The sequence below is a fragment of the Macrosteles quadrilineatus genome, unplaced genomic scaffold (assembly GCF_028750875.1).
Source record: "Macrosteles quadrilineatus isolate MER2022 unplaced genomic scaffold, UCM_ALF_1.0 Scaffold_4__1_contigs__length_99947679, whole genome shotgun sequence".
Classification (NCBI taxonomy): Eukaryota; Metazoa; Arthropoda; class Insecta; order Hemiptera; family Cicadellidae; genus Macrosteles; species Macrosteles quadrilineatus.
The window spans coordinates 85,968,377-86,085,217 of NW_026542597.1; the positions used below are offsets into that span (position 1 = coordinate 85,968,377).

Consider the following 116,841-nt stretch of genomic DNA (forward strand, 5'->3'; position numbering starts at 1 on the left):
CTGCCATTTTCAGTTTTCCTGCATGTAAAAAACTACTAATTGAACCTCAGACGAAGAGTGTGATGATGTCAGACACTGATTTATATTGTATATACCAACTTTTAATAAAGCGAGACCGAAAAGTTAGCCTATTATCAACCATAGCTTCTTTAAAATCTCAAAAACTATCATAGGATTCAAAAAACTAGGGGAAATCTACTTTTACAGTTGCCCTATGCGTGAGTGTCTCATCTAGCTATTGTTCTACCATAGTCTAACCAACACAAAAGACCAACTAATGGAGTATGTTTTATCTACGGTTCTACTTAAATAGAAAAATTTGTTATATATGGTCCATGATGGGATTTGTCCCCCGGTATTTAAAAGTCAATGACAACGTAATGACTCTTGTTAATTGCCTGCTTCCATCTCAGTATTCCACATGTGCTGTGACCTCGCACAGAAGCATGCTCCAGAATGCCTCAAGCAGTTGTCGCCCTTAGTCCATTGACAACACTGAAGGCCATCGTTGTTGCTGCAGGCTGCGGAAATCTTGGAATTCATAACAAGCATTTCCTTAAAAAAAACTTTTAGGAAATTCCTATGTAATTTCCTGACAGTAATAATTATTCTTTTCCAAACCGTGCGTTCTTTGGGGTTCTTCTAGGTTTTTGCTGGATGATGACAAAGTTTTCGCTGTAATTTCTTCCCTGAAATTCGAAAGACAGATAGCCACCAAATGATGGACTATAGTCTGTATGATGGAACCTGTCTTTTGACCCTTTGTCTACCTGGGAACTGGCTAACGGTTTAAGGTCCTGGACAGTCCCAGGTAGACCTGGTCAGGAGACAGATTCCATCACACAGACTATAGTATTTAACATTGCAGAACTTTTCAATCATTGATGGTCAAAGGCCTATAAAGTTGTGTAACTAGAATAGAATGTAATAAAAATTGGAAACCAACATTGGCTGAAAAATATTAATACGTTGATTCGTTAATGATTTTTCAGTGGCTCTCGCCAAAAGATGAGTACTTTAGATCATCATTTAGCTAAGACTTAGGAAAACATCAGGCTAATCCTCTTAATGAATTGGAGAAGGTGAATCTTGTGACAAAACCAGATTGAACCATTTTCTTTCGTCGTAAAATCACTCAGGTAAAATATCAGATCCTAATTGCAACCAACAAGTTCAACATACATTTTCATAGAATTATCTGCAATATCTGATTCACTACTATTTTATGGCTCTTTGTGGTCTGGTGGGTTACGAAGTCTTCATAATACAGGGAGACGCTGTACCTCATTGGCTTAGCTCCTAGGATTTGACTTTTCAAAGAGGAAACTTTTTTATTTTAGATTTTGTGTGAGTACAAGTTTTTTCTTACAGCTCATACAATCTCAAGTAGTTTTATCCACTTTGCTTAAAATATCTTTGATAGCTGGCTGGACTATATACATACCATCTTGGTCTATTTAAATGATCAAGTAAGACAAACTTGATCAACCAAGTCAAGGGTGTCAAGTGTCACAAGGCGAAGGTCATTGAATTCATCTGGTTAACTTATCTCCTGGCACCGTTGGCACCGCTACTTAGTTGTGCATTCATTATCACCAAGGATGGTCAGAGGCACTTCCTATGTGGTACAGTTTCCCTTCCTGATGCAATGTTTGTAAATGTTATAAAATCTGTAGCAAAGGTTTGTTCTGTAGCACACCTTTATGATTACCACAACAACTTAAGTTCTTTTATTTCCTTTCCTTCTTCCTATAGTAGTAGGTCTATATGAAGAAAGTAATTCATCGTCAACCTTTTCTAGTTTTGGTTTCGGGTGGGAATATCCTTTTTGCATCCCCCTGAACCCCAAAAAGAGGTTTTCGAAGTAATGTCTGTGTGGATGTGTTCAGTGATACAGAATACACATGAGGTCCAATTTCGATAGCATTTGTTATATGGGCACTAATCCATGGTATTCACAGGTGTTAATTCCTACATCAGGATAATAATTTCTCTTCGCCAACTGTACATTGGTGATTGTCTTTAGCTGTGAGTGGCAAACTAAATATTCTTTAACTCTTTCGAAATCATCTGTCATTCCTATTCCCTCCACCCTCAATCTTCTCGTTCATAATTCTTCCTTTTCCCTCTTCCCTATCCATTCCTCTTCCCTCTTCCTTCCTCCTTTTCACTTTTAACTCTTCTCTCCTCCCTATTCCCTCTTCACTCTACCCTATTTCCTGTTCACTCTTACCTTCCTCTTCAGTAGCCAAAACGAAAAATCCTTAAAATACACCCCACCCACCACTGTCATACCCACATCTGACATCTGACTCTAGGAGCCATCAGGCTGTACTACCTCCTAACATATCATGCAAATAGAAGTTTTCCAAGTGTGTCATCAGTGCTGGCAACCTGATATGTAACGCAGGGAGAGGACCGCGTTACGCAAGCGTTACATCACTGATGGGCCAGTAATAGCATCACGCTCGCCTCACTATTGACTCCCTGGAGGTGATAAGCTTAGATTGTTATACACAAGAAACATTATAATGACTGACGTATGATATTGCAAATCGACTCCTCTTCTAACCGTAAAATTTAAAGAATTTTTTTAGTGATAGGTTACGTTTTAGAGGACTGAGGTTAGCTTAAAGGAGTGTTCCTCTATTCCAGGGGGAATTGTACAGTGTGTTCTCCCCACTTGTGCTACAATACCAGAGTAAAATCAAAGAGGGGACTCGTGCGCAAAATGCACACATTGACCGGTCTCACCAATTTAACTTGCAAAGATGTCTTTATCGCAAAAAAATCCCAATCCAAGAAAAAATCATGAAATGAGAGTTTATATTATCTGGATGTGTGTTTGAGATTATTATTATATTATAATAATAAATAACACTAATTTATACACTATTAAAAATAAGTCTATCGTAAATGTATACCTTAAAAGTATAATTTTCTTATCTTAACCAGGTTTTGATTATGAATAAATTGGATTTATTTTCATAAACTGTTTTGTGTAACGTTGACTTTTGTTTAACATCCAAATAAAGATAACCAGCTGTTAAACTGCTAGTTCACAAAACTGATATAAAGAAAGTTAATCAGCAATAATGAACCTTTGAAAGCACTATCCAAAAAGAAAACAAAGGCTAGAGGGGTAAAGACCTAAATGTAATTATCGGTACCTTTTTAACATTCGCCCTCCGCTAGACCATAGGGTGTAAAATTACACCTCAATCGTGCATATTAGTTGAGTAGGACGGACATAAAATAGATATTACAAGCCTTAAAACCCTTATTGTATTAAGTATATGGATTTTCTTATATTTGTACCTATTTTAGAAAACGTGATCGTTGACATTTTTTAGATACCTGGAGCTAGTTGTATTCGATAATGTGAATACATCTGTTGGATGAAGCCAGTGTTATATTACAAAGATCAGACTGTTAGACTAAGACAGGTTTTTCAACTACTCAACATCCAAATGTCGTGTGTTGTCAAATGAACTTTGATCAAGTTTAAGACTTTAAGACAGGATGTCCTTGAGAATTTGAATGATAAAAGACCCACCTGCTAAATTGTTTAGTAACCAGAATGTTATGTGCTAAATTAATATTGTGGTTTAATACCACATTAAGGGTGTTGTTTTATTGTTTTGTTTATTATTATCCCCCCTTATATTATAAAAATGAAATGACCTAAGCCTTCTTGTATCGACAAGTAAGAAGTAATTTTGAGAGCTAATGTAACCAGTTCAATTAGGATGAAGTGCAATTACTAATGTTTAAAACCAGTACATAAACAAATCTTTTGCGTACAATTGGGTAATTTTTTCATAACATTAAAACTCTTACCTCTTTAAAATTACATTAATGGAGGTATTTTCCCCATTTTGGATTCTAATAGAATATTCTCCGTTACTATCTCTGGTGATTTTATGTAGTTTCGTTTCTGAACAAGTTCTAATATCCAGTAAGATCATTTATTTTAAGTTCTTTTCTTTCCTTAATCCCATAGTATTAGGTCTATATGAAGAGAGTATTTCATCGTCAACATAGTTTTGGTTTTGGGTGGAAATTTATTTTATTGGGAAATTTATAAAATATGAATTTTATCACCCAATTTAAGTGGGGTTGTATTTTTGAATCTTGTGTAATATTTCAAATCTTATGTCCAAATCTGTTTTAATATATGAATATCTAAGCATAAATGTTGTTCAAAGGTTTATTGCGGACATACTCCATCACGATAGTAAAAGGCAATACTCAAGTGCATATTGTTTTTTACCATCGTGATGGAAAATGTCCATAATAAACCTTTGAACAACATTAACTCCCCATCGCCAACAATGAACTTTAAACTAAGTATAAATATTTTGTCTACTTTAACACTGTCCAAAGCCTTGTGTAACTTATGAACATTCATGTGTGAATATTGAATAATTAATGATCAAATATATCATAACATTTGTATTGTTTATGAAACATTGTGGACTCTTGTATAATTTATCAACATTTATACCCAAATCTTTTTCATTTACGAACACAATATATGCCAAAAGTGTAGTTTGCACTCTCATACCAGCTATATTATTAGTAGTCATAGCTATACCTTCATTAAAAATTGTTTATTGAATAAATGCACATTTATATCAAAATATTGCAGAGTAACTGAAGTTCAACCGTTGACACATATTGATATCCCATAGTCAGTTAGAGTCTATACACAATGGTTATAAGTGAGTGGATATTTGTGTCTACCGGTCAGCTGAGGCTTGTAGGTTCAAAGGGTCATAGGTCACGGACAGTAGGCACGGCCCTATAAACACACACACACACAAACACACAATGCACAGAAATGTCCCGTGTATGTGAGACCACGTTCACGTCCGCTGTAACAAAGATATGTTATACTTTGATTTACCTTCAATATTTTACAGTATTTTATGTTTCTTTGTGTTTTCCACCACTTGCCAGTTTTTAGTTTTTTTGCAAGGGAAGGGTTTGAACCCAGGTCTTTTTACAATCTTACGTAGAACTTTTGAAACTCATAATTAATTCATAGCCATGAGACAAATAACATATCCAAAAATCGTTATTACTTGGAATCGAACCGTTAACCTTCAGATTTTAAGGCGAGTGCTATAGGCTACCTACTTAATTTCTAACAACTATATTTCGACTTATCGTTGTACTGAGTAGCTCAGAGGTTATAGTGCTCGCTTAACAATCAAAAGGTTGCCGGATCGGTCCTGAGAAAAGTCAGTAACTTATTGATGGTTTGAAACTGTACCCAGATTTCCCTATTCGTTTGATTTAAATAAATTGTCGTAACTAATAACAGCTGATCTTAGTCAGTAACAAAGCTACACAGATCATTTCACTCAGTTTTACACTCATTATTTACTCATTGGGTTAAGATACGCACCTAGGTGGCGTCCCCAACTCAATTAAAAATGTCAGACATCTAATTTTGACGGAAACACTTTTTATGAATTTGTAGTTTTTCTACTTTATTTTGTCAATTTATAATTATCAGCCTTTGATTTCGTTTCGAAGAGTTTGATTCCCAACAAGAACTATTAGTTTATTAGGCTATTGAAACAACTCGTTTTAATTTACCATCCTGATCGTGAAATCGCCACATTATATGTTGCAAACTGATTCCCATGCATATAGGGCGTGAGAATTGATAACGTTATACACACTAACACCGATATACTAACACAATAACACACGCAAACTGCTACTGATTCTAATTAATAACAATTACTTTCATTTCCCACCTCAATTTACTTACTGTCACATGCTATTCTGAATAATAGTACGAGAAAGATTGTCTTTGCGATGTATTAAAACTGCCATTGTTTGAAACAAGCTGGGAATTGTGCTTAAACGAAGTGAGAATTGAACTTGAAACAGTTTCAAAGAATAGTTACTTTGTATGAAATAAAATGCTCAACCAGTACGGAAATTAGTTTTGTGAATATTTAATGTGTAAGGAAAATTTTTATGTCTATTAGAAACTTAAAAATACTTTTTGCAGTTTAAAAAATGTTGTTACATACTCATGAAATAATGAATAATTGTCTGTACGTAATTAACCAAAAAAATCTCTCTATTAAATAATGTACGTACGTAGTTCAACAAATCACTATTACTATCCTTTTTTTTCTAAGTTTTTACATAAATATATACAAAGAATATGTACAATACGTAAAGGATGTTTACGCTATGTTTTATATGACATCATCCTATATTTTTCAGGTGTATGGTTCTGAGCAGTCATAAGACAATATTGTTTCAATGTTTATGTTTTAAACAAAAATTATAAGCAGTTTGCATCTGCTTGATAAGGCGAATTAAAATATATGAAATATACTTTTTAACATTATTTAGAAAATTATAAATAAAATGTACTGTTCCTTTGCATAAACATAAAAACTTTAATTTCGTTAAAATAAAAACATAAAATTTCCTCAACTCATGCCTGATAAATCGTAGATTTTGTTTTATAAAAATTCAATATCGTCTAAACTAATCACAAGGTGAAAAAAAAACATTTACAATCCAATTCAACTTAACAATCGTCAATAACAGGGACAAACAGCTGATAACGCGGTAAGACGCGACGCAGCGTTGACTCCTCAACCCGGGACGTCACAGTGATAAGCAGAATGGAAAACAAATGATAAGGTAGTCCGAGGCGAGTGGCGGTGCAAGATGGCGGCGCGAGTGCTGTTAAGAACGGCGGGAAAGCACGTGAAAACGAGGGGCTTCCATTCTGGACACCAGCTGGGGAAACTGGTGCAGTACAACCTGACGGACATTGGTGAAGGCATCAAAGAAGTCACAGTGAGGAATTGGTTCGTGAAGGAAAACGATGAAGTGAAACAGTTCGATGACATTTGTGAGGTGGAGAGTGATAAGGCTACGGTGAGCATCACCAGTAGGTTTGATGGGAAGGTTACTAAACTGCATTACCAGGTAGGAGATCTCGCCTTCGTGGGAAAACCTTTGGTAGAGATTGACGTGGAAGACGATGGTAAAGAGTCAGAGGAGTCAGTGAAGAAAATTGAAGAGCCAGAGAAAGTGAAAGAACCAGTGAAGATAGTGGAAGAGCCAGTGAAGAACGTAGATGAGAAAAGTGTTGAAGAAGTATTCGTTACGGAAAATCCTGAAGAATCTCCATACTCTGAGAAGAACTGGAATAAATCTCTAGCTACTCCCGCTGTCAGAAGAATCGCGATGGAGAACAAAATAAAACTCAGTGATGTGAAAGGTACGGGTAAAAACAGTAGGGTTATGAAAGAGGACATTTTAGCGTACTTAAATCAATCTAAAAATACTACAACTACAAAGACTGCTTTAACCACCGTTCAAAAAGCAATGAACAAAACAATGACAGCAGCTTTGAAAATTCCTCAGTTTGGATTTTCAGATCAAATAGACGTCACAAGATTAGTGCGGTTTAGAAAAGAGGCGAAAGAATTTGCGGAGAAGAAAGGTGTGAAATTGACGTTCCTACCGTTTTTCATCAAAGCTATATCGAAAGCGTTACTACAATATCCTGTTTTGAATTCAACTTTTGATTCAGAAAAGGAGGAGATTGTCTATAAACATTTTCATAATGTTGGCGTCGCTGTTGATTCACCCGGTGGACTTCTCGTTCCAAATGTGAAGAATGTTGAAAGTTTGTCTATAATAGAAATTGCGCGGGAGTTAGACAGACTGAAGGATTTGGCGGGTAAAATGAAATTATCACCAGCTGATTTGGCAGGAGGGACTTTTACCATTTCCAACATCGGGAACCTCGGAGGTACAGGATCTTCACCGGTCATACTACCTCCTCAGGTGGCCATCCTTGGAATCTGCCAGATACAAAGACTTCCCAGGTTCAACTCCTCAGGGGCTGTCGTCCCAGCTGACATTCTGATCGTCAGTTGGTCAGCTGATCATAGAATCATAGATGGAGCTACCGTCGCTAGGTGTACAGAAGTATTCAGACACTATCTTCACAACCCTTCTACCCTTTTGTTGGATTTGTGAAAGTGAATTGGATTTAGATTGAGTTCGAAACGAAAAATTGATAAAGTTATTTTACAGTGAAATGTGGCTCAAAGGTAATTTGTGAAATGTAAGTATGTACATATTTTGTGTGAGATGTACCCTTTTAAAATAAATATAGGGTTTCTTCTAAAGGTTAACTTAATTTTATATACTTCTTGGATAGGCCAAAAGTTACAAGGCACCTCTTTTTTATTTAAAAACTAATTTAAATTTAATATAAAATGTAAAATTTGCAGCTATTATGAAGTATACAACATTATGTAAGATAATTTTTTGTTGTAAATAAATACTTTGCTAAAAATAAATTATATTTTGTGAAATACTCAAATTAACATTAAGTACGTTATGCTAAAAAAATAAATTAGAGTAAATATGGAATTCTATTAACAAATGTTGATATTTATTTAAAATATTTACAGTCAGATTTTTACTTCTCGTACACGATTTTGATTAAACGTACTTATTCATGTTATTGTTTTTTATAAATAAATTATTTCTGAATGTTATTTTTTGTCTTATTTCATCGATCAATTGTTTTTTATGTCAGTGCCCACGATTATTCCAGGTTAAACTTTAAAAAGACATGTTAAAATTTAACTGAATCGTAAAAGTTTTTTTGTCGTATACAAAACTTAAATTAACAAAAACATTTTTTTAATCCTTTGTATTAATTTTTAATACACTACCATAAGAAAGGTTTTTCCTGCCCTTAAGATTAAAAATCAAAATTATTCGCAACCATAAATAGTTTTCTAATAAGAACAATGATTACAATTATAAACAACACTTTTGTTGACAGCTTCCAGAAACATACCAACATCAGCACTATTTTAGATGATTATGCAACCATATATGTCAAATTTGACGTGGTTAGATAGTATTAATAGACAACCAACAAAGCTACAATATAAATCTACCAGTAAAGCTACAAATTGGTCTTGGCGCTGATTTGACTGAATTTATTAATTGTTGAAACAAGAACAATATTGTTAATGTGATTTACTGAAACAACCTTCATACATAGTATACATAAACCATTGACGTTAGGTAAAGCTAAGACATTTAATTTACATTTATAGCTCCACGAGAAAATTTTTGGAAAGCTACTTTTGGAGAGTAATATTTCATTTATTATATTATTATAGTACCACATGAGAAAGTTATAAAACTGGGCGTGTTTTAATTTAGACTAGTGTACATGTTGCTCGAATTCGAGCAATTCCAAAGAATACTTTGGAGTAATAACAGGAGTTATTTCAAAACGAACAACAGTCATATTTACAATGAGTTTAAAAGAGTCAACTCAAAGTTTAGGTACCGGCGTGTAACTCAGAACACGATTATCTTCGTTATTGATAAACCTAAAGAATTCCGGCCGGTTTTCTCCTTCTCAAAATGCCTCGATGTACAGGCAACACAGGTCATTGATAGATGGCCAATTGAAAACGAAAAGTCGTTTTGGATTAGTGTTAGGGTGCATTTGTAACCTAATAGTTGAGATTGTCCAGGGTCAGGTGCTGACTGTGATGAGTTAAGCCTATTACGCGCCACTGTTCTGTAGCTGCGGTCGTTATCACGATTACGCCTCCTGTCTACGTTTCGTTGTTGTCGCGTCAGAGGCATTTAAAAGAAAAAAAAAACAACAAATAAACAAATTATAGCTACACAAAACAACGATAAATACACAAATTTAAGATACAACCATACTAACACGATCCGTCTTGGGGGTTATGTTTACACAAACTCAAATAATAAATATTGAATTGAAAAATAAATAACAGCAATTAAATTATACAGCTGATCAAAATGTAAACAATTATGTTCTTCATAAAGATAACATGGGAACTTTCAAAGCCACTGGGGCAGAGTCCAAGGGATTTTTCAGAAATGTAAGGCCAGTTTGCAAATCTACGCGACACGCTCTTTCCAATGAGACATCAACGGATAAAATCGGTTAAGAAATGGCGGAGGAGTTCAACCGACAAAGTTTCATGTAGCGTATTAATTATATAGATACGAGTGAAGTATGACAGTAGAATGAAGTGAAATCATCTTTGTAGCTTTTAGTAAATAAGATCAGCTGTTTCATTATCCAGGACCATATGATCAAGGACAGCTGAAAACATATTCGAACCTTCAACATTTTCTTAACCGTCTACCTTAGATTGCTACAAACACATTAATTACTCTGTGAAAACCATTTATATTATTAAAATCATAGAACTTATTGTCATAATCTATGAATGACACGTTTTAGATTTAACGTTAAAACAGTTTAATCAATAATTAAATAAAATAATCAATAAAAACATAACAAAATATGTGTTATCTTAAGTTCTAAGTTAACTATTCCAACAAATAACTTTAACCAATAAATAACCTTTGTTTTTTTCATTGTATACAGCATATGCAAAACATTAAACACTACGTTTCCTAAATTTAAAAATGAGTATAAAGTAATAGAAAATTGATTTTTGACCATCTTAATGTGATGTAACAGAACAATATAGGCAGTTGATAAACCACAATAATTATTTACTCTGTTTCATTCTAATATTCGTGGGTTAAGGTCAGCGTACTGTCTTTCTTCAGTCATTCTTATCAATGACCTTTCCGGTATCTTAAGTTATCAGGCTACTTGGTATTATCTAACACAATTCAAACATTTTTAAATTCTGTCTGTGCCAAAAATACCATCTTAAATGACAATGAAATTACTCTACAGTATACCGGTACTCGTATTTCAAGTCATTAAATCATTTAATTTCATTAAAACAGTATTTCAGCAAGGTTAAAAATATTGTATAATCTTTCTTTTCTACTCATAGTTTCTTTTTCTCTGTCAAGGAAAACTTATAAATTTTGAACTGTCCTGTGTACCCGTAAAAGAAAAAAACTGTTCTGTCTTAAAGTTCTGTTATGTGCACACACATATTTCTTACTTAGTATTCAAAAAAATTATTACATACTTTTTAAACGAAGCAAAAGTATTTGAATATTTTCTGGTAACCTAATTTCCTGGTTGGTCTTAATATCCTGGGTATGATGGAAGTTTCACAAAAGATCTCCCCCAATATTAATTTACCACCACATTATATTACATTTGGTAAAAGAAACTCATTCCACAAATATAAATTTTAAAAAATCCTATAATGCATTGCAATTCAGTTTTTAAATGGTTTCAAATTACAATTCAATTTGCAATTTCCATTTATTATCAAACACCCTAAATATACCAGTACCATCAACTTTATCATATTTACCGGCTGGCCAAATATAAATTGTTAGATGCTATACATCAATGAATATGATATTGGTAGTTTATAACTACAGTAATTCAATTTTTATAGAGTTTTTTAAATTACATTTTACATACAAAGTGACCGAAAATGCTTTACCATCAAAGATTAAAACGATTTCAAGTTGTGCACAAGGTAGTCAACCCTACATTTCACTCTCTGATGGAATTTCGGACAGTATTGACCAAAAAAGCGTAAGAACTTTAATGTCAGAATAAAAACTATGAAAGTATTGTGGTTCTTAAATTACGTGGAAATCTTATCATAGTTTTCTAAAAGTGTGTAGAGAATTAAAAAAAATTTATTGACTGAATATAACCAATCCAATAAAAACGTAGCCATTAAAGACATAAAGACATTCTCCTAACCTCAAACAAAATAGAGAATGTTTTGTTTTATATCTCAGCCATCTGCATTTCCCCACGAAGAGGTTTTGTTTCTAGAAATATCCTTTCCCTGTTCCTTTCACACCTCCTTGATCTTGACATGTTTGAAGGCAGCTCCCACACCACAGTACAGGGTTGTTGAACCCTTATTGCTGTGTTTCAAACTGTAATTGTCAAACCACCAACGCTGAAAATAGAGAAAATTATGTTTATCAACTATGAATGCTCAAATAAGTACTGCTTGTTTAACCATGAATGCTGAACTGCTATGAGTATATAATCTGAATACTAATCTCCTATGAGTAAATGAAGTACCCATCTCAATATTATTGATAACGAGGGGGTGTGCTTAAATTGTGGGGTTTAATAGGTCCCAAATTAGTTTCTGAGGCAAAATGAATCGAGTGCACTACCCATTTACCTTTTCAAGATTATGTTAGCATGAATCTTTGAAAATGAATTCTAGAAATAAATTAAACGCGAGACTCTAAAGAAAATGGTATTTTTAATTACTATTCGCATGTATGCTATATCATCTTTTAAATAACACCTCAGTCGTAAAAATCTGTTAAATTGGGTGTCTGGACTTTTCCCTTTCGATGTAATAGTGAACATCCTTATTGTATTGTTGAAAAATTACATGTCATCTTTGTTACTGACTAAGAACAGGAAGCTATTTAGTCATCATTATTAAATTTTTTTTTAATTGGACAATTTATTGATAACCCTTATGACTAGAATATTTTTACTAAGCTAACTTGCTATTCCAGTCTTGTACGATGTCTACCTCACGTTATACTCTGTATGATGGAACATGTCTCCTGACACTCATTCTACCTGGGGACTCGTCAATGGTTTTAACTCCCGGACCAGTCAGGTAGACAAAGGTTCAGGAGACAGGATCCATCATACAGACTATAATGCATCTTTAGTCTGTTCAACTGTCGTGGTCTGCAGCCGAAGTCGTGTTGCGAAACTGTCATCTGTGAATTCGGAAACCGCACAGCCGGATGCAAGAGTAATTGCAGCCACGACCCACAAGCTTCCTAGGGGTGTCTTGTATAATCCCAGAGTCAGTCTATGGGAAATCCATTAGGGAATAATCAGTAGCATCGGTGCTTTTTCCTTATCATGGGACCAAAGATAAAAGATGGGATGCGAATGGCCCAAATTGTTAATCTATTTTTTCCAAGAACACTAGGCCTTGGATCAATTTTAACATTACTTCAGGCTATGTGGCATTATCACTTAGATATAAGACCAGCTGACTTCCCAAACTTGATCATGTAATAGAAAGCCATTTGTTGCATAAAATAAAGTTCTAGAATTTTACTACCGGTATGCCCTTTTATTTGCTAGAAACGTCTCTCAGATTTGTTTTTTAAGTTAATTTTCAGTGGTGGTAAGGTTTATTTCAGTGATTATTCATTTTCCATTACGATTGGTAAAAATATGTTCACGAAGTTTCGATATTTGGAATGTAATCCCGTCCTTAGGTAGGAAAATACCTAAAACATTACAGGATTAGTACGAAAAACCCTGCGAGGAAAACGTTCCTATATTAAATACAATTTTCTGTCAAAACCACTATATACTTGTGTGATGCAGTGAGCTGCAACGCATTGAGTTCTGTGACTACGGTGATAGTGCTCGCTCGCCCTGAAGATGGCTGACTGTTATGTGGCCGAAACGTCGGTATTTTCTGTACATAGCGTACATAACCAAACACGCGGTCGAACCCCAAAGATCAAGATCGTATATATAGAATCTTCAATGTAATCTTTGCTCATAAACTGATGATTATCACTTTGTACTGTATTTTATAATTTGCTAGTATACTGTGAATGGCTTGTTATAACACATGTTTCAAGACTTTTGTTTACTTTTTACTTGTTATTTTGCTCAACCAACATAGTTACTTGGCAACAAATAAGGCCAATGTAAATTTTCAAAACGAGTTGTGTAGCAAAATACGAATTTTCGTGAGGTAGTGGCTATCACGTATTAGGGCTATAGGTCCCTAATTCCAAAATTTAGTCAGAATCCTTCAGCTTGTTTTCGATATTCAAATTACAGACAGACCGACAGACCGACAGACAAACAGAGATAGCTCGTGGCTCGTATTACAATATAGGATAGGATTACAAGGAACTTTTATTACAAACTTATCTTATCTACACAATATAAATTACATATTTACGAACTTTATCAAAGCAATATACGAAACGCTTTGCCATAACGTACTAAGGCAAACAATCCTAAAATTGCCAGTCATTTTTTAAAGTTACAAAATATAAACAAGAACTATTATATCCTAATATTGGATATTCCTCCATCTTTAAACCATCCAAGATCTTGTAGCTGTTTGGATAAGCTGAAAGGGAAATAGGCCGATAGTAATTACCAGAGAAGCAGCACTAATTGAAGAGTAATTGGCGATTGTCGAGGGACCCTGGCTGCATTTCTCTTCGCCGTCATGACCAAGAGATCTCTGTCCTAAGATCGGGATGTCACTGGTCTTAGAAGAAGAAACATTTGATTGGTATACTCAATTCTGCAGTGTTCGGATGTCCCTTGCTTCTGCAGATACCCTAAAAGATCCTAGCTGCAACCTAACGGCCAAGGGGCCAAGAGGTCTCTGTCCTAAGATCGGTATGTTTCTGGTCCTAGAAAAAAATACATTTGATCGGAGTTCTTAGTTTTGAAGTGATTGGGGTCCCCTTGCCTTTACAATTCCTCTTAAAGACTTTGGCTGCATTTTTTCCTCGTGGCCACGGCCAAGAGATCTCCGTCTTGAATCGAGATGCTCCTATCGTCTATATAATGGGACTAGCCCTGTCTACCTGGGAATCGGGCCTTAAACCTTTGGCCATTCCGCAGGCAGACTGAGGATACAGGATACAGGTTTCATTATACAGATTATAGTCCTAGATGGAGATGTATACTCAGATTTGAATACTCAGTTCTTAGGCAATGTCCTTTGCTTCTACAATTTCCCTAAAACGAAAACACCTCCTCTTACAACAATACCCAAAACACGTTTTGCTGTACTATTACACTCTTAGAATAGACTCTCGTAAGCAAGAATACAATTGGTAGCACATCACTATTATAACTCTCCTCTTGGTAATACATGTCCTTCAGAATAAACCCCCTTTCCATTAGAGAATAAACGTATTTTCGGATACAATTAATTTATCTTCAAAGTTTTCATTTGTTAGTTCCTATTCCCAAGAAAATCGATATTCTTTATTGACGGACAAACCACTTCATAATTTACAATAGTAAATACAATAAAATATTTTGTTCTAGGACTAGGCAAAGAACTTCCATTGTAGAATGGCCAGTAAAATATATAATTTATAAAAACTGTGCAAGTAACGACAATAACTAAAATAATAGCAATGGATTGCAAATAATAGCAACAATAACAAAAAAAGTATTAAAACATCAACCTTATGCAAGAAAATTTATTAATTACATCACAAAGCAAAATTTATAAATGGTTAAAGGAAAAAAATAAACTAAATCAAATTTATATTAAGTAGACGATGCATATCAGCAATCTCAATCTTAAAAATGGATTCAGAAAACAAAATGTCTTAAAGCTGGAGGTGCTACAGTTGAAGATATCACCCTCTTCCTTCTCCAGCTGTCTGGATCCGATGCATTGTGCTTTGCTGCTCATAGGTAATTGAGTGATGATTCCTCACGTAAGTGCTGTTATATCTTCAAGTAATACAGCATCAACACGCATAAAACATCAGAAGGCATCAGATTTGACAATAGTCGTCAACGATTAGTTAACAATAGTTTGTCTACTCGCACTTCTGAAAGTCAACTATTCAAATAAGAATACCCCAGTGTTCACTAGATCCGAGCTTAGTTAATTACCCACTTTCCCGATGGGAACTGAACATGTGATCGTGGGAGAAGTCAACTACCTTTGGATCGTTTAACAATGTATCAATAAGTGAAAGTTGTAGGCAACATGTGAGAGTCGAGTCATTAAAATGCAGTGTTTCAGGCATAATTAGTTAAATGATGTAGTAAAACTGTTTTAGTATCCTATATTCAAGGGTTTTGCATTGGAAATATTTCTAATATTTCTGTACCTGAATTTGAAAGTTGAAAGTGATTTTCATAATTTTGAAAAAACAATACCGTCTGCTATTTTGAATATCAATTGATGATGTGGTCTTACTAAAGGACGACAGAAGCAGCGTTTTGACCATTCTTTTGCACAAAATGGATAAACTGGCAATTGCTTTAAAACACACAACACGATAAAAAAAAAATGTTTTATATGTATTTAGATCAATAGCCTTTTACTTTTCAAAGATTAAGTTTGTTGAAGACAATTATTAGGTAAATAAAACTTATACCATTTACTTAACAGTCGAATAAATTTGAAAAATTGTACACCATTAAAATGTTATTTACCTACCTCAATTTGGTTACAGTTATCAAAATGAGACACATTTAAACCCCATTTGCATAAATTTTTTAAAAACTATGGTTGTGCCACTTCATTGTTGTAGCTAATTTGAGTGTTGACTATTAACAATTTCTTTCTTGTCTACTTTTTCTTCAACAGTATCAGTATCTTCTAAAGTTCGCCTTTGAAAATGGTTAAGATTATTTGGTTGGAAGGTTTGACTTAATAGTTTTCAAATTTGTATTGGGGTTTTCAAAATTGTGTTTTCTGATCTCATTATTTTTCCAAATGTATCTCTCGAAAGCTTATCAAACTCCTGATTCTGAGGCTTTGTGAAACTTTGTGGCTTTGTGAGGCTTTCCTGATTGTAGCTTTGCTTACTGCCAAAGATAAGATATTCAACGCCGGCAAACAGGGCATGTATTTTAAGTCAAACTTGAGTAAATAAGAAGTGTTAAATGGATGAAATTATAGCTTTTTATTAAAAATACAATAATAGCTGAGCTAGATTCTTTAATTCAAAACCACATTTAAAGCCAAATGAGCAGGACGGGGTCCAGTTTCGAACTACCAAAAAGCTACTGGCCCAGTTCAGGATTGAACCAGCAACATTCTGAGTTAAAAGCAAGCACTACCAACAAAAAACACTCATGAGTGTTAAACATTTTTTACCATGGATTAAACTGACATCAAATAATGCAATGGTCAAAGATCTAATACAAGACCGCGGTGTTGGTGTCACACCGGCCGGTGTGTTGCCATGGCAACAACGGTAATAAACGCGCAAACATAAACATTGCATAGACGCTCCATGTGAATTAGTGCATCAGCTGATTTGGAAGGACGGGACTGCGGTGTTGCCACTTTTCTCTCGACGCAGCATTGCATTAGAGGAGGCCATCTGAAGTAGATAATTACTTATGCAGATCTATTCCTGAACATTGTATCCATAGTTTAAGCTTACATCAACATTTTGTTTACAATTGCTTATTGCCTGAGCATGGACGGCCCAGGCAGATTACGTTGACCCTAGTCATTGGAGGGGAGACCACCGTAGTCCTGTAGATCCGGCGTTCCTGCCTAGCCGAGACAAGGTTGACCAGGCAGTAACCTCAGAAACGGAAGGTCTACATCCTTTAATCACACTGTAATTTCGTTAAAATATATTTCCCAAGGGTAATATTGTAATTCAGACGGATGTGTGAGGACACTATTTTGTCAACATTGGTTACGTCATGTTGGGAAAATTTATTGAAGCGATTTGAACTAAAGGATGTGTATTCATTTGATTTATGTTTTTAAAGACAATTGGTACAATTGGTTACACTGATATATATTTCCTTTTTGAAAACACGTGCGATTCTCTTATTTTCTTAAAATAAGTTGTTTCTTACCCTGCTATCCTAAATTTGTTATAGCCTCTCAAAAAACTACACTCCTAACAATCACATGCTTATATTTCTGAAACATACATCTTTTGATACACATCAAACATGCAGGTGAAACCTTTCTTTCAAAAATTCCTCAAATATACATTTTTATCAAAAAATACAACCACTTTTTCCAACTCCTAATACATATTGTTCTGCATCTCCTAATATCCTAGTCTTTCTCACTTTCCCAAAAGATACACTTTCTTCCGTGAATTTTATAAGTCACACCTTCTTCAAGTCTTAAGACGGAACTCTTTCCGAAACTCTAAAAACAAAAAAAAACCTAAAAACATCTAAAACCTTTAAACTCAATTTAAACCATTTTTAAACACACAGGATCTCAAACTTGTAAACCTCTATCTTTTTCCTGCAATTCCAAAACCTTCAATTTTTGCTACTTCTAAAACCTACACTGCTCTTACATTTCTAAAATATACACCTTACTCAACTCCAAAAACCGATATCCTTCTACAAATCCTAGAACCTACAAGTCCAAAAACCTATACTTTCTTCAACTTTCAAAAGATTAATTATCTCATACATATGAATCATATACCTAAATATACAGTTTGATGGTGCAACTCCTAACCAAAAATAAGAAAAGGACAAGGAACCAAAGGACCAAATGAAGGAATTTGTTTTAATACAACAAACAACATACACATTATCCAATTCCTAAAACCGACACCTTCAAAAACTAAAACCTACTCTTTCTTAAATTCCAAAACCTACAACTAATCCAACTCCTACAACCTTCTTCGATTCCTAAAACCTACCAGTCAAAAACATAAACTATATTCCTGCACCTTCTTCAATCCCTATCTGCCTACACCTTCATCTACATAGAACATAAATTGCTTGATTTTGTCTAGTCATTCACTTCCTTTTAAATTGATAAAAATGAAACATATATATATATATATAACTAAAAACAGTACATTAAGGACTCCTAAAACCTATACTTCAACCTCAACAAACATACACTTTCTACAAAAACACTTAAAAAACTTAGGGGCCAAAACATACACCTTATCCTCCTCCTCAACCTTCTTCGATTCCTGAAACCTACACTTTCAAATATATACACTTTCTTACAACCTTTTCAACCCCTAAAACATTTCTACAAAACCTACACTATATATATATATACACTAAGCACTCCTAAGCCTCCAAACCACCCCAGTGGCCGGGGTAGCCGCGCGCTGGAGGGGTGCTCACCAGCCACCACGAGCTCCAGGTCACTATATAAGCGCGCCACGGTCGTTCCTCGACAGTAACTCACCGTCTCTTGTAGTGTGTGCATCATGATCTTCAGGATGAAGCTGGTAGCAGTAGCAGTAGTGGTGCTAGCGACTTACGGTACGTCGAGTGTGGAATACAGTGAAGTGTTCAAGTGTTTCAAAACAGTTGTTTGTAGGTTGTGTGATAACGTTTAGGGGATTAAAAAATGTTTAGGTTAATGTAATTGTTTATGTATTTGTGCAAAAAGTATTGTTAAAAGGGTTTCACCTTTTAAAAATATTTGGGGATTTCCTACTGAGTGGAAAATTTAGGGTATTTTTTATTTATGAAAAACATAATGTGCATCAAAATTATGATGATTTAACACATCACAATTTCTTATGCACATTATTTTTTTTTATAAAAAAAATACCCAAAATTTTAAAACTTCATATAACCATTTTGATCGTGAATTAACCTTTTACGGGATGTAAATAAAAATACGTTTGATAACACATTCGAATTTCCAAGTGTTGTATGTTAGTAAGTACAATGATGGCCAAAAAGTTATTTATTTTTTTACTCATGAAAAATATCAATTAACTGCTCGATATTTTCTTAACCAAAAGTGAAAAAAATTATTTGCATTGGCCTAGTTTAAAAGAAAGGGGTGTATTTTTTCTTTTATAAATTTACTAAAACAGTTTATTTTGTATTTCAAACGTTAACAAAATAGGTTTTTGCACGGTGAAAAAAAAACAGAAAACGTTAATTTAACTAAATTCAATTAATGTTTTTTTCTGATTATCCATTATTATATTTACATTGGGATTAGAGAAAAAAGTCGTTATTGTTTAAACGTGCTGTTTCGTAATATGATATTTCTATAGGTGAGAGAACAATAGTCAAACAAAATATTGATCATAAAAAACACGAAATTTTTTATATTGTATATGTTTAAAATACTTATAAATTTTCAATATCCAGTATTTTATCAGTTATTTCAACAACAAAATCAGTTTTTTTAGAGGAAATGTGTGCGTGTTTCGATACAGTTTTTATTAAGATCATACAAACAACTGTTTTGACTTAAGGTAATTTTTAATGGTATCTTTCATTAAGCTCAATATAAATAGATTACTAGTTTAGCTATTTACAAAATTGAGGCTTTAGAAAAAATTGTCATCAATGTTTATATTTTTTTTACAGGCATTTGTTGTTTTTATCTAATATACCATCCCACTTTACTCTATAAAGAAGTAATTAATTGGTTACTTTGTCATCCTTATCTTTTTCTATTGCCATGCAAAGACAAAAAAATTACTTTGCCGGTATCATTTTTGAGGCGTATTTAATAATATCGTTTTAATCTGAAATCACAAACACTTTTTTTTATATATAATCCGATGTTTAATATGCATGCGTAACTATTTCACTACATAATTGTATAATGTTTATTAATACATACAATCAACAATTAATTAATTATATTTTATCATTACACTTGAATTTATATTAGACTTCTATATATTAATGCGATGGAATTTATAGATTTCAAAATTTAAGTTTCTTCTACCGGTCAATCAATATTTCTTTAGACATTGATCATTCATAATTTGTCAAATGAATGATGTATCAATGACAAAATCTATCCTATAGGCTGATAAAAAAATAATGGTAAAATAATAAACATGAAAAACTAAATGGTCCAATTACGACACGTATGATAAAATATACACTAAAAAAATATATTATACACTCTGAAAATAAATATAAATAAATTTATATTTATAAACTTCACAAATGGTTTTAACAATTTATTGTAATCAAATCATCCCACCATCGGTGTTCTCTTTATATCAGGGCTATACAATTCTTCGGATGAAATACATTTAAGATTTGATACTAATGACAAATCTCACCAAATTTCTAATGAAATATTTAACGTCTTTTCAAAATTGTCTTCAAATTAGTTTGAAGGTAATTCGGTTGGTTTAAGTTGAAGCATACATATTTCAGATTGTTGCAAACGTACAAATTTTCAGTAATATGAATGATGGACCTTATTAATAACTATCTATAAACATTATTTTTCGAATCATTTTTTAACCCGTATCTGAATTAGTTATAGTGTGGAAATGGTATCCTAGTAGCTTTAATACTGATTAATACTATCGTTTTTTGCGTATTAGTGATTACAAACCTAATAGCAGTTACAGCCCGTTACTAGGGTTAGTTTTACCCATGAAAGCATTGTGAATTACATCACATACATTTACGCTTTGTCATGCTTTCAAACTGCTGATGTGTTCGTATGACAGTTTAACTAAGCCATGTAATAAACGGAGTTCATCAAAAGAGTTTAAATAGATAACCCAGGACTAAATTAGCTAATTAAGCTGAGAAGCCAGGGATTGTTATCTCTAAATCTAAATCACATTTTCAATGGCTTAAAATGCTAACGTGTACACCCTGTAACCCACAACTGTATATAATTTATACAACAAATACGTTTCTATTAACGTTAGTTTTAAGACACGTGATTTTTTTATAAAAACATTTTGTTACAGTCTAAAACACTATACATGTAGCGTTTGGTTTATCTTATTTTTATTTGTTTCCTCTTTGTTTCCTTTTGTTTTATACCTCCAAACCCGGTACATACACATTCCTCTCTTTTTTGGAAAATAATTCTTTGTATGCTCTTGGGTTCACACAACAAGCTACCAATTATTGGAACTGTGAACGATGATTAACGTAGTGACCACGTACTTTAGACAGCCCAAAACACTATCTATATATAATTTGGTTCCTCTTGATTCCTTTTGTTTCCTCTTGAACAAAGAGGTTCCTCTTTGGTTCCTTTTTTTTATATCCCAAACCTCGTAACTACATATTCCTCTCCGCTTGGGAAAAAAATCTGTGGGTGTTCTTGGTTTCACACCACAAGCTACTTTAAACGATTATTTTCGTAGCGACAACGTATTATAAACACTACTCAACCATTCCTATCCTTCGCTGTTGTTTTCACTGGTTATTCCCTATTTTATTTCAACCGGAGCAGAAACTATCGTGGCCGGCGGGGCTCATTTACACTTGATAAATAATGCCAGGAAGGAAAGTTGAAGCTGTCGCAACAGCGCCGAGGGCGACATGTCGCAACCCGGCTGAACCGAGGCCTAAACAGTACAGCCCCGGGCTACTATTGTTTGGGCGCCGAACTGTTTTTGGACACATTCCCGAGATATTATGACACAAAATATCTGGTTGTGTCACTAACTCGTCCTTAAGAATGAGATCTTTGGAATTTGCGACAAAATAAACATTGGAATTGTCCTTAACTTTGTTGCAACGAGTGGAATTTTAAAAAATTATGATTTTTCTATGTGCATTAGAGTAGAGTTTGGCTAAATAATGAAATTTTAATATCAACATTAATAGGTACTTCCAAGCTATGTTTTCAAGTGGATGAGACAATTTTCAGATTAATGTTCTCCCCTACAAGCATTTATGATTCTGTTCCAAAAACAAAGCTTACAAAATGTTTGCCGAAATCGTGTTAATTACCAAATACTATGTTAGTTTAAACTACGACTGCTAACATTTTGGATGAAACAGTCAACTTCCATAATTTTTACTTCGGATGGCAAATAAATTAAACAAATCGCCCCTACATTTCATACAGTATTCGTTTTAACTGGTTAGATTTTTTTACATAGTTGGTAACCCTGCAATCTGTAGCAACTGTCAGCTGTTTTCTAACGCTCAGCTGATTGTTGTCTCACTCACTTTCACGTCTGTAATTGCCAACTGCCCACCCAGAGACCCACTTTTGCTTTCCTCGTCCTTCTCCGGCAACTTCCGCTTGTAAACAAAACGAAACAGGAAAACTTAGCGTGAATAAAGTTTGTTACAATAAAGTTAATAAAGTTGTTAGAATAAAGCAAAACGATACAATTATGGTTTACTAGTAATTTCTAATTCAGCTTCATTTGTGTTTAAATCTGTGGTGATTCATACAGGTTTTATTCACTTTTGTCATGAAAGCTAAAAGACCTTATGGATTTCGGTTTCAAACAAGATTTGTCAAAACTACGTGTAATTTTTACGTTTTGTATTTTTAATATACTAAATGTTGGGATGAAGCTAAATAGATCAACTCCAGCTTTAAAATATTGTAGGGAAATCTAAGATTTTCTTCACAGCAACCTTCGATCAACCCTAATCTGTATGTAATCGGTCTCATTGATCCAAGTGCGTGGAAGGTTTATTTTTACTTTTGATTACCATACCATTAGTAGTCTATCAATTCACCGTCAAAATCCACTTAAAGACCAATTCCTTCCGCGTAAAAATTCAACCACCTAAAACAATCAACACAACACTTGCAAAACATCGGGATTCTCCAGAGCTAAAAATAAACAACAGCTATAAACGGTGAAGAACTACGCAGCAAACAAAATTACCTTAACCGCTAGAACGGTTAATCTTCAACCGCAAAGATTACCTATTGCGTCACCAGATTCTTGAACTTTCGTCCTTGCAGAAAAGGTCGGTTTATGCAACTTATGGGACGTTCACGGTTGTGGGAAGATGATATTGCACATGTGTGCAATGTTGCAGAAGTTCAAAGTTTAGATTGCATAACGATACGTTGGTCAAAGTGGACAAATATTGATTTAGGTGAAAAACATGATGTTTTCGTCATACTTGTGAGTATTGATATACTGATAGTAGGATCTTTGAAACTGCAAATTACATCGTTTGGGTCATAGTGTGACAATTGACTTAAATCTTTGACCAGTTATGTTCAAATTTGCAAAATGATAACTGCACTATTTCAAGAAACGGGTCTGATACTAAAAAATTTGACAGCGTAGAAAAAGTACAGTTACAGTAAACTCTGAAATACATTGTAAAATTAACCTCAACTCCTGCAATTGCCCTAAATTTGGTTAGGCAAATAATACTGTACCATTATATCAATCGTTGAACATTAAAATCGTCCAGGACAACTGGAAGTATTGCCAACTCTTTCCCTACAAATGCATCGTTTCACACAGCAATTTACACCTAAACCCAAACGATGTAACAATTGCTTACAGAAATAATCTTGTCAAACCTTGTTTGTTGTCAACCAACCTTATCGCTAACATGCGTAAACATCATAATTAGCAGTCATTGGTTTCCAGTTGTTAAACACCTCTTAGCAATCATGGAACTTCTTGTAGCTGATTTCCATTGGAGTAGTTGATCATCACTTTTTAATAGTTTTGCAATTTATTTTCCGTGGCTAAATTTGTGTTTTTTTCTAATGTTGGGTTGGAAAAGATTGTTTGTGTTTTAAAAGTCTGTTTAAATGTGTCTACAACAAAAATAGTCAGGTTATTTTTTCCTATCTTACACAATGAGAGTATGTTAGAACGTTTATATTTCCAGAAGCTTCATTTTACCTTTCATTTCATTTTTCACCTTGTTTCATTTTAAGGTGTCACTCTTAGAAAATATTATCCTTTATCAGTTAAGTATGAAACCAACCAATCAAAGAATCCTTTTAGACAACGAAACTGAATATGAACCTGATCAGTGTGGAATATGTGATGACCTATGTAGCCTTTTCACTAACTGTTTCTTCATTTAGGGCCATTTATTAAAGCCCTCATTGGGTTTTACTGGGTCTTTCTCGTTGATTTTCAAATTTACTCTATCCACTCAGCTACAATCCTTACTCGGCCAATCTTTTCCCAACCTCTGCAACACCCAGTTCGGCCTACTTGACAAGGCATTAAGTTTAGAAAGTGGCAAATGCTGCTCCAAAAGCGGTTCGTTAACATGAAAGCTTCTATCATGTCTTCATCCTCATAATTAACTAACCTTTTACCGCCATTAATGTTTCCCTGCGCTCTACGCTCCAGTGGTCACCTTTTCCGGCGATTGACTCAGATTTTCACAGGATTTCGGAGAGATTTTTTACGACCCGTAAAAGTTTTTAGAGTGATTAACGAAATGTCACTTTTCTATACTCAAGAATTATAACAAGGTAAAGATGATGAACTGAATGTTAATTCGGTCCGATATGAATTCGATCATGGAACACTCTTCAAAGGCTTATTCATTTTAATTGGGCAAGAGATCTCATGGATTGGACGAACTTAGTTTCGGATGCTATTTGTACCCACTTATCGTAACACATATCTTAGACTGACAAAAATACACTATCTCATATTTTCGTAAAAGTTGAAATTGAAGTTAGGTCTAATTAGATCAAAACCATAAATCCGTTTTCACCCAGTATTTATTGACCAAGTTAAACAGTTTCAGGGCTTCCATTGATTGAAATTGCATTTTAACTCTATGACTCTTCGTGGTAGTTGTGTTCAATGATTTACCCAACTACCGTACTTTAAAATCAAATTGCATTGACCCTTAACACTTATTAAACACCTCATCTAAAGTGCATGCTATCTCAGTCTCAGTCTCAGATTTTCATAAAATATGGCATTGAGGTTAGGTATTTTCTACATTTCTTTAAGAATTTAACTAATTGAAGTTTGAAAAGTCTTGTTTCTAAATAAGATAGTCCATATCGAATTTCCTACACGATCCTTTTTTATTTTGTCGACTCTCCGTATCGTTTCCACCATGTCAGACCCCCCATGGCCCATGGCCGGTCAGTGACTCACCCTCTGGTAATCATTCCAGACAATGCCTAGGTTGTGAGAAGAATCACCGTGCAAAATGAAATTGCCTCTGCCGCAGCATTGATAGTAAAAGCGGCTGTAGCCTTGGCGGGTGAACGACTTCTGTGGAGACTTTAACGCTGCTTGAGTGGTTTTGATTTTCAATAAACTTCATGTTGAAATTTTCTTGTTGAAGTAGGGACGTGTTTTTTTAATGTTCTCCTACGTTAGGATCCTCTTCAACAGAGAGACTTCGTGAGGAGTTAAAAAATCGATTTGGTTAGGTTTTTGTGATAACCTTTTTAAACATTTTACAAACGGTGGAAGTGAGATAGCTTTTTTAATTGCAATTTACTATCAGTTAGTGGACGATTTATGCAATGCAGTTTACCTTTGAATTCACCGACACTATAATCCAATCTAACCCCTCAGTACTTAAATTGAGTTTGTTATTCCAAGTTCTGGTTTCTTCTTCTTTTGGTTCGTGATAGGTTTCAAAATCGTAAAATTTCACATGCCTTCCAGAAATATTTACAATGAGCTTACTTCAAGCATTTATGCATGGTTAGACCAGGGAATGGTTATCTAATGTAAATAGTCCGACCAAACCCACCAATCACCGGTGTCACTGACCGAGGTTTTCACTTTCGTTCCGCCGAGTCCGCCCCTGGAGTCGAGCCAGCCGAATTCTGAGGAGTCGAACTGCATAAATCATTCCTCCACTTCCGCGTGGCTGAAATATGTCCTCAGTTCTCACACTCCTGGGTGGTAACCCATGCCAATACGCTCCCAAGAAACGTGATCTGTTTTCAAGTCTTAATTACATTCCAGTGTGATGAATCGTAAAGCTGTAATGTAGTCAAATCAAGAGAGGAAGAAGATTTTCATTGCCAAGAAGACACTAAAGCGCATGTTGTAGATGAGTCTAAAAGTAGAACCTCCTCGAATACCCTATATTATCTCTTGTTGAAATTTATTGGAGAGCAGAAGCACATTTTTTCAATTTGGCTCATTTGAAGAGCTCCCATTTATCAAAATTAGGATTTTGGTATTTCATTAAGTGCTCTTCAAGTTCTCCACAAAAATAAAGTTCGTGTGCCCAATATTTGATCACAGCGTCTAAGAATTTGACCTCACTCAACAATGTGAATCACACTTCTCCAAACTAACCAAATGATACACGTAATCGTTAGGCAATTACGTTGTTTGTTCCAAAATACGCAAGGGTGTATTTATCTCCAGTGCGCAGTAGCCTCGCTCCAGGCTTGTCCCAGTAGTCTCGCAGTCAAGGTCACCTCAAGGTGATAGCCGCAATCAAACCGCACATCGCCTGCGGGAAAGTCACCTCATCTTGTTCTGCTCATATCTCAGATCGGTTCCTAACTTTCCCTGCGCCACTTTCCTCCTGTATTTTGTACTATTTCTAATTGGAGTTGGCCCATCAACCACATGTTCAGTTCTGCATGAGCGACAGCGCTTTCTGCCTTGACGGTCCTGTGAGTTCGATTCACTTTCATCTGAGGAATGTTCCACATCAGTATTCCTAATCAAGATTTCAAGTGTTGTCAGACCATTGTGACGAAAATCATTGGTTTTGTCTTGTAAACTTTTCTTCGTGGTGCAACCTTCAAGTTCCTAGCTGCAAGCATTGAATGTTCCAAAGGGTTCCAATCCTCTGCCATTCTTCACATTCCTCTTGACAATCAACTGGTCGTCGTCCCGGTTTCGGACGCATCTTGAGCAACTGACCGAGATGTGCCTTTGACGGAATGTCGTTTCTCGTTTGGCGATTAGAAACATTCTCACGTCCAAACATTGAGCAACTGTTGGGTGTCTTGCGAGGCTTGCCAAAGCGATTGCTCATGCTGGATATTTACTGGTAATCCCAACTGGTATTTAAATTTGACCCCTACAAGTTGACCTGAGAGGATTGCGAAAATCAAGGAACGTAGGTTCTGGGGAACAAGTGTAGATGAGCGCTTAGTTAGGCAGGTGAAATTTGTGTTGCTAAAGAACATTGATCCTAACTCAATTATGCTACCAATCCTTTAAGAAAACATACATTTAACTCGCAAAGTGAATCAATTATGATTATTTCAAATTTGTTTAAGTTAGTGTAAAAAAAATCCGCATTCCTCTCAATCGATACGGAAACCCAAAAGCTGTCATATGAGGAAAGTCACTTGATCCTTCGTAACAGACAGGAAGTCCTTGGTTGACATTCATTTGGATTTTTGCTCGCCTAAAAAGTCACCTTGTGCCGAATATAGGCTTGTATAAGTTGTTTTACCAGATTCAAGTCACTCCTACAGTCGTGACACTGACTGCTTCTTGTGCAATGGCGGAAGTGATTCCGGTGTAGAAAAACAGTGTACCAAAAAGGATATCTTAATTGATTGCTTCTACGGTCATTCTTGTGGGTGGGTTGGTGGGTTTCTTTTGTTATCAAACCTATAATCGTGTTCACTATATGACTTATGTTTCTTGTTGTGTAATTCTGTGATCTTCTCTAGAAGTGAATGAGGCTGAAGTCATATTTAACAAAAGGATAGTAACTGCTAAATTGTATTAGTAGTTGTAGGATAGTAACAGTAGTAAATTCTTGGAGATCTACAAGCATCATAAAGTGGAATTCATGGTTCGGAACTAAGGTCATCATAATCTTTATGACGCTCTGAAATTTAGGAGAGGAGGTTTAAAAAAGATGGGTTTCTGAATAAACCCAAAAAAGATGGGTTCTGAGTATTGATGCTAGTTCACCAAGCGTATTTAAGAATTGGGGGTTTTGACCCTATCCACCTACTGTACTTTCAACTCTGGCCACTCAATAGTCAATCTACGGTGTACAAACAAGCCAAAATTATTTATATCAGAGTGAAAGCTGTTGATGAATGAAGTTCAGGGCGTGACACGAGCTCCTTCGGTCCACTCTCTCTGTTCAGTTCGTAACCTTTCCAGCCTTACGTCACCCTTACATAAGTCGGCATACCAGAGAAAGCCTATACTATTAGCATACTGGCTGTAAACCAGACGGTCTAACCAGGGTAGTAGGACTAGGGCGGCTTCCTGGCCTACTCCCACTACTGACGAATTTCTTCGACACATCTCGTTTAGAAACTTGTTCCCCAAATTTACGTAACGGCAAGAGTTTCCAAAATGTATTCCTGATCTTTCACTAATGGATGGTTCCTGTGACAATCAGTCATTCGTGATGCGGGTGGGTCCGGCGGAACTGAGATCAGGAAACTGTACGCACGTCCAGATAATGGTCGGTCTACACTTTCCTCGCACCACTTTCGACTTCATCCAGGAATCTGACTGGTGTTACGTAACGCTTGCACCATGCGGCCGACACGCTCGATTACGAGGTATTAATTGGTAAATATTTACCAGGAATTAATACACGGGGGAGAAATTAGGTTAGGGTGACGCAACGTCAGCCGGACCGCGACGGATCGAGTGTACCAACTCTGAAAGGTTAGGTTTCGGTGACAAATCGGTGATAAAGACTTGCGGATGGAATGCGCGATGTTATTGTGAGAGGTATTTTGACGATTGGCGATTCTTTGTTGTTTTCGCTTTGTTTACTATTGCGGCGACACCGGTTGCTCTCCTTGAGGTGTTTTGGTTCGTTAGTTCTGTTTGTTTCGCTCCGACGTCCTTGTGAAGTGTAAATCCGATCCTTCTTTAGTGTCTTGTGATCTTTTTACCGTGACTTTAAAGTCAAGGTGGCAAAATTTTAGGCAAATACAGATGTTTCTTTCTGAAAATTGAGAATAGATTCGATCAAAAAGTAATCGAGAATTTTATTTCAAAGATAAATTATGCTAAAAACTTACCCCAAAAGTACGAGAGCACCCAATTTTCAGCTGTCTCATGTTCTTAAACTCTCATAGGTACAAAATTTGACTTAACCGAATTTACCTATCCCTGCCTAGATATAGAGAAAGTAAGAGGTACCGTATCCCATACAAATTTGTCATGAGAAGTCATAACACAAAGAATCCACTGGGAGGTCTTGTTACACTTCAATACTCCCCTAAGATTGCTCCACATCACACCTTCGATAGCTGGAGGGTGCGACTCGTTGCAACAGCTAGACAATGGCCTAGGTCAGGAAGTGTGAGTGTAAACTGTTCCGCAACTACCGTCTACAATTAGCTGGCGGTGAACGGCCGATATCTAGGGCGGGAATCAGGGTGGTCCACCAGCTGATAAAGGTCGATATGAAAACTGCAGTCGTAAAATTTGCGATAAGATCGTGCAAAAATGCCAAGGCTGGATTGCAGGCTGCATGAGTAGTTAAACTCGTCCTGCAAGAAGATTCTTCGTGAAATGTTTTGAAGTAGTAAACACCATTACAGTAAATCTTGTAAACATATCTTCATGGATTGTCAAGAGGAACGTCATAATTCTTCTTGAAGGCCATGATTTTCATGTTTTGCTCGTTTTGATAGGATTATCCAAACTTTTTGCCTCTTTCATACAAGTCCAATGACGATTAGCTGTAACAGACAACATGGTAATACCCAGGAAAGTACTTGTGCGACAATAGGTCCGGGAAAGGACAGTTTGATTGTGTAAGAGGAATGTGGGTGTGTCTGTCGACGCAACACTTGACTGCTCAAACCACTCCATACTTTGCTGACGTGTTTGCCAACTTGACTTTTCGAAGGTTCTTTGCTATTCTACAAATTTTAAGTTTCCTCTATCCTTGCCTTCTAAGAATGATTTTTGTGCTAATAAAACTAATGTAGTATCACTACATAATTATAAACCTTGTTGTCGTCAACCTAAACTGTATAGTCAGAAAATTAGCAAAAGATTTCACGAAAGGACATTGCATCATTTCTTCACGAACTTGCATTGATCGATTTTCATACTTGCAAAATGTGCTGATGAATACTTTATCTGTTAAATTACAAGATGCTGAAATGGATCTCTACTTATACAGTTAATATTCTTTATCTCCCCAACAGTTGCAACTCCAATCACCAATTGTATTTTCGGTTACAGCTAGCGCACAGAAGGAAGACTTCAAATGCCCAGATGACTACGGCTTCTATCCTCACCCGGTGTCTTGTGATAAGTACTGGAAGTGTGACAACGGAGTCGCTGAGCTCAAGACGTGCGGGAACGGTCTCGCCTTCGACGACACAGACCCCAAGTACCTGAAGGAGAACTGCGACTACCTCCACAACGTCGACTGTGGAGACAGGTCACAGCTTGGTGAGAAAACTTCATTTTTAAAGATCATTTGTAATTATTATTGGTCTGAATCCAGGATAAGAAGGATAAGAAGATAATATAAATATAGCATTTTGAAAATCATCCCTTTCTCTCGGGATGTATATATAGCATGTTGGATTTTTGTTTACTTTTCATGTCAGTTACATTTCCGTTCCAGTCTAAGATCTTATGTGCCCTACAGCATATATAATCCAACAAAACAGGACATCTTAATTAATAGAAACATATATGCAGTTTGAAATGAGTTAGAGTGTGTTTGCCGATATGAAAGATTCCAATCAAATGTTCTTCATTGTCGTAAGAAGTGTTTACATACATGGCTTGTGACAAAGTGTTGATTTCTCAGATCTACATTTCCTCAATGATTAAGGTAATGTATTTAGTCCAGCTTCAGCTTTATTTCTTTTACTCCTGGAGCATGCTAAGTCTCAAAAGATTTTGTATCTACTGCAGCTCTTCATTTAACTTAATCAGCTCATTCTTCCAAATAGTTTCTGGAGTCTCAAGCCTCTTTCATTTTCCAGAGCCCCCCATCAGCACACCCAACTGCCCTAGGCTGTACGGTATCTTCCCCGATGAAGTCAAGTGCGACACATTCTGGAACTGCTGGAACGGAGAGGCTAGCCGATACCAATGCTCTCCCGGTCTCGCTTACGACAGAGAAGCCCGTGTCTGCATGTGGGCTGACCAGGTTCCTGAATGCAAGGTTGAAGGTGAGTTTCCGAAAATCTCTACAGAAGGTTCAAACTATATTACCCTAATGAGGAGTTTTTCACCAGATAAATTTCTGAATATTATGTGGTCAAAAAGGGGGTTTCACAAGAAAAAGGAGGAAGACTTGTTAAACGAGGGATGAGGTGATTTTTTTAAGAAGGTGAAATAAAGAGGTACTATTTTTTGTACTAAAAATACAAAAAAACTGTCTGACATTATGCGTTACGGAATGTCTTTCTAAACAAGATGGTGTTTCCAAACAAATGTTATGTGACTTTTAAATAGAAAAGATGAGAAATGAAAGTATAAAAATATTTTTAACCTATGAAATATAAATTTAGCAGGAGAATTGCAAGAGTTAAAAAAAAGTGTGTACGTTGTGTATATTTATTCAGTCCCTAATTAATATTCTTTCCAAAACGAAGAAAATTTTGTTGGCCCTTTTTTCAGTTTTTCATGCAGAGTCTCATCTCCTAATTAAAATCTCAGATCTAATTCTAGCTTTTAGGGTCCACAATAGTGGCATTTTTTTTTTACCAAAGAACCATTAACTCCTTCAAGGAAAACTGGCATAGCTCCTAAATCTTAAAGTGAATTCCGGGATACAATCTGTACCAGTCGCACGGAAGTCTGAGAACCTAACCACTAAACTAGCAACAAACTCAACTGAAGTCTAAAATTTTCCAACCTGATCACTAATTTCAAGATCAGAACCAAAGTTCAGAAAAACCTCGTAAAAACTTTTACAAAGCATTGTTTGCATTTACAGAGGTTGCTGACGGCTTCAGTTGTTCCACCTTCGGCATCTCCGCTGGATCATTCACCCGCCACGCTCACCCTGACGACTGCAGGAAATACTACATCTGCATGGACGGAACCGCCCGGGAGTACGGATGTCCCATCGGAACAGTCTTCAAGATCGGAGATGCTGACGGCACTGGCAACTGCGAAGACCCCGAGGATGTTCCCGGCTGGTGAGTTTAAATATTGATATTTCCCTTTGTTCCGATGACCTTTATTCTAGTGTAGGGACAAAGACGAGATGGTTGCTATGACAACCTTTCGTTGCAATGTCAACCATTGGATGGTATGACAACCTTTCGTTGCTATGCCAACCTTTGGTTGCTATGACAACCCGTCCAGTAGTGGAAGGCTGCTGCTATGCCCATGCCGAGACTAGGAACTTTTGACTTTCGTCCATTTGTATTGTTCACTGCGCCTGATTAATATTTCTTGATTTATGAAACATTACTCAAATACTTAAGGCTTGTAGTCAAGCGATCGGTTGCAGAAGAAAATTTAAGAGGTGTTTGTAGTTTTCATTGAATTGTTGGATAACTTTGTTAATTTATTTTTGATGGCAAAAAAGTTTAAGAATTGAAATAACAAAATAGTTGAAGTTTAGATTGCAATGTCAATTATCCAGCTTTGAAAAAGAAAATAAATTATCATCCCGATTTGAGCACTTATGCATAAAACTGCATTGACCTCAGGGGTACTTAATGTGAAGCTTACACTGGAGGCTCTGGACTTGCTAAGAAATTTTGATGTTTACTCCCTTTCAAATTTGAAAACTAATTAGCCTACTCTCGATCTTCAAGACTTAACTGAAAAATATTATTACGGCAAGATTAGGGAATTCATTCAATAACTGTGACCCTAAAGTCTTGTATATACACTTTTGGGTTTTCAAGGGAACTAGCAACTAAAATGACCCAGTTGCTGCATGAGTCTTGATTTAATTTTGGTTGCTGCATGTGGTGTGTGAATTTTGAATGTCAGTGATAGATTTAGTGTATAATACATTGATTAGCAATAGTGATATAGAATGTAAAACGATTGCACAAACAGAAACACCTTCACTGGCCTTGAAATGAAACCTGATACCAATAACATGAATCAAACAAACAACTTTTATACCACTCCTTATCTTAACACGAGAAAACACATGATAGATTGAGATCTAGATGGGTTACCAGAATTTAATACTTCAAAAGTTTAAATTTTATTAGGTGATTTTGCTCAGTTGTAGACTAATATAATAACGTTATATCTTTTAATGATGCTATTCAAATTCATCATTTTCCTATGGATGAAGAATTACCAAATCTTTAAGCTTATTTTGAAAAAAATGTCAATCATTATAAATTTGTTTCCAACATTCAAAAATAACATTTTCCATCCCAGAAGCTCATTTGTGCTGAGCAAGCATGACCTTTTGCATGTCTAATTACCTTCTCTGGCTCTTTCTTCTCGCTAACTGTAACTCTAACCCGTTCCTAGTGAGGACTACTACGGCGACCTGGACCTGAAGGCCATCAGGAAAAGCGAGCTTCTGGCCGGACTCGGCGCAGGCAGCGGAAGCGGAAGGAGCTCAGCCCCCAAGAACGTCCCCTCAGCCGGACCTTCCCAAAAGGGAGGCTCAACTCGTCCTCAGGCTCAGAGTCCCAGGCCCTCCACAGCCCAGAGCCCTCGGCCATCATCCCCCAAGGACTTTGACGACTCTGCCTAAGCAGAAGTGAAGTGCCTAAAGACTCAGTGATCGGTTCTCTAGAACCAGACTTTCACGACGTTTCTGTCGAAGGCGAAATGGTTCCAAACTCACTCCCTGTTGTTATCCTACAATTTTGTTTTGAGACTGACTTTGGGGCCATCTCGCGAACCAAACCAAAATTATTCAGTTGGTCGTAAGCACTACGGATCGCACTTTAAGTTGCTGTGTCAAACCGTTTATTTAAGTTAATATTTAAGTCATGTAAGCAGTTTGATTCGACCGTTGTATGGTCGGGGCTCTCTAGTGACAATAAATGCTGCCACTTCACCCAAGATGTGCGTTTAATTTACCCTCTCTTTGCATGTGTTTGATTTTCTAACTTTTGGTTTTCTTCGCATGGGTCTCATGCATTGTGGGATTTCTTTTAACAATGTTTCACTGTATAAAACCACAATTGGATTGACTTCTGATTTTCTGTTTCAATAATTTTTAGGCTTTAGGAGTCACATTTTTGTGTTTTAGATCATGCCTGAGACTAAAACTCTTTCATATTCCGTTTGTTTTATTTTACTCAAAGATGTTTTAGGAGACAAATTGTGAAGTTTTCTTAACATGAGTGACAATAATGACTTCAGGTATTAAGGGCAACAAATGTGGAATGAATGTTGAAGTTTTTAGACATAACATACAGCTTGTTTATTCATAACTTTAAATTGTACCATACATTGCCTTTATCTTGTGTACAGCTTAAATAATTCAACAACAAAATAGTAGACTTCAAACAATTCTGACGCTTTTCCATTACTTTTTACAACTCAATTCATAAACATCTTTCTCGACTTTGACAATAATAAACTAAAGGTTATAGATCAGTTTCTGAAAGACTCCAAAACCTAAAGACACAACAATTTGACATAAATGCTCCAATGGTTAAGAGAATTAAAGAACTATGGTATTTTCTTGTAGATCTCGGTAAAAATTTTTGGTTAGGAAGTGGAAGACTTCAAAATGGTGTTCTCTTTCAGGAATATGTTAGGTATAATCAATAAAAAGCGTTAATACCATAATCTACCTTGTGATTTTGGTTTTCTCTTATCGGATAATTCAAAAGTTTCAACAATCTTGTTACATCATCTTCAGATCAATAAAAACCATTTGTTTCATTTTTTTGTACAAAGCAACAAATGTATGAAGAAATGTCAGTTGTTTCTCCTGATCTGAAAATTGTTCAGGAGCATCAAAACACCTATGACACACTCAAGCACCACTTATATAATTTTTTATTCATTTTGTAACTGCCATAAAAGCTCAGTTTATTTAGTCAAGACATAGTTTCACTATTTGAGGGGTCCTTTCTTATAGCAGAACAAAAATGTATCGTTTGGATGACTTTTGACCTATGAATAAATTTTTCGAGAAAAATGTACATCAGATCATCATGTTAGACATTTTAGGTGAACACTGAAGCCTGGTTTTATGGGTTGAGTAAAAGAGAGAGCAAATATTCTAGTTGACACAGCCAATCCCTGCTCACCTAGATTTAGAATTGTGAAATTCGTACAATTAACGTCATAATCAGTTTTGATGACCAGCTTGGGGAAAATGATTTAGGGTTTGGGAGAAGGTGAGTTTTGATAATTAGAAAAGTTGTATATCTCAAAGCTTCACTCCATTTTACTCAAATCTCCTTTTACTGTGACCTCCCTCCCCCCAATGATTTACAGTATAATCTAACCTTCAATCCCCCACTAACTCTCTCTTGTCAATGACTCATGTAAAACAATCTTAAAGACCTTGAACTTGAAGACTTAATGTACAAACATCTAAAATGCAGTAAACAGAGTTGCAGTATGAATTAGACAGTTACAAAATTGGGTATGAGTATTTGAACATTGTAAATAAAAGGATTGCAATAACCATTGAGCTAGAGATACAACTACAGGTAGTACTGGACGGATGAGAATTACGATACGTTGGCCCCGATTGGCTAGGAGATAAAGTACAAGAGATTGTGGGATCGTGCATACATAAATCCATGAGCAAATAAGCTGATTCCCCTAGTTAGTACCAACCAAAAAAAAATAGTATCTCGATTTTCTAGCAGAGTTGCCATTACAGTGCCACTTCCAGTTTCATGTCTAGCCCAGTGGTCATAACATCTAGACCAGTTATTTTTAACCTTTAAAAACAAAATATCAAAAGCTTTTAGAATTCTTTTGGAAATTCGCTTCTAAATAGCTAAGTAAAAAAAGTAATTGTTTCCAAAAAAAGTACTAAGTTATTTCTTTGAGCTTGAGAGGATTGAATTTTGTCTACACAAAAAACTGTCTTTGTTGTAAATCTTTTCTCACATTTCAAGTGTTTAATGAAGCAGTAGTAGCTTACAATGAGATTGCTTCAAGTCCCATAGTCAGATTTAACAATGATAACCATATAAATGTACAGAAGGCTTTGGCTTGTGAAAATAAACATTCAATAACATTATATACTCTTAGTTTTAGTTTAAGTATCAGGTATTCTTTGGTAAATAATATACATAATTTCAAGCACAGCCCTTGAACATTCTAAACCATCCTTCGCCCTTCTTCTATCAAGAATTTTTCATCCAAGGATAGATTCAAAAGATACCGGAGATCTGCTCTTCCCATTAGGCTAAAACTTGAGTGTTAAAAGTCTTGCATCTAAACCATATTCAAATCAGATTTCTTAGTAAACACTGTTGAACCAATTCAACTATGAGAAAAGTTTTTTAATCAAGGGCCGTTTGGTTGCTTTGCGTTTTTTTTTTCAGTTTGTTGGGTTTGTGCCGCAAGGAGGCACCTCGCCGCTTACTGGCATAATATTTGTGAACAGAGGGACACCATTTGCAGATCTGTAGCTGACGTAGACTTTGCTTTGTGTTTTAAAAAGTTTGTTGGTTACTGAAACCCCACCACGTGCCAGATAAGATCAGTTATGTTGTTTGATTACAAGAAACATATCCGATGCCGACATTCATCACCAGACGACTAAAGGCTATGGCCCTAGAGCAATGTGTGAGATTAAAGTACGGAAATGGATTATGGAGTGTAAAAGTTTCTGTGAAAACCCTTTTCCTTGGAGTTCTTGTGTGAGAAGTCTGGGTACCCACCAAAAACAATACCTTCCTAAATGAATATTTTCACAGCCATTTTTAAACTCCTTAGCACATTTCTGAACATTCCCCTCTATTAGGGCCATAAGCTTCCGTCATCTGGCGATGAATGTCAGCAAGATAGGTTTCTTGTGGTCAAAAACATATCACTATGTTGCACGTGGCAGGAGATAAATTTAAAAAATGTTAAAAACTGTGAAAAGTAACAATACACAGATGTAAATTGAGTCATTCTGTTTCATAAAAAATGATTAAGCAGCGAGCAGCCTTGTTTTGACATACACACTAACTACAGAGCTGTTACTGGCCTGTTATGCAAACTACGCATAAACAGACTTACTTAAAAAACCACCCGCGATATTCAAATTAGAAATCTTTCTTCAAACACTATGAACCTTTCTAAATCTTGTCTTCATTTCTGAATGACCTCTCCCCCAACATTGTCACATAAGTTAATTTTATGGGGGGGGGGGATAATCCATTGTTTAAATTCTAACTCTCAACCTGTTGGCAATCATCAGTTCTACATTGAAGTCTACAGTATACACCAATAACTTATAACCATCCTTTGGATCAAGGATAATTGTTTATCCTTTTAAATTACAAAAAAGTATGTCAAATACATTATCTGAGAAGCCAAGTGATTAAAGCGCTCGCCTTCAACTCAGAAGGCTTCTGGTTCAATCCTCAGAGTGACCAATTATGTAATTTATCTTGTCTGTTAATTTTTATGATCCTCAAACTAAAGGACATTATTTAGTAACAAGACTAGGGTTTTAACTCCCTTACATTTTAATTTGCGGATGGAATGGAAACACACAAAATAAGAAAATAGCAGTTTAACAAAATAACTACATATGGTATTCTAAAAAAATTACAATCTAATTATTTTTTCTTTCCAGTGAGGACTATTACGGAGACCTAGATCTGAAGACGCTCAAGAAACTCGGCCTGTGAGGACCGAAGCTATGCAACAAGTCACAGTACCTCATTCTCTGTCTTGCAGACAGACAAGGCCACACTTGTATATAACAACAAACGACTGAGCTTGTATAGATATCAGGATCCATTTAGTTTTAGGATAATTTATCATAATAAACGTTTTAGTCTAAGTTAACCTCTGGTTTGTTAATTTCCTTCTTAGTTTGCACTCCGATGAGTAAAAAGGTTGAAATGGGGAACAATTGCCCTCTCGTGACTCTTCTTAATTGGTAGTAAACAAATCTGAACTTCAATGACTTAACGCCATAGACTTAACTTAAGAATCATAATGCGTGTGGTTAAATTCAATAAACTACTGAGTTCAAAATCACAATGTTTATTCGCTATGTACAAATATCAAGCAGATCAATCTGTACATCCCAGTACAATATTTACAATTTATAAAATGGAAAATATATACAAGACAAAAATATAATATAAGCAACGTAAATAAATTAACAAGAACCTAATCTTCAACTAAAAATAAATTATCAAGAAATTACAATTTTATGTTTTTACAACTAAACAAAATTGCGTTATTACAAAATGAACCAGTTGAATGATTTTCAGGTGTATTCAAAATACAAAACAATTTCACTATTTTGCCTTATACAAAATTCACATTTATGTTCCTAGGATTGCTGCTACAAAAATATCAAAGCTCGAAAAAGTGGTGACATGAATCTAAAATTTTATACTTTCTATTTTAAAGATATTAAAATTTATCTAATACAAAATTTTTAAAATTTGTGCATTTTATTATTTTAATTTTACAGTGAATGTGAATAACAGTTTTAAATCTGTTTCCCATAGGGCAACAGCAAATTTCCCATAGGGAATAAGCTATTTTCTATCATAAACCTGCATAAGGCAAAAGTGACTATTTGCTATTTTTTTTCTAAAATGCAACAAATAAAATGTTTAAACTATTCCAAACTACATTTTATAAACTAATTCTGTGACATGAGCAAATCGGTAATTATTTCCATTACATGCTTCATTTAAAAAAATCAGATTAAAACATTTATGTTTGGAATTGGTTATTTGAAAAAATGGTCAAGTTAAAGATAGGAAAATTTTAAACAATGATTAAACATGATTGTTTTGTACTCAAAATGTCTTATGGAACAAAATAATCTCATCACTAGGGCCTGAAGTGGCTCTTTTAGACACAAGCAACAATAGACGTCCTCGACTCAAGCTAATTTTGTTTTGCCCTTAGGAGGAAAGAATGACTTTAGCACTGCAAGGCATGTATTGAAAAAATAAGATTTTGCTGAAGTATGGCACAAACAATACTTTACCTTTTGTTCTTCCATTCAAAAATTTGTGTAACATCTCTCGCTTCATACAAAAAAAGTTAGAAAAACTATTTACCAAACATCAATGAACAGTACATTCAAAGTAACTATTACAATTTTTCTTGAAAAAAAAAATAAATTTGAAATCATGTAATGGAAAAGATCCAAAACTAGTGAAAAAGTTTCTCACATTTCTGAAGACCTAATAAAACGTTTCAATGAGCAGTCAAAACCGTAACTGACTACATTCAGTCGCTAACTACATATAATGAAATGGCACAGCTTGAAAACTAAAAAAACCACTTGATTTCAACTTTAAAAGATATTCAACAATTCCTTATACAATTCATAGTAAACCAGCATTCTTCAAGAACTTAACTTTTACTTTCCCTATTTAAAATGTATAGTAAAAATATAAATTGATTAAGTTAAATTATTAGGGTCATTACAGTTCAATCGAAATTAAATAGACACAACTTAATCAATGACTTACTTTAAGGTTACTAAAATCCAAATAGAGTTAAAACCAAATCAAAAATATTGCTAAAAGTGTTAGAAAAAATTAGTTTTACTTGTACCAATTAAAAACTAGACTTGTACTGGTATAAATTAAAATTACTCATAAAATTACAGTACCAAAAATTAAATTTCCTAAAATAATTTCAAACAAAATACCACAGTTTCAGTTTTTTATCCTAAAAATAAAATCAATGTTTTTATCCCAGGCGTTATGAATCACCATGAATTCAATTATATTTCAATCAAGTTTGGTGACTAAGTAATTCAATCCAGGGCAAGTTTTTCATCCCAGGGATTTTGGGATTTTAAAAACAAACCGCTCGATAAGTATGATTCAAAATAAACATAAATATTATACTGTAACCCCTTATAACCTTTTATATTGAACAAATACTTTTTTTTATCCATCATCAAAGTTATTTCCAATTACCTTTCTTTGAAATAAAAAATAACTTTTAAACTACCTATAGGGAAAAAATAGAAAAATGACAAAACACAGTCAGTACAGTATGTACAGTATGTAAATACAAATAAACAGAAGTTTTGAAAACTGCCAAAAAATTTAGAAAATTCCAAACGGCTATTTTTAAAATTAAATAGGCTATTTTAACTGTTAAAATTTCCAATTGATTGCCTTTTTAACTAAGACACAGCTACTACACTAAGTACATTTAAATTGCTGTGTACATATTTGATTGGAAGATTTTTAACAGAATGCAAATATTGCAAATACTGTTATAGGGAAGGGATTGATGACATCGATATAAGCCAATAATAATCATTTTTCTGATATTAAAGTTAGACTCAGGAAAATATGATCCTTAGTCCTTTTTATATTAACTTAAGCCATCTAATATACTTTTTAATGTTTAAGTAACTTAAAAATTAATTAGATGGTTTTTTTTACTGTTTTCTGTGAAATTATCATCATTTTTATTTGAAAATCGTGTAAATTATTTTGTTAAACTCATTTCATTATAGCTTGGATACTTTTTAACCCCGAAAATGTCATAATCCTACAATCTCAGGATAAACTACAACAAACTGGCCCGGGATTGAATTTCCATCGAAAAATTAAAAAACACCTTAAAATTGACATTTTCAGTGCACTTACAGAATCCAATTTGTTACAAGTAATTACAGTTACATCTTTTATATCAGGCACTGTACAGAGACGTGATTACATAAATACAAGCGTAAAACCACAGAGAAGTAAGAAACAGATACATTCGTAGTGGTGTCTAGCACCAGTCGCTGGCGTCTAGAGCAAATTCTACTCTCATCCGCTCTCCTATCGCCATCACGTACTGCGCTCATACATTCGGAAGACCTTGTGCACTACAACTGCTATACAAAAATGATGTGGCCATCACCGTTCGTGCTCTTCCTTGCTCGATACTTGTACATTTCCGCCAAAACGTACCAGAGCTAAAAGCGCACGCTTGTCCCATAAGCGTGTATTCTCTGTATCTTACTTCTTTGTGGTAAAACTGAATAATGACACCTATAATATCAGCAGAGGCAATTTGTTTCACAAGCGAAAAATACCATACTTAAAACGATATAATTTTGAAAAACCATCGAAAGCCATCTCTTATCAACCTGCGACATGCACTCCATTTATTTTGGAATAGCGAGGGATTTAAAAAAAGGGTTATATTTAAGATTATATAAATTGCGTTAAGTACACGATAAAACTAATCGAAACCTAATAAGTAAATCTTCCATGATTATATACAAAAATGGTTTGAACTTTTGTATTACATGTAAAATTAACTATCACATAAAATTGCGTTCAGCCACAATATTTGAAATTGAAAACATATTTTGATAAAATCTTTAATGGTAAAATTGTTTATACCTACAAATAATATAGTATATAGTTTAAAACAAAAAATATTAATACATTTATAAGGTAAACAATTTGGGATTCAACTTGTTGATAGATAATAAAAAAACTTCTGACACACAGTTTTGATAAAGTTTCAGGGACTATCTGGGAAAAAATATTTACTTTGAATTGAAGGCCAATATAACTGCAACACATACACACAAAAATGATAGTGATTATTTACAATGATACAAACTGTTAAACTCTAAAGGTGGTAAAACATACTGATCAGTTGTAAATCAAATCTTTGGACATGCTAAAAACGTTTGTTACAAAACTGGTCTGCATCAAACACAATGGCACAAGAAAACCCACTGAAAACTGACCATGGATTTAATCTTTGGTGATAAAAGCGGGTCCAAAGTGTAATTTTGATCGGATACAAAAAATCGGGTAATGAAGGAAAATGAAAAATGGATATGATAAGGAATCATAAAATCAATTACACAAGTGAACAAATCTGTCAAAAGTAATATTGACAACAAAATGATTCCACGAGCAACAATATTTGATGGGGTTTGTTAAACTTAAAATACTGATTCTCAACAACCTTTTTGAGTGATCATTCACCAAGGATTTAGTATGATCAATTCGAGTTGCATAGTTTACAATCATATACGACAATTCCAGAGGAAATTTGATTCTGAAAAATATGTGTGAACTCTTGATCACCAATTATTTGATGCTTTGGCATGGTTAAAAATCTACACAATTTCCAAGTCAATCAGTTATTGTTAGGTTTATGTAATACAACAACATTTCTGTCATAATCTACCAGCAAAACAAAGTAGATTAATTTGTGTCTTTTGAAAAGGTTTTTGATAGTTGGTTCATGCCAAGAATACCCTTGTGAGTTGCAAGTTGGCAACTCAGTTTCCGAGAGCTACGTGGTGAGTTTGATGTTTTTCCGAGCGGCTCGACGAGCCAGACACCAGACGATGCGAGTACCAAACCGCTTTGTTTACTAGTTGTTTGGCACTACCGAGGAACGAACTTACCACTTCACGATTGTGCACCACTCTAGAGAAAACGGCGCCAGATTAGAGAAATGTTCATTGAGAAATTTGTAACCCACCACCGAACTACATTCAATCAACCGTGGGAAAGGAAGGGTCTGCCTCGAGGAAATAATAGTGTTAGTTTAACATGCAAAATTTGATTATAATTGAAAGATGTTTAAAAGCAGACATCCTTTAACTAAAGCAAAGTTGACTAAAATTGTGAAGCTTCTTCTAATGACTTATAAATTGCAAAAAGACAGTTCAAAAGTAAAAACCAAACTCAAATAATTCCAATATCAAGTCAAAAAAATCTTTGATATTTTAAATACTAAATCCAAGAGCTTGATGTCTAGGATGTGTTGAAGAAATCAAATTGTTTTTTTATCTTATCTTAGCTACGAGTTATGAATCTTGTGAAATTAAATCGGGCAAACCTTGAAAGTGCCACAAAACTACCAACTATCACAGAGTGGCCAAAGCTAAAAGCAAGTGAAATGTGTAATGAGACATCTATTATTTCCTCTACAGACAGTTTGCTATGAGTATGATTGTGCAATGAATTAGGATGAATGGACTAGTGTCAGTTACATGATTACAAATACAACACAAACATTCAAAATTACAAAATGGTAAACAAAAATATAAAATAAATCTTACAAAAATTATCTTCTAAGCATACTTGATACAATGTAAGAAAAAAATGATAAAGATACGAGTAGTTTATGATTTGTTTAGCCTTTGGCCTTGAACTAATAATAATTCTATAGAGTTAAAGTTCATCTTTCCCCAACAAATATATTATAACCAATAAATTTTTATAAAAATTAATAAGTGACAATTTCAACATGCACTGATTATTTTACAATGAGGGAACCTGTTCCAGGAAAATTTCCAAATGATAACCCGATAAATATTAGAAGTGAATAAATGAATTCTTGTTAAATAAAAATATAATATCATCCAAATTCTAAATCCTTTCACCAAAGTACAAAAATATTTAGATATAGGCCTAAATTTACTAATATATTTTTAAAACAATGTTTTTTTTTGTTTACTGATTTTCAACAATATAATAGATACGAAAGTAGCCTAGGTTGGTTAATTAATTCTATCAAGTATTCAAAAAGTTCCTTCCATTTTTCCAACTGCACTAATAAAACAAAATAAAATGTAAATCTGAATCTATAAGTTCTACAACAGTTAGCAACTAATATTTAAGAGTGTTTATGTTTTTCATTGTGTTTTCCGATTGATGACATTAAACCCAAAAACTGATACACAAAGCTGTTATGAAACTGTTTTCCATGGATTTTAACAACAAACTAAATCTTTGAGACTTCTCCTTCAGCATATATTACAACTAGCTTATAATCCTTCACACAATCTTAAAGAGTGATAACATCTTCTTATATATATTAATATCATAAACTATTGGGGCTATAGCATTTAAAGAAATAATTTCTTCTTCTTAGAAGTTAAATCTTAAGATATAGTGCAAAAAATTGTATTTAATAAACTGAGGTTTCCTCCAGAGTGTAATTTTTTAGCTTTCCTTTTTTACCCAAAATTGTAATGTTACTTTCAAGTAGTGTCGGGATCTTTTTTAAGTGATACTCAAGGGCAAAAAAAGGATCTACTAAAGGACATACATCTCGGGCAATTCCTTGTTCGAGGTTCATTTTTGGTCATACTTAACATTATTTCAAAGTTTATTGCTGACATTTTCTATTACAAAATTATGTGCTTTGATTGAACGGAAAACATCCGCAATAAGCTTTCAAATAACATCTTATGCAAGTTGACCTACAAAATCCAACCAAAAACATGTCAAGTTTAAAAAATCTAAAATTAACGAAATTTCTGACAGAATGGTCAAATGGACCGAGGAACTTAGTGAATCTGTAAAATTACAGCTAGAGTGGTAGCGATGTTAGAGGTCGTGCAAGTACCTGCGCTGTGGCTCGGGTGTGTGTTGGAACCTGGCGGGGCGACGGGGTGACCCTGGTACGGAGTTGCAGTCTGATAGTCTACGAGGTGGGGGCTGCGGGGGTGCTGGTGATACATGCCTGCAAACAATACAGTAATGCAATTTTTTCTCATAGTATTTGCATTCTACTAATTTTGCTTTAATCTACACTCAAGAGCGGAGGTTCCCTTTATTCATGTTTCATTCACAGGTTTTCACAGTCATATTTGTATATTTTTTAATTAGATACGAGTCGAGGGTATTAAGTCAGATACAGGTGGGATTGTGGGAACTCAATTTTTAAGCTATGCCGAGCTTCATTTTTTTCTAAAATTTTTGGTGTGATTGAAAATTCATCTTAGCCGAGTACTGTATTGGAAGCTGTACTTGGTGTGATCATGTTAAAAGATCACGATGACTCACACACAACGCAAACTTGGGAGGTCCTGGAACCGGGAGTAACAAAGTCACCAAGTATCAAGAATCAGAATTGGCTTGTCCTAATTTTTAAGATTTAAACATCAATCTAGGTATTTGTCACAACTTACTAAATTCACTGCATCACAGTTTTTAAGATTTTCATGGCTAAGTAATAAGGAATATTATTGTTAGGTATGGGTCAGATTTAAAATCGGTTATCTGTTTTACCAGCAAAAAAATTCAAAACCCAGTATCCGTGAAAAAATATAATTTCGGTTTCTTAGTCATTGTGCAATAGCTCTTTCATGATTGCAACGTCCACGCATCGCAAGGAATGTATAAGGGTTTGCCGCAATCACAGGAGACAATGTGACGATGTTTGCAAAAAACTCAAGCGCTCGTGGAAATAATGATGATGTTTTCATGATCGTGGAAGATGATGATGATGTCCTCGGTACATATTCAAGGTTTTTTCGAGATTGCAGACGAGGATATTGATGTCTTCCCAAAAGCAAAATATGCCCTCAATTTCACTGTGATTGTGATAGTCTAGTAATGCATGAGAATTAACTTCACCATCTCAGTATTACAGTGTTCTTCCCTCAGATTACACTCAGATGCTGATCTGCTCTTCAAGATAAAGAGAAAAAATAATCAAATATAATACAACTACTAGCTTCACCTGTGTCGTACATGGATGCGTGAATCCAAAAAATGTTGGTCCCTGTCAATTAAAACTACAACCAAAAAAATTCAGTACCAAGAAGTGATGGACGAGACTGTATTTTAAGTTCGAGACAAGATTCTTTTTCCTGATCATGATTCGAGACGAGATTATACATCTCATTACTATGGGGAATAATTATTCGTTTGCGCAGTTTAACAATATTGCGCCACTCATCCTACACTCATCTCCATTCATACTTGGCTTAAAATACCTACTTTGTATGGTCCCCATTTCAATGAAAAAGTATTTAAAAAAAGTATTAATGGTTAATAAATAACAGTAAATCACTATTAAAACAACAGCTAGAGTACAATAACTAATTATTTATTACAAAAGTTGATACAAAAAGAGTGTACAAAATAATAAAAGCAAATAGACATCAATTAAATAAGAAAAAACAACTAACTGTATCACAACAAAAATAGTCTATAATTGAGGAAAGGAAATTGTAGTAGGAAGATCTTGGTGATGATTTCATATACAGTTCAGGCTATTATAACCAGTACAGACTGTACCAGAGTCATAACAGATAAAAAAATAACTGGATAAAGTGATTTTACCGATTTCTGAAGTGGACACAGTTTAAAAAAGCCTTTAGAAAGCCTCTGCAATACCCGCAATACAGGGGCATGTTGTAGTTGTGGTTCCTTTTCGAAGGCTTTCTATTTTTTTTTTTTCTCGTCTTTAAAAAGTCTTCGAACAAAGGCAATCTTGCTCGAACCAAGAAGATTTTTTTATCTCTCAAATTTCTTAAAAATTTAAGACCCGTCCATACCAAGAATAAATTAACTGCAGGAAGGAAAAAAATTATAGTTGTTACAGCATATCCAAGCTGAAATTAGGTTCTCTGCTTAGGGGATAGCAAAAAAAACATAAAAAAGGATGAAAATATTTAAGAATGGCCTAATTAAATACCGAATAGTCCAAATAGTTCAAAAGTATCAAACTTTCTCAAAATATTAAATCCCTTAGAATTTCTATGTAAACAATCTTTTACAACTAACCTCCGAGACAGCAGTGGTGACTGACTGCTCTCCTGGAAGGTCCTGCGGGCCGGAGACGGTGACGAGGTTTCTATGAAGTTCCTCCTGAGCAGTGGTGAGGTCATACGGTTGTGGCGAGGCGGGGGCTCGGGGCTGTGAGGGGGAGGTAGGCTTCCCCCCACCTGGAGCTTGACGAAGGAAGAGTACCGCTTCTTGTTGCCAGAGTCCTCCAACTTAACAGTCTCCGAGGTGTATTGCCTGCATGGTGACACCGACGTCGACCTGCAAAAAACATTGCATTTTAGTTGTATAATTTTGGATTAGACGACTCAATATTTGGCAAACTAATGTACATATTTTGGACAGAACATCAGGATATAGTAATATTACAGGGGAGAAAACACAGTAAACATGGGATGAAATAAAACCTAATTTAAATAAATATATCAACCATTTGTTTTTTTTTTTTACAAAAACTTTGCATCTCACGTTATTTTATAAAAATTATAATGGGATAGATATTTAACACAAAGCAAGACATAATGTGATCTGTTATCACTTTATATCTAAGGAATCAGCTCAATTTTGACGGAAAAATTTGTTCATTTAGATTAGACTTGATGCTAAAAAGCCAATTGCAAAACGAATTACAGCAGGAGAATCACAAAAATCAAAGCTAATATTTTAAAATCAAAATTTTTGAAATGAATATAATAATATCTTATTTTACAAAACTAAAATCTTTTAAACTCAGGATAACCAACTGTATTATATCATAAAATGTAAAAAAAGACTATTAACAAAATTGTTGCGAAATTCTGCTACCCAAAAACTCACCTTGCATTTTAAAATGTTTTTTAATCATAATTAGATAAAAATTGTTACGTGATATCTACTGAACTATGGTCCTCGACACCCTAACTTGAGGCAGCCCAAGGCAGCACTAGATATACGACGTGCGGCCTTAGGCTGCCTCAAGTTAGGTTGGCAAGAACTATAGTAAGACTGATGGTGCAGACTGATAAATTTTGTATTGTTCAAAGTTGAACTATCTCCTAACTGATATCACCTTGTTCCCTATGTGGAAGAGTAATCTTTAATAAGGTAGGCCTAATTAAAAAAATTTGTTTTATAGGCCTACTAATGTTTTTTTTATGTTTCTAGCCCATTATTACTACTTCTGTAGTCATCTGCCATAAATCAGTAGGTACCTATTTTAAAATTTTACAAAATCATGTTAAAACTAGTGTACCTGTTGCTCGAATTCAAGCAATTGCGAAGCATTTCAGGCGTTATTTTAAAAGGAATAACAGTCATAATTTCAGATGACTTTATAAGAGTGGACTCAAAGAATATGGAAATACTCACTATGTGTACATTTAGACATAGGCTAATCAAATTTTTTTGTAAATATCTTATCTTTTTTTAAAAGTTGATATTGTTTTTTAGTGTTTTCTACAAATGTTTTCCACTCATAGCCGCATAGCCCGCATTAGGTTGTCTGTAATAACGATTATAAATGAAAAAAAAACATTATTTTTATTTCTTCTACTTGGTTGTGTTCTATGACTTTTGTATGTTTCCATTATTTGCAAATCGGCTCTTCCAATGATTGCTCAAGAAATGTAGTAGGCTACAGTGTTAATTCAGTTTTATTTTTAGTATATCAAATTGTCCAGAATTTCTCGCTTTTTTCCATTGTAATAATTACACCAACCCAAGTATCGTCTACTGATACAATACGTTAAAGAATATCATCTACGTACGACACGCCTAAGTACAATCTCCAAGAAGTGGTAACAAATTCAGAAACCAACCCATACAATAGATATAACTTAACTTCATAAGAAATAATCTTAAGAGTTACTGTGATATTTTCCACCGATTTGGTAATAGAACATTATACAGTATTGCAAAACATGACACGATGCAAAAGAAACTCATTTTAAAATCTGAAAAAATCATTGCAAATACTTCATTTTGACAGATTCAGTAAATCACAATTTAAATATTAACAACTGTTTCATTAAAGAAAGAGTAGTGAAAATTTATGCATATGGTCGTAATGTAAACAAATCTGAAGAGGGAACTTCAAAGGCCTCTGGGGCAGAGCCCCAAGGGAATTTACCTTGTTTCTTTTTTGATGGCTCATCTACAGACCAAGACTTTTCTTTAGAGACCCCTACCAAGTTTCTACACCCAGCCATTCTCTGAAATTAGCTGTGACAAAAACCCGTTTTTCCTCCATAAGAATAACATGGGATGGGAATTTAAAGGCCGCTGGGGCAGAGCCCCAAGGGAATTTACCACGTTTCTCTAACCTAACCTAACCTAACCTAACCCTACGATTAAAGTACAGTTTTCCTTACACTTTTTCAATGAACCCCTCGAACCCACCCTCTGTTTGCCAGCCCACTGACCTGTTGTGCTGACTCTGCTGATGGTGGAATCTCTGCAGCATCAGGGGACTAGTGTTGCCAGGCAAAGGGTCCTGGAACCTCTTCCTGGTGGGGATGGGCGAAGGCATGATTCCACTGTAACAAAACACAACAAGACAATATATTATGACTGAATTTTAAATTGTAGGGAGTACCTAAATTTTACACCTATTTTTTAAGCAGTGGTGGTTTTCCCCCTAGCCAACGTGAGAAACTATTTTCACTGTTCAGTCAGCTGTAGGTAAATTAAGCGTTTATTTTTCAACACAATATACCAGCATAAAACTTATTTACAAAGGCCTAGGCTTATTTCAAAGTATATTTTAAGGTTCAAGATATCCCTTTGCAAAGTTAAACTTAGCCAAGAAAGATTAAGTAAAAGACAAACACTAGGTTTAAATATGCAGTTTTTGTTACCTACAAAACCTTTCTGTTTTTGTTACTTTTACCTAACATTAGCATTAGATTTTATAGACCAGTGCCATAAAAACTGCAAATTTATTTTGTTTGACATTATTACCATCTGCAAGAATGTTTACCCAACATTTTTAACACTCCTTTTTGGCCAGAGAGAAAAATCATGTCCTGAAATTTGTGAAAGAAATAAAAGTAATAAAAGTAAAGTAAAGTTGTAAACTATAAATACAATTACATCCATCCCTAACAATACCTGACACCATTGCCTTTCAAGTAATAAAGTAGACAACCAAAAGCAAACAAGATATGAACCGGCTGTTACCATTTTTTTTTTTTTTTTTTTTTAGTAAATAAGCCACTTAAGAGGGTGTGCTACAGACGATTTTCTTCCTCTATAATTCCAGTGATAGTTTCTGTAACATGAAGATACTATACTTTACAAAAAGAAGACCTTTTAATATTGATTAAATAAAGAATTACCATATTCGACAGAAATTGGTTTTAAATTACTTTGACACTCTCTGTCTGCGGCTTATTTAACTCGTCCATTATTCTAAAACTTTGACATGGGACTAGTTCTACTCATATTCAAAACATACAACTTCAGAAATATCTACACCCCTATTTTAGACGACCAATCCTACCTGTACATCCTACTCCTGTCCCACTCAGGAGCTGTGTTTTGGTAGCGAGGGGAGATAGGAGGTGGATCGCCCATTCTGAAGGGAGAATACCGTCCGCTGGGCAGCTCTCCGTTACTTTGGTACGAGCAGGTTTCCGACAGCGACCGGTGGTGTTGTAGAGGCAGAGGGGCGTGTCTTCGAGTGGATGGCGAGGGGGGAGGTGGCGTAAACCTGGAAGCGAAACGTTTGCTTTAGGGAAGTACATGAAGTAAAAGCTGTTAATCTAAAAACTGTGTCCAACAAATCTTACCAAAGTAATTAATTTCAACTAGTAACGAGTTGATACCAAAATTTATCAATTCTTGATACCAATGTACCTAAAAATCTATTCTCGATAGCGTGATACCATTGCTTGAAATTTTACCTAATTTTCAATATGCATTGATTGTATGATGGAACCTAACCTTTTGTCTACCTTACTTTCCTGGGCCTAAAACCATTTACTATAGTTCGGCCGCTTAGAAAGCAACCTCCTCCAGCATTGGTTTAGCATTAGCGCGCAGGTCGTTTTCTAAGCGGCCGAACTATAGTCACTAAGTAGACGAAGTGTGCCGCCTAAGATTATCGATCAAGCTCAGTTCAACAGTAAAATTAGGATTAGCCTATCTCCCGTAGTCGTGAAGACATATCTACGTCGTCCGTAATTGCTGTAAAATCCTAAATATCTGTATCGGTCACGGAAACAGTATAATCACCTCCCCCGATTGCAGCAATACCCTAAATACCACACACGGTCGGGAAAATCATCATCGTTCTTCATGTTTGAAAACAAATGAATATCTACCGGGGTTGTGCAAACATTATTATCTTCAGCTATCACAGCAGCATTTTGGTCATCTCCTATGGGCAAGTAGACATTATCAACATACAACTCCCTCATACAACTCCCACAGGCACGGAATATTATCATTGTCTTCCATAATTGCAAAGAAATAAATATCTTCCACCATCGTCTGAACATCTTCCCGCAATCGCAATAAAATGCTATTTATCTCCCACGAATGTGTGGACATAATCACAGTCTCCCGCAGCTAATGAAAAGTCATCGATGTCTTATATGATTGCCACAAATACAAGAGATTTGCAATCACGCTAACTTGAAAATTCGTATTTGGCGGGAGCATTGATTTTTTTAAGGTAGTACCTACTTCCCTAAGGGATAACATAGAAAGACCCGAAATTGATTTATTTATCTGTGTCCAGAGGCTATCACTATTTGTTCATATTTCTTTTGTCGTTTTTTAAGTAAGCTTGTGTGTATCCCTCAACTTACCTCTGCACCATGGACACAGGTACGGCAGCTGGTACAGTGGCAGGCACAGGGACAGCCACAGGTAGAGGGGTAGGTATAGGGGTGACAGCAGCCGGAGGTTCTATCTGACTCAGCGTGAGGCCGAACCATGAGGCTACGTTGACGCTCTCTCTCTCATACAACTTGAGGAACGGGTGGTCCAACAAGTCTCTGTACTTTGGCCTGTTTTTGTAGTTCTTCGTTAAGCTGCAACAGAACAAGTTAAAGTTGAATGTTACACTAATCTCTATTTGGAATGTTTTTTCAATGGTCATGTATTTTAAACCAAATATGAGTCAAGGATGAGTATAGAATGGAATAGGAATGTGTGAGCTTTGTAGCTGACTGATGCCAGCTGTTCCATTACCGAGGAGGACCTTGTTAATATGTTTTCAAAGACCACTGATCACAGCTGATAACACACAGCTGATGACAGCTGGATACAGTTTAAAACCATCAAAAAGCTGCTCAATCATCTCAGTATCCAACCAACAACTTTTTCATTACCAGGTGAGTTTCAAAACCACTCAGCTACCCAGCTTATCTTTTAGCGGAAGATGTTGTTTTGTTAAAAGGCAACAGAATGTCTAAGGGACCATAGTCAAAGGTCGTAGAGACACTCACCACCACTTGACAAAGCTCTGGAAGTCCTGAGTGAAGCCTTGGTCAGTGGGCAAAGCTGGAGGATCGTCCTGCATCACCTTACTTAGCACCTCAAAGTCACACTTGCAGTCCTTGTACGGAAACACCCCTGTGGCCATCTCCACCAGTGTGATGCCGAGGCTCCAAACGTCCGCACGGATGTCGTACGCCGGCCGCCGGGGGTCTGGCGGGTCTATCCTCTCCGGCTGTAACACATTTCAGCATGTTTGTTTGATAGTTTAGAGAAAAACAAATTTAACTAAACCACCAAAAAAGTTTAAGTTACTAAAACTATGTGTCACTAATAATCTTTATAAATCTGGAAAGCCTATCCCTACTGTTTTCACCTTACTTCTATAAATTACAAACATGGTAGGCATAAGGTAAAACTCCGCTAATCCGTCACCTACAGTAGGCCTATCAAGCCCGTGGCTGGAACAGTAAAAACGAAGGATTATCCAAAGAACAGTGAGTTCAGGATTTTCCCACAATTGTCGAAGATGACCATGTTTTCCATGACCGCAAGAGATGTTCAATATTTTGCCATGATCGAGGGAATGATGATTATGTTTATGTCCCTGTGACCGCGGGAGACTTTTAATATTTTCATTTTACCATGATCACGGAAGATGCTGTTGATGTTTCCGTTATTGGCGTTATTGATCATATATAGGGTTCTACACGATCAGGGAAATTAATTATAAGGATTCCAATATCACAGGGGATTAAAACGGGATTTCAGCTGCTATTGCAGAAGACGGTGATGATGTCCACACGTACGACCACAGGAAATGGTCAGGATATTTCCTACTGCTACAACATTGTAATCAATTAATAGACAATGGAAAGTCGGTTTAAGCAAGGAATCAGACTAGCCAAGATCAGATTGGCGTGGTTCTACTGTTCCCCAAAAAGAAGTGTACTTGTACCACAAAGCTTATAAAATGTTCTGTGGGAATGTTTACAGAAAAAAACACCATAAGCCAGCTATATGAGCATCCTAGTTTATGATTATGTAACAAAACTGCCATTTACATCAAGACAAGCTAATTTGAATTGAATTAAACATGTAACAAAACTGCCGTTTGGATCACAACAGGCTAATTTTAATTGAATGAAATCAAAGTATCGAAGTATTTTGAAAAACGATCATTAAAAACTGATCCCAACTCGGAATCAATCGCCCCCAAATAAATCTTACTGAGGATAAAGATATACTAGCCTTAATTTCTAAAGGACGCCTAGCCAACTCAGTGCGAAACGGGTTTTAAACTAGAATTGCTACTCCTCCCTGCTTTGAAATAAAAAGTTGTGACACTGGCAATCCAGCTTAATCAACGCAACGGCAATGCCAGCACCTAACTTTTCTACTGGACTGACCTCTCAACTCGCTCAGTAACCACAATAAACCTCAAACGACTTACCGCCATATAAGCAGCACATCCAGCGTTCTTGGTCTTGGCTTTGGAATCTACAAGTCTTCCCGAGATGCCAAAGTCACACAGTTTCACGTTGCCCTTCTCGTCCACCAGGATGTTGGAAGGCTTGACATCTCTGTGGATTACGTCGTGGTTCTCCTTCAGGTAGTGTAGAGCCTTCACAGTCTGTCAAGTAAACAGGTATATGCAAATCAAAATGCAAAATATAAGCAAAACTATTGTTCTAAAAGTTTAGTTTGAACATAAAGTGAAACACGATAAACAACACAGTATGAAGAAAACTGTTGTTATCTAACACGATTTTTGATTATTATTTCAGTTTCAAACTATTGAGTGACTAAGCTAAATGTAGTACTGTAATTTCTTTGTTTAAAAGTTTGAGGTTAGTTTCAATTTTGTTTTTTATCACTTTTGTCACAGGCCTCTGGGTGGAACATGAGCAAGGCAAGGGATGAACCAGAACGGTATAAAAAAAGTTTTAAAAGTGGCGACACTGGGAAGCAACACACAAAATTGCTGTGACGGTTTTGCAATCTATTTCAATAACGATGTAGGCCTGCCCAAATATATTCCATGAAATATAACATCAAAATACCAGGTCCAGGTTATAAATTTTTACTAACAGCATTATAAAATTGCAGTAGCCTAAAAAATGATCACGGAATGAGTAGTCTACTTATATTCAACATTTAACATCTCTCAAAATTTTTAGTTAATTTCTATTTCACCTCTGAGCCTTAGACTCTAAACGTTATGTAACTTTAAAAGGCCTCATATCCTAAGGCAGTATTTTAAATCAAATTTGCAATATAGGAGGGTCTAAAATCGTTTCCTTTACTTTACAATGTAAGTGGATAGTTTACAATTAGGCCTTTTTATAAAACCTACAAGTACCGTGCTTGAATCTCTACTTTTATTAAAATGCACGTATTTTCATTAAATCGACTTTATTGGGGACACTGAGACACACTACGACCATTACAAGACTAAAATATGTCTTACTTCCCATAAATTTCCAAAATTATAATAAACATGCCAAATTAACTCACAGCCAATGTAATCCTGCCGAGCACTTGTTCGGGTATGGGCGACCTGAGTCGCTTGAGCAGTTTGTCGAAACAAGTAGCCATCAGTTCCATACAGATCCACACATCGGCTTCTGTGATGAAACAGCCGAGGCATTGCACGATGTACGGACATTCCGACTTGAGCACAACGTCCAGGTCCATGATGATACGTTTGTTCTCCTCACTGTTGCCTGAACGCCTCATTTGCTGTTGACATATTTAGTAGTAGCATATTTATAGTAATTTTCTGAAGGACTGTTTCAAAATTAATTTAATGCTTGGGTGTGAGGAATCTCTAAAATAAGCCTAATATGCATTAAAGTGGGTGAAAATATATGATTTCCTATCAAGTTTTTATCTCATTGACCTTTATCGATGGATCAATAAAACATCCCTTACGAATGAGCAGGTTCATAAAGCCATCCCATAATCCACAGTACCTAACAAGCTTACGGTGCTCAAAGAAAATTTTAAAATATGTTTTAAAGGGCTCCTGCATAAATGTATTGTTGGCTGACTTGTACAAAACTGATTGTAGCAGAACAAACAATTTTGTTACATCAAATCATTTAATTATATCTTAACTCAAGCTTAAAAAATATGAGAAAAACTAGGCCTACTCAAGACTTACCTTAACTGCTATAACTTTTTGGCTAGGTTTGTGAAGCATTTTGACAACGTGGCCGCAAGTTCCGTTGCCAAGTTCCCCGAGATCTTCAAGGTCTCTGATTTCAGAATGATATTTCTGAAAAATAAATTAGGTTTTTATGATTAATGTCTCATTTGGGTGCCTTAATATATTCAATGGATTTTGAAACTATGAAAATCTGCTGTTCAGTTTATTTATAGGATACTGGAATACTTAGGGGACTTACTTAGGCTACTATAGGGCTATCGTTATTTTTAATTTTGGCGGTTTTCTACTTCAATGGTATTTATATGGACTGTAAAGTGAGCTTCAATCTTATGTAGCATATGGTTGGAAAGATTATGAAACGGCACAGTTTTTAACATACAGTAGAGTCCCTCAAACTCGGCGTAATGTGGACTGGAAGGGTGCCAAGTTTGTGATATGCCGGGTTATGGGTAACTAGAGTAAAAATAAGAACAATACAATTTTTAAGCTTTTTAACCGCCTTTTTTAATTATATTTATATTACAAGTCAGTATTAAGTCATTGGATATAGTACAACAAATCCTTAGTACGAGTTACAAATGATTATACTAGAGCTGACTTGTGTCCGTGTTTAACTCGGTCTGAAAAAATCACTAATTTTCTGAGCCAGGTGATGGCCGAGTTATCCAGACTGCCGGGTTATCAAGTGCTGAGTTTGCGGGACTCTACTGTATTTGGCTTCTTGTATACATACAGGGTGAAGAAAAATTCAATAGACCAATGTTTTTTTTAAATGTTTATCTAACACCTTATTTTTTATCTTTGGATCTATTTACAATGGAGTTTTTACTATTGATCCTCCGTCGTTTTCTATCTTGTACAAAATTTAATGTAGGACACGAAAATGGCATTATCTACTCAAATCCTTTTACAGGTAGATAATTGAGAAATTGGTGTATTAAGTTTAAAAACATGTTTTTTTATCAACTTAAAATATTTCTTTGGGCCAATTTTAGACTTGAAATCTTATATGCATCATCACACTTCATTTACTTTGTAGTTAAACCAAAAAACTTTTGTCACGCTGAGTACCAATCACCCTGATACTAATAAGGAATATTGGGCAAAATTTTCAACCTTGTACCGTACTGTAAGTACTTTTTGAGATAGCCTATATTAATTTTAGTATTAAAAAACACGGAAAAATCAAACTTGCGGGAAACAGGCTGGCTTAGGCTTAAAGGGAAACCTGGCTAGGCTCCTTGCCATTGGGACAAAGGCATGCAGAGCCTCCTATAATCTATTGTTGTTCATATACAAAACCTGTTGACCATTGTTTTATGGTTTTTCTGTAAGAGGACATACCATAGAACAATAATCTATAGAACAATAAATTTTGAAAAAAATTACATTTAGGTCATTTTTCATAGGGAATCCCCTTAATCCTTTACCTTTCCGTCAATACAGAGCACACCGCTGAGCTTGATGATTTCTTTCATTTTGTTATCTATCTCTTGAGCGTCTTGTTGTTTAGGTTGGGGGAACATAACTGGCAGGTCTATTGGTTTAGCCCTTCTTGGTGTACTCATCTCGCCCACTGTAATGTCAAATCAAATCATCTTTATTCAAGCTGTAGGCCTCATGTACATGAATAGTCACAGAAACAAAAAAAAACACAATCGTACATTATGTTTCTTATTTTTGTTTAAGGGATTAAGATAGGCCTAATTTATCTGGATATAAGTCCATGGCCTGTAGGCCTACCTTATCAAAGCAAACAAACTGTGTCCAAACGAAAGCAAGCAAGAATTGTAATTTAAAATTAAAAAGGTGTAAAGCTCAATTAAAATAATTACATTTAAACTCAAAATGTACTTATCATCTTATTAATTACAAAAATGCATGTAACCCACTAAGGCATTTTTTGCTTGTTTTGACCTCCCGAATAATCTGGTAAAGGTTGTCCTAGTCTATGGACAAACTAGGTTGTCTTAAGCTGGACAACCTACGTATAGATCTATCCTTGCCTATAAGATAGGCCGATACATAACATATAATAATTAAAACAATAGGGTTTTTGGCACCTAGAGTCATAAAAATGAAAAACTAGGCCTAACTTACCTAGCTTAAGTTATATCGGTCCCGGGACCAGGTATAATTACTGTCCCACCTACGGTAATAGGTAGTAAGTTAGCCTACTTACTAAGTTAGCCCTATATTTAACTTAGGGAAATTCGCTAAATATCATTATGAGAACAATAACTTACGACTTCTTTATTACTTACTGTATGGCCAATAAGACAAAACAGACTTAATCCTAAAACTATAAATAAAAATTGTTTAGGTTAATTTAATCTAAACTTAATGTTCAATTAAAACAATTACAAAAAATAGGTAAGTACCTAACTTACCTAAGTTATAATGCACTGAATATTCCACTAATCTTATCTTACTGGATTTAATTCACTCAAGAACACGTAAACAGACTGCGCGAAACAATGACATGAGGATGACTTAGTCGGTCAGTTTTTTAAACAACCTGATGTTAACTTACAAGATCAGTGGCCAACCAACCAATCAAAAATTTACCACAAAAAATAAGTTAAGTTATCGCAATAATAATCCTTATACATAATACCCTACGTGAAGGCGATTTCTACGAAACACTACTCCTCCATTAATAATGGACTGATTTTTACAAACGAGGTGTCATAATTAAGTAATTGTTGTGTAGACCACGCCTAGGCTATCAACAATTCATGCAATAAGTCCTCTGGCTTTGCCCCACAGGCCATCAAAATCCCAAAGTATTTCTTATGAAGGAAAGATTTTGTTTACTTAAACAGACGAATAATTTGTATAACTTAATTGCAGCTGTTCATAATACGTTTATGAACACATACACAACTACACACAAAAGTGTTCGTTTTCAGAGTGAGTTAAGTTAGTTTTTAGTATCAATAACTGGAGTGGAGTGATTTATAACATTACCTTTGAGTAGACTTTTTTAACCCATCGGAAATTATGACTGTTACGGTATTAGTTTTGAAATACCGCCTGTAATTGAGATAATGCATACACTATGTATGCATTTCCTTTTTATTATATGATGTTGAAGGAATTTCTTTTATTCATAGATCTTATGTATATTTTATAATGTATTTTATAATGTAGAATTTGACGTTTTCCAATGACTTGTATATTGTAAGTTTTACAGGAAATAAATTGGTCTTATGTCTTATGTCTAATACTTAGCAATTGCTCAAATTCGAGCAACAGGTGCACTAGTATTGATTAATGACCTAAGGTAACTGTTGATGGCCAAGAGACAACTAACTACTTAGGCCTAACGTTTATGTTTACATGTTTTTGACGAATACATAAAGTAGCCTATTATTAACTTAAGTTATGCATTGTACGCATGTAACCTTCAGTTTAAGAGTTGCGTATGAATACAGCCAACGCTCACAATTGAATAGCGTTGTTGATTTTTGTATACCGTACGGCAAACGCACAGGAAGGGTTAAGTTAGGTAGGTAGCCTAATAGGCTTAGGTAAGTTATGGGCTTAGGCCTAAGGCTATGTCATCAACACTAAGAAGCCAATATCAAACTGACCAGAAATGTTTTATGATTAAAATTGGAAATGGATTTTACTTAAATATTCTGACAGAAGGATACTTATCCCAATCGAAGCTTAGTGAAAAGACATAACTTAATACTTGTCACTCCAGGAGTTGAGTAGGCTAGTCATAAAAGAACTTAACTTATTCATTCAAATGATCAAATGTAATATGCCTAAATTGTCCTTATCCAATCAAAACTTCACAAGAGATTATGAAACCATCAAATTAATATATTATGTCAACTCAAGTAAATGCAAAGGTTACAGTACTTACACTTTTGGGGCCTTTTTCCAGATCCAGGTCTGGGACTTCCAAATCCTCCTCCAATGTCATGAGAAATTGGATCCTTATCGTTAGCTTCATTTTCTCGCTGCAAACGAGCTTGTAAATCTATTATTTTACTTTCCAACGAGCTAGCCATTTCTAGTTTTATTAATTTAATTTATTTGTTGAAAATACTTAACATTTTAACACTATCTAACTTACGCCACGGCCTACATGAACGTGATGTGATATTTTGTTTAGAACCTGTCTTCCTCTTGTTTCTTGTCTGCCTCTGCCTGGCTAGGCTACTCAATACTTCAATATTACATGTTTGCCAACAGATAAAATTGAAAGTTCGTTTTATAAACGTTATATAGTATGTATGTCAAAAATGGCCATGAAAATATAATAAAACACTGAACTATTAGTTTAAGTAATAGTCATTGAATAGTCATTTATTCAGTCTTTAAACAATACATTATTGTAATTGACATCGTCATTATTATTGTAAAAGATATAAGATACGATACTTATAATTATTAAAATTTGACATGAAAATTCCAAAATATAGGCTGCCCTTATTGAACATTTAACAGGTTTAAAATCATTTTTAAAAAATAGGCAAACTTAACAAACTTAAATTATGAATTATAGTGGGTCTTTCTTAAAAAGGCTAATGGTTATCACAGGTGTACAATGAACATAGAGGGACAAAATTACTAACATTATCACAGATGGAATATGGTAAAAAAAACATATCAAAATAGTGAACATGAAATATATGAAAATTAATTACAGTAATAAAATCCTAGCCTAACTTAAAACTCAGTTTGTTGGACACTATGATAAAAAATGATAAATTCAATGCCTTTTCGTTTTCAACATTTGACGATATAAAATAGTTTAATAATCCACGCTAACAATGTTGATATGTTGTATGATTAGTTAGTCTTTTTACAATATGTTATGAAGTTATTGCGTGTATCACCTGTTTTAAAAAACAATAAAAACGTTTATAATACAACTTTTATGATATAAGAGTTTTTTAGTGTGTGGTTTTATAAGAGCAGCTTAAAACGTAAAATTATGTATATGAAAATCTTTAATTATAATGTCAAAATATGATATTATTTACTACTTAATAATATCCTAGACGCGCTGTTGATATTTTTTGAAGAAATGGCTGCTCAAAAAGAATATGAAAATAAGGTAAAAATCTTTCAATTTGTAAAACGTAAAAGGCAATTAGTGTTGCATTATCAATTGTTATGTTTGAAATGCTTATCCACAAGCTATTTATTTTATTTTTATTTTAAACATAACATGAACAGTTTTGCTATCAGGGGTGTTGGTGTGTTGTGCCCAGAGGTGGTTCGATCCACAGGGAGGAAAGGGGTCCCCCAATGCTCTGTGCCCCCCCCCCTTATCTATTTGTTGGCTATCTATGATAACTCTTATCCCTAAAATACTCCAAAACTAGGCCTATAATAAGTTTATAATTGCACTCTTTTTTATTTAGTTAGTTATATCTGTAGGTATAGTCAATGGTTAACTTATATGCTTCAAAACCTCTTCTATGGGCAGTGTAGTAAGCAGTCTGTCTTACCATAGATTAAACATACTCCTCAAGGAGTATGTTTAATCTATGGTCTTACTGTCTGCACCCCAATGCAAGTATTTCCCATGCGCCCCTATTTGTACACTTATTCTCCATCCCCCTCCCCATATAACGAAACTAGCAAAGACATTACCATCGTACTCTACTCTGACACACTTCCTGGATACTATTTCACTACACACGAGATGTTGTATAGCCTAACTATCCAATTAGAGAAAAATTTATTCAAAGAAACAATACCCCCCGCCGCAGCAAACCTGCAGACTAAGCGAATTTCCATTTGACTGATTGGATTTACACTGAAATGTCTACTTAAAAATATAACATTTATTCTTGATTTAAATATAGAATTAGTTTAACAAGTACTTAGGTTTGCTGCATCAGGGAGGGTAAAACTTTTTTTTGTAAAATGTGAATAGGTAGTGAGAAATAAAAACATTTTCCAAATTTGATCAAAATATGTTCACAAACAAGCAAACTACAACAGTTTACTTATTCTCCATAAGAATAACATGGGAATTTTAAATTTACAATTTTTTGGAATTTTCTCCGTAACTATTAGGCGCATAATAACGCTTCAATATACTAAATTATTTGTTTTTTTAAGCTCTACAAAATGGTTTGGAAAGAAATTGCTAAATTTTATGTTTTTTGGGTCAAAAATAGGAAAAACCTATTTTTACCCCATAAAACCCCCCGTAAACCCCCGTTACCATGGTCCGATCATGCTGGATCGCGAACTCGTTCGAATAAACGTACGTTTACACGTTTGTACCAAATTTCATCCAAATCGGATCATTTTTGCTCGAGTTATCGTGCTGACGGACACATATATATATATATAAATATATAAATATATATATATATATGAATTTGAACGGATGGTGTTTTTGGCCTCTAGGGACCTCAAAACGAAAAAAAAAATCGGTCCCGCGTCCAGGTCTTACCATGAGTACTACGGTAATAGCTTATTCCCTATATGGGAAATTCGCTAAAATGAACCTATTATGTAAAAGTTATTTTAATGTTAATTAAAAACTGAAGTAAAGATCACAAATACATCATTACAATTGAATTCATTAATGTACTTTTTAGAACGATAAAATATAAACCACATAACATTTTATATGTATTCAGTACCTTACAGTATACATGATATCGCAATTTACAATATAATGTTCATGTCCGTTTCTCAGAATTTGATTAATTTTACTAGATGATTGCATTCTTACAGTCAAAGGGCTGCCTACAGCTCATAGTGACAACACTGTGTACGTTAATTCCTATTCCCTGACAAAGCCCCTCAAGCTCTTTGTTGAACCGCACAGTCGTACAACAAGGACTGACAGGGACACGTGGTCGGTCGTGTTTGTTTACTAATATAATACTGAAAGAATTTATGTCTATCTTTGTAGCCAACAATGATAAATCTAGTTTTGTAATTTGTAAAAAGAAGGCGATAAGCGCAAATGTGCACGGCGCCAAGGAGATAACAATAATATTAAACAAAATAAAAGTCACCAACTGGTGTGACTCTAGGGAATAAAGTAAGTTACCAGGAATATATTGTTTTACATTTATTTTCGGTAGATACAGAAAGTTTTACTTCAACATATTTTTTTTCTAAAAACTTCCAGAATATCAGTTTTTTGTGCCCCCCTAAGGCCTATGCCCCTTAAAAGCCTGCGCTCCAATGCACTGCATTGGTTACATTTTGGCTCTAGTTACACCACTGTCTATGAGCATTTAAAAATTATCCTAGGACCCTCTGGTGTACTTCCCCAAAACTTTCTTCCAGGATCTACCATTGTTGTTTAGCCAGGATACAAGATTGCCTTATCTTATAAATGCTGGGTCTCTGGGGCTAACATAGTAACAAATACATATTTTTTTTAGTGAAAAAAGAAATAAGATTATGAACAATAAAAATTGGGAGATATGAAAGTCTTTAAAATATTACATTCATTGGTTTGAATCTTTGCGCTTTGCAAGTACTTGGAAGTCTCAATGAAACCCTCAACTTCCTTCAGATCACTTTACCAAAATTGATTCACTCCAAATTTTATGGGTTATCAGTTTCTAATGAATTTATGAGTATTTTAAGTAGTTGTGTCTTACAATATGGTGGGGAACTTAGCTATCTAAAAATTTTACATTAACAACCATAGTTAATTTTACCTTTGACGTCTTGAAGAAAGCAGCCGTTGACCAGTAGACTAGATAGGTCAAAATTTCATTGTCTTGAATAAGTTACCACAACAGTTTAAATTACAATTTTGTTTTGATAAGTTTATTTTTGTTGTGTTAGCTCCAAATAATGGTTGATTACATTGAACAAGATGGCCATGAAAAAGCAGAAGAAATAGATGTCATGGCTGAAGAAGAATATTATATGGAGAAAAAAAACTATATTGAGAAAAGGATCGGAGCAGTAAAAAAATACTATGACAATCTTGAAAAGAAGTTTCAGCAACAGATGGTATTGTAAGTTTTCACAGCTTTGATGGTTCATCATCATCATCTTCACCACCACCACCACCATGATCATCATGTTAGCAGCTTCAGCCTCCCATTGACGTATAATATACGCTACGGAAGTATTATACATCTATGTAGTCTCCTAGGTGTGCACTGGTGCACACATCCTCTTCTACCGTCATCTCTCTTAGGAATGTCCACACTCATGCGCTTCTGTGTGCGCCAAACCACAGGTGGCTGTGGCCAAACACATGCGGCATGCCCTAATTGAGTCAGAAATGAGCTCCATTACATAGGTAGCGCATAGCGTAGCGCAAGACACCAGTGTTGTTTTTCTGTGTGTTTCCACTTGCAACTGCTTTACATTTTTGACAAGTCATCCTGTGTTGTAGTTGTTTAAAGCAACATGAATAACTAAGATACCTCAGAATTCATAGATGATTATCACTCTCATGTGTTTGTGGGGCATACAGGTATTAAATCTATTAAAATAAATTAAATAATAATAAAGATTGAATTAAATTAATAAATTAAATAAGAAAATTATGAGTTTTAAATAGTATAGGTACTCCTTTACCCACATTTACACCTTAATTTCTATCGTTTTTGAAGTTTTATTAATCCAAAATATTCCGGATCTAGTTCCTTCTAGCTTTAACAGAATAGCGTTGTCTTCATCCATCTAGGAAAAGACATCTAAAATGTGAGGCATTAGTTACATGCTCAGTGTGGACAGCTGAAAGGCATGTCTATAAGCCCATGCAATAACGCATGAGTTGGACGCATGTTTAATTAAAAGTTAAAGGCACGTTGAAATTTAAAGCACGCGAGTGTGGACACAGCTACTAAGCTCCTTGATTTTTTTTTTCTAAAGAGAGGTTAGTTACCTCTTTCGACTTTAAGTGCATTTTCTTGTTCACATGGGCATATAGTCCTGACTCTGACATGGGCCACTGTGTGTAACGTATCCGGCAAAGCAAAAAAGGGGGTGAGCCGGTACAGTACAAGTACTGAGTAATGTAGTGGTAGATATCAGGTCCGGGTCTGAACCCACGACATCACTGCCATAGATCCGAAATCTGGCGCCACAGACCATATGCTTTGTATTAATGTGCATTAATCATTCAAGTAGGCCTACTCATTCAAGTTTTTGATTTTGTCTATTCAGGGATATATCAAAATTAAAAAGCCAGTCATATCGGAATGTCATGAACTCTCGAAACATGGTTGTGGAAAATATCCTCAAAACCGTCTTGGACCGGTTGAATAATCTGGATTATCCCGACAACGAGTGTTTGTATAAGAAAGTACTTTTTGAACTCACTTTACAAGGGTTACTTCAGGTAAGTCTCATATTTTTTAGCAATAACTATAGTGTCTGATTAAGGGGGTTTTAGGAAGGAGATTGAATTTTCTTTAATCTACTCTCTGAAGAAGTTTAGGATAATAGGATGACATATTAATGTTATGTTGCTACCCTGTCGTGTGTGTCTAAATGTCTCCTGGGTCTAGTTTTATAGCTTGGTACTTTTGGAGCTCAAGGTTGCGGGTTCAAATCCCACTAATAACCAATGGATTTTATCCATGTTAAAATGCTCCAACGGACTAACTTGAGGTAATGTAGGATATACTTTAATTCTTCAGCAAAGATGGGACATAGAGAATAGATATCGATGATGTCACTGGACTCTATTTACCCAGGTCTCTAATTTTCTTGGTTAGCTGGATGAATACCATCACTAAAAAAAACGTATTCAATTGAATATTATCGTTTATTTTGCATAAGATTTAGTATAGCACTGAACAAATGCTGAAGTAACAATATTGTAGTCTTAATTGTTGGAAACCTATGATTTAACGATAGCATATGTTAAAATAATCTACAATTTGTCTTGATTTGCCTGATCAATCCATCAGCTGTGTAGTCATTAAATATATTGCAGGATGGGACAAAAATTGCGGTCTATTATGCAGTACAGTCCATCATATTGATTTTACGTACTATACAATAGCTATGAGTTGTTTCATAACCATATATTTTGATTTTTCAGATCATGGAACCCAAAGTGGTTTTGCAAGTACGTAAGAATGATCTTCCCTTGATTAAAAAAGTGACGAATCAAGCACAAAATGTTTTTCACTCGCTGACTGGAATGAATGTGTCCGTTACAGTTGAGGAAACTGAATTCCTCCCGGCAAAAGGGAAAGGAGGAGTGATACTGTATACAAAATCAAAATCAGTTAGTGTGAATAACACATTAGAAAAAAAGCTGGAACAAATGACTGCACAGCTGTTGCCTCGAATACGTGAGATTGTTTTCGGAAAGAATCCTAATAGAAGACACAACGATTGATTTATAAATATCTAAATTGTCCTTGGACGCTTTATTTTATACATAAAAAAATGAACTTATATAAGCATCTGAAGATCTAATCATTTCTGGGACTGGGATTATTACTATTTCGTAAATAATAAAGATGATTGGTTTTAGTCTTAATTAGCCATTTTATTAGTTAGAGAACTATACTGGATTTTTATCCCAACACTGTCAATATTATGTATCTCTTGTACTTTTCATTTCTTTGACACAGCAATGTCATTGAATTTGGATACGTCAAATATAGACTTACAGTAATCCCAACAGTTATTCACCAAATGTGGTAAAAACTGAAAATAAATAAATTTTATAAATATTTTTCAATGTGAACATCAGCAAATGTCATAGTTTAACCATTTCTTCTCTATCTTTTTTCTTCCCGGGAGTTTTTGTGTCTAAAGTATTTTTCACCGGCCGAGCAGCTAGGTACTGGCCAAATCACGACTATAGTGTCGATGGATGTTTGTCAACCCGTGATTCGGCGAATGTCAGTGCTTGTTGTTTCCCAATCCTTCAGTCTTTCCACACATCAAAAGAACATAAGTGACGGCTCGGAAAGTAATGATTGTTTGGGAACCTTTGCTGGGAAATTGACAAATACCAATATTAATACATATAGTTTACCACTAAAGTCTGTTCAAGAAATTCAAGCGGTTTAAGAGTACAGTTTCCTGGGGACCCCACCACTTGTCTTAGCTCAATCTATGTATAATCAGATCAGCTGTCTTTTGTTTTAAAGTTAGGATGAGATGGAGGGGAATCACTTCCTCTTAAAACATCACCTACATTTTGTGAACGGAAGATAGTCAAATATTCAATGCTTGGCAAAAATCGTGTATTTGCTTTAAAATTTTATTAAGTATGATGGATTAGTGTCTGGGTGGTCTAAATTATTTATAGTCCAGTCAATGAATGCTCAAAAGAGGGGTGTAGAGGACATGGAGAGGGGGGAAATGTTTTCTCTAAAAACAAGTTATACCATGGTTGCTCAATAAATGTAATCAATTATTTTATTGAAATAAACTTTATTAGGCAATCAAACGCCCTCTCCCATCATTTACAAGGAATGTTAATTGAGACCACAAACAAATTTTACAAAAGATATAATGTACATGATTGTATCATATTTTGTACAACGTACATCAACAAACAAATGAGGATAATTACTTTAATATTTTTTTGTAAAGAAAAATATTTTTCACTTTTTTTCAAGTTTAATCAACTTAAATTAGGTACATTGGAATTTTCTTTTGTTAGTTCTATAACCAATTGTAAGAAACGTTTTGATATTTTAAAGATTTTTCTAAACTAAAATTACCTTACCTAACTTTTTTTTACTCTAATTACCAACTAAATATGAGATAAACTAGAATTAACATTTTCTTCTGTTTAGTAAACAATTAAGTACACATTTAGACTAGGAAACAAAGATCAAAACAGATCAATAATCTCCATACTGTTTGTTCTTCTAAAAAAAAACTTATTTACAATCATTTAAGTAGTATTTAAGTTTCCTGTTTAAAAATATGCTAAATTATTGCCAGAATGATAAATATTTTTATCCCACTTAGCAATAGCATTTTGATACGAATGTTCATTTGATTCCGCTTAATGAATTAAATGCAGCAGTAACACAAGTCCAACAACCACTAAATTCCATCATTTTGATTATTTCATTTCAAAACATGTATTAGCTGAGCTAAATAAGAAATATGGATTTGTGTTAATTTGGAAATTTGTAGTAAATGCAGGTTTTTCTAGCTGCCGAATACAGATGATTTTTCGGCACCAGCTGAACAGACAAGGATGAAGTACATGTCCTAGCAGGAGAATTTGGCAAGGAAACTTCAGTGCCTAAGAGCATGACATTGTCAATTCCGCAGCCGAAATGGGTAGCTAGGAGAACCTGTCTTGACCATGTAAAAATGCCTTCAGTTCTTCAAACGTTCTATTCCTTTTATTTTAAAATCCTGTAAAAAACCAATTGAAAACCTAGTTTGGTTGTAAAAAAAGAGAACATTTGTGGCTCTGCTGCTACACTTCTTACTATCATAACTATACAAAATTACATTATTTACACTTCAATGTACAGATTGTATTCCTTTTAAAAAAATACTTTGGTGGGAAATAATTTTTGACTGCATTTAGAAAATTCTTAATACATGGATTTGGTATTAATGTACTGTATGTGCATTTGTCTTATGGATTTAAATATGTTAACTTGTGTTGAAGGGCACTAATGTGTCTTCCATAGCAAAATCTTCTGTAGGGTAAAATAAAACAAAAAATAAATTAATAGTTAACTGCAGTACTTTTTTTGTTAAAAAGATAACCTCATTTTATACAAATGTTCTCATTTCAAATACATTTTCTCCGATGGCTCATTTCAGAGTCGAGAAAAGTACTCTCATAACCTTGACTTTCTTAGTTTTTTTACTTAAACCAGTTTATTAAGTATATAATTTTTTTATAGTTTTCATCATTATGTACCGGTATTGTTAAATTAACGTAGATAAAAATATCACAAGCAAAAATACTATATTTACAAAGCTATGAGAAAATAAGAATTGATGTGTAAAAATAAAGGTTATAGGTTACTTAAAATATTTTAAAGTATAATATTTTTGTGTCTAGCCTAAAATTTTCTAAAGCAATAAAAACCCCTGATTTGGAACATACATACAATAAAATACAAAATCATCATAATGCATACATGAATAACTACACAATTGTAAAATATCTAACTAAAAAAAATTTGTAACGTGATTTGATTTTTAGCCAAACAAGCTTGAAACCAAAATTCATTTTTAGTACTATTGTATTTTTTAACTTTTCATTACCATGCACCATTTCTTTAGTTTCCATAAATGATTCTATTTGTTTAAACAAACAGAAGTTTTATGGATGTAAATACAGGGTTGTTCTACATCTTCAATGGCTTTATTCTATTCAATGGCTATATAGCCCAGTCAAATGGTGTTTAAAAAGGGCTCAAAGTAGAAAGTTCTGGTGTAATTGTTTTTTATGGCTTATTTTATGTTTTTGGGGTTGCTGAACACGAATCTGATGTTTTCCAACAAAAATTATTTCGGCAAATGTGAATTAAAGATTAGTTAAAAAAAAAATGCTTTATTTCTAGTTTTTGGCTTACAACTTTTAAATTATAGGCCAGTAAAATAGGGTTTTGCCCAGAAATAATTCCTGGAAAGCTGGGGATAATTTTAATCCTTTCTATTTATATAGAAGTAAAAGGATTTGAAGTTTGTCCCATTTTTCCAGGTGAGCTTCTGACCTGGGACCACAAAAACCTTGAAATTCAGGGTTATTTTTTAGATTTTGCCAAAACGTCAAAAAGTCTACCCAAAAAAAAAAAAAAAAAAAAAAAAAAAAAAAAATCGTAAATGAATTGATTGTATAGCATAAAATTCCGCATACATTGACTATCTGGTGATGAAAATCGAACCAATGATAAGTGATTTATATTAATATAAATAAAGTTATTTTATTCAGAAATTATTGAACATTGAATATTTAACATATATATTACTTCCAGAAAATGGATACCAAGTACATATAATTTACAAAGTAATTACCTAATAGAAATTACAAAATACCCCCGCCACAGCAAACCTGCAGACTAAGCGAATTTTCATTTTCTTGATTCAATTTACTCTAAAACATCACTTTAAAAATATCGAATTTTTTCCCATTTAAATAGCATTGGTTTAACGCGTCCTTAGGTTTGCTGCAACAGGGAGGGTAAAAAGTGTTTAAAATGTTAATGGTTTCGTATGAAATGAAAAAATCTTCCACTTTTTATCAAAATATGTTCATAACAAGCAAAATATAATAGTTTACTTATTCCCTATAAGAATAACATGGGAATTTTAAAAGTATTTTTTTCTCCGTTACTATTAGGTGCATAATATAGCTTCAATATATTAAATTATTTGTTTTTTAAGCTATACAAAATTGTTTGGGAGAAATTGCAGAACTGTATACCTTTAAGGTAAAAAAAACTAAATTTTACCCCCATATAACCTCACCAAAACCAACTGGTCTGATCATGCTGACTCGTGAACTCCTCCGAATAAATGAAGGTTTACAAGTTTATAACAATTTTCATAAAAATCGGATGATTTTTCATCGAGTTATCGTGATAATAGACACACATATACAAATTTAAAAATATATATAATTAAAATATTTATGTAACGGGGGAGGGGGGAGGTGCCGACATGCGTCTGCTTGTTGCTCACCGGGTACTGTAGTGTAGTCGTCAGTACTCGCATGCTATGCATTCATTCATCGTTTTGTACATGTATGTAAGTTGCCAGAAAAGTTACATAAATGAACGTATGCGGACATAATCCTTGAAGAGATACGATCAGTGGTGTATGAAACGAATGAATGTCCTTTCTGAAGACAATATGTTACATCATGGATGTTTAGTACAATATATGCACTGCTTTCAATAGAGATTCTGACTGGACATGCCTATTCAAGAGCCGATAGAGCAGATATAAAAATGCATATGTTTTGCCTATGCATGCTTGGCAAAACCTATTTTCAATACAATGGATTTGACGGCAGACCTTTATTAAGAAGAACTCTTAGTGCTATTCCGTAATTATAATAGGTCGGCTATGCTGTAACCTAATGAAAACGGCAGTGTAAAGAAATTGGAAACTATGTTTTCTGCTCGGCTCCAAATTTTAGCTCATCGTGGTGCTACGCTGTAGACTAATCTATACCTCGTCCAAGACGCACTCGTTGAAAGACAAAGTGAGCCCTGAGGAATATTAAAAGTTTATTGGTGGTGGATTTACCGTTCAAAGGACCAACAAGTTCTGGAGTGGATCATGGACAGACATGTCCATCGACCAATCTCTTATGGGAGTAATGAAAATTGCTGGAGCGCTTACCCATGATCGTGGTGTAAGTGAAGGGTTCCTGTGCAGATGAACAAAGGAATGAGTTCACTACAAAAAATTTGGAAGAAATGGAGAAGATGTGTGGAGTGACATTAATCAGCTCTGAACAAAAAGTTAAATGAGAGAAGCTAGAATCAAAAGAGATGGAAATGATTTAAAAAAGTTAGATGATTGGTTTACGCAACGCAAACCATTCGCTGATGTCTCTTAGCTCAGGTTTTGTGGGAGACAGCAATATAAACTGCCACAAGGCTAAGGAGATTGGCCACATTGCTTAAAATCCAATCGTGGGAAGTGATTTTCAACAGGTAAAGTTTTACAGAAAAGATAGAGTTTTGCCACTTTCCACAATGATCCATTCCCTTAAAATACATGATGACCTTAATCGTACGTATCAATCCAACTACTATTGTTTACAGAATGACAATTGCCAAGCAGTCTGATGAGAAACTTAAAGGCTTTTTGAAATAGGAACTATGCCCGTACCCAATGCCTCTATTCGATGACTTTGGTATCAGGAAAGAGGCCAAGTCTGCCTTATGTAAATCATTCACACATACTGAAGATTCAAATCTTGAAAGGTTTTTTAGATGAAAAAGAACCTGAGAGTAGGTCTGCAGAAATCATGGTACCGTTGGCCAAGAAGACTCGGAGAAATTAAAAAGTTTAACTTAATCAAAGTAATTTGTATCTACCATTATGTTGGTGTACATGTATTTTTAAATTAAAAGGGTTTAATATTTATAATAAAACAAGATTTATGGGATGTTTTACACTTTTACATCCTATTATAACCTGGAGAAGTCATAAAGGAAATAATTTTGCTTTTTTCCTAAAGCAATTAATTTTGCAGACCTTTTAATTTAGTTTGATAAAAACTGCTTTGTTAAAGACAAAAGTTATAGATACATAAACTGTAGAGAATTTTATGCTCTTTATTTTAGTATAGGATGATGTTTGGGAAAAATTATTATTCGATAAATTATGAGCCAAAAACTAGAAAAAAAATCAATTTTCACCCTATTTTTCAAAAAATGTCATACTTGCCGATATAATTTTTGTTGGAAAACTTCAAATTTGGATTCAGCACCCCAAAAAACATAAAGAAAACAAAAGAAAACAATTACACCAAAACTTTCCATTTCAAAACACCATTTGACTGGGCTAATAACATACACTGTTAAAGAAAAGTTTCATATAAAAGTATCTTGTAAAAAATTCCCATTCACAAATTGTGTGCTCAAAGGGTTTGTATTCAAATTAAATTGGATATTATTTCATTTTCTTTTTTTTCAATGAACATACACTTTTTATATACCGTACAAAACAAATTATTAAATCCAGAAAATATCATTAAGAAAAAACTCTTTGCTTTTTAAATAGGCACCATTTGTGTTTAGCATAAAATGTTTGTCTTCTAAAAAACTTAACTAAATTCTATTTATTGATTTAGACTATTTTGTTACACAACATGATTTTGTTTTTTGATTAAGTACATTTTTTACCCTATAAAACAGACAACTATTTTTTACAATGTAATTACAATATTCACCTACTTACATCATTTACAGTATTTCTAACAATATCTAAAAACATGTTTCTAAAACATTTGTGTTCTAAAATAGGAAGTCAGGTTTTACCGGAACAGTCACAGTTATCTGAAGGCGCCTTTTAAGTCACTGGATCCAAGAAGGCACAATATCAGCATCTGTAAAAAGATAAATTATTTAATTTAAGAGCACAAAAAACTTTTAAGATGGATAAGATGTGCTTGATTAAAGTACTGAGTCCCAGTGGTACAGGGTGAGGCAATGAGAGCGCCTCAGTTTATAAATAGGGAAAATTTAATACTATTTTCTATATACATATAAATAGTTCATCAAAATACAGCTTAAATCCTATGCTATTTCAAATTGAAAACGTCCTTCAAGGAACGTCTGATCCTAATCAGAGTTCCTTTTGCTTGAAAACTCCATCGATTACTCGTTCCTGCATTTCTTCAGGGATCACTTAAACTGCCTGAGCAATACTTGCCTTCAAGCAAATCTCTTGGGACACTTTGAAAAACCTTGAACTTTTCAAGTAACAGGGAGAACCCTAAAAGAAAAAAATAGAGCCAACATAGAGTTTCCTACAGTGAAGGTTTCCTGGCAAAAATAATATCTGGGTGAAGGTCTGGGGTCTAGTGTGGAGCAAGAACGCACGACATTCTCACTCTGATTTTGCCAATAGTCCAAATTATTCCGATGTTAGTCAGTTCTTAGACGATGAGTGTTCCCTAACTGGACAATTTACGACTACATTGAACTTCCCAAAAGTTCACCAAATCACCGAGTAATCAGTTGGGTCTCAGGTTTGAATCTTTTGGTGTCTTCAGACACATTTGCTACTGTGAAATTAGGTCTCAAAAGCTATGATAACAAAGAGGACATTGTGGTGACATTTTCATCATACTTCCTTATCTCATAATTATCTCAAAGATCATCCTATCTCACCTAGATGACGTTGTTACTCTGCAGCTCCACGCTGCCCCGCTGTCTGGGATGGTAGCTGACAGAGCTGTAGGCGGGGCTGTCTCCAGATGATCCCGGCAGGCCCCCGTTCGCAAGGCTCAACCTGTGGTTGGAGTTTCGCTTTTGAGTTCTGCGTTTCACAGTCAACGGCTCGTCCCCCCGCCAGCCGTGGATCTCTGGGTCGTACGGCTCCAGCGTTGCGATGTATTCCCGCAGCGTCATCGGGCCCATCTCAATGTTCTCGCTGCCATTGTCACCTGCAAAAGATCAAGAACTGTCAGAAAGGGAACAAAATTATGTTTTGCTAGCCTAGGTTTGCATGTGATATACTATATAGGGCTGAGAAATAATTACACCCCCTCCACCTACCTTGTGGAGAAATGTTTCTCTTTTTGTGCCCCAAACAAAAAATATAAACCCTCTTGCGACTGGTGGGCCTGGGTCCATTAATTAAACCAATAAGGTATAATTGATAGAGGGTATAGTAAGTTTTTCAAAAAAAATTTTATAGAAACGTGGATTAGATGGCATCTTGTAATTTGAAGATAGAGTTGAATGAGTAAAGAAGAGATTTAAGCATGTATAGATTCAGTGGTGGCCTCAGTGAGAGGGGTATTGGAGAGATATATCCCCCCCCCCCTGAAAAACAGAATTGACCACGGGGTTTTTACCTGAACGCTTTCAGGCTTTTTACGTGTATGAGGGGGGCATTCCCTCCCCTAAATTAAACCTTTAGGCCACCACTGATTAGATTAAGTGTCTTCCATGTGGTTGTCTTATTTTCCTAGGGAAGTTTATAGCTATTACGGTAGGTGGCACTGTAAGACCTAGACCCGGGACCGATTTACTTTCTCGCCTCCAGAGGCTACAAACACTATTAATTCAAATTGTTATATGTCCAAGTCCATATAATTTAAATTACTTGAGTAATTTTGGTCTGATTTTCATGAAATTTGGGTTGTGTAGCTCAGGATAAACTTGAATGAGCTTGCGAACTAGCATGATTGAGATATGGGGACAGGGGTTTATGGTGTAAAAATTGGGTCTTCCAATTTATACCCTCAAAATATAATATTTTCAACATCTCTCTAAACAGTTTTGATGATCTTAAAAACTAATAATTTACTATAATTTATATTGAAGTTAAAAATGTTACTAACTATGGATATTTTTAGAAAAATATTACTACTAAGGTAGTAAAACTAAATGGTAGAGAATAGGTAGAGAAACTATTTTTTTGTTGCCATACCTACAGTGTTCTCCGTTTAAACAATGTTAAACGTAATTAAAAGTAGTTTTAATAATTTCACATTGTTTAAATGGAGAAAACGGAAAAAATATAAGTTTTCTCAGTTATTCTTTGTTCAAACTAAGCTAATAAGATATCGTTGTAATTTGCATAAAACGTACTAACTTTAACATGCCCTGCAAATATTTTGTAAAATTAACTGTTTTAAGTGTTTTAATGGAATTTGACATCAAATAATTTTAAAAACCGCCAATTTTAAGCGGTTCAAGAGTTTTTATTCATATTTTGCTCAAGAATATTGGTCATTAAGATAAACATTTTTACAGAATTTCAATGCCTAGCTCAAAGACATAAAGATTTATGAATGTTTTTGTAAAAATCACATACAGACAGATATACCGAAAACTAAATGAGATAGGACATATGTTATATTATTTCTTTTTCTTTTTACATGCTGAATAACATGACTAAGTTTGTATGGTTGCAAGACACTCTGTATGAATTTTAACAGATAATGTTTTTTGCCTCTGGAGACATCAAAACGTAAAAGTAAATAGGTCCCAGATCTACGTCTTACCATGAGCTTGCTAATTTTAATTTTTTAATCAAATCAGTGTACTAAATTGTTTTTTTTAAGCTCTACAAAATTGTTTGGAGAGAAATTACAAAATTTGATGTTTTGGGGGTCAAAAACGGGAAACCCCAATTTATATTCTAAAGCAACCTATACAACCCCGTACCCATAGTCCGATCATGCTGGTTCGCGAACTCGTTCGAATAAATGTAGGTTTACACGTTAGTACCGATTTTTGTCATAACCGGATCATTTTTGCCCCAGTTATCATGCTATCGGACACGTATGTAGACCCTAAATATATGGATTTGAACGGATGGTGTTTTTGGTCTCTGGGGAGGGGACATCAAAACGTAAAAGTAAATCGGTCCCAGATCTACGTCTTACTATATGAGCTCTTCGGCAATAGCATCTATGTATAAATCCAAAAGTACCCATGAACTTTTGAGAAAACTACAAGTCACACTCCCATAAACCATATACTTAAATTGTTCGTCATGACGAGAAACCTTGAGTAAAACTATCCATTATTTCATCAGTTGCCCTTTATGGTCGTAATTCCTTTTTAAAGGGAACTTTTCATATACCTAATGTTAAAAATACCTAAGCTGTACTTATTTGTTTGTATTACTGTATTCTGTTTTGTTTATTTCAGCTTAACTAAATCAATCAATAATTTTATTAATACTAATTAATTCAAACGGGGTGAAGCCCGTGGGTAACAGCTAGTTTCCATAATTCACTAGGAGAGCCGAGGCGAGCAACAGTTCGACTATTCACCGCTAGATGTCACCACCCGGCCACACAGTTCGTTTCGTCACCACTAGATGTCACTCAAACAGATCAAGCTGAATGCTTATTTATTTAGTTTATGAAGTTTATTTATTTATATTATTAAGGTACAATAACAAATTAACATTCACCTAAAAGAAAGACCAATAATTATTAACTATAAACCATAGGACAATATTGCCATTTAAAGCCGGGGTAGTTTACTATGAGTCCTCTGTATCCTTCGATACTCACAGGAATTTTTTAGTAGCTAGTGTATGACTACCGCGCTTGGCTCTGCCCTGTTACAGAATTTAAAGTAAAGAACTAAAAAGATTTCTTTGAAAAGCCGAAAGTCGTGTCTCCTACCCGAGTGGAGACTAATGATTGGCTTATAATCATGAAACAGTCCTATCAATGATAGGGTAGGGATGGATCGTGGTAAATCGACGATCGGCTTAGGACAAGTGTAATCAGTTGGGACTTGGGATAATTGGAAGGTCTCTCGCAACATGTCAACAAATCCTCAAGGAAAAAACAAATAACGTAGTAGTATATTTGAACTGTTTTTATGGTTGTTGGCTATATTATTGTAATGGAAATAAACTAAAGTAAACTAATGTTGTCATGTAATTTTTTTTATTTCAAATTAACCTGTGTGCTTATTTTTGAGTCTATTTTAATTTTTAAAGGGATTCTACACATTTACAGGAAAATATCTTTCTAAGAGTATGCGTATGTTTTCCCTGCGATGCACACGAGCTGAGGAAAATAGGTTTTAAAGAAACATGCTTGCCTATTAATTTATAGATATGTTAATCAAATTTGGAGAATTCATAATTTCACCTTATACTCCATAACCTTGTACATTTGGTCGATACACATTCTTCATTTTTAATAATTTCGATATTAATCTACAAATGCTTAGGGAGTCAACAGAGATGCGTAGAGCGCAGGACTTAGGCCCTCAAGATGTTAGGTTCAAATCCCGCCAATCACCAATGGATTTCATCAAGTTATGAAGCCACTTTCCTCAATGCTTTACCGTAATGTGTAAAAAACTGTTCTGGGCTGGAGCGTTGTACGATGTCATGGTGGGACGTAATATACCCCCGCCGCAGCAAACCTTCAGACTAGGCAAATTTCCTTTACGTAGCTGGTTTTCCACTAAAATACTCCCTTAAAATTGTCAGATTTTTCCCATTATAAAAAAATATTTTATTTAATGAGTACAATACTTTGGGGTACATGGAAGATTATAAGGTGAATTATTTATTGAAGTGTTGATAGTTCAGCATGAAATGAACAAATTTGCCAAATTTAATCAAAACATATCCTTAAATACCCCAGCATATCTGCAGACTTAACGAATTTCCATTTACCTGGCTGGATATCTAATACAAATATGAAAGCCATTAAAATTGTCAGATTTATTTCGTACTAGCACAATATCCGTTTTTCGTACGGGGTTGGCGTATAAGTATAACGTTTTTTGTAGTTATACTCGTGCTTTGCGTTTGCAATGGGGGAGGACACGGTTTAGGAAAACTTGGTTCGGTTAATTTACCGTTTGCTAGTAAGCACATCTACCATAGCCATAATGTTCTACCACTGCCCCAAAACAGTAAAAAAGTGAAAATCTCATTTTTCACAGCTTTTTGTTGCTATTTGGTTCAAATTAGATATTGTCATCGTGTGCATCGTAGGGAAAATCTACGCATACTGTTAAAAAGATATTTTCCTGTAGGTGTGCAGAGTCCCTTTATAAACTAAAACAGGCTCAGAAATAAGCCATTTTTTTATATAAAAACTAGCTGTCCCGGCGAACTTCGTATCGCCTAAGTTATAGGTTTCCCCTAAGACAGACCGATGGAAAGAAAGTACCGTTACGTTTAATTTCCAAGATGATCTCGTTCGCATCGCTCAATCACGTCCTGGTTGAAGTTCGTTCGCTACGCTCACTCACCTTTGGGTTGGAGCTCGTTCGCTACTTCGCATCGCTCAATCACGTCCTGGTTGAAGTTCGTTCGCTACGCTCACTCACCTTTGGGTTGGAGCTCGTTCGCTACGCTCACTCACCTTTAGGTTGGAGCTCGTTCGCTGCGCTCACTTGCCTTCAGGTTAGCTCGTTCGCTACGCTAACTCGCCTCCAGGTTGAAGTTCGTTCGCTACGCTCACTCACCTTTTGGTTGCAAATTAGCTGTTGTCATAAATGTAAAAGAAATAGTAGTGCTGCACCCTGTTGGTAATCCTTGTAACTTTAATTCTATTGAACATCATAGAACAGAACCAACTTGTTTAATTGAAACAGCTGTTAAGATTCATTAATTCCATTTCTCATAAGGTTAACATGGGAAACTCCAGAGCCACTGGGGCGGAGCCCTTTTAAGAATTTCGAAACGGGAAATAGTTTACGTCCGATTCGCATACCTACAGAATTTACACACCAAATTTCATAACGATCGGTGAAGTCGTTCCGGAGGAGTTTGCAGACAAACACTGTGACACGAGAATTTTATATATTAGAAGTAACATGGGTTGCTGTGCTGGCGACGAAATAACAACGAAATGTAAACAGAAAATCAAAACAAATGGAATAAATTTCAATCACATGTTTTATTTACAGCCTGGGGTGAGAAGTTTGTACATTAGATATTTTTGGTCGAGGTTTCGACCACGGGACGATCTCTAGTTCCTTCTAAAATATGATCCTCATAAGGTTATGGGAAACTCCAGAGCCACTGGGGCGGAGCCCGAAAGGATTTTTGAGATAAGAATAATGTGCCTATGTTAATCAGTAATGTGAGCTTTCATCACACCAAATTTCAGCCCAATCCGACCAGTATTTTTCGCGCTTACTTGCCACAAACATCCATCCAAACATTCAAACTTTCTCACTTATAATATTAGTAGAATTTGAATAACATTAATTTGAATGAGGTTTGCTGCTACAGGGAAGGTAGTGAGGTGTTTGTTTGTTGAAATGTTGATAGCTTAGTATGAAATAAACAACGCTTCAAGATACAAAATTATTTCCTTTTTTTAAGCCCTACAAAATGGTTTAAAAATAATTCATTGGCTATTTAAAATATGATTTGGATTTTTTAGATTTTCTGAAGAAAATAGATAGTCTAATAGTAATAGTTTTCCGCTATATGGGAAATTCGGGAAATTCAAGTGACGAGGCTGGCTAAAGTTCGCATATTCACCGCTGTATGAACTACCAAAACGACAGAGCGGCCTAGTTCATCTAGTCACCGCTAGGTCTCACCACCAAAACCATAGAGCGACCCAGTTCGTCTATTCACCGCTAGGTGTCACTCAAACAGATCAAGCTGAATCCATCAAAGTTTAAGCATGTATTAATATTATTAAGGTACAAAAACAAATTAAAAATATGTAAGATGAACCCTAACATTTATTAACTATAATTTAAATAATAATTTTGCGATTTAAAGCCGTGGTAGTTTACTGTGAGTCCTCTGTATCCATCGACACTCGCAGGGAGTTTTGAGTAGCCACTAGTACATGAGTTGCTTCTAACAATACTCTCGTAGATCTCCTTGGTGACTTCTGACACTATAATATATTACATTGTTTTAAAAGCCGAGAGTCGTGTCTCTTACCTGAGACCGATGATTGGCTTATTATCATGAAATTATGTCCCTTCCCCCTCCCTTCGATGAACGAAACTTTAACGACATAAAACCACCGCACCGTGCCGAACGGGAACGCATCATCGTGCATTGTAACTGAACTGTGCGCGGCAAATTGTTATCTCTATCACTGTCGCTGTCAAAACTTATCGTTTGTAGGTTAAATTTTATTAATTTAACTGTCATAACCTAACCAAACTTGCTGATTATGAAAAAATCGAATGAAGGTTTACTAGGCTAATCGAAAAAATAGTTCTGTTTATAAACTCAATTTTTAAATGCATCAAACTCAATTTTATAATTTTTTAATTATAAAATTAAACTGTCATAACCTAACCAAATTTGCTGATACAGGTAATAAAAAAATCTAAAAAATAGTTCTGTTTATAAAATAACATTATAAATGCCTCAAATTCAATTATATGATTTATTAATTATAAAATTTAACTGTCATAATCTAACCGAACCAAAGTTTGGTGCGGATCAGTCAAAAGGGCTCCGCCCCAGAGGGTTTTAAGGGGTCCAATGTCAGACTTTTGGAACTACAATGTTTACAAATAAATATAATTTAAAAGCAGATGTTTACTTTTGCCAAATTTACTGTTTTGTAGGTTTGAATAATCACAACATTCTGTATTAGTCATGATTTGGAATAGTGTCACAACGTTTCCACAGAATGCAGCACAGAAAACTATTTTACTTATAGAAAAGTCCAAATATATTAAACCCCAATCGCAGCACACCCGTGCACTCAACAACGTTTAAATTCCCCCCTACTGTATTAAATATGTAAACATAAAAAGTAAAACCTATATATTTATACACCTAATAAATATATAAAGAAATAGATTGCAAAGAATAAATTACCATTTAAAATAATAGTTAGCGCAGCAACGCGTGCCGGGTAACTGCTAGTATATGTAAATCGATATTGACCCCTATTTTCGATGGTCCATCTAAGTGCATTGACTATTAATATACAAATTAATAGGCAGTGCAAGTCAATAGGTCAGTGCCCCAGAGAAATTCACTTAGGTCGTTATCATATGGATCTTGGATGGATCAATGACCAGAGAGCAAGGTTAGGCCGGGGGTGAAGGCTGTAAGGGAGGGTGTGCCAATTACGGTAGGCGTTGTAGGGCTTCATGTCACAACATTCTTCAATATAAACACCGAGTAACTGCAGTTTAACTTGTTGATTGGTCTTATCACTTGTTTAACTATTAGATTGTTGTTGTTGTAATGGCACGTTGTTTGGATGAGATCAAATGGTTTTGGTACCTAATTGAATTTTTGTGATTAATTTTTTCAAGGCTACTTTTGATTTTACAGTCTGTTATGTTGCTCAAATCTATATAAGTTTGCGTTGGCTTTGTCACAAATTAAAGTTGTTTCAATTCAAATTGTAGCAACAATAATTTCTTTATGTCCCGCCACAACACAATAATGACCGATAGGAATGCATGTAGTGTCGTTAATCGATATTCTGGAGGTTATAACGCTAAAGAAGAATTTTGGGGAACTATTTTATGGCTAGTAAATTACAATCGATTATTTTTATTTCTAATTTATTCAGTACTTTCCTGTGTTGAATTGTTTTTCGTGTTTAGAATGTCCGAATTTAACCCAACAAGTCTTCTAGTTCAATCCTGAGTGACCATTGTATGCTTTTTTATTGACTTATTATTTAATTAATTGCGTAGCTGAAATGCCTTTGCGATTCTGGGCCTACCTAGAGTCCATTTGAAATAGAGCTACAGATAAATTGTGCTTTCTAACATAAAGTTTAGATTTTGTTATGATATCAAATGACAATACAGCTCTTGTTGTGTGTGTGAACTGTTGTTAAAAAAGGGGAAAAATGGCGAAAATGCATAGCGTGAAAAACGTCAAAGCATGTTAGCCTAATCAAAAAAGTTGCATGGTAAAAACCCAAGTTAGTTAGTTTTTTACAACAAAATTACAAAATACACTAGACGTCCAAAAAAAAAAAAAAAATCTATTAGATTATCTATAAACAAATATACAGTAAAATGTATTCTATCGACCAAAACTGCACTGTAAAGCACAATAAAACAATAGCGTGCAAATTAAACAGAATTCAAGTAACGATTTCGCCGAATTGAGAATAAAACATGAAGTCAATTGGCTGCAGACTTATTGATCAGGTTACATAATCACCAACACGGTGGTGAGGTCAAGAGCTTGACCTAGGTAATTGTTATACCCAGGTTTGCATGCGAGACACAAGGCTCTTATAGTGACCCTTTTCTTTATCTTTGTTCTATTTACAATCGTATTGATTCAGGTGCATACGATTCTTGAATTGGCTTTGAAGTTTCAAGCTGCATCGCGGATTTACGTTTCAGGGAACTTTAAAAGGCTTTAAATTGAGATTCTGCAATGTTTTCTGATGTTGATGTGTTTTGGGGGAAAGGAAATTATATGTACCGTATTTAGGTCTTAAAAATTAACTATCTATATGAATTTTCGTGAAAAGAACTGAAAACCTTCATATTTACTGAATGATCTTTGTGATATAACATGAAATATTAAGTAAATTTAAAAACGTAATCTACATACTGGACAGGAGAAAAATGTTTATATTTTCTTTAGCTAATTCATAAGATGAATCTATATAGGGTGTATTTAGTTCAATATTGTTGTCCTAGGACCCCCTGCGCACTTACTTCAGGCTAGACACTGCTGCATTATCACTTAGATTAAATACATTGATTTGGTGGGATTTGAACCTGGGACTTCTTGGACCGAAGCCCGGCGCTCTAACCTCTATACCAGCTCGCTCCCCCTGGTTATACCCTAGAGAAGGCCATGATTTAAGTCCGTAATACAGACTTTAGTTTAATGACATGACCAACGATGTAAAGAACTACATCAGCTGTTTATATCGTTGCATATGACGTCTACTCTTTTTGGTATAGTATTATTGACTTTTGAATAGTACATGGAATTATGTTTAATCTATGGTAGTATAGCAACGCTTTCAAGCAAAACCGAATGAAATTTCACACAATGTTATCGGCAAATTTGCCGTTATCACTTACGCTACACATGGGCTGTATATTGTGGATATTTATTGGCCTACTTATCCCATGATAAGCAGGTGGCAGGTTCTGACACGAAGGTAGATCACCTGTTACATCCACCCAGTTTAAACAAAATTCTTTTAAGTTTTGGACCAGGACGAAAAAGAGATCCCAGTCATATGGAACAAATTCGCAAGGGAAGCGAGCTGGTTAAGTGGTGAAGCATCAATGAGGTACCGGGTTCAAATCCCGCCAATGACTTTTATGTGTTTTACAATGGTTTTACATAATCCTCTAGGCCGAGCAAATGTGTAATATATCCGTTTCAGGCTCCTGTGATATGAAGGTGGGACATACAAAATAGTTAATTTGTTACCTCTAATGTTAAAAACATAAGTTTTGTTTGATTTTTCATTTGATTGCTCCAGAGTTAAAAGCTATAATACAATAGGCGATAGTCATAAAAGTTATTGTGTTACCATTATTCGTTGAATTGTTTCACCAAGATTCTACTTGTATAGAATCTTGTTCCTTCTACAGTTTTACTACCAGTTCACTGTCGTAAATTAAAAATATAAACACTTAGGGAGGAGCTACCAAAATTCGTTGCAGTAGTATATTGAATCACCACTATTCAATTTGTAGAATATTCTACAGTTGTCTCAACTCCTCTATTCCACTAATAAGTTTACTATATTTGTAGGGAATCGCCAAATGTGTGTTTGAAGTGTGTTGTTTCACCGCGAGAGGGTGTGGTGCTATGACCAGTGTGGGGTCGTAGCGTGACCCAGCCCCATGTCGTGAAAATAAGGGCGAAAATGGGCGACGCGGCGGGGCCAACAACCGCCCCCCCCCCCCCAAGTATACTTGGGGGAACGCTTATATTGTTGACTTAACTGACAATTTGCTACATGTTGCAAGTCCTGACGGAATAGAACTTTGTGTTGTTTTGATATCTGCGAGGTTTTCCATCAATTTTAATAATTGGCGAAAACGTCTTTTTTTAAATTTTTTATAAAATAATCGTGGTAAAAAATGTTATCCATTAGCATACACTCACCATCACAAAAAGTTTAAACAATAAATTTATGTTTGAGGTTGAAAAAATTGGGTTTGCTCAATAAAATGCATAGAAAATCATCACATCTATTCATACTCATATTTCTGCCATCCCCTATAGTGGATACGCGTGTCAACGTCGAATCTCCAAAAACAAACAAATTTAAAATTTAGAAAATAAGTCGTATCATTTGTGTGCATAATGAAAACAAACATTTTGTATTGTACCATTGTACGTTATTGGTGTTTTCTGAATTGCACAAACGATGAAGTTATTGAAATTCGAAAATTAACCGCGGAACACAAACAGGATAAGATTTTCTTTGCCTGAGTTTCTTTTATGGTCCTAAAGAACTCCTAAATTCCAAAGACATGAGGGCGAATCATTAGGGAATTTATATAGAGTTTTGTCCAGTAAACTTTGACATACGCTAGTTGAAATAGTTATTTGTGTAACTAGTGGGCAAAGGTAGTTTGCACTCGTGTTACACATTATATTTTTCCTACAGTTACTATAAAGCATAAAAAATCGTCTCCAAACAGTAAACAACACGTTTTAGGTTAGGTTAAATCCACGATTTTTCTAGTATTCGTGGTTAAATCCAAGCGTTGAACGAAATGGGAAACAACTGCACCAGCTGATCGTAGCATAGATAAAAGGAGTATAGACATATGTCTATACTCCTTTTATCTATGATCGTAGTCGTAGTATCTTTGTGTTGCCAACCTATTTCCAAACGTGCACGGGTTACGTGCATAATAGAAGCACGTTGTTTTGTGTTGTTTGGTCGGAATACTGGTGTAAGGGAAAAAGGGAGAGTGGCAAAAAAAGAGTGTGGAAAAAAGAGTGCGGAAAAAAAGAGTGCGGCAAAAAAGCGAGCGACAAAAGTAAGTAAATGCAGCAATTAGCAACTTTCTGTGCTATAAATCAGTACAAGGAAGGCCACTTTGGTGACTGTAGGGAAAGAGTATTTTGCAATGTTGCATCCATGTAAAATACACGGATCTCGCAACAGGTACATGCCACGCGTCATCCATGATTTTGAGGATCAGCCAAGCAATTACGTGTTATCAGCGATACGCCGTCGATTGGTGATAAGAACACTGTGACACCAACTCGCTCCCCGCTACTGATAACAGGTTGATAAAGTCGATAAAATAGCTACTGTACTACCATATAACAAATATAGTGTTGGATATTCAATACTAGTACTTTTCGAAAATATCAATATGGGTTTTTTGCAATTCCTTTGGGGATGGAACATGTTAAAATATAATCTAGGTGTTGACTCGAAGTGGTATGTGTTTAATGTATGGTTACATTATCCTACTTTATGTACGTTGTATTGTCAAATTATTCCTTATAATAAATAGATAAGTTATTCTTGGTGTTGGAGATATGCCTTAGAGTTCATTTTTATGTCTGGAGATATATCTTTCCTGAGCTTTGATTGTCATTTTTACCTTAGATGTAATTTTACAGCTCCTCCTTCGATTAAATGACGAAGCTATGGATGCTTTCCAAGATTGTTTTTCCCAATTCCCGAAGTCTCGAATATCAATCTCCGAAAGTACAGTGTTTTGCCAGAGTACTGGGAAGTGGAGCGAGTGCCGACCTATTTTTTTGCCGTGGGGGTCATAAACTGGCAAAAACCGTCAGATAGGCCCGAGTGCCGTTTGACTCCTCAGGGCGTAAGAGTGGTTCGTCAGGGGAGAGGTATTAGAAGGAAGTGGGCTAACGGATGTAACGAAGACCATGTACAATTTCTTAACTGGGCTACCCTAAAAAAATAAATATCGATTCGATTAGTAAACCTTCATTATATTTTTTCATAATCAGCAAGTTTAGCTAGGTTAGGTTATACCAGTATATTTTACCCCTCAAACAATTTTTGCTCCCCCCTGGTCGATCTTTCCACCCCTATACCCGCAGCACCGTGGAACCGGTCACTGATACCTGGCTGGCACTCGCACCGCCAAGCCTCACTTTGAAATAACCATCGTCAAAGGTTTTAGGCAACTGGCACTCGGCCCTGCACTCCAGAGTTCCTGCCAAGGGAAATCAACCTTATCAAAGAGTCGCAATTGTCAAAATCATACTCTGCCAGAACTTTGGTTGTTGGAGAAATACCACGGCAAGCAGCAAGAGTTCCGGTTTCGAAGCTAAAAGAGTTCTGGAAGTTGAAGTTGTATCACTTTGCCAGAGTTCCGAATCATAGTTGCGCCGTTCAGTGTGGCGACACAGCATTGCGTGCCTACAGCAAATGTTGTCTCATCAATTAAGTTACTGTTCCAACTACGACGGTAACAACAGATCAGTACAATGACGTTCAGACGTTGGTATCCCTGCGAAATCGGCATTATCGAACCGTTCGCTGGAAACCAGGAAACCTCGTTGGTGGATTAATTCCTGGGACAGATGCGTTTTGTGTTTCTTCCTATGTTTCTTGGTACAGGAGTTGTGTTTTGGAATGAAGTTTGGAGTTTCGTTTAACAAGTATGATAATTTGCTAAACTGAAACTAAGGTTTTGTGTGATGTGATATATGTCAGTGATCACTGATCACAGTAGTTCCTTATGAATTGCTTGTTCCTGGGGAATGAAACTAAGTTTATCTGTTATTTTAGAACACGAATATAAGAACAGCAACTATATAGGTGAAAAAACATAAACAAATTACGTCATCTGGGCTAAAAATAAACGCATGTTTATTATTAAAAAATAACTGTCCAAAAACTGCAAAACAGCTGTTACGGTGATAAAGACAATCGGAACAGTGATGTCATTTGTTTATGTTTATGATCCACGATTACTAGGAAATAGTTATTTGTGCAACTAGTGAGCAATTGCACTTTGCACTCGAGTTGCACATTATATTTTTCCTACAGTTACAATAAAACAAATAAATTAGTAAAGAAACGTGACATATTTTTACACAGAAGTGAAGTTTTAATATGGCATTTAATGATCAACACGATTAACAACAGTACAACAGCTGACCAGCTGATTTACAGCCAGTGCTGCCAACGTATTTCGCGCGCATACGACCTTGTCTGCACGTTACGCGCTCACTATTTCGTGCCTTCACGTTGCAAATCTGGAGTGAGACAAAGTAATTAGAGTGAGACAATGTTAACATTGTCTCACTGATGAGCGAATTGGCCACCTTGCTTTCTCAATTTAGTGAGAGAACATGTACATTGTTAGGTAACTGTAGGAAAATACATGATCCATCAAAGTTTCTGTTATAATATTCTTGTTTTAAAGTGAGTTATTGTCCGAGCGCCACTTTTAGTGTTGTAATTCTAGAAAACAAACGAAATTTTACAAACAGGCTGCTCTATTTGATCGAAATAATTTTTGAGGATAGTTAAATAACCTATAAATTAATGGGTAGCAAGTTGAAATTGTCCGCACCTAGTAATTATATGTTAATCGATTCAACCCTGGAAAACGTCAAAGGATCTTTGATGATTCGCACTCCTTGATCATTGGGATTTTAATAAAACAAGTGCACCCGTTGCTCGAAATCGAGCAATTGCTAAGTATTACAGAAGTTATTTCCAAACGGAATTAACTCGAAATAAACTTCACAGTTTTGGATGAATCTATTAGATTCTACTTAAATATTAAGTATCTTCTGGAGGTATTAACTATGTTAAAAGCTCTTTAATACAAATAAAATTAGGAGGTAAAACTAACTCACCAAAATAAAGGTAAGGGTAATCCATGGTTGTCACAAACTACTTCACACTACACTCACACTGAAATACTCAAAACAAATCACTTTTGCACTTATACTGACAACTTTTTTTATTTAAAACAAGAGACCTTCTTACTCACACGTTCACTTGCAACTCAAACTAAATTCACTTCACACACAGACCACTTCCACTCTGTGACTAACCCCATGACGTTTTGGACTGTTATTGTTTGCACTTGTATTTAGAAAAATTCCAGATTGATTGTAAAATGTATTTTTGACTAGCTAGTCATGTTTGTACTTCTGTTCTAAAAACATTATTGTATATTTTGAAAGAGGTTATAAAATTGTTTTGAAAATTAAATACAACCAACATATTGATAATTTTAGCACATATGGGTAAACAAATTTAAAAACCTCGCTGCAGCAAACCTGTGGACTAAGTGAATTTACATTTGAATACTTTGATTTTCACTCAAAACTAGGTTTAACAAGTACCTAAGGAATGCTGCTACAGGGAAAATAAAGTGTGTTTTTTCCAACTGAAACTCAAAATCAACATTTTGACGAAAACCGTACATAAGATCTACTATGTACAGAGGTAGAAAGTAAAAACGGGATTCACTAGACTCATAAGGTTGATCTAACGACCTTCTATCCGTTTAATTTCTTAAAGTGAATTCCCAATTCTTTCAACGTTACAATTACACCATTGTACAATTATGGAGATCAATTATTCATACGTTTTTGCATTGGCGTGACAAGGTGACTAACAAAGAGTTTCCATGATAACCTCGACGTCAACTTCGGTTATTACTCTTTCTTTGACGTCATTTTTTCTTGTCTCGTATTTCACCTAATTGTTTTCCGCTAATCGAGTTTCAATTACGTCAGAATTTTCAATTGAATTGCATATTTCTGATTATTTAAACGAAAGCTTAGTGCTATCTATATATACAGGGTGAGTTTTAAATGAGTTCCCCCCCCTCCTACCTTTTTCTACATTTCTTAAGATATCAACTCCGGACCACGTCAGATCATTGTAGTGTAGTAAGTACTTCATTTTGACTGGGTACCCCTATAAAAAAGTAATTTCTGGCCATATATGGCCATATCAAAATTCCATATATGGTTTCATAAAGCCATATATGGTTTTTTATGGACATATATGGAAGCAGATATGGCCAGATGTGGTTGTATCCATATATGGTGGTGTCCATATATGGTCATATATGTAGTCTATATATGGAATTATTGGCCATATATGGCCATACATGTTTTCTATATATGAAATGATTGTCCATATATGGCCATACATGTTTTCTATATATGAAATTATTGCCCATATATGGCCATAAATATCCTCCATATATGGAATCATGGTCTTTATATGGCCATATATGACTCCCAGGTATGGAATTAAATTACTCATATACGGAATAATAATTTTCCATTTATGCTCATGTATAAATGAGTTTTTGACAATAACTGGAATTATTATAAGGAATAGTTGCCACATTTGGATTTTGTAACTGGACTCCCAAACACTTCTTATAATATATATAATACTATAAATCTTAAAGTTTGTGAGTTTGTGTATTTTCTTGTTGCTCTCGGAAGCACAAACTACTGAACTGATTGAGTTGAAATGTGGTACAGTGGGGGGCAGATAATATAGGCATTTCTCATTTAAAGTAATTAGTAGTAAAGTAATAAAGTATCGAGATTTGAACCCAGATGACAAAATCCTGTACATACATCTATTGTACAATTTTATTATAACGCAACAAAATCTTAAAACTGACGTATAATTTTAAAATTGTAAGTGTAGTAGGCCTAAATAAAGAGAATATTATATTAATAATTAATTTATTGTACCTTTGCTATCAAACAGCTGCAAATATCTATGTCACGTAGTTAGGCTATATTAATAATAAAATTCTTCAAATGACATAAAATGTCTAAGAAAATCTTGTTTTACGAGACCAAATACAGCTTCTCTTATTCGTAATGGGTTTTGTAAAGACATTTAATATGAAGCGGTTGTGGTGTAGTGGTCAAAGGGGTATACTCCCACGCTGGAGTCCCGGGTTCGAATCCCAGTCGGCTACTTGAAAATTTTGTTTTGAAATTTTCAAATTAAAAATTTTTATTATGGTTTTAATGCATAGTTTATAAGATTTAATGTGAAAATATGTTTAATTGTAATTTTTTTATTTATATATTTTTTATTAAAAAATTTCCATATATGGGGGATTCCATATATGATCATATCTGGTTATATTTGGTCCAAAACCAAATATAACCAGATAAAAAAAAAATGTATATGGCCATATATAAACTTTTTCATAAGGGATATACATTTTTGGCCGCCATCTTGGATCCGCCATATTGGATACAAAGTTTTTTTTCAAATGTAAAGGTAGGGTTGTGACCCATTGTTTTTCAACTAGATTTTTATGCTGAATACGATGCTGCAATTCGTTAAAAAAAATCTTGATCCATTCTAAAGTTATGAGAACTTTTTATAACATTATTTTTAGCCCATTTTAACATTGTGCATTTAGAAACTAAGAACATAATCGCAAAATAGTGCTAGATAAAGATAACTATACACCACATTATATACATAAATCTATATCTAGCACTATTTTGCGATTATGTTCTTAGTTTCTAAATGCACAATGGGCTAAAATTAATGTTATAAAAAGTTCTCATAACTGTAGAATGGATCAAGATTTTCAAAAACGAATTGCAGCATCGTATTCAGCATAAAAATCTAGTTTGAAATGATGGGTCACAACCCTACCTTTACATTTGAAAAAAAAACTTTGTATCCAATATGGCGGATCCAAGATGGCGGCCAAAAGATTTATACCCAGTCAAAATGAAGTACTTACTACTCTACAATGATCTGACGTGGTCCGGAGTTGATATCTTAAGAAATGTAGAAAAAAGTAGAGGGGAACTCATTTAAAACTCACCCTGCATGTGAAAGTATAGCTTTTGATGTCTGTATATTGCTATGAGTGTGTCGTGGAAGTAAGCGTGTATAAAGGTGAAAGATCAAAATAAATTAAATGATATCTTTCTGTGTTCCCAGGGTACTGAAAAAACCAAATACATTAAAATGTGTCTTTTTTAGTGTTAAAAGTAATGAACTTGGAAAAAGTCTGCCAATGTTCTTTCAGGGATAAAAGACTCAAAATTGTTGAAATGTGTATTTCAAAGTTTGAAAAGGACTGGGAGAATCCAAAAAATACGTTTTTCGATGTTTGTAGAGAAATTGATAAGCCGATGAAGTTGAAATACCACTTTCAAGAGGTCACTGACAGAGCCAAAGACGAAAAATACGTCTTTGGTTGGAAGACCTAAAAAAGTTTAGATGTGTATCTTCAATGTTAGCAGTGAGCATAAAATATTACCATATAAAAATGTGACTTTTCCTACCACTGCATGTACATGATATGTAGTGATCACATTGCCACAGCTGTAAACAGTACGCAAAGTAGTTCATTTCCGCTCTAGAGTGAAATTGACCATTTTCGCTCGCTAAACCACTAAATCAGCTGATTTCATTGTTGGCGTTTCTACAGTATTATACCCGGTAAGAAGATAGCATAATCTAAAATACCCCCGTCGCAGCAAACCTGCATACTAAGCGAATTTCCATTTACCCGGCTTGATTTCTACTAAAATATTCCCTATAGCCTAAATTTTCAGATTTATTTCCTATTTAAATAACATTAATTTTAGTGAGTAGTTAGGTTTGCTGCTACGGGGAAGATGTTGAGGTGTGTTTTTTCAAATGAAATATTGATAGCTTAGTATGAAATAAACCAAATTGCCAAATTTGATTAAAATATATCCATAAACAAGCAAACTAGAACAGTTTATTTATTCTCCATAAGAATAACATGGGAATTTTAAATTTACAATTTTTTTAATTTTCCCCGTAGTCAATGAACATTCAAAAACACTTCAATATACTAAATTATTTGTTTTTTTAAGCTCTTCAAAATGGTCTAGAGAGAAATTCAGAAATTTAAAGTTTTTAGGGTAAAAAATTAGAAAAAACCCATTTTTACCCCATAAAACCCCCCATAAACCCCTGATCCCATGGTCCGATTATGCTGGTTCGCGAACTCGTTCGAATAAACGTAGGTTTACACGTTTGTACCAAATTTCATCAAAATCGGATCAATTTTGCTCGAGTTATCGCGCTAACGGACACATATATAAATATATATATATATATATATATATATGAATTTGAACGGATGGTGTTTTTGCCCTCTGGGGACCTCAAAACGAAAAAGTAAATCGGTCCCGGGTCTAGGTCTTACCATGAGACCTACGGTAATAGCTTATTCCCTATATGGGAAATTCGCTAAAACATAACCTAAATGACAACTAAAAAGTAAATCTGTGTATTATGATAAGTTGATTATGATGGTAAGAAAATCTTGTGTTTATGAGCAAAAACAGTCATTGCCACTTTCGAAATGCACGGCAATCTACAGTTCTGGAGTGGCAAAGACGAACTTACTTTGCGCTCTTAATACACAAATAGCTAATTTTCAATATTCGTAAAAAAGCTAGAAGAGCCCATCACTGACGTCACAATATCGACCCGGGTCTGATTGCTCTTCGTTCCTCTTATCTCTTGATGTATATACAATTAGATCCTGGAAGGCGTCTCTTTACAGTGCTTAAAACATTTCATACAGATTATCTCGTTATTGATGCAAATTAACTGTACGAGGCTTTTGTTTAAATGTAGTGAAACAGCAATTTAATATCAAAAAACTTAAAATAATGTTAGTCAGACAATGGTTTTAAAGTAAAAAATTAAATAAAAAAAAAGTAATTATTTGTAATGTTGTCAAATATTGTTCATCAATTTATAAATATTATTATCATAATTCCCCGTTAGCACAGATAAACGATCATTTCATGATGTGTGAAATAAATATGGGTAAACTTTTAAACCGTCTAAAAACCTGAATCTGAAAAATATGATGTTACTTTATTATTTTCTTGCATTTTTAGGGCTACTAATATAATAAAATCAAAACATATATAACAAAGTACCCTTTTAGTAATTATTTTAATTTTCATGACGACATGTTTCGGAACTAAGTCCATTGTCAAGTCATTTTTACCATAACCTCATTCTTTAAACTAACAAAATTAAAAATATAATCATATGTAAAAATAATAAAATATGTTAACTAAATCTTAATACATTTTGGTATTAATTTTTTTTTTTTCATTATACTATATGAATGTTTTTCTTTCTTTCCTTAGTTTTTCAATTTTATCGTAGATAAGTTGGTTTAATTTTGGAATCATTGTGTTAAGTATGTTGTTGGGGTCCTTTTTGTTGTGTATATAAATATTTAGCTCTTATTTTACATTAAGTTTCTCACGTTCTTTTTCATATTCTAAAAGTTACTTTAATTATTAATTGTTTCCCAACTATAATTTTACTGCACCAACATGAATATGCCATAGCTTGTTCTGTTTTAAAAGCTATTGTAAATATTTTCTTTCTAATTCGCAAACGTCAACCAATTATTCTATTATTTTTAATTTGAGTGTTATAGTATGAGCATTTACTCTTTGGTCTACAAGCAAAAGTGTACGTTAGGTTGATGAAATAACAATAAATAAGTAGTTCAAAAATGTCCTTCACATAAGCGCCAATCAGGAAAAAAATACATTAAGCTTGTTCAGATGGACTAAGATGATAAAGACACAAACTTTGACTATTCATACAACTTCTGTATCCAATAGTCAATGCTACAATGAGTACATATTATGTTAAACCAATATTTAGTAACTATTTCAAGAGATTACGTAATGCCATGACGTAATGTGTCTGAGGTCGTGTGGCGGGTGGAAAGGTTAGGAGGGGGAATAGCGCCCAGCTGGAAAATATCTCATTATTGGATTTGCAAGGCAAAAAAGTCAATTAGGACGGTGGCAGTAGACTGTTTGGACAATGTTACAATGTTCACACGCACCTTAGAGTACAGTAAACCACTAAATCAGCTGATTTCATTGTTGGCGTTTCTATAAAACCAGTAAGAACCAGTATAAAACCAGTATGTAGTATGTGACATTTGTATGGGTGTCGTGCTGTTTCAGCGCGTGCTCGTACAGCGCAGTGCTCGTACAGCGCAGTTATCTTGGTGTCCCTAATTCCAGGAAGGACCTATCATTCACCCGTCTAATTTCCACGAAAGACCTAACACTGACCCGTCCAAATGCAACCCCTAGATCATGCCTTACAGTTAATATTTTGAAGTCCGAATATCTCAACCACGATTACCTGCAGGAGGGTAGCAAAGCGGTCGATGCACCTTCCCAGTGTCACCAGTTGCTGGACGAATATTGTGTGTTGATTTTGTATGGTTGATACCAAATAGAACCCCATTAGCCGTTAAGGTAGCAGTTGTGCAGTACTTATTATTCTACTGATTAAAATAAAAACTAAACTAGATTACCCTTGCTACACCGCAGCGTTAAAATAAAGGTAATGTAATATCCGAGAAATATTCAAATCTATGATTTTGATTGAATAATACAGTATCTTGTATTAACGGATTCAAACGATCAATGGCTTAAATTATTGCCTATAATTTACTGATTATTTTGAGTCGAAAATACATAAAAATACCTAAACAATACTGGAGGTATTGATTTTCAATCATAGAAAAACCTTAAAAAAAAGTTAATTGTTTACTTTGCGTTTGCTTGAAACTCGTCCGATTTGAATAACTAATAGCTCAAATGATAGCCGGTATTTCACTGGAGGTTCTTAGACCATAATATAGGATTTTATAATTATAACTGGTGAAATGCACCTTAAATTGAAGTAAAAATTCGAAAATAAATCAATTTTATGTGTTTTAATTGATCGAGTAATACAGTAAATCGCATATATGCCGATGCTTGATGTGATGTCTGAGAGTGCATAACTTCAATTTGAGACCTCAATCATGAGAGTCGGTCGAATAGAAGAGCCAAACAAACTCGGAAAAAACCCCTATTTTTTAAAGCAAATTTGTTTGTAATATAAAATAAATATATTAAAAGTATATTATAAAATAAAAATTATGCTATTTTTTTATTAATATTACCATTGACTATTGGATACTGAAGTTGTTTTTATAGTCAAAGAGATTACTTAAAATTCTAACGTTATTTAAACAAAACATTTTCTTCTAAGCCATATTAAGCACGTACGGTACATTAAAATATACGTTAATCAGATGTAATAATTTTAATTAATTGAATACCAAACAGTAAATACGTTAAATATTCTGAAAATGTTATACAATCTAATTACATATTTCCGTATACTGCTATGTATAATTTGTCTAGTTTTAATCGCAATTTGATAATGTCTAAAGACTACACTTTTCTGAGGGCTTATGTTATTACAGTATACATTTAGTTTTAGGCCATAGTATTTTGACCTTTATTGATAGTGAAGAATTTCTCTGGTAGGTACTTGTTTGATTTCAATCAAGTTCAATTCTTGGTATTTAGGGGTTGAGTTTTCTTAACCTTCCATTAGTTACAATAAGGTATAAGTTAAATATGAGTGAAAAAAATATGCAAGTGACAAATCAAATTCCAGTGCGAAATGTATAATATATCACTCATCTCTTTAGATGTGCTTAGAAATAATTTCACAGAATATTATTTGCTTGTTTTTCAGAGCGCATAGAAATGTTATTGTTTAAAAACTTAATAGAATTTAACCTAAAATATAAACTAATTTCTTAATATAACTTAATTGATTATAACTATATGTCTCCTGTCAAATCACTAATCGTTCGATATGTTGTTGTAAACGGTTTTGGTGCAAATGCTATTTTTTTAATAATAATGACAATTTGATATTTTGTTTGTATGGGCTTGGTTGAAGAATATCATGTAATAACCGAACATGGGAATACAATCTTAACCCAAAAACAAAAGAATAAGTATTGGATAATAATGACCAATAATACAATTAAGTTACAAAGATCACGGGAGTTAATATGACATGTTATATCCGGTCACTCTTTCTCTCTCTAACGCCATATTATATAAATACATGTATTGTATATACAGGGTGGAAAAAAGTCTTGGGCCAGTTAAATATTTTAAAAAGTGCTAAAGACATAGCTTCAATTTATTGACTCTCACAAGCGGCCTTGAACATAAAGTGCAATTCTGGATCCTCAAACTACGATTTTAGTGGCGGTTGTTTTAATCAGGACTTATACAGCCATTAACTAATTAAACAAAGCCCAAAGCTCGTACCGCTAATTCATTGAAATACAGAGCAGGTAGACAGACAGATAGACAGACGGGCGTTCCAAGTAGACTGCGCTGTACGAGCACGATATTCCGCCATTTTTTGGTGCGCTGTACGAGCACGCGCTGTACGAGCACGTAATCTTTGTATGTACTAGAACCTCGATCACAAGTATACTACGGTGATTATAAAATAATAGCTATTACCAAGGTTGATTTCTTAGAGGTTTGCGATAACATTAAAGGTAATATAAATTCAAAATCATGTTTCAATTACACTTATTATTAAGGGTCACTTTTGTTATACAGGATCAAATGTATAAGATGCTATTTATATATAAAACGGCTTTGCATAACCGTGATCGTGATATAATTTTTTTGGCATTTTTAGGTTACGATTTTAGAAGCTCAACCGAATCTCAAAAGCGATTCTAAATTTTCACCGTTTTTAAGATTTCAGTTTTTGTTTTGGCTCATCGTTAGTGATTACGAAAATTAAACTAGTAAACACAGATGAACAACTTTTCTTCAATTGTCTGCATAACTCAGTTATTTTGTTAGAATTACTGATTTTTGTCTTATACGCATACTTCTTAGCGAAGCCAAACTTAAAAACCTGCTGTAAACTAATTGTCTTTTATGAACTAAGGGAAGAAGTCGAGTTTTTAACAGAAGCACTCTCTTTTTAAACCCACCATTCAAATTATATTATACTGTTTTAGTAATAGTATATTTCATAACAAGATTAGAATTATCGAGCCTTTTAAAATGGTCGAGAATGTATAGACCCATTTTCTACTCTTGTTTTGAACGTTACTTTTCGCTACACTACAAAGACTTATTATTTTCTTAATTAAAACAGACTGTGGATATTTCTTTGTTACAGTTAGGAACATTACAAACCTTCAATTTAAAGTTAATACTTTGGTTGTTCAGTTTTGGTTTTTGAAAATTGAAACAGTTGGCAAAACAATACACATCTTTGTTTGTTTACGTCGACAAAATAAAAAAATATAGTAAAATAGTAGTTTACGCAACGATTGCGTTAAGTGAGTCTTTACGACACGAGTAGAAAATTTAAGGCACGAGCCTTGGCGAGTGCTTTAAAAACTTCTACGAGTGTCGTAAAGACTATTAACGCGAGTTGCGTACACTACTTTACCTACGACCGTTTTTTAATTACTATCAATCTGGATTTAATTACTAACAATCACTACTGATAACTTTTTAGAGAGGTTATGTTTTCGTGTATTGTCATTGCCACTGAAAGTGGTGCAACGACTTGTTGTATAATCAGCTGATTTCCTGTAATTACGTGTTTGTGAAACTTCGTTAAATATTACATCGCTAGCAGTATTCTTACCATAAATAATATTGTATCAGGTACAATTCGGCAAATATTTCATTTATTTTTGGACTTCCACCAACTTAATTAAGAATACGCGAGTATCAACATGAACAAGTCGGATCAACAATTAAATTGGTCAACTGATCAGCTGATCAGCTGATTAGTTGACGTTCGAAGCATTACAATTTTAATTCTTTTCTCTCTATACTTGAACCTCATTGGTCCGTTACCTGTGTGGATATGAGAAAACTATGCGGATATGAAATGAAACTATGCGGATATGAAAGTAAACAGCTGTAAAGTGAAACTTTTCAATTCTAAGAACTGGACTGAAATGGCTACTTTAAAAAACGGTCGTAGGTAAATATATTTACGCCACACTACATTATTTTGACGAACTTCCCACGCAAGGAATTAGTCCAGAAAACAGCTGTTTGCCGCCAGCTTATTCAAATGGGGTTTCATTGCGTACTACTGTGCTGCAATGAGTTTTGCCGGACACCAATCAGCTGATTATACTGTATTTAGGTGGCAGTGAGTAGTTATAAACAAAAACAAAACCTCTCTTAGAGGTTATGACTAGTGATTTTTAGTCCTTTAGTTGGTGGAAATAAGGATTTGTACGGATTTAGTAGTATGGCGTAAACTATCGTACGTAACTCGTCCAAAATGTGTGTACCGGACTCGTATGGTAATCCCGTACTCGACTTCGTCTCGCACGGGAACGACCACACTCGTCCGGTAATTGGTAAACACTTATTTTCAGGACTAGTAACGTAATATACTATTTCGCATAGTTAACATTCTTTTACGCCATACTACACTGTTTTAACGAACTTCCCACGCAAGTATTTAGTCCAGAAAACAGCTGTTTGCCGTCAGCTTAATCAAATGGGGTTTCATTGCGTACTACTGTTATGCAATGAGTTTTACCGGACACCAATCAGCTGGTAATACTGTATTTGGGTGGCAATGAGTGGTTTGGTTGTAGACAAAAACATAACCTCGCTTAGAGGTTATGACTAGTGATTTTTAGTCCTTTAGTTGGTGGTAATATATAGGGATTTGTACAGATTTAGTAGTATGGCGTAAACTATCGTACGTAACTCGTCCAAAATGTGTTTACCAGACTCATATGGTAATCCCGTACTCGACTTCGTCTCGCACGGGAACGACCACACTCGTCCGGTAAACACTTATTTTCAGGACTAGTAACGTAATATACTATTTCATCACTCCTTAACGAAAGTAACTATTTTCGATAACAGCTGACATCAATGAAAGTAGTCGTTTCCCAAGCTCTAATTTAGGGCGAGGGAAATTCGATCAGCAGATTTCCCTCGCTCTAAATTTACTTTCCCTCGCTCTCAATTAGTTATCCATTTACTCACTACGTGCGCTAGTGTTTTGTTACGATATAATTTAATGATTTAAATCAGCTGTATGTATAGTCAAAAGTTCTTTTATTGTTTTATTTTACTGTTTAATCCAAATTTATTGAAAAAAATACGTAAGTTTCCTTTAGATTATTTTCTTTTGTTTTTTGTTTTAAAATTAATCGAAAATATACGTACGTATCCTTTTAGAAGATTTTATTTTATTTTTATGCTAATCAAATTAATTGAGAAATAAATTAGTTGTAATATTACTGAGGTCTGCTATTCTGTGTTTGTGTATTTTTGCGTCGTGATGAAAAGTATCGTTCATTAACTCGTACAGAAAGTTATTATCCGGCACTTGCTCCATTATTCCCGTCCTCGGCTTCGCCTCTTAGTGAAAATAGCTCTCACATACTCGGCTTCGCCTCGCACGTGAAATTGGGGTTCCCTGTGTTCGGCTTCGCCTCACACAAAAACTTGAGCGCGCGCCGGAAAATGCCACTTTCGGTCCTAGTAATGAAATATACTATTTCCGTAGTAAAACAATGTAATGATGAATTTTCGCAGGTGATGAACATGTAACGAAAAAAGGTAAATTTCACAGTAGTGTAGCGAAAATAATGTTTTTAATCTTCAGCTGATTTATGTTTGGGATGTCTACCCTTGCGGAAATTCACAAAACAAAACCAAGATATAACAAAGTAGTTCAAATAAACAAACTAAATCAAATAATATCTTGTCCTGTTTATTTCCTTCGGTAAATTTAGACAAAGGGGTCCATTACATATTATTTGTCTAGAACAAATATCAAACCTACAACAATAAAAATAACCAACAAATAAAAATACATCACAAAAACAAGATAGTTCAAATAAACAAACTGGTTATCAAATCAAATAAACTCTTGCCCTATTTATTTTGTTTCCATGACACGATTCATTACATATTCTATTTATCTTAAACTAATGACAAACATATTAAAAGACAAGCAAATAAAAATACCAACACAAAAACAAAATTGTTCAAATAAACCAGTTATTAATCAAATCAAATAAACTTTCCCTAATTTAATTATAAACATTAAGTATATATAATAAAACGTTCAGGATTTTATTTAGTGTGGATAACCCCCCTTCCTACCCGGTAAAATGTAAAACCTATGATGTGTTTTTTAGTTATATTTCAGTGTTAAAATGCTGTATTGCATTGTAAAAAACAGTTAAAACTGTTAAAACAAGACCTAATATTTAATTACATACTATTATATTAGACAAGGGGTCCTCCTTGATATATTAGGAGTGGGGAATTACCCTCCAACCCCCCTCTCTGGGTCCACTGCACACAGTCAAATAATGAATTGAACTGATACATTTTAAGTAGATTCCTAGAAACAAGAATCCAACATTCAATTGATTAAAAAAATCATCACACTATTGAGCCACAAACTCCCCACTATTTTAAATTCATACAAGTATTGGATTTTCGTTATCAAACAATACAATCAAACACACACTTTCCCAACTAAAAGTCAACTAATTTAATATACGCATTATAGTCTGTATAATTTAACCTGTATACGTAGGACTAGCCCCAGGAGAGAGTCAGGAGACAGGTCCCATCATACAGACTATAATCCATTACCTCGTTGGCCCTTACCTCTGTCTGCCTGGGACTGAGTTCCCAGGTAGCTAGAGGGCCAAGAGACAGGTTCCATCATACAGACTATAATCCATTCGTTGGCTCTTACCTCTGTCTACCTGGGACTGAGTTCCCAGGTAGACAGAGGGCCACGAGACAGGTTCCATCATACAGACTATAATCCATTACCTCGTTGGCTCTTACCTCTGTCTACATGGGACTGAGTACCCAGGTAGCTAGAGGGCCACGAGACAGGTTCCATCATACAGACTATAATCCATTACCTCGTTGGCTCTTACCTCTGTCTACATGGGACTGAGTACCCAGGTAGACAGAGGGCCACGAGACAGGTTCCATCATACAGACTATAATCCATTACCTCGTTGGCTCTTACCTCTGTCTACATGGGACTGAGTACCCAGGTAGACAGAGGGCCACGAGACAGGTTCCATCATACAGACTATAATCCATTACCTCGTTGGCTCTTACCTCTGTCTACATGGGACTGAGTACCCAGGTAGACAGAGGGCCACGAGACAGGTTCCATCATACAGACTATAACCAATTACCTCGTTGGCTCTTAATTACCTCTGTCTACTTGGGACTGAGTTCCCAGGTAGACAGAGGGCCACGAGACAGGTTCCATCATACAGACTATAATCCATTACCTCGTTGGCTCTTACCTCTGTCTACCTGGGACTGAGTTACCAGGTAGACGGAGGGCCACGAGACAGGTTCCATCATACAGACTATAATCCATTACCTCGTTGGCTCTTACCCCTTTCTACCTGGGACCGAGTTCCCATGTAGACAAAGGGCCACGAGACAGGTTCCATCATACAGACTATAATCCATTCGTTGGCTCTTACCTCTGTCTGCTTGGGACTGAGTTCCTAGATAGACAGAGAGCCACGAGACAGGTTCCATCATACAGACTATAATCCATTACCTCGTTGGCTCTTACCCCTTTCTACCTGGGACCGAGTTCCCATGTAGACAGAGGGCCACGAGACAGGTTCCATCATACAGACTATAATCCATTACCTCATTGGCTCTTACCTCTGTCTATCTGGGACTGAGTTCCCAGGTAGCTAGAGGGCCACGAGACAGGTTCCATCATACAGACTATAATCCATTACCTCGTTGGCTCTTACCTCTGGCTATCTGGGACTGAGTTCCTAGGTAGACAGAGGGCCACGAGACAGGTTCCATCATACAGACTATAATCCATTACCTTGTTGGCTCTTTGCGCACGAAACGGACCCAACCACTGATTGCACCAACATGAAACTTGAATGTTCACAGCAGTAAAGGACTATTTTTGCACAATCACATAAAAAATTAACGCACCACCATCATCCGAACACGAACCGCTGGCTCTACTTATTTCACACGTTCATAACTGTTCACATTCACTATTCTCGACTGTTCGTATAACAAGTCAAACAATCCCAGACAATAATGATAAGATCGTGATAACGTTATGTAGGTTGGTAATGGCAACTGATTCTGTGTTGGTTGAAAAAAATCTTACAAAATGAGTTGATAAAAAATGTCTTTTAGGGAATGGACAAAAATATATTGACTGAATGGGAGTTCATCTAGTTTAGTTTTAACATAAGGGGGCTAGGGGTACGGAGTAGTTCCCATTTTAGAGGAAAGGGTCCGGGGGTCATCCTCAGAAAAGTTTTAAAATTTAAGTACAAAATAGTAGATATTGTACGTAAATTTGCTTTATCAATTTTATGTGTTTCACTGCAAAAATCTAAAAATGTGGTTATAACAAGGGGTTCATAGGGGCTCTAACTGCTCTAACCCCATCCCCCAGCCCGTTGCCCAACTTGGAAGTCTTTTAGATTTTTATTAGTAGGCCTAGTCATCGTAACTTTTTCCTATATATAAACCATCTTGTGAACAGTTACAGTGTACTTTCCTCTTCTTTGTTTGAAGTTCATTGTTGATGATGATGAGTTTTTCAAAGGTTTATTGCGGTCATTTTCCATCACAGTGGTAAGAAACAATACACAACGTAATTAGACAGATTTCAGATCCCGAAACGTGTATTTTATTTTACCATTGTTATAGAGATGTCCGCAATAAAACTGTCAACAAAATGACAATGTATTGTTATAAGATAGGCCCTAAATAGCGGAGTTTATTTTAAATTTAGGCCTACGTATCAGCTGAATTCAATTTCAACACCTGTATGTCGGGAATTTGTAAGTTATTTGACTAAATTCACAAGTATTACTACCAAATGTGACAAATACTATTATATTACTTGTGTTTGCCCTATTGTATTATACCCAAAAGGGGGGGAGCGAACTGGTGTAGTGGTTAAGCACGTTTTCGGTCCCTGAGGTCCCGGGTTCAAATCCCGCCAATCACCAATAGATTCTATCTGAGTGATAATGCCGCAATCCCTAAACAGGGAGGGTTAATATTACCCTTCCATATAAAAAAAAGACGTACAGTAGGCCTATCTCTAAATAAGCAAAAAGTTTGGATTGGACCAGTTGTTAGAAAAAAATATTTATTTTAAGACTCAGAAGGCCGCTTATTACGGTAATTCAGTTAAATATGACCCACAGGTTTTACACGATTAAACACGCATGCAGACAGCCAACCGTATAAATTAACTGTTTAATTTATTACGATCGTTAAAAATCGTTGACTTGCCTGCCTACAACAAACGCTACCGATAAACTCTACCGAATTTCACTAGGAAATGTGTATGTTTTTGTTAAATTGTTACAAATCCTTTTATATAAATGCACCACTATTATGCTTTCACTTCGATTTCGTTAAGTCTTTATATAACATGTTAGGTAGGGTAGGGAAATGGCATGTGGTAACTTGAGGTTTTCAATTACATTTTGCTTTGATAAATCGATGATTATTAAGTAATAAAAACACACATGGCTACAATCTTATCCAAGAACGTTATGTAGAATATAAAAAAATCTGATGATTTACCACCACTATATTTTTATCCCGGTAAATTCACTCAATTTAAATTAATTTAGGTTGGATCCAGGAGATATTATACAACGTAAGGTTAGGTAAAACGAATTACCAAATTACAAACAAATATTGATGGAGTCGTTGGAAAAACATAATTACACTTTTGTAAGATTAATTAATATAAAAATTTAACTTATCGTTCGAATATTATTTTTAGTAATTTTTGCGTGTTTATAATTATTAAATAATAAAAAAATAATATTTGAACGATAAGTTAAATTTTTATATTTTTGTAGCCATACTAGATTTAAGAACTTTATTATTTTACTAAACTATCTCATGAACTTTAGTTAACTCGAATTTTGATGAATGTCCATCACTTGTTTACTTAAGTAGATAATTAGAGATAACAGAACGATACCGCGAATTTTAGGGGTGAAAATATCGTTTCAAAGTAAGGTAAGACAATAAGACAAACATTTTTCCTTACTAACATCTAAAACTGCGATCAATAAATGCAAAAACAAAGCAAAAAAGTGTCAAATTAAAAAGTTAAAGTAAAAAAAAAAAACTTAAAAAGGCATTTTACGACACGAAGTCAAAAAAGGGGGTGTAGAGAAGGGTTAGAGGCACAAGGTCAAATCTGTTTACAGAACACAAAAGTTATTAGCGGTTTTCATCAAAAGATAAAAGCATTACTGAGAAATCGTCCGTCATGCTATCGATTATAGCTTGATGACCTGTCAATAGAAAGTAGTCAATATCTTCAGCTACTTTTGGCATTTCTCATCCTTTTCAATTTATTTGGATGCTTTGAATTATAATGGTTTGTCGCGAAATGATAAATTGCTTTTGCGATTGCAAGTGAACTTAAGAATTTTCCTAACCTAGCTTTTGTTTCTAAATAACGTTATTGTTAGAAGATGAGTGAAATGGATAGTGAAAAATATTGTTCGTAACCTCCTGTATATTGTCGGGTCATATAAAATCTTGTACGTTACACGTTACGCAAGAGCGTGTTTTCATCACTTGGTAAATTATGCAACTCGCTTCCGCTCGTTGCACAACATTCACCTGCGTGATGTAAAAACGCGCTTACTACACTTGTAAGGTAAATAGCTATTACTCAGGATAAGGATAGTACTTTTTCTACTGGGTACGTACAATTCTGAGGCGTAATTATGTTTCATATTCTTAGCAGGATAGCAATATTTGTATAGAGCATAAAATAATTACTTAAGTACCCATGTAATTCACGGGTTGATTTAAAGGAAAATGTTAAAGTTCCTTCACGGAACAAAAATTATTTACACAGCAAAATGCAACAAAACAAAAAAAAATAATATACACATACTATAGGCTATCTTATTTCAGGTGTTTCATAAAATTGTCATGTTACAAATTAGGGAAAGTGTTCATCCTGTGATTTTGAATCTATATTACCACAGAGAAATAACCTCAAAATACTCTACGATTTGCTTGTTCAAATGCAATATGATATAAGCTTACAGTAGCTATAGACTGTATGATGGAACCTGGCCCCTAGCAGGGGTATGGCCAATGGTTTAAAGTTCGGGTAAGGTTATGTTTTGCTGAAGAAGCTATGGTTCTAGAGCATCCTATGGTGGGGTTTCGGCTCCCTGGACTAAAACACCACGTAAAAATGACCTGGGCTAGACCCAGGTTGTCGAAGGGATAGTAGACAGGTTCTATCATACATACTATAGTTCGTAGAACTAGTGGCATTACCGTAGAACAAAGTTATTCTGTAAAACATACCCCTTGTGGTCACCACGAGAACACACTTTTAGAAAGACATCAGAAGCAATGTCAGTTTTCCTGCTTTTCAGGGTCACAAATACCTACTAATGATATAATTATATAACAATACGAAGAACCCTGAAGCGGTATAAATTGTGGAATATTCCATGGGTGGCCAAAGGGAAGTCTTCAGATTTGTTACAAGTAATTAATGTTCCGGTAAACGCAATGAATAAAAGTCTGACTCTCAATTAAATGATGCAACACTGTCATTGATATTCATTAATTATTTTAGATAAATAGTTAAACTATATAGATAAACTATTTATCTAAGAAATGGGTACGAAGTGCAATAAATCACGATTACCGAGAGGAGAGAATGGGTTTTTAACCTCAACGAACCCTCCTTCTCATTCGAAAATTATCTTTCATAATCAGCGATGCTCGGTGCGGGGACGCACCTTAACTGTGCATCTTTGGGGGCGTTAACAGAATCAATTTTGGAATTCTGAGAATGAAAGCTGGAATAATAGTACCTTCCAAACTATAGTTTAAAACTACCAGTAAAAAGGTGTTGCCTAATCCTCCATAGTAAACTGTTAGGCTAAGACTTTTACAAACGAAACATTCAAAGTCCCAAAATTTACCGGAGTTCCTGGAAGAGCGGGACCCCCAGCAGCACACTAGGAGGGAGATGACCCACTTGAGAAGCGACGGCCTGGCACGGTGCGTGGGGGCGGAGTCCGAGGACCCGCGGCCAGAGGGGCACACGAACACAGTACAATGTCCCATCACCTTGCATCTTGGAAACACATTAGTCTAAAACACGTGGTAGACGAAGTTCTCTATCATTGACAAAAGTCCCATGCTCTCCCGCCAGTTTTGATTTTCCCTCCAAAAATCCCTTCGAAAATCGGGCGCGTCACATAACCATGGCCATCATGGCGGCCCGCTCGCCGCCACGGCAACGCTCGCACTAAAGAACATTCAGCACTTCGTGATCAATGCCATGCGCGTCGCATGACGCCCTTTCAATATTTTAGGTTTCATTTGGTCGAGAGCTTTCCTTCTTTGGTCTGTCAACTGGATTCCTGCGATCTATTATAAACAAGGTCACGGGCGTTCTTGATTGCCTATCGAATTTCGAAAGGGTTGTATTTTTTTGTATTAAGGGATTGGTGATCGGAAACCTTGTATTTGCATAATCTGGCCTCTGCGTGGAACGTGGCCAGCAAAGCAAGCGGTGAATCTGTACACAAGAACGAATATTCTGAAAAATATTAGTGGAGCGGTAGGACTCGAACCTACGACCTCACTGTTAGCGAGCCGTTCTCAGCGAGCACAGGACCGGGGGTTTTGCTACCAAATTACCTGAGTTAAATACCTTCTTGAGTAAGACGACTACGCACTTAAAAACTCTTTCTGGTTGCGTATTAGTACAGAATTGAGTAGCTAACGGACACATATATATATATTAAATATATATATTGTTCTTGAGGATTACTTGATAGAGTTATGAAAAATGAAACATGAAACAGTGGATATTTTCGTTTAATAGAAACGTTTTCAAGCAAAGAGAAATTAATGAAAAATGTAAAAATGAACAAAACAAATAAATATGAACTGTTTACAATACAGTAGTTGAAATTTGAGAACATATGATTGAGTACAAATCAAAGAAAATTAAAATTCAGCTGAGTTGAATCACTTTTTTACTATCTTAAATTAACTTTGTTTTCAGTACCAACTGGGGCCCATTTCATAATAAACTACAAGCATAGATAAAACATAGTCCCTTAGTAGATTTCCCATCCTTATGGAACAGCTGAAGCCAATTTTATTGTTAGTTCTGTCCGTTTTTCTGTAGATGTCGTGTTTTGTTTACAATTTGTTTCTTGTTATTTCAGTAATTTAAAACCTCGTTTAACCAAATATTACTATCTAATCATAAACAATAACTCGTCCACTAGCAATATAAAAAACAGTGAGACACAAATAATGAGAAACTAACCCTAAAATAATAGAAACAAATTGTAAACAAAACACGACATCTACAGAAAAACGGACAGAACTAACAATAAAATTGGCTTCAGCTGTTCCATAAGGATGGGGAATCTACTAAGGGACTATGTTTTATCTATGCTACAAGTTACAAGTTACAACTTGTAACTTCCCAGACAGCACGTGAGCTTGGACTAAACTTGGCTTTTACATATTTCTGAATTGGTGCGACAAACTTGGAGTTTGGAACCCACTGCAAATTTAAAACAGCTTTGGTTAAGTGAACTTGTGCGAATGAGCCAAAACTAAACTTGCTTTATTTACATATATAACCTGGTTGGCCAAGTCCACAATTTAAACACCCAACCAGACCCACGACAAGCTTGTTCATGTGAGTCTAAAGTGAGCAGTGCCATATGACAAAAGAATTTTCCCTCCACACCTACCCACAACACGCTCCTAAAACCTGTTTCTTTGTGCTGAACCACCATTTTTGTTGGATTTAGACTTCCTCACTCTCAGTTGTCAGTTCTCTTGGTCAGTACTCACTTATCTTAATTTGGTGTTGTGTTGTGAGTTACTCGTTTCGTTGCTAGTCGTGAGTTTAGTTTATGGTTTTGATACCAAGACGAAGCGGAGAAGAACTAAGGGAATCCTGTAAAGGTAAGATTTACACTCCTCTTATAAAATTAAGCATTGATCAAAAATATACTCGTGTTGGTTAGTCTATGATGATAAAGTAAGCTAAATTAAGCAAACGATTAATTTCATTGCATCAAGAACTCGTAGAATTTTGTTTATAGCCTAAACCTTTTGTGCTTTAATCTTTGTCATACTCAGCGCTTCACTGAATCGACAACGTCACTCACTATACACTAATCTACTGCTGAACCCTACAACAGAACAGTGCTAAATTTTTTTTAACCTTAAACCTAGTCTACAGATAAAAACAAGCCAAACCAGTATTTTACGTTGTGTGTATTCAGTAGCCTTGTTGATAAGTGTAAGTTCCTTTATAACATTCTGTAATCATCATAGCTAAAAAAAACCTATTATAGCTAAAAAAACGTCGCGAAAATTACTCAAATTTTGTGTCTAGTAAGAAATAAAAGTTTTATAACAATTTTAAAAACTAGAGTAAGTTAACACCCTGTGTTTGCAACACCAACAAATGCCAAATAATCAAATAATTCTAATAACAAATAAATATTATTTAAATAATAAATTTTAATAAAACAAATCATTCTAATGCAATTGTATTTTTTTATAGATCTTCTGAAGCATGCGGTGGAGTTGATGAATTCAGAAAAGAAGTTGAAGGTGAAGTGGAAGATAGTGGGCATTGTATTTATTATATTAATAAATTGTCTTGAAATGTGAATGTCTTGTATTTCTAAACCTAACAGATCAATTATAACCAATATTATTTTAAGGTCACTTAGGACTTATAAATAGGCTTCATTTTATTATACTGCAAATCTTTCTTGGTAAAAAATTAATTATTTTTATGTTTAAGAAAAAGGGTGGGCTAGCATATGAATGGTGTGAAACTGTTTATATGTTAAATAGGTATAAATTATACAGGGTGGGGCAGAGTGGACTCCCTGATTTGATCGGTTAACTGTATAAAAACCATACAAGATTATTACAAAAGCTTTTTATTTCTGAAATCTAAATACAATGCCATTTATTTTTCATTAAGTTTTAAAAATGATATCGTCCAGGTGAAGACCTTCACGAGCGATGCACATATTCAGCCGTTCAATGAAGTTTTCAAAAACTCTACGCAGCATATCTGGCATTATTCCAGCGATAACATCAACAATTAATTGCTTCCTTAAGGGCTTCCAAGGTCCTTGGTCGAACTTTGTAAACCTTTAGTTGCAGATTCGGTCGCCCGTACACTTGTAATCCATTTCCTTAAGGTTTTAGCATCGGGAACACTATCATGACAATTCAAACCAAACCGTCTACGAAATGCACGCTGGGTCGCCACCACACTATCCTTATTTTTAAAGAAGGTTTCGACTACAAAACCACGATGCTCGCTAGTTTACGGCATGGTGACTACTAACAATGGCGTCTTTCCCCCAACCACATGAAACCTCTCCCACTCCGCTAACTCGCGCGCACGCTCTTCAGCGACTGATTGAAACTAGGGAGTCCACTCTGCCCCACCCTGTATTACTATAGCCTATTATTGTTATTATTATTATCTTTGAACATGACAGTAATTGAAGTATATAAAACTTCGTACCAAGTTCTGAGTGAGTCTAAAGGTGTGAGCTTGTTTGTCCAAGTACAACATGTGCTAAAACCAATTCCAATATGATGAGTCTAAGCCAAGTCCAATATGAGCCTACTAAAATTGGGCTTGGGTCCCCAAGTCCCGAACAAGTCCATAATGAGCCTGTTTAATTTATCAGTGTGAGCTTGTTTACCCAAGTCCAACATGTGCTAAAACCAATTCAAATATGAGTCTAAGCCAAGTCCAATATGAGCCTACTAAAATTGGGCTTGGGTCCCCAAGTCCCGAACAAGTCTAAAATGAGCCTGCTTAATCTACTAGACCCGTTTTGTATCCATCATTCCAAGCTTAGAGTGGGTTTGTGCCCATGGGTTCACTGTAGGTTTGGGGTTGGGACTTGGGTTGGACTTGGGGAGCCAAACCCATAACAAGTTGAACAACTGCCAACTTCGGTCTCTAAAACAAGTCAAAACCAAGCCTACACACTTTGGTCCCTGAGTTTAAACCAGGCTTGGGAACTTGGGCCAATGGACTTGGAACAAGTTCCCAGCAAGCCTATTGTGCTGTTGGGGTTGTAATTTCCATTAGATTTGCATTGGGCGATCAGCTGATTTACTAATAATAATATTAGTTTGTACTTTATTATGAAATGGGCCCCTGGTGAGCCAATTCAGACTTTCTTAAGACCAGATGGTTGCATTTCTGGTTTTGATGTGAGTTTACTTTGTGAAAAGCTTTAAGGGTATAGCAGCCTTCAAAATTTTGGTTGTGGTTAGCGGCATGATAATAGATTGGTTTTCTTTTGTCTTCATGTAACTACAAAACGATAGCCTGTATTCGAACTCTTAAAGAGTTTGAAGTCTGACCAATGTATTCTTTTGGACAATGTTCACACGACAGTTGATAAATCACATTGTAAGTTCAACAAGTTGATCTACCAACTTTTTATCGGGTTTATCCGATCGTAAAAAAATGATTCAACTCAACTGAATTTTAATTTTCTTTTAGGCTGATTTTATTTTTCTTAGTATAGCTAGCGGCTATACGAAATTTCTTCGAATCATGTTTATATCAACTCCATATACAGTTGTTAGGTTTAGCGTAAAATCATAAAACTAACAAATTGATGCTTAAAAAATTGCTTATTGAAAGATTAATTGTACAACAACACATATTTATGACAACAAACTTCTTTGTTGCTATAAGAATTTTCTAGTCTTGTTTTGGAAAATGTACAAGTAAAACAAAACTACGATGCAAGGGAAAGAGTTCAGTGGCCTCTAGGGTGTTGTACACAATCAGTACATCATTACAGGGTTCTGGCATTGATAGTATTGCTCTCACGTTGGTATCCCTAAACCAATGACTATACAACTCTTAAGTAGTAAGTGGTAAAAAGTGGCCATAAACCTTTGGAAACTTTATTTAAGAAAACTAAAGCATCGGTTCCTTTAAGGCTACAAAGAATGAAGTTAAAGGTACAAAGGTATGACCATGACCTAAATGTGTTGTATAAACCTGGTAGGTTCATGTATATAGCAGATACATTATCAAGAGCTCCTTTGAATGTAGTTAGTAAGGAAATAAATTATTTAGATATTGACATAATTTGTGATGTTAACTTGTTCAACTATAATTTTCCAATATCTGAAACTAAACTTAAGTTTTAATGATGAAACTGAAATAGTCAGGTGTCTTAAGTACAGTGAAAATGTTCATCAGGTTGGATAAAAAATCCTAAGAGGTTAACTTTTTTGAGTAAAATGTATTTTATGTTAAGTAATCTTGTATAAATAGTTTAGTAAAAAGATGTTTTTCAAAGATTAATTTTGTTTTACAATGCTGTATCTTGATGTTATAAAACAAGTTTTGTTACTCTATGTGGCTTTGGAGAATCGATGCAGGAGCTTCTCTACCTAAAATGAACTTTTACACAAAACGGACGAAGTATGTTACTCATATTGATATTCAATAATAATAAAGTTTGAATTTTACTAGTGTATAAAATTTTATTTTGGTAAAACCAAGAGTCGGTATTGAGCACCTGACAAGCAATCATTGTAATTTATCACCAATGTAATTGGACAGCAAAATTAGGAACATTCAGAGATCCAACTGTAAGCGAATGGCTAGGCTCAGTTTTTCTTTTCCATGGAACTTATATATACTGTAGTTTTTGGATCATGTCTGGTAAGATTTTATCCATATCTTTTTGATAGCTGTAACAAAAATGTGTAATTCAATAAAATTTTCTTTTTAAGCAATTTTTTTTTTTAAAAGGGTGAAAGCTGTAGGTTTTATGGTAAGATATTGACCCCGTACCGATTTTAATTTTCGTTTTGATGTCCACCGGTTGCCAAAAAATCACCCGTTAAAATGTTTATTGATATGTTATTTCCTGCTTAAACTGTTGTTTATGTCAACAATGCTTTAATATGCAATCTTTATGGTTTTAGCAAATTTCTCTATAAGGAAGTAATATTACGGAGGTAGATTTCATAGGCATATATGTATATATATATATATATGTATTGCATCATATGTGTGTGTGTGTGTGTGTGTTTGTAAGTAAACGCGAAAACTTGAGTAATTTTTTCCGACAGAATTTGGTGTGAAGGTGTAAGGCGGGATAAACTTTAATGAGTTCAAAATCAAAATAAAATCAAAATAAAATCAAAACAAAATATTTTTGCTTTCCTGCAGTACCCTATGTAGTGCAATTATTTTTTACCTGTTGACTATGTAAGTTTTTCAACAAAATTAATTTACGCGTATGATTTGAAAATTTAATCGTATGATTTAGTATTTTCATACATGCATCAGTGCCTCATATGATCTTTACTTGGTAGTCTTAAAAGTTAGCCTAGCTTAAGAGAAAATTATGTTTTCAAACTAAGAGGTCCAATAAAATGTTGTCCCGGGAATAAAAGGTGGATGTGTAACTTTTTTACACAACAAATTTCAAGATCAAATGTTTCTCTTCAGTTTCCTCTCTGGTTCAAAGCTCGAGGACAGCAGCTAGTGATTGTAAACACAAGTACCCTCTTTTCAATTATAAAATCATAAAGTTTGAACGAATAGTTTTTTGGCCTCTGGGGACATAAAAAATTTTAAAAAATCAGTCCCGGGTTTAGGTCTTACCGTGCCACCTACGGTAATAGCTACCGGTACTTCCCTACAAGGAAATTCGCTGAAAAGTTATTAATGAGCCATTCACAGTGGATGATGCTATGTATTCTCTATCCCTTAGTTTTGTTACTGAAATAGTTGACTAGACATAAAATGAACATTTAGGATCCCCATTTTATTCTTTAGAGAAAAATAAAACTATTATAGTTCGCTTCTTTGTGGCTGTATGTTGATCAAATTTGGGAGTTGATCAACATACCCCTCAAAACGAATGCTGGATCTGAAATGGACGTATATTGTTGTGAAATAGACGTATATTGTTGTGAAATGGACATATATTGTTGTGAAATGGACGTATATTTTTGTGAAATGGACGCATATTGTTGTGAAATGGACGTATATTGTTGTGAAATGGACGTATATTGTTTCAGATACTTCAGATCAGCGCTTTTGGGAAGTCTGGTAAAGCGGAAGTCAAAGGCAACGGTAAAACTACACAAACTGTGTTAATCTCATAAACTTGGCAATTAGGCACAAAATAACTACTACTTTGATTAATAAGTTACTTCGTTATATTTCACATTTGAAAGAAGGTTTAAGTTTGACCTACACATGCTTGCAAAATGATTTGACTTTGCATTTAATACAGATCTTACCCAAAGCTGGACATTGTTTTTTTCCATGACAACTACCACATCTGTAACATTTAAAACATCTTTTCTAAAAAGTTTCTCTTGGAAATTTTTATAACTTAGCCCCAGTATTATCTGAGCTCTCGCAGTTTTTCCTCCTGTTCTTCAAACTTAAATGGTTTGACTAAATTTTTTAGGTCCGAATAGAATTTATAAATGGTTAATCTTGTTGCTGCTTCCTTTTGAAAAACTTGTAATTATCCATGGTTTCATTCTTTCTTGGTGTGTAATACTTTAGTGTTTCTAATGTTTTAACTATTTCTGGATCTTCATTATTTTGTTTGAAATCTTTATATATTTTCAAGGCTTCCTTTCCTAGGAGATTCTTAAGTTTTGCTGCTTGCATTGAATTAGGCTTCTTTTCAGTTCCAGTAGCTAGGAAGTATATTTCCACTTCTTCTTTAAAAGTCCAAAAATTTTCCTCCAAGTTGGCTTCTACGCTTAGGACATCGGGTTAGTTAAATTCCATTACTGTGTATCTTGTATACTATTCTTCAGTTATTATTCTTTATTATTCTTAATAAAAATTTTTTCGACTGCGCCAAGTTTAATAAAAAAAAAACCTCTTTAAAAATTTTTTTTTTATTTCAACCCAAACTGTTTACAATTCAAAATTCTAACTTAATTATTATCAAAAACATAATATTTTAAACAAAATATATTACACAAAGATTGTAAGTCAATATATAAATTAAGTAACATACAAACGTAATAATAATAACAAATAACAACAATAATAACAAATAATAATAATAACAAAAGTAATATAGAAGACAAGGGTGATTCTTCTTCACTGCCTAGTCCAATGCAAACTTCTGGTGGATTAAGCGCTTGTTCTTGATGTAAATTGATTTTATCAATGTCCAAATCACAAGGCAAATTACTTCATACTTCTTCCCTTCTTCTTTGACCAGTCCATATACTGGAGATGGCGTCAATAACACTCTTAAAACTAATAAGTAGAACTGAACAAAACAAATATTTAAGACTGTACCCTATTTACACATTTTGGATCATGTTTGGCGGCAGGTCTTTACAGAGCTAGGTCTTAGATACTCAACGGATGCGATTTTTCCCAGTTGGAACACATAAGGCTCCGTCCAAACTCTATGGTTCACATTAAGTCTGTAACATCAATGAATTAATTGCCGTTTTTTATACATAATACTGAACTATTGATACTGATACTGTGTTCAGTGTGATAAGTAAACAATTGAAAGATGATTCAAAGGTTTGAACTTTATCTTACATTATAAGAAAAGCATACTGTCACTTCTTTTGATGTAATACAGCATAGAAATCTATGGTAGAATGAAAATGTTAACTCAAGAAAAAGTAAACAGATAAATAAAAAAAATCTTTTTAACAGCTGACGTATCTTAATTTTTTTTATGTAATGATATGCAGCTCTGACATTCTTGCCCTTGCAAGGGTTTATACAAGAATTGCAATTTTTCGGGGCAAGTTTCACGTCAATAATTTTCATTCAAGTTTGCGGCTGTGTGCCTATTATGGCTTTCCAAAAAGTTCAGATACTTCTAAGCACTGTATACATTTTCATGTATAATTCATGAATATACTTCTAGAATGTATAATTTTCATGTACTGTATTGTGCATTATTTTGTAATGTTATATATTCAATGGGAGAAAATAAATACTAATATACTTATTTTTATATTTCAGTCCTGTTCCAAGTGCAATTACCTAATGTTTTATACCAATCCATCCCTAAGTTCACCAAAGATGATACGAAAGATCGTATAACGCAACATGAAATAAAATTGGTGTCAGACAAAAAATTGCTTGTTAAATGCGTAGAAGATGACTATGAAGCGGAGGCATACATATTCAGTCCAGGAGATCACTATCACTTGATAGACAGGTTGAAGCTATTTCCCAGGAAAGACGTTTGCAAACAAATGAATCGTTTTGACACTGATTTTTTTGAACAGCCGATACTGTATGAATCATACGGACATGATAAGTTAATGTTCACCATGTCGTACAAGTTTAATGGGGAGGAAGATCAGTGCCTCAAAAGACGGTACCTTTTCTCAACTTTTCTTTACTATGCCAAATTTGAAAGAGGACCGGTAGAACTGACAGATTGCAAGAAGGTAAGTTTAAACATTATACGTTATATTGAAAAAATGAAGATTAACGAAAACAACTGGCCAAATGAAGTCACGGACATATATGGGTCGTGGTTACGAGTTTATTGTTGAAATATTGTTTTTATTCAAAGACTCCTGGCTTTCCGTAAAGAATATTTATTTCCAGTCAAAAATGTTAACTTTGGTCACCTTTTTAAAATTGTAAATACATTTTATATTTAAAATCCATGTTATGAGCAGGCTGTTGACTTGTGTTTTATACACAAGGGGTGTAAACTTTGAGTAATTGCTGATTTAGATAAAAGATGATACAAATGAAGAAGGAAATATCTAAGAGAGGATAAGACCAACTCAATATAATAGCAAAACATAATATATTATAGTATTCGGACGAAAGATTCTCATTCAAGTTTTACTTTTTCAGAGTTTTGCGGAATATTTAACAAATCATGGTAAGTATTTACAATAAGGATTACAATACAGAGTCAATACCTCTAGATTTATATATTGTCTACTGTTGGTGGGATACGAATAAGTTACTACATTGTTTGTTATAGTTATTTAATACATTATTTTTTCTTATACTTTTTCTTTGTTTTTTAGAAATTTTGTTATCATCGGGATCTTTTGGAATCATGGATTTTAACAAAAATATGTATTCTGTTGGGGAACCTTCCATTCACACTTTTAATGTACCAAACTTGAAACTCAGGTGCCAGATGTACACCAAGAAAACTAAGAGCGGCCCGATTGAAGATTCCACAGAAGCAATAGGATATATTATATACGAGGATACAAAACTTAAACAGGATATGATAATAGAAAAGCTACGTCTAGACTCTTGTGAAGCCGGAGTTAATGGAATGTACATCAAAGAAGGCATTACCTCTTTAAACACGAGGGAATTCACACTTGTGTTTAAAACGACAGACGGACAATGCTATAGGAGCCACCTTACCTATGAACCACTTAGAGATAAATTAAAAGTTGGTCGATCCGCTCCTGACAGAGTCAATTGTCCAGATGTTTGGACGAGTGACGCTGCCTTGGCTACAAAGCCACCATTGTACATACGATTTTTGAAATTCCTTGGCAATCTTTCGAGGAAGTTTAGGCAGCTTTTGAAACTGTGAGTTCTGAAGATCAGTAATCTACCAAATAAACTACTTGTTGACTTATTAATGACTTATTTAACCTTAGGACCTGAGATGGTAAATTCCTCTGGGACAATCTGTTGGTAGTTACTTTCCTTGTGTCAAACTGTGGTGGTTTACGCGTTACTAAACCATCGTAAAGAGCTATACTAAAATCTGTTCTCAAATGAATATTCAACATTTCAAGGATTTATATATGATCGCATCGAGGAAGAATTCGTAATAGTTTAAGGAAAATCATAGTTTTAGGTAGCTTTAAGGGTTTCTTTAATTGGTACTTTCGAATGAATACATGTTTGTAATATCAAATGAGATGAGTACTGAGTTATTAGGAGTTTGTACATCTTTGATATTGTTTATCAACTCATAGTTGTTCAATAAACTATAGTTATTTCCAAATGTCATGTAGCCCTTCAGTTTGTAATTAGAAATTTTGCAAGTTCATAGCATGGTGCATTACTGTAATTAACCACAGGTCGTATTGGTATGTTTAATTTATGCGTTTTTAGTATACCTTATATATATATATATTAATTTGAAAGGATGGTGATTTTGGCCTCTGGGGACCTCAAAACGAAAAAGTAAATCAGTCCCGGGTCTAGGTCTTACCATGAGACCTACGGTAATAGCTTATTCCCTATATGGGAAATTCGCTAAAAACGTGTATAGTATTTGAATTTTTAAATTCTTTAACTCATTTTTTTACGTGACCGAAGCCATATAAAATGCAGAAACGTCTGGA

The 116,841-nt window shown here is 34.7% G+C and overlaps 6 protein-coding genes across 9 annotated transcripts; 4 read left to right on the top strand and 2 right to left on the bottom strand.

Annotated features, from left to right (window-relative positions):
- The first annotated feature begins 6,708 nt into the window (after window positions 1-6,708).
- On the top strand, window positions 6,709-8,270 carry LOC128993108 (lipoamide acyltransferase component of branched-chain alpha-keto acid dehydrogenase complex, mitochondrial-like). The gene has a single exon (XM_054416864.1). It carries the CDS (start codon window positions 6,709-6,711, stop codon window positions 8,032-8,034), a length of 1,326 nt encoding a protein of 441 aa, XP_054272839.1. The 3' UTR covers window positions 8,035-8,270.
- A 10,598-nt stretch (window positions 8,271-18,868) lies between these two features.
- LOC128993347 (protein obstructor-E-like) lies at window positions 18,869-38,165 on the top strand. Of its 2 annotated transcripts, none has more exons than XM_054417192.1 (5): window positions 18,869-18,970; window positions 30,529-30,741; window positions 31,287-31,475; window positions 32,246-32,450; window positions 38,006-38,165. In XM_054417192.1, the coding sequence occupies exons 1-5, from the start codon at window positions 18,916-18,918 to the stop codon at window positions 38,058-38,060; spliced, it is 717 nt and encodes a 238-aa protein (XP_054273167.1). In that variant the 5' UTR covers window positions 18,869-18,915; the 3' UTR covers window positions 38,061-38,165. The 2 variants fall into 2 exon arrangements, with proteins under 2 accessions (XP_054273167.1, XP_054273166.1); XM_054417191.1 differs by lacking the exon at window positions 38,006-38,165 and adding an exon at window positions 33,760-34,302.
- Window positions 38,166-40,807: 2,642 nt separating this feature from the next.
- LOC128992475 (dual specificity mitogen-activated protein kinase kinase 7-like) lies at window positions 40,808-59,591 on the bottom strand. Its single transcript, XM_054416065.1, has 12 exons — window positions 59,384-59,591; window positions 56,937-57,082; window positions 55,501-55,614; window positions 54,852-55,076; window positions 53,788-53,967; window positions 52,346-52,569; window positions 51,704-51,928; window positions 50,392-50,601; window positions 49,313-49,426; window positions 46,914-47,174; window positions 44,746-44,862; window positions 40,808-42,815 (listed from the first exon to the last, which is right to left on the bottom strand). The coding sequence occupies exons 1-12, from the start codon at window positions 59,529-59,531 to the stop codon at window positions 42,665-42,667; spliced, it is 2,115 nt and encodes a 704-aa protein (XP_054272040.1). The 5' UTR covers window positions 59,532-59,591; the 3' UTR covers window positions 40,808-42,664.
- An 878-nt stretch (window positions 59,592-60,469) lies between these two features.
- On the top strand, window positions 60,470-65,845 carry LOC128993570 (V-type proton ATPase subunit E 1-like). Its single transcript, XM_054417541.1, has 4 exons — window positions 60,470-60,583; window positions 63,301-63,476; window positions 64,639-64,813; window positions 65,522-65,845. Exons 1-4 carry the CDS (start codon window positions 60,554-60,556, stop codon window positions 65,822-65,824), a joined length of 684 nt encoding a protein of 227 aa, XP_054273516.1. The 5' UTR covers window positions 60,470-60,553; the 3' UTR covers window positions 65,825-65,845.
- Window positions 65,846-71,972: 6,127 nt separating this feature from the next.
- LOC128993359 (uncharacterized) lies at window positions 71,973-105,703 on the bottom strand. Of its 2 annotated transcripts, none has more exons than XM_054417204.1 (3): window positions 105,408-105,703; window positions 73,278-73,552; window positions 71,973-72,490 (listed from the first exon to the last, which is right to left on the bottom strand). In XM_054417204.1, exons 1-2 carry the CDS (start codon window positions 105,550-105,552, stop codon window positions 73,278-73,280), a joined length of 420 nt encoding a protein of 139 aa, XP_054273179.1. In that variant the 5' UTR covers window positions 105,553-105,703; the 3' UTR covers window positions 71,973-72,490. The 2 variants fall into 2 exon arrangements, with proteins under 2 accessions (XP_054273179.1, XP_054273180.1); XM_054417205.1 differs by lacking the exon at window positions 105,408-105,703 and adding an exon at window positions 101,270-101,323.
- A 5,418-nt stretch (window positions 105,704-111,121) lies between these two features.
- Window positions 111,122-116,112, top strand: LOC128992629 (uncharacterized). 2 transcript variants are annotated; one of them, XM_054416299.1, is made up of 5 exons: window positions 111,122-111,199; window positions 112,570-112,624; window positions 114,515-114,948; window positions 115,370-115,397; window positions 115,549-116,112. In XM_054416299.1, the coding sequence occupies exons 1-5, from the start codon at window positions 111,161-111,163 to the stop codon at window positions 116,076-116,078; spliced, it is 1,086 nt and encodes a 361-aa protein (XP_054272274.1). In that variant the 5' UTR covers window positions 111,122-111,160; the 3' UTR covers window positions 116,079-116,112. The 2 variants fall into 2 exon arrangements, with proteins under 2 accessions (XP_054272274.1, XP_054272275.1); XM_054416300.1 differs by having other exon boundaries at window positions 111,125-111,199; window positions 112,570-112,600.
- The last annotated feature ends 729 nt before the right edge of the window (window positions 116,113-116,841 follow it).

Bases quoted from the DNA above. Each gene is read 5' to 3' on its own strand.
- LOC128993570 (XM_054417541.1), top strand. From the start codon at position 60,554: ATGGCTGCTCAAAAAGAATATGAAAATAAG. The intron at 63,477-64,638 runs GTAAGTTTTCAC...TTGTCTATTCAG, and splicing joins TTTCAGCAACAGATGGTATT to GGATATATCAAAATTAAAAA. The intron at 64,814-65,521 runs GTAAGTCTCATA...TTGATTTTTCAG, and splicing joins CTTTACAAGGGTTACTTCAG to ATCATGGAACCCAAAGTGGT.
- LOC128993347 (XM_054417191.1), top strand. From the start codon at position 18,916: ATGATCTTCAGGATGAAGCTGGTAGCAGTAGCAGTAGTGGTGCTAGCG. The intron at 18,971-30,528 runs GTACGTCGAGTG...TTTCGGTTACAG, and splicing joins AGTGGTGCTAGCGACTTACG to CTAGCGCACAGAAGGAAGAC. The intron at 32,451-33,759 runs GTGAGTTTAAAT...ACCCGTTCCTAG, and splicing joins CCCGAGGATGTTCCCGGCTG to TGAGGACTACTACGGCGACC.
- LOC128993359 (XM_054417204.1), bottom strand. From the start codon at position 105,552: ATGGGACATTGTACTGTGTTCGTGTGCCCCTCTGGCCGCGGGTCCTCG. The intron at 73,553-105,407 runs GTAAATTTTGGG...GATCTTTTGCAG, and splicing joins CCGCTCTTCCAGGAACTCCG to GTGACAATGGCAGCGAGAAC.
- LOC128992629 (XM_054416299.1), top strand. From the start codon at position 111,161: ATGGAACTTATATATACTGTAGTTTTTGGATCATGTCTG. The intron at 111,200-112,569 runs GTAAGATTTTAT...ATATTGTTTCAG, and splicing joins TAGTTTTTGGATCATGTCTG to ATACTTCAGATCAGCGCTTT. The intron at 114,949-115,369 runs GTAAGTTTAAAC...TTACTTTTTCAG, and splicing joins AACTGACAGATTGCAAGAAG to AGTTTTGCGGAATATTTAAC.
- LOC128993108 (XM_054416864.1), top strand. From the start codon at position 6,709: ATGGCGGCGCGAGTGCTGTTAAGAACGGCGGGAAAGCACGTGAAAACG.
- LOC128992475 (XM_054416065.1), bottom strand. From the start codon at position 59,531: ATGGCTAGCTCGTTGGAAAGTAAAATAATAGATTTACAAGCTCGTTTG. The intron at 57,083-59,383 runs GTAAGTACTGTA...TTGACATTACAG, and splicing joins TGGAAAAAGGCCCCAAAAGT to TGGGCGAGATGAGTACACCA. The intron at 53,968-54,851 runs GTGAGTTAATTT...TTTACTTGACAG, and splicing joins TCGGCAGGATTACATTGGCT to ACTGTGAAGGCTCTACACTA.